We start from the raw sequence: 144,179 nt of genomic DNA on the forward strand, positions 1-144,179 counted from the left end.
GTGGCCGAACGTCTTCTTTGTCCAGAACGAGCGCGGCGGTGTTGGCAAACCTCGCCCGAGTGAACAGTTTGGTTCTCTGTATTTTCGCCGGTGACATTTTTGGTGGAGGTGCTGGGTATCATCCCATGTACGCTGACCGGGACGATAGCCCTGACGCTTCTCCCCGACGAGCAGACGCCACACCTGTCCACAAAGCTAGCCGTCGCCTGCGAGGCCTGCAACCCGAATTTGAGCCACTCACGATTCCTGCTCGGGCCATGACTTCCGCCACTGGCAGCCAGACAGGTCAGTCCTTCGGCAGTGCCCCGCCGTTCGTCTTTCTTGCACCTCGGTCGCCACCATCCTTCCACGGCGACCGGTTCGAGGATGTAGAAGATTGGTTGGCCGGTTTTGACCGTGTGGCCGCGTTCAACCAATGGGACGACGAGCGAAAGCTGCTGAACGTGTACTTCGCACTGCAAGACTCGGCGAAAACGTGGTTCGAGAACCACGAGGCGTCCTTCTCTAACTGGGCAGCTTTTCGCCGCGAGGTGCTCGCCACGTTCAGTTCGAGCGAGCGAAAGGAGAATGCCGAACTTGCCCTTCGCTCCAGGTCACAGCAGTCCAACGAGAGCGTGGCCATGTTTATTGAGGACATGACCCGCCTCTTCAATCGGGCCGACCCAGCCATGCCCGAAGCTACAAAGGTGAGGCACCTTATGCGTGGGGTAAAGGAGCAGCTGTTCGCTGGCCTCATGCGCGACCCTCCGAGAACTGTCGCCGCCTTTGCCAAGGAAGCGACGACCATAGAACGTTCCTTGCAGGAACGGAGTGCCCAATACGGCCGTCAGGCAAATGTAGCGGCCGCTCAGTACTGCACGTCCTTGCCAGGCCCCGGGGATGAGGCGCTGCGAGCGCTTGTGCGGAGCATTGTCCGCGAAGAACTGCGACACCTCCACATGAGTGCTCCGTCAGAAAGCGTACCTTCGACAGGCGATGTTCTCCGTGACGAAATCCGGCGAGCGGTGCAGCCACCCCCAGCACCCCTTTCGGAGCCGCACGTAATGTCCTACAGCGATGCCCTGCGCCGACCTGCCCCGGCGCCGCAAGCGTTTCGCCCCGTTGCCGAACCACCACCACCCCATCGTTACGTGCGTCCCATCGAGCAGCAGCAGGACCCGTGCCCTCCATTCCGCAAAGCGTACGTGTGGCGAACGTCCAACGATCGTCCGCTCTGCTACCACTGCGGGGAGCCCGGCCATGTTCTGCGGAATTGCCCGTACCGGCGGATGGGTCTGAGAGGATTCCCACCGGACGCGCCTCGACCGCGCTATGGTGAAAGACCGCGGGACATAGAGGAGTACCTGAACTCTCAAGTGCCGCCCCCGACCTCACAGCGGCGACAGTCGCGATCGCCATCCCCGAGGCGCTTTGCTACGCCCAGTCGGCCCTCAACCTCCGGTCAGTTCGGAGGCACGTCCCCTCGGCGGGAAAACTGAAGACGGTGTCCTCCGGGGGTAGGGCCGCCGCCGCTGCACGAAGTCAACAGCCTCCACCCGACGATTGGACGCGACGGCCCCAGCGTCAACGACCCGATCCGACGACCCCACCGACGTGCTGCGAACGATTAGTTTCCGCTGAAATTTTAGTAACCGTCGACAGTTATGAACTGACCGCACTCGTCGATACCGGCGCTGATTTTTCTGTGATGAGCAGGGAGCTAGCCATGACACTCCGTAAGGTTCTGACGCCTTGGTGTGGACCCGTGATCCGCACTGCCGGTGGCCATGTCGTGACACCAATCGGCGTCTGCACTTGCCGCATCCAAATCCGTGGTCTTACTTTCACCGGCTCCTTTGCCGTGTTAGCTGACTGTTCAAAGGACCTCATACTGGGCATGGATTTCCTTCACGAGTATGGTGCGATCATAAACCTTCAGGAACTCATGGTATCTTTTTCCGCCCAGCGAGCCGTTAACACAACCACCGAGCCCTGTAAAGTAATGTTGCGCATATGTGACGACCACATAACAATCCCTCCGCGAGCCAGCAAGTTCGTCACAGTCGAGTGTACTGACAGCACCGGCGCTCTTGGCATTGCTGAAGCGAACATGTCCCTGCTACTCGCTCGGCAAGTTTGTGTCGCCCGAGGCCTAGTAGACCTTGCCAATGGTCGTACCGAAATCTTAGTCACGAACTTTACTCGTGAACCGCAACATTTGACGAAGTCAGAAGTCGTCGCTTATTTTGACGAGCTTGGAGAGTGTACGAGGCAGTGCTCTTTATCCACCACGTCAGACCTCGCCGACGCGACGGCTACAGCCATTCCGACTGACGTGAACCCGCACCTCTCGGCCAGTCAGAAAAACTGCGTGCAAAGCCTAATCTATTCCTTCCGCGACTGTTTTGCGGAAACTTCCAAGGTCCGACAGACGCCGCTTACCAAGCATCGAATTGTCGTTGCTGACGACCAAAGACCAATTTGCCAGCGTCCTTATCGCGTGTCTTCCAAAGAACGCGATGCCATCCGCCGCCAAGTTACACAGATGCTCCAGGACGACGTCATCCAACCTTCCACGAGCCCCTGGGCATCGCCTGTTGTTCTCGTCACGAAGAAAGATGGCACCCTCAGGTTCTGCGTCGATTACAGGCGCCTGAATACCGTCACGAAAAAAGATGTGTACCCTCTGCCCCGAATTGATGATTCCCTAGACCGCCTGCGCCATGCCACCTTCTTTTCATCCCTCGACCTCCGCAGTGGGTATTGGCAAATAGAGGTCGACGAACGCGACCGAGAGAAGACCGCCTTTATTACGCCAGACGGTTTATACGAGTTTAAGGTACTCCCTTTTGGCTTGTGCTCAGCCCCTGCCACGTTCCAACGAATGATGGACACCGTGCTGTCCGGTCTGAAGTGGCAGACATGCCTCGTATATCTTGACGATGTCGTGATCTTCTCTGACACGTTTGATGAGCACCTGAAACGCTTGCGTGCTGTTTTTGAGGCCATACGTTCCGCTGGTCTCTCTCTCAAGCCAGAGAAATGTCACTTCGCATTTCAAGAGCTGAAGTTTCTTGGTCACATTGTCAGCGCACGAGGTGTTAGTCCAGATCCCGAAAAGACGGCCGCCGTAGCTGCCTTCCCTAAGCCAACAGACAAACGGAGCCTGCGTCGTTTCTTGGGCCTCTGTGCGTACTATCGCCGGTTTGTTCCCAATTTCTCCCGGCTAGCAGAGCCTTTGACCCGCCTGACGAAGGATTCTGAATCCTTCATTTGGGGCCAAGACCAGGACAGCGCCTTCACAGAACTGAAGTCCCGTCTGCAGTGTACGCCTGTGCTTGGCCACTTCGACGAAGAGGCCGACACTGAACTGCACACTGATGCTAGTAACGTTGGCCTCGGCGCGGTCCTTGTTCAGCGGCAGGATGGTCTAGAACGCGTGATTGCTTACGCCAGTCGCACTTTGTCCCGTTCAGAAGTCAATTATTCCACAACGGAAAAGGAATGTCTAGCTGTGCTGTGGGCCGTTACGAAATTTCGTCCGTACTTGTATGGCCGCCCGTTTCGGGTCGTGAGCGACCACCATTCACTCTGTTGGTTGGCGAACCTGAAGGATCCCTCGGGGCGGCTTGCTCGATGGAGTCTTCGGTTACAAGAATTTGATGTCACCATCGTGCACAAGTCAGGCCAGAAACACAGCGATGCTGACTGTCTATCTCGCGCCCCAATCCTGTGCCCCACTGACGAGTCCGACGACGATTCCGCTTTTCTTGGTGCTCTCACCACGTCCACCCTTGCCCAACAACAAAGGGCCGATTCTGACCTGCTGCCCCTCATAGAATACCTTGAAGGAATCGCCCCATCTCCACCTCGGCTCTTCAAGCGCGGACTGTCATCGTTTTGCTTGCGCGATGGGGTGCTCTACAAAAAGAACTACGGCCCAACGGACACTGTCTATCTGCTTGCAGTGCCAGCTGCGCTTCGCGACGAAGTTCTGCGCGCGTGCCACGACGACCTTTCTTCGGGCCATCTCGGGTTTTCCCGCACGTTGGCGCGCATACGCACCAAGTACTACTGGCCCAAGCTTGCTGCGGTTGTCCGCCGTTACGTCCGAACCTGCCGAGAATGTCAGCGCCGGAAGACGCCACCGACTAAACCAGCCGGGCTCCTGCAGCCTATCGATCCCCCGCGCCTCCCATTTCAACAGGTCGGCATGGACTTACTCGGTCCGTTTCCGGAGTCTTCCATGGGTAACCGGTACATTGCTGTTGCCACTGACTATCTCAGCCGCTACTGTGAGACCAAGGCTCTTCCCCGTGGTACCGCCGCCGAAGTCGCAAGTTTTTTCATTCATAACATTGTGCTTCGTCACGGAGCTCCAACGGTCGTATTAACTGACAGGGGAACCCCGTTTACGTCGGCACTTACGAACGAGGTACTTCGACTCAGTGGCACCAGTCATCGAAAGACAACGGCTTACCATCCGCAAACCAACGGACTGACTGAGCGGCTTAACAAGACAATTGCCGATATGCTCTCTATGTATGTCGACGATGACCACGCGAACTGGGACCGGATACTTCCTTACATAACGTTCGCGTACAACACTGCGCTTCACGAAACGACGCGCTTCACTCCTTTCCATTTGGTGCACGGTCGCGAAGCCTTGACCATGCTGGACGCCATGCTTCTTCCGGATATTACTCCCTCTTCTGTCGTAGATGCCGACCAATTTGTCCGTGACGCCGAAGTTGCTCGCCAAGTTGCTCGACAGCGAATCCGGTGCCAACAACAACGCGACGCCGAGCGTTACAACCTCCGCCACAGGGAGGTGATTTACACACCCGGTGACCAAGTCTGGGTGTGGAGCCCAATCCGTTTGCGAGGGCGCTGCGAGAAGCTTCTTCGCCGTTACTTTGGTCCGTACCAGGTGTTACGCCGCCTCAGCGCGGTGACCTACGAGGTGCTCCCTCAAGGAACTGCCCGGTCCTCTCGACACCCGACGTCCGAGGTCGTCCACGTGGCGCGAATGAAGCCGTTTTATTCCCGTTAGCCCCGGACCGAACCCCGCCATTACCTTCCGCCTTATTTTTTTTTTCTTCCCCTCGCGTGCGGCATCGAGTCGATGCCTCTTAGATGGGAGGGGCAATGCCACGCTGCTGCCTTTCTGCCGGCGCCACCTGGAGGTCGAACTGTGTTCCCGAGCGCGTGGCCGAACGTCTTCTTTGTCCAGAACGAGCGCGGCGGTGTTGGCAAACCTCGCCCGAGTGAACAGTTTGGTTCTCTGTATTTTCGCCGGTGACAATATTAAAAAATACGTCCTGTTGGTGATCACTTGCACATCAAATGAAGCCAACATCCTAAATGTGGTAGCTGCATTGTTCCCTAAAAAAAGGATGGCTGCACAGAGCTGGAGGTTGAGAATAGGTTGCTGATGAACTATTTCTTGATTTGATCTTGAAAAATATTGACCAGCTCCATGTTCACTGTGCACTTGCAGCAGTCTCCTGGAAATTCATGACAACTTCACAAGGTTCAAGGCAGACATGGCAGTTGTGCAAAGCTTCTTAAGAATTTCTTTTTCACTAAAAATGCAGCTTTCATCTTTTGTTCGGGGCTTGGCTCCTGTGACATACGGCCAGATTTGAGCCTGTATAAAAGCGCAATATAAAATTGAAAGATAACAGTAAACGTCAATGCAGCATGAATGCAAATATTTATTCTTGACTTGCAGACAGCACTTACAGAAGCTGGCTAGGTCATGGATTTCTGCATAGATTAACAACCTCAAATTCTTTGGAACGCTTCCTTGCTGTCTTGATTGCTGGCCACAAATTAGAACGCTGAATATTAAAAAAACGTCGTGTTGGTGATCATTTACACATCAAATGAAGCCAACATCCCAAATGTAGTAGCTGCATGTTTCCCTAAAAAAGGATGGCCGCACAGAGCTGGAGGTTGAGAGTAGGTTGCTGATCACTATATCTTGATTTGATCTTGAATAATGTTGACCATATCCATGTTCACTCTGCACTTCCAGCAGAGTCTCCTGGCAATTCATGACTACTTCACAAGGTCCAAAGCAGAGATGGCAGTTGTGCAAAGCTGCTTCAGAATTTCTTTTTTGCTAAAAAATGCTGCTTTCATCTGTCGTTCGGAGCTTGGCTGCTGTGACATACGGCCAGCTTTAAGCCTGTATAAAAGCGCAGTATAAAATTGAGAGGTAACAGCAGGTATCTATGCAATATGAATGCAAATATTTTATCTTGACTTGCAGTCAGCACTTACAGAAGCTTGCTGTTGCTGGCCACAGATAAGAACGCTGAATATTGAAAAAAATGTCCTGTTGGTGATCACTTGCACATCAAATGAAGCCAACATCCTAAATGTGGTAGCTGCATTGTTACCTAAAAAAGTATGGCTGCGCAGAGCTGGGGGGTTAGAATAGGTTCCTAATGCACTATTTCTTGATTTGATCTTGAAAAATGTTGACCAGCTCCATGTTCACTCTGGACTTGCAGCAGAGTCTCCTGGCAATTCATGACTACTTCACAAGGTCCAAGGCAGAGATGGCAGTTGTGCAAAGCGGCTTCACAATTTCTTTTTCACTAAAAAATGCTGCTTTCAGCTGTCGTTTGGAGCTTGGCGCCTGTGACATAAGGCCACTCTGAGGCTGTATAAACGCAATATAAAATTGACAGGTAACAGCAAGCGTCCATGCAACATGAATGCAAATGTTCAATTTTGACTTGTGTCAGCACTTACAGAAGCTGCCTAGTTCATAGAATTCTGCATAGATGAACAATCTCAAAATATTTTTCGAACGCTCACTTGCTGTCTTGATTGCTGGCCACAAATAAGAACGCTGAATATTAAAAAAACGTCGTGTTGGCGATAATTTACACATCAAATGAAGCCAACATCCTAAATGCAGTAGCTGCATTCTTCCCTAAAAAACGATGGCTGCACATAGCGGGAGGTTGAGAATAGGTTGCTGATGCACTATTTCTTGATTTGATCTTGAGAAATGTTGACCAGCTCCATGTTCACTCTGCACTTGCAGCAGAGTCTCCTGGCAAATGATGACTACTTCGCAAGGTCCAAGGCAGAGATGGCAGTTGTGCAAAGCTCTTCAAAATTTCTTTTTCACTAAAAAATGCAGCTTTCATCTGTCGTTCGGAGCTTGGCTCCTGTGACATATGGCCAGCTTTGAGCCTGTATAAAAGGGCAATATAAAATTGAAAGTTAAAAGTAAACGTCCATGCAGCATGAATGCAAAAATTTAATCTTGACTTGCAGTCTGCACTTACAGAAGCTAGCTGTTGCTGGCCGCAAATAACAATGCTTAATATTTAAAAAAACGTCCTGTTGGTGATCACTTGCACATCAAATGAAGCCAACATTCTAAATGTGGTAGCTGCATTGTTCCCTAAAAAAAAGGATGGCCGCACAGAGCTGGAGGTATAGAATAGGTTGCTAATGCACTATTTCTTGATTTGATCTTGAAAAATGTTGACCAGCTTCATGTTCACTCTGGATTTGCAGCAGTCTCCTGGCAATTCATTACTACTTCACAAGGTCCAAGGCAGAGATGGCAGTTGTGCAACGATGCTTGAGAATTTTGCTTTCACTAAAAAAATTCAGCTTTCATCTGTCGTTCGGAGCTTCGCTGCTGTGACATACGGCCAGCTTTGAGCCTGTATAAAAGACCAGTATAAAATTGAGAGGTAACAGCACGTATCTATGCATCATGAATGCAAATATTTAATCTTGACTTGCAGTCAGCACTTACAGAAACTTGCTAGTTCATAGATTTCTGCATAGATAAACAACCTCAACATGTTTTTGGAATGCTCACTTGTTTTCTTGATTGCTTTCCACAAATAACAACGCAGAATATTAAAAAATGTCCTGTTGGTGAGCACTTGCACATCAAATGAAGCCAACATCCTAAATGTGGTAGCTGCATTGTTACCTAAAAAAGGATGGCTGCGCAGAGCTGGAGGTTTAGAATAGGTTCCTAATGCACCATTTCTTGATTTGATCTTGAAAAATGTTGACCAGCTCCATGTTCACTCTGGACATGCAGCAGTCTCCTGGCAATTCATGACTACTTCACAAGGTCCAAGGCAGAGATGGCAGTTGTGCAATCATGCTTCAGAATTTTTTTTCACTAAAAAAATGAAGCTTTCATCTGTCGTTTGGAGCTTGGCGCCTGTGACATACGGCCAGCTTTGAGCCTGTATAAACGCAATATAAAATTGAGAGGTAACAGCAAGCGTCCATGCAACAGGAATGCAAATTTTTATTCTTGACTTGCAGTCAGCACTTACAGCAGCTGGCTAGTTCATGGATTTCTGCATAGATGAACAACCTCGAAATCTTTGGAACGCTCACTTGCTGTCTTGATTGCTGGCCACAAATAAGAACGCTGAATATTATAAAAACGTCGTGTTGGTGATCATTTACACATCAAATGAAGCCAACATTCTAAATGTGGTAGCTGCATTGTTCCCTAAAAAAGGATGGCTGCACAGAACTGGAGGTATAGAAATGGTTGCTGATGCACTATTTCTTGATTTGATCCAGAAAATGTACCAGCTCCATGTTCACTCTGGATTTGCAGCAGTCTCCTGGCAATTCATTGCTACTTCACAAGGTCCAAGGCATAGATGGCAGTTGTGCAATCATGCCTCAGAATTTTCTTTCACTAAAAAAATGAAGCTTTCATCTGTCGTTCGGAGCTTGGCTGCTGTGACATACGGCCAGCTTTGAGCCTGTATAAAAGCGCAGTATAAAATTGAGAGGTAACAGCAGGTATCTATGCAACATGAATGCAAATATTTAATCTTGACTTGCAGTCAGCACTTACAGAAGCTTGCTGTTGCTGGCCACAGATAAGAATGCTGAATATTAAAAAAATGTCCTGTTTGTGATCACTTGCACATCAAATGAAATCAACACCCTAAATGTTTTAGCTGCATTGTTCCCTAAAAAAAGGATGGCTGCACAGAGCTGGAGGTATAGAACAGGTTGCTGATGCACTATTTCTTGATTCGAACTTGAAAAATGTTGACCAGCTCCATGTTCACTCTGGATTTGCAGCTGTCTCCTGGCAATTCAATACTACTTCACAAGTTCCAAGGCAGAGATGGCAGTTGTGCAAAGATGCTTCAGAATTTTTTTTCACTAAAAAAATGCAGCTTTCATCTGTCGTTCGGAGCTTGGCTGCTGTGACAAACGGCCAGCTTTGAGCCTGTATAAAAGCGCAGTATAAAATTGAGAGGTAACAGCATGCGTCCATGCAACATGAATGCAAATTTTTAATCTTGACTTGCAGTCAGCACTTACAGAAGCTGGCTAGTTCATGGATTTCTGCATAGATGAACAACCTCAAAATCTTTGGAACGCTCACTTGCTGTCTTGATTGCTGGCCACAATAAGAACGCTGAATATTAAAAAAACGTCGTGTTCGTGATCATTTACACATCAAATGAAGCCAACATTCCAAATGTAGTGGCTGCATTTTTCTCTAAAAAAAGGATGGCACACAGAGCTGGAGGTTGAGAGTAGGTTGCTGATCACTATTTCTTGATTTGATCTTGAAAAATGTTGACCAGATTCATGTTCACTCTGCACTTCCAGCAGAGTCTCCTTGCAATTCTTGACTACTTCACAAGGTCCAAGGCAGAGATGGCAGTTGTGCAAAGCTGCTTCAGAATTTCTTTTTCACAAAAAATGCTGCTTTCATCTTTCCTTCGGAGCTAGGCTCCTGTGACATACGGCCAGCTTTGAGCCTGTATAAAAGGGCAATATAAAATTGAAAGGTAAAAGTAAACCTCCATGCAGCATGAATGCAAATATTTAATCTTGACTTGCAGTCAGCACTTACAGAAGCTTGCTGTTGCTGGCCACAAGTGAGAACGCTGAATATTAAAAAAACGTCCTGTTGGTGATCACTTGCACATCAAATGAAGCCAACATTCTAAATGTGGTAGCTGCATTGTTCCCTAAAAAAGGATGGCTGCACAGAACTGGAGGTATAGAACAGGTTGCTGATGCACTATTTCTTGATTTGATCCAGAAAATGTACCAGCTCCATGTTCACTCTGGATTTGCAGCAGTCTCCTGGCAATTCATTACTACTTCACAAGGTCCAAGGCAGAGATGGCAGTTGTGCAATCATGCTTCAGAATTTTTTTTCACTAAAAAAATGAAGCTTTCATCTGTAGTTCGGAGCTTGGCTACTGTGACATACGGCCAGCTTTGAGCCTGTATAAAAGCGCAGTATAAAATTGAGAGGTAACAGCATGCGTCCATGCAACATGAATGGAAACTTTTAATCTTGACTTGCAGTCAGCACTTACAGAAGCTGGCTAGTTCATGGATTTCTGCATAGATGAACAACCTCAAAATATTTGGAACGCTCACTTGCTGTCTTGATTGCTGGCCACAAATAAGAACGCTGAATATTAAAAAAACGTCGTGTTGGTGATCATTTACACATCAAATGAAGCCAACATTCTAAATGTAGTGGCTGCCTTTTTCCTTAAAAAAAGGATGGCTGCACAGAGCTGGAGGTTGAGAACAGGTTGCTGATGCAATATTTCTTGATTTTATCTTGAAAAATGTTGACCAGCTCCATGTTCACTCTGGATTTGCAGCAGTCTCCTATCAATTCATGACTACTTCACAAGGTTCAAGGCAGACATGGCAGTTGTGCAAAGCTGCTTCAGAATTTCTTTTTCACTAAAAATGCAGCTTTCATCTTTTGTTCGGGGCTTGGCTCCTGTGACATACGGCCAGATTTGAGCCTGTATAAAAGCGCAATATAAAATTGAAAGATAACAGTAAACGTCAATGCAGCATGAATGCAAATATTTAATCTTGACTTGCAGTCAGCACTTACAAAAGCTGGCTAGGTCATGGATTTCTGCATAGATTAACAACCTCAAAATCTTTGGAACGCTCCCTTGCTGTCTTGATTGCTGCCCACAAATAAGAACGCTGAATATTAAAAAAACGTCGTGTTGGTGATCATTTACACATCAAATGAAGCCAACATCCCAAATGTAGTAGCTGCATGTTTCCCTAAAAAAGGATGGCTGCACAGAGCTGGAGGTTGAGAGTAGGTTGCTGATCACTATTTCTTGATTTGAGCTTGAAAAATGTTGACCAGGTTCTTGTTCACTCTGCACTTCCAGCAGAGTCTCCTGGCAATTCATGACTACTTCACAAGATCCAAGGCAGAGATGGCAGTTGTGCAAAGCTGCTTCAGAATTTCATTTTCACTAAAAAATGCTGCTTTCATCTGTCCTTCGGAGCTAGGCTCCTGTGACATACGGCCAGCTTTTAGTCTGTTGAAAAGCTCAATATAAAATTGAGAGATAACGGCAAACGTCCATGAAACATGAATGCAAATATTTAATCTTGACTTGCAGTCAGCACTTACAGAAGCTTGCTGTTGCTGGCCACAAATAAGAACGCTGAATATTAAAAAAACGTCCTGTTGGTGATCACTTGCACATCAAATGAAGCCAACATCCTAAATGTGGTTGCTGCATTGTTCCCTAAAAAAAGGATGGCTGCACAGAGCTGGAGGTTGAGAATAGGTTGCCGATGCACTATTTCTTGATTTAATCTTGAAAAATGTTGACCAGCTCCATGTTCACTCTGCACTTGCAGCAGTCTCCTGTCAATTCATGACTACTTCACAAGGTCCAAGGCTGAGATGGCAGGTGTGCAAAGCTGCTTCAGAATTTCTTTTTCACTAAAAAACTAAACTACAGCTTTCATCGGTCGTTCGGAGCTTGGCTCCTGTGAAATACGGCCAGCTTTGGGCCTGTATAAAAGCGCAATATAAAATTGACAGGTAACAGCAAACGTCCATGCAACATGAATGCAAATGTTCAATCTTAACTTGCTGTCAGCACTTACAGAAGCTGCCTAGTTCATGAAATTCTGCATAGATAAACAATCCCAAAATCTTTTTGGAACGCTCCCTTGCTGTCTTGATTGCTCGCTAAAAATAAGAACGCTGAATATTAAAAAAAACGTCCTGTTAGTGATCACTTGCACATCAAATGAAGCCAACATCCTAAACGTGGTAGCTGCATTGTCACCTAAAAAAGATGGCTGCACAGAGCGGGAGGTTGAGAATAGGTTGCTTATGCACTATTTCTTGATTTGATCTTGAAAAAAGGTGACCAGCTCCATGTTCACTCTGGACTTGCAGCAGAGTCTCCTGGCAGTTCATGACTATTTCACAAGGTCCAAGGCGGAGATGGCAGTTGTGCATAGCTGCTTCAGAATTTCTTTTTCACAGAAAAATGCTTCTTTCATCTGTCGTTCGGAGCTTGGCTACTGTGACATACGGCCAGCTTTGAGCCTGTATAAATGCGCAATATACAATTGAGAGGTAACAGCAAACGTCCATGCAGCATGAATGCAAATATTTATTCTTGACTTGCAGTCAGCACTTACAGAAGCTTGCTAGGTCATGGATTTCTGCATAGATTAACAACCTCAAAATCTTTGGAACGCTCCCTTGCTGTCTTGATTGCTGGCCACAATTAAGAACGCTGAATATTAAAAAAACTTCGTGTTGGTGATCATTTAAACATCAAATGAAGCCAACATCCCAAATGTAGTAGCTGCATGTTTCCCTAAAAAAGGATGGCTGCACAGAGCTGGAGGTTGAGAGTAGGTTGCTGATCACTATTTCTTGATTTGAGCTTGAGAAATGTTGACCAGGTCCATGTTCACTCTGCACTTCCAGTAGAGTCTCCTGGAAATTCATGACTACTTCACAAGATCCAAGGCAGAGATGGCAGTTGTGCAAAGCTGCTTCAGAATTTCTTTTTCAATAAAAAATGCTGCTTTCATCTATCCTTCGGAGCTAGGCTCCAGTGACATACGGCCAGCTTTTAGTCTGTATAAAAGCGCAATATAAAATTGAGAGATAACGCCAAACGTCCATGCAACATGAATGCAAATATTTAATCTTGACTTGCAGTCAGCACTTACAGAAGTTTGCTGTTGCTGGCCACAAATAAGAACGCTGAATATTAAAAAAACGTCCTGTTGGTGATCACTTGCACATCAAATGAAGCCAACATCCTAAATGTGGTAGCTGCATTGTTCCCTAAAAAAAGGATGGCTGCGCAGAGCTGGAGGTATAGAACAGGTTGCTGATGCACTATTTCTTGATTCGATCTTGAAAAATGTTGACCAGCTCCATGTTCACTCTGGATTTGCAGCTGTCTCCTGGCAATTCAATACTACTTCACAAGTTCCAAAGCAGAGATGGCAGTTGTGCAAAGATGCTTCACTATTTTTTTTCACTAAAAAATGCAGCTTTCATCTGTCGTTCGGAGCTTGGCTGCTGTGACAAACGGCCAGCTTTGAACCTGTATAAAAGGGCAGCATAAAATCGAGAGGTAACAGCATGCGTCCATGCAACATGAATGCAAATTTTTAATCTTGACTTGCAGTCAGCACTTACAGAAGCTGGCTAGTTCATGGATTTCTGCATAGATGAACAACCTCAAAATCTTTGGAACGCTCTCTTGCTGTCTTGATTGCTGGCCACCAATAAGAACGCTGAATATTAAAAAAACGTCGTGTTGGTGATCATTTACACATCAAATGAAGCCAACATTCCAAATGTAGTGGCTGCATTTTTCCCTAAAAAATGATGGCTGCACAAAGCTGGAGGTTGAGAGAAGGTTGCTGATCACTATTTCTTGATTTGATCTTGAAAAATGTTGACCAGATCCATGTTCACTCTGCACTTCCAGCAGTCTCCTGGCAATTCATGACTACTTCACACGGTCCAAGGCACAGATGGCAGTTGTGCAAAGCTGCTTCAGAATTTCTTTTTCACTTAAAAATGCTGCTTTCATCTTTCCTTCGGAGCTAGGCTCCTGTGACATACGGCCAGCTTTGAGCCTGTATAAAAGGGCAATATAAAATTGAAAGGTAAAAGTAAACGTCCGTGCAGCATGAATGCAAATATTTAATCTTGACTTGCAGTCTGCACTTACAGAAGCTTGCTGTTGCTGGCCACAGATAAGAATGCTGAATATTAAAAAAATGTCCTGTTGGTGATCACTTGCACATCAAATGAAGCCAACATCCTAAATGTGGTAGCTGCATTGTTCCCTAAAAAAAGGTTGGCTGCACATAGCGGGAGGTTGAGAATAGGTTGCTTATGCACTATTTCTTGATTTGTTCTTGAAAAATGTTAACCAGCTCCATGTTCACTCTGCACTTGCAGCACTCTCCTGGAAAGTCATGACTACTTCACAAGGTCCAAGGCAGAGATGGCAGTTGTGCAAAGCTGCTTCAAAATTTCTTTTTCACTAAAAAATGCAGCTTTCATCTGTCATTCGGAGCTTGGCTCCTGAGACATATGGCCAGCTTTGAGCCTGTATAAAAGCGCAATATAAAATTGAGAGATAACGGCAAACGTCCATGCAGCATGAATGCAAATATTTAATCTTGACTTGCAGTCTGCACTTACAGAAGCTTGCTGTTGCTGGCCACAAATAAGAACGCTTAATATTAAAAAACACGTCCTGTTGGTGATCACTTGCACATCAAATGAAGCCAACATCCTAAATGTGGTAGCTGCATTGTTCCCTAAAAAAGGATGGCTGCACAGAGCTGGAGGTTGAGAATAGGTTGCTGATGAACTATTTCTTGATTTGATCTTGAAAAATGTTGACCAGCTCCATGTTCACTGTGCACTTGCAGCAGTCTCCTGGAAATTCATGACAACTTCACAAGGTTCAAGGCAGACATGGCAGTTGTGCAAAGCTTCTTCAGAATTTCTTTTTCACTAAAAATGCAGCTTTCATCTTTTGTTCGGGGCTTGGCTCCTGTGACATACGGCCAGATTTGAGCCTGTATAAAAGCGCAATATAAAATTGAAAGATAACAGTAAACGTCAATGCAGCATGAATGCAAATATTTAATCTTGACTTGCAGTCAGCACTTACAGAAGCTGGCTAGGTCATGGATTTCTGCATAGATTAACAACCTCAAATTCTTTGGAACGCTTCCTTGCTGTCTTGATTGCTGGCCACAAATAAGAACGCTGAATATTAAAAAAACGTCGTGTTGGTGATCATTTACACATCAAATGAAGCCAACATCCCAAATATAGTAGCTGCATGTTTCCCTAAAGAAGGATGGCTGCACAGAGCTGGAGGTTCAGAGTAGGTTGCTGATCACTATTTCTTGATTTGATCTTGAAAAATGTTTACCATATCCATGTTCACTCTGCACTTCCAGCAGAGTCTCCTGGCAATTCATGACTACTTCACAAGGTCCAAAGCAGAGATGGCAGTTGTGCAAAGCTGCTTCAGAATTTCTTTTTTGCTAAAAAATGCTGCTTTCATCTGTCGTTCGGAGCTTGGCTGCTGTGACATACGGCCAGCTTTGAGCCTGTATAAAAGCGCAGTATAAAATTGAGAGGTAACAGCAGGTATCTATGCAATATGAATGCAAATATTTTATCTTGACTTGCAGTCAGCACTTACAGAAGCTTGCTGTTGCTGGCCACAGATAAGAACGCTGAATATTGAAAAAATGTCCTGTTGGTGATCACTTGCACATCAAATGAAGCCAACGTCCTAAATGTGGTAGCTGCATTGTTACCTAAAAAAGTATGGCTGCGCAGAGCTGGGGGGTTAGAATAGGTTCCTAATGCACTATTTCTTGATTTGATCTTGAAAAATGTTGACCAGCTCCATGTTCACTCTGGACTTGCAGCAGAGTCTCCTGGCAATTCATGACTACTTCACAAGGTCCAAGGCAGAGATGGCAGTTGTGCAAAGCGGCTTCACAATTTCTTTTTCACTAAAAAATGCAGCTTTCCGCTGTCGTTTGGAGCTTGGCGCCTGTGACATATGGCCACTCTGAGGCTGTATAAACGCAATATAAAATTGACAGGTAACAGCAAGCGTCCATGCAACATGAATGCAAATGTTCAATTTTGACTTGCTGTCAGCACTTACAGAAGCTGCCTAGTTCATAGAATTCTGCATAGATGAACAATCTCAAAATATTTTTCGAACGCTCACTTGCTGTCTTGATTGCTGGCCACAAATAAGAACGCTGAATATTAAAAAAAACTTCGTGTTGGCGATAATTTACACATCAAATGAAGCCAACATCCTAAATGCAGTAGCTGCATTGTTCCCTAAAAAACGATGGCTGCACATAGCGGGAGGTTGAGAATAGGTTGCTGATGCACTATTTCTTGATTTGATCTTGAGAAATGTTGACCAGCTCCATGTTCACTCTGCACTTGCAGCAGAGTCTCCTGGCAAATCATGACTACTTCGCAAGGTCCAAGGCAGAGATGGCAGTTGTGCAAAGCTCTTCAAAATTTCTTTTTCACTAAAAAATGCAGCTCTCATCTGTCGTTCGGAGCTTGGCTCCTGTGACATATGGCCAGCTTTGAGCCTGTATAAAAGGGCAATATAAAATTGAAAGTTAAAAGTAAACGTCCATGCAGCATGAATGCAAATATTTAATCTTGACTTGCAGTCTGCACTTACAGAAGCTAGCTGTTGCTGGCCGCAAATAACAATGCTTAATATTTAAAAAAACGTCCTGCTGGTGATCACCTGCACATCAAATGAAGCCAACATTCTAAATGTGGTAGCTGCATTGTTCCCTAAAAAAAGGATGGCCGCACAGAGCTGGAGGTATAGAATAGGTTGCTAATGCACTATTTCTTGATTTGATCTTGAAAAATGTTGACCAGCTTCATGTTCACTCTGGATTTGCAGCAGTCTCCTGGCAATTCATTACTACATCACAAGGTCCAAGGCAGAGATGGCAGTTGTGCAACGATGCTTCAGAATTTTATTTTCACTAAAAAAATTCAGCTTTCATCTGTCGTTCGGAGCTTCGCTGCTGTGACATACGGCCAGCTTTGAGCCTGTATAAAAGCCCAGTATAAAATTGAGAGGTAACAGCACGTATCTATGCATCATGAATGCAAATATTTAATCCTGACTTGCAGTCAGCACTTACAGAAACTTGCTAGTTCATAGATTTCTGCATAGATAAACAACCTCAACATGTTTTTGGAATGCTCACTTATTTTCTTGATTGCTTTCCACAAATAACAACGCAGAATATTAAAAAACGTCCTGTTGGTGAGCACTTGCACATCAAATGAAGCCAACATCCTAAATGTGGTAGCTGCATTGTTCCCTGAAGAAAGGATGGCTGCACATAGCGGGAGGTTGAGAATAGGTTGCTGATGCACTATTTCTTGATTTGATCTTGAGAAATGTTGACCAGCTCCATGTTCACTCTGCACTTGCAGCAGAGTCTCCTGGCAATTCATTACTACTTCACAAGGTCCAAGGCAGAGATGGCAGTTGTGCAATCATGCTTCAGAATTTTTTTTCACTAAAAAAATGCAGCTTTCATCTGTCGTTCGGAGCTTGGCTGCTGTGACATACGGCCAGCTTTGAGCCTGTATAAAAGCGCAGTATAAAATTGAGAGGTAACAGCAGGTATCTATGCAACATGAATGCAAATATTTAATCTTGACTTGCAGTCAGCACTTACAGAAGCTTGCTGTTGCTGGCCACAGATAAGAATGCTGAATATTAAAAAAATGTCCTGTTTGTGATCACTTGCACATCAAATGAAATCAACACCCTAAATGTTTTAGCTGCATTGTTCCCTAAAAAAAGGATGGCTGCACAGAGCTGGAGGTATAGAACAGGTTGCTGATGCACTATTTCTTGATTCGATCTTGAAAAATTTTGACCAGCTCCATGTTCACTCTGGATTTGCAGCTGTCTCCTGGCAATTCAATACTACTTCACAAGTTCCAAGGCAGAGATGGCAGTTGTGCAAAGATGCTTCAGAATTTTTTTTCACTAAAAAAATGCAGCTTTCATCTGTCGTTCGGAGCTTGGCTGCTGTGACTAACGGCCAGCTTTGAGCCTGTATAAATGCGCAGTATAAAATTGAGAGGTAACAGCATGCGTCCATGCAACATGAATGCAAATTTTTAATCTTGACTTGCAGTCAGCACTTACAGAAGCTGGCTAGTTCATGGATTTCTGCATAGATGAACAACCTCAAAATCTTTGGAACGCTCACTTGCTGTCTTGATTGCTGGCCACAATAAGAACGCTGAATATTTAAAAAACGTCGTGTTGGTGATCATTTACACATCAAATGAAGCCAACATTCCAAATGTAGTGGCTGCATTTTTCCCTAAAAAAAGGATGGCTGCACAGAGCTGGAGGTTGAGAGTAGGTTGCTGATCACTATTTCTTGATTTGATCTTGAAAAATGTTGACCAGATCCATGTTCACTCTGCACTTCCAGCAGAGTCTCCTTGCAATTCTTGACTACTTCACAATGTCCAAGGCAGAGATGGCAGTTGTGCAAAGCTGCTTCAGAATTTCTTTTTCACTAAAAAATGCTGCTTTCATCTTTCCTTCGGAGCTAGGCTCCTGTGATATAAGGCCAGCTTTGAGCATGTATAAAAGGGCAATATAAAATTGAAAGGTAAAAGTAAACGTCCATGCAGCATGAATGCAAATATTTAATCTTGACTTGCAGTCAGCACTTACAGAAGCTTGCTGTTGCTGGCCACAAGTAAGAACGCTGAATATTAAAAAAACGTCCTGTTGGTGATCACTTGCACATCAAATGAAGTCAACATTCTAAATGTGGTAGCTGCATTGTTCCCTAAAAAAAGGATGGCTGCACAGAACTGGAGGTATAGAACAGGTTGCTGATGCACTATTTCTTGATTTGATCCAGAAAATGTACCAGCTCCATGTTCACTCTGGATTTGCAGCAGTCTCTTGGCATTTCATTACTACTTCACAAGGTCCAAGGCAGAGATGGCAGTTGTGCAATCATGCTTCAGAATTTTTTTTCACTAAAAAAATGAAGCTTTCATCTGTCGTTCGGAGCTTGGCTACTGTGACATACGGCCAGCTTAGAGCCTGTATAAAAGCGCAGTATAAAATTGAGAGGTAACAGCAGGTATCTATGCAACATGAATGCAAATATTTAATCTTGACTTGCAGTCAGCGCTTAGAGAAGCTTGCTGTTGCTGGCCACAGATAAGAACGCTGAATATTAAAAAAATGTCCTGTTGGTGATCACTTGCACATCAAATGAAGCCAACATCCTAAATGTGGTAGCTGCATTGTTCCCTTAAAAAGGGTGGCTTCACAGAGCTGGAGATTGAGAATAGGTTGGTGATGCACTATTTCTAGATTTGATCTTGAAAAATGTTGACCAGCTCTATGTTCACTCTGCACTTGCAGCAGTCTCCTGTGAATTCATGACTACTTCACAAGGTCCAAAGCTGAGATGGCAGTTGTGCAAAGCTGATTCAGAATTTCGTTTCACTAAAAACTGCAGCTTTCATCTCTCGTTCGGAGCTTGGCTCCTGTGATATACGGCCAGCTTTGAGCCTGTATAAAAGGGCAATATAAAATTGAAAGGTAAAAGTAAACGTCCATGCAGCACGAATGCAAATATTTAATCTTGACTTGCAGTCTGCGCTTACAGAAGCTTGCTGTTGCTGGCCACAGATAAGAATGCTGAATATTAAAAAAATGTCCTGTTTGTGATCACTTGCACATCAAATGAAATCAACACCCTAAATGTTTTAGCTGCATTGTTCCCTAAAAAAAGGATGGCTGCACAGAGCTGGAGGTATAGAACAGGTTGCTGATGCACTATTTCTTGATTCGATCTTGAAAAATGTTGACCAGCTCCATGTTCACTCTGGATTTGCAGCTGTCTCCTGGCAATTCAATACTACTTCACAAGTTCCAAGGCAGAGATGGCAGTTGTGCAAAGATGCTTCAGAATTTTTTTTCACTAAAAAAATGCAGCTTTCATCTGTCGTTCGGAGCTTGGCTGCTGTGACAAACGGCCAGCTTTGAGCCTGTATAAAAGCGCAGTATAAAATTGAGAGGTAACAGCATGCGTCCATGCAACATGAATGCAAATTTTTAATCTTGACTTGCAGTCAGCACTTACAGAAGCTGGCTAGTTCATGGATTTCTGCATAGATGAACAACCTCAAAATCTTTGGAACGCTCACTTGCTGTCTTGATTGCTGGCCACAATAAGAACGCTGAATATTAAAAAAACGTCGTGTTGGTGATCATTTACACATCAAATGAAGCCAACATTCCAAATGTAGTGGCTGCATTTTTCTCTAAAAAAAGGATGGCTGCACAGAGCTGGAGGTTGAGAGTAGGTTGCTGATCACTATTTCTTGATTTGATCTTGAAAAATGTTGACCAGATTCATGTTCACTCTGCACTTCCAGCAGAGTCTCCTTGCAATTCTTGACTACTTCACAAGGTCCAAGGCAGAGATGGCAGTTGTGCAAAGCTGCTTCAGACTTTCTTTTTCACTAAAAAATGCTGCTTTCATCTTTCCTTCGGAGCTAGGCTCCTGTGACATACGGCCAGCTTTGAGCCTGTATAAAAGGGCAATATAAAATTGAAAGGTAAAAGTAAACCTCCATGCAGCATGAATGCAAATATTTAATCTTGACTTGCAGTCAGCACTTACAGAAGCTTGCTGTTGCTGGCCACAGATAAGAACGCTGAATATTGAAAAAAATGTCCTGTTGGTGATCACTTGCACATCAAATGAAGCCAACATTCTAAATGTGGTAGCTGCATTGTTCCCTAAAAAAGGATGGCTGCACAGAACTGGAGGTATAGAACAGGTTGCTGATGCACTATTTCTTGATTTGATCCAGAAAATGTACCAGCTCCATGTTCACTCTGGATTTGCAGCAGTCTCCTGGCAATTCATTACTACTTCACAAGGTCCAAGGCAGAGATGGCAGTTGTGCAATCATGCTTCAGAATTTTTTTTCACTAAAAAAATGAAGCTTTCATCTGTCGTTCGGAGCTTGGCTACTGTGACATACGGCCAGCTTAGAGCCTGTATAAAAGCGCAGTATAAAATTGAGAGGTAACAGCAGGTATCTATGCAACATGAATGCAAATATTTAATCTTGACTTGCAGTCAGCGCTTACAGAAGCTTGCTGTTGCTGGCCACAGATAAGAACGCTGAATATTAAAAAAATGTCCTGTTGGTGATCACTTGCACATCAAATGAAGCCAACATCCTAAATGTGGTAGCTGCATTGTTCCCTTAAAAAGGGTGGCTTCACAGAGCTGGAGATTGAGAATAGGTTGGTGATGCACTATTTCTAGATTTGATCTTGAAAAATGTTGACCAGCTCTATGTTCACTCTGCACTTGCAGCAGTCTCCTGTGAATTCATGACTACTTCACAAGGTCCAAAGCTGAGATGGCAGTTGTGCAAAGCTGATTCAGAATTTCGTTTCACTAAAAACTGCAGCTTTCATCTCTCGTTCGGAGCTTGGCTCCTGTGATATACGGCCAGCTTTGAGCCTGTATAAAAGGGCAATATAAAATTGAAAGGTAAAAGTAAACGTCCATGCAGCACGAATGCAAATATTTAATCTTGACTTGCAGTCTGCGCTTACAGAAGCTTGCTGTTGCTGGCCACAGATAAGAATGCTGAATATTAAAAAAATGTCCTGTTGGTGATCACTTGCACATCAAATGGAGCCAACATCCTAAATGTGGTAGCTGCATTGTTCCCTAAAAAAGGATGGCTGCACAGAGCTGGAGGTATAGAACAGGTTGCTGATGCACTATTTCTTGATTCGATCTTGAAAAATGTTGACCAGCTCCATGTTCACTCTGGATTTGCAGCTGTCTCCTGGCAATTCAATACTACTTCACAAGTTCCAAGGCAGAGATGGCAGTTGGGCAAAGATGCTTCAGAATTTTTTTTCACTAAAAAAATGCATCTTTCATCTGTCGTTCGGAGCTTGGCTGCTGTGACAAACGGCCAGCTTTGAGCCTGTATAAAAGCGCAGTATAAAATTGAGAGGTAACAGCATGCGTCCATGCAACATGAATGCAAATTTTTAATCTTGACTTGCAGTCAGCACTTACAGAAGCTGGCTAGTTCATGGATTTCTGCATACATGAACAACCTCAAAATCTTTGGAACGCTCACTTGCTGTCTTGATTGCTGGCCACAAATAAGAACGCTGAATATTAAAAAAACGTCGTGTTGGTGATCATTTACACATCAAATGAAGCCAACATCCTAAATGCAGTAGCTGCATTTTTCCCTAAAAAAAGGATGGCTGCACATAGCGGGAGGTTGAGAATAGGTTGCTGATGCACTATTTCTTGATTTGTTCTTGAAAAAGGTTGACCAGCCCATGTTCACTCTGCACTTGCAGCACTCTCCTGGCAAATCATTACTACTTCACAAGGTCCAAGGCAGAGATGGCAGTTGTGCAAAGCTGCTTCAAAATTTCATTTTCACTAAAAAATGCAGCTTTCATCTGTCGTTTGGACCTTGGCTCCTGTGACATACGGCCAGCTTTGAGCCTGTATAAAAGCGCAATATAAAATTGAGAGGTAACAGCAAACGTCCATGCAAAATGAATGCAAATGTTTAATCTTGACTTGCTGTCAGCACTTACAGAAGCTGACTAGTTCATGGAATTCTGCATAGATGAACAATCTCAAAATCTTTTTGGAACGCTCACTTGCTGTCTTGATTGCTGGCCACAAATAGGAACGCTGAATATTAAAAAACGTCCTGTTGGTAATCACTTGCACATCAAATGAAGCCAACATCCTAAATGTTGTAGCTGCATTTTTCCCTAAAAAAAGATGGCCGCACAGAGCTGGACGTTGAGAATAGGTTGCTGATGCACTATTTCTTGATTTGATCTTGAAAATGATGACCAGCTCCATCTTCACTCTGGACTTGCAGCAGAGTCTCCTATCAATTCACGACTACTTCACAAGGTCCAAGGCAGAGATGGCAGTTGTGCATAGCTGTTTCAGAATTTCTTTTTCACTGAAAAATGCTTCTTTCATCTGTCGTTCGGAGCTTGGCTCCTGTGACATACGGCCCGCTTTGAGCCTGTATAAAAGCGCATTATACATTTGAGAGGTAACAGCAAACGTCCATGCAACATGAATGCAAATATTTAATCTTGACTTGCAGTCAGCACTTACAGAAGCTTGCTGTTGCTGGCCACAAATAAGAACGCTCAATATTGCCACGCTGCTGCCTTTCTGCCGGCGCCACCTGGAGGTCGAACTGTGTTCCCGAGCGCGTGGCCGAACGTCTTCTTTGTCCAGAACGAGCGCGGCGGTGTTGGCAAACCTCGCCCGAGTGAACAGTTTGGTTCTCTGTATTTTCGCCGGTGACATTTTTGGTGGAGGTGCTGGGTATCATCCCATGTACGCTGACCGGGACGATAGCCCTGACGCTTCTCCCCGACGAGCAGACGCCACACCTGTCCACAAAGCTAGCCGTCGCCTGCGAGGCCTGCAACCCGAATTTGAGCCACTCACGATTCCTGCTCGGGCCATGACTTCCGCCACTGGCAGCCAGACAGGTCAGTCCTTCGGCAGTGCCCCGCCGTTCGTCTTTCTTGCACCTCGGTCGCCACCATCCTTCCACGGCGACCGGTTCGAGGATGTAGAAGATTGGTTGGCCGGTTTTGACCGTGTGGCCGCGTTCAACCAATGGGACGACGAGCGAAAGCTGCTGAACGTGTACTTCGCACTGCAAGACTCGGCGAAAACGTGGTTCGAGAACCACGAGGCGTCCTTCTCTAACTGGGCAGCTTTTCGCCGCGAGGTGCTCGCCACGTTCAGTTCGAGCGAGCGAAAGGAGAATGCCGAACTTGCCCTTCGCTCCAGGTCACAGCAGTCCAACGAGAGCGTGGCCATGTTTATTGAGGACATGACCCGCCTCTTCAATCGGGCCGACCCAGCCATGCCCGAAGCTACAAAGGTGAGGCACCTTATGCGTGGGGTAAAGGAGCAGCTGTTCGCTGGCCTCATGCGCGACCCTCCGAGAACTGTCGCCGCCTTTGCCAAGGAAGCGACGACCATAGAACGTTCCTTGCAGGAACGGAGTGCTTAATACGGCCGTCAGGCAAATGTAGCGGCCGCTCAGTACTGCACGTCCTTGCCAGGCCCCGGGGATGAGGCGCTGCGAGCGCTTGTGCGGAGCATTGTCCGCGAAGAACTGCGACACCTCCACATGAGTGCTCCGTCAGAAAGCGTACCTTCGACAGGCGATGTTCTCCGTGACGAAATCCGGCGAGCGGTGCAGCCACCCCCAGCACCCCTTTCGGAGCCGCACGTAATGTCCTACAGCGATGCCCTGCGCCGACCTGCCCCGGCGCCGCAAGCGTTTCGCCCCGTTGCCGAACCACCACCACCCCATCGTTACGTGCGTCCCATCGAGCAGCAGCAGGACCCGTGCCCTCCATTCCGCAAAGCGTACGTGTGGCGAACGTCCAACGATCGTCCGCTCTGCTACCACTGCGGGGAGCCCGGCCATGTTCTGCGGAATTGCCCGTACCGGCGGATGGGTCTGAGAGGATTCCCACCGGACGCGCCTCGACCGCGCTATGGTGAAAGACCGCGGGACATAGAGGAGTACCTGAACTCTCAAGTGCCGCCCCCGACCTCACAGCGGCGACAGTCGCGATCACCATCCCCGAGGCGCTTTGCTACGCCCAGTCGGCCCTCAACCTCCGGTCAGTTCGGAGGCACGTCCCCTCGGCGGGAAAACTGAAGACGGTGTCCTCCGGGGGTAGGGCCGCCGCCGCTGCACGAAGTCAACAGCCTCCACCCGACGATTGGACGCGACGGCCCCAGCGTCAACGACCCGATCCGACGACCCCACCGACGTGCTGCGAACGATTAGTTTCCGCTGAAATTTTAGTAACCGTCGACAGTTATGAACTGACCGCACTCGTCGATACCGGCGCTGATTTTTCTGTGATGAGCAGGGAGCTAGCCATGACACTCCGTAAGGTTCTGACGCCTTGGTGTGGACCCGTGATCCGCACTGCCGGTGGCCATGTCGTGACACCAATCGGCGTCTGCACTTGCCGCATCCAAATCCGTGGTCTTACTTTCACCGGCTCCTTTGCCGTGTTAGCTGACTGTTCAAAGGACCTCATACTGGGCATGGATTTCCTTCACGAGTATGGTGCGATCATAAACCTTCAGGAACTCATGGTATCTTTTTCCGCCCAGCGAGCCGTTAACACAACCACCGAGCCCTGTAAAGTAATGTTGCGCATATGTGACGACCACATAACAATCCCTCCGCGAGCCAGCAAGTTCGTCACAGTCGAGTGTACTGACAGCACCGGCGCTCTTGGCATTGCTGAAGCGAACATGTCCCTGCTACTCGCTCGGCAAGTTTGTGTCGCCCGAGGCCTAGTAGACCTTGCCAATGGTCGTACCGAAATCTTAGTCACGAACTTTACTCGTGAACCGCAACATTTGACGAAGTCAGAAGTCGTCGCTTATTTTGACGAGCTTGGAGAGTGTACGAGGCAGTGCTCTTTATCCACCACGTCAGACCTCGCCGACGCGACGGCTACAGCCATTCCGACTGACGTGAACCCGCACCTCTCGGCCAGTCAGAAAAACTGCGTGCAAAGCCTAATCTATTCCTTCCGCGACTGTTTTGCGGAAACTTCCAAGGTCCGACAGACGCCGCTTACCAAGCATCGAATTGTCGTTGCTGACGACCAAAGACCAATTTGCCAGCGTCCTTATCGCGTGTCTTCCAAAGAACGCGATGCCATCCGCCGCCAAGTTACACAGATGCTCCAGGACGACGTCATCCAACCTTCCACGAGCCCCTGGGCATCGCCTGTTGTTCTCGTCACGAAGAAAGATGGCACCCTCAGGTTCTGCGTCGATTACAGGCGCCTGAATACCGTCACGAAAAAAGATGTGTACCCTCTGCCCCGAATTGATGATTCCCTAGACCGCCTGCGCCATGCCACCTTCTTTTCATCCCTCGACCTCCGCAGTGGGTATTGGCAAATAGAGGTCGACGAACGCGACCGAGAGAAGACCGCCTTTATTACGCCAGACGGTTTATACGAGTTTAAGGTACTCCCTTTTGGCTTGTGCTCAGCCCCTGCCACGTTCCAACGAATGATGGACACCGTGCTGTCCGGTCTGAAGTGGCAGACATGCCTCGTATATCTTGACGATGTCGTGATCTTCTCTGACACGTTTGATGAGCACCTGAAACGCTTGCGTGCTGTTTTCGAGGCCATACGTTCCGCTGGTCTCTCTCTCAAGCCAGAGAAATGTCACTTCGCATTTCAAGAGCTGAAGTTTCTTGGTCACATTGTCAGCGCACGAGGTGTTAGTCCAGATCCCGAAAAGACGGCCGCCGTAGCTGCCTTCCCTAAGCCAACAGACAAACGGAGCCTGCGTCGTTTCTTGGGCCTCTGTGCGTACTATCGCCGGTTTGTTCCCAATTTCTCCCGGCTAGCAGAGCCTTTGACCCGCCTGACGAAGGATTCTGAATCCTTCATTTGGGGCCAAGACCAGGACAGCGCCTTCACAGAACTGAAGTCCCGTCTGCAGTGTACGCCTGTGCTTGGCCACTTCGACGAAGAGGCCGACACTGAACTGCACACTGATGCTAGTAACGTTGGCCTCGGCGCGGTCCTTGTTCAGCGGCAGGATGGTCTAGAACGCGTGATTGCTTACGCCAGTCGCACTTTGTCCCGTTCAGAAGTCAATTATTCCACAACGGAAAAGGAATGTCTAGCTGTGCTGTGGGCCGTTACGAAATTTCGTCCGTACTTGTATGGCCGCCCGTTTCGGGTCGTGAGCGACCACCATTCACTCTGTTGGTTGGCGAACCTGAAGGATCCCTCGGGGCGGCTTGCTCGATGGAGTCTTCGGTTACAAGAATTTGATGTCACCATCGTGCACAAGTCAGGCCAGAAACACAGCGATGCTGACTGTCTATCTCGCGCCCCAATCCTGTGCCCCACTGACGAGTCCGACGACGATTCCGCTTTTCTTGGTGCTCTCACCACGTCCACCCTTGCCCAACAACAAAGGGCCGATTCTGACCTGCTGCCCCTCATAGAATACCTTGAAGGAATCGCCCCATCTCCACCTCGGCTCTTCAAGCGCGGACTGTCATCGTTTTGCTTGCGCGATGGGGTGCTCTACAAAAAGAACTACGGCCCAACGGACACTGTCTATCTGCTTGCAGTGCCAGCTGCGCTTCGCGACGAAGTTCTGCGCGCGTGCCACGACGACCTTTCTTCGGGCCATCTCGGGTTTTCCCGCACGTTGGCGCGCATACGCACCAAGTACTACTGGCCCAAGCTTGCTGCGGTTGTCCGCCGTTACGTCCGAACCTGCCGAGAATGTCAGCGCCGGAAGACGCCACCGACTAAACCAGCCGGGCTCCTGCAGCCTATCGATCCCCCGCGCCTCCCATTTCAACAGGTCGGCATGGACTTACTCGGTCCGTTTCCGGAGTCTTCCATGGGTAACCGGTACATTGCTGTTGCCACTGACTATCTCAGCCGCTACTGTGAGACCAAGGCTCTTCCCCGTGGTACCGCCGCCGAAGTCGCAAGTTTTTTCATTCATAACATTGTGCTTCGTCACGGAGCTCCAACGGTCGTATTAACTGACAGGGGAACCCCGTTTACGTCGGCACTTACGAACGAGGTACTTCGACTCAGTGGCACCAGTCATCGAAAGACAACGGCTTACCATCCGCAAACCAACGGACTGACTGAGCGGCTTAACAAGACAATTGCCGATATGCTCTCTATGTATGTCGACGATGACCACGCGAACTGGGACCGGATACTTCCTTACATAACGTTCGCGTACAACACTGCGCTTCACGAAACGACGCGCTTCACTCCTTTCCATTTGGTGCACGGTCGCGAAGCCTTGACCATGCTGGACGCCATGCTTCTTCCGGATATTACTCCCTCTTCTGTCGTAGATGCCGACCAATTTGTCCGTGACGCCGAAGTTGCTCGCCAAGTTGCTCGACAGCGAATCCGGTGCCAACAACAACGCGACGCCGAGCGTTACAACCTCCGCCGCAGGGAGGTGATTTACACACCCGGTGACCAAGTCTGGGTGTGGAGCCCAATCCGTTTGCGAGGGCGCTGCGAGAAGCTTCTTCGCCGTTACTTTGGTCCGTACCAGGTGTTACGCCGCCTCAGCGCGGTGACCTACGAGGTGCTCCCTCAAGGAACTGCCCGGTCCTCTCGACACCCGACGTCCGAGGTCGTCCACGTGGCGCGAATGAAGCCGTTTTATTCCCGTTAGCCCCGGACCGAACCCCGCCATTACCTTCCGCCTTATTTTTTTTTTCTTCCCCTCGCGTGCGGCATCGAGTCGATGCCTCTTAGATGGGAGGGGCAATGCCACGCTGCTGCCTTTCTGCCGGCGCCACCTGGAGGTCGAACTGTGTTCCCGAGCGCGTGGCCGAACGTCTTCTTTGTCCAGAACGAGCGCGGCGGTGTTGGCAAACCTCGCCCGAGTGAACAGTTTGGTTCTCTGTATTTTCGCCGGTGACAATATTAAAAAACACGTCCTGTTGGTGATCACTTGCACATCAAATGAAGCCAACATCCTAAATGTGGTAGCTGCATTGTTCCCTAAAAAAAGGATGGCTGCACAGAGCTGGAGGTTGAGAATAGGTTGCTGATGAACTATTTCTTGATTTGATCTTGAAAAATATTGACCAGCTCCATGTTCACTGTGCACTTGCAGCAGTCTCCTGGAAATTCATGACAACTTCACAAGGTTCAAGGCAGACATGGCAGTTGTGCAAAGCTTCTTAAGAATTTCTTTTTCACTAAAAATGCAGCTTTCATCTTTTGTTCGGGGCTTGGCTCCTGTGACATACGGCCAGATTTGAGCCTGTATAAAAGCGCAATATAAAATTGAAAGATAACAGTAAACGTCAATGCAGCATGAATGCAAATATTTATTCTTGACTTGCAGACAGCACTTACAGAAGCTGGCTAGGTCATGGATTTCTGCATAGATTAACAACCTCAAATTCTTTGGAACGCTTCCTTGCTGTCTTGATTGCTGGCCACAAATTAGAACGCTGAATATTAAAAAAACGTCGTGTTGGTGATCATTTACACATCAAATGAAGCCAACATCCCAAATGTAGTAGCTGCATGTTTCCCTAAAAAAGGATGGCCGCACAGAGCTGGAGGTTGAGAGTAGGTTGCTGATCACTATATCTTGATTTGATCTTGAATAATGTTGACCATATCCATGTTCACTCTGCACTTCCAGCAGAGTCTCCTGGCAATTCATGACTACTTCACAAGGTCCAAAGCAGAGATGGCAGTTGTGCAAAGCTGCTTCAGAATTTCTTTTTTGCTAAAAAATGCTGCTTTCATCTGTCGTTCGGAGCTTGGCTGCTGTGACATACGGCCAGCTTTAAGCCTGTATAAAAGCGCAGTATAAAATTGAGAGGTAACAGCAGGTATCTATGCAATATGAATGCAAATATTTTATCTTGACTTGCAGTCAGCACTTACAGAAGCTTGCTGTTGCTGGCCACAGATAAGAACGCTGAATATTGAAAAAAATGTCCTGTTGGTGATCACTTGCACATCAAATGAAGCCAACATCCTAAATGTGGTAGCTGCATTGTTACCTAAAAAAGTATGGCTGCGCAGAGCTGGGGGGTTAGAATAGGTTCCTAATGCACTATTTCTTGATTTGATCTTGAAAAATGTTGACCAGCTCCATGTTCACTCTGGACTTGCAGCAGAGTCTCCTGGCAATTCATGACTACTTCACAAGGTCCAAGGCAGAGATGGCAGTTGTGCAAAGCGGCTTCACAATTTCTTTTTCACTAAAAAATGCTGCTTTCAGCTGTCGTTTGGAGCTTGGCGCCTGTGACATAAGGCCACTCTGAGGCTGTATAAACGCAATATAAAATTGACAGGTAACAGCAAGCGTCCATGCAACATGAATGCAAATGTTCAATTTTGACTTGTGTCAGCACTTACAGAAGCTGCCTAGTTCATAGAATTCTGCATAGATGAACAATCTCAAAATATTTTTCGAACGCTCACTTGCTGTCTTGATTGCTGGCCACAAATAAGAACGCTGAATATTAAAAAAACGTCGTGTTGGCGATAATTTACACATCAAATGAAGCCAACATCCTAAATGCAGTAGCTGCATTCTTCCCTAAAAAACGATGGCTGCACATAGCGGGAGGTTGAGAATAGGTTGCTGATGCACTATTTCTTGATTTGATCTTGAGAAATGTTGACCAGCTCCATGTTCACTCTGCACTTGCAGCAGAGTCTCCTGGCAAATGATGACTACTTCGCAAGGTCCAAGGCAGAGATGGCAGTTGTGCAAAGCTCTTCAAAATTTATTTTCACTAAAAAATGCAGCTTTCATCTGTCGTTCGGAGCTTGGCTCCTGTGACATATGGCCAGCTTTGAGCCTGTATAAAAGGGCAATATAAAATTGAAAGTTAAAAGTAAACGTCCATGCAGCATGAATGCAAATATTTAATCTTGACTTGCAGTCTGCACTTACAGAAGCTAGCTGTTGCTGGCCGCAAATAACAATGCTTAATATTTAAAAAAACGTCCTGTTGGTGATCACTTGCACATCAAATGAAGCCAACATTCTAAATGTGGTAGCTGCATTGTTCCCTAAAAAAAAGGATGGCCGCACAGAGCTGGAGGTATAGAATAGGTTGCTAATGCACTATTTCTTGATTTGATCTTGAAAAATGTTGACCAGCTTCATGTTCACTCTGGATTTGCAGCAGTCTCCTGGCAATTCATTACTACTTCACAAGGTCCAAGGCAGAGATGGCAGTTGTGCAACGATGCTTGAGAATTTTGCTTTCACTAAAAAAATTCAGCTTTCATCTGTCGTTCGGAGCTTCGCTGCTGTGACATACGGCCAGCTTTGAGCCTGTATAAAAGACCAGTATAAAATTGAGAGGTAACAGCACGTATCTATGCATCATGAATGCAAATATTTAATCTTGACTTGCAGTCAGCACTTACAGAAACTTGCTAGTTCATAGATTTCTGCATAGATAAACAACCTCAACATGTTTTTGGAATGCTCACTTGTTTTCTTGATTGCTTTCCACAAATAACAACGCAGAATATTAAAAAATGTCCTGTTGGTGAGCACTTGCACATCAAATGAAGCCAACATCCTAAATGTGGTAGCTGCATTGTTACCTAAAAAAGGATGGCTGCGCAGAGCTGGAGGTTTAGAATAGGTTCCTAATGCACCATTTCTTGATTTGATCTTGAAAAATGTTGACCAGCTCCATGTTCACTCTGGACATGCAGCAGTCTCCTGGCAATTCATGACTACTTCACAAGGTCCAAGGCAGAGATGGCAGTTGTGCAAAGCGGCTTCAGAATTTCTTTTTCACTAAAAAATGCAGCTTTCATCTGTCGTTTGGAGCTTGGCGCCTGTGACATACGGCCAGCTTTGAGCCTGTATAAACGCAATATAAAATTGAGAGGTAACAGCAAGCGTCCATGCAACAGGAATGCAAATTTTTATTCTTGACTTGCAGTCAGCACTTACAGCAGCTGGCTAGTTCATGGATTTCTGCATAGATGAACAACCTCGAAATCTTTGGAACGCTCACTTGCTGTCTTGATTGCTGGCCACAAATAAGAACGCTGAATATTATAAAAACGTCGTGTTGGTGATCATTTACACATCAAATGAAGCCAACATTCTAAATGTGGTAGCTGCATTGTTCCCTAAAAAAGGATGGCTGCACAGAACTGGAGGTATAGAAATGGTTGCTGATGCACTATTTCTTGATTTGATCCAGAAAATGTACCAGCTCCATGTTCACTCTGGATTTGCAGCAGTCTCCTGGCAATTCATTGCTACTTCACAAGGTCCAAGGCATAGATGGCAGTTGTGCAATCATGCTTCAGAATTTTTTTTCACTAAAAAAATGAAGCTTTCATCTGTCGTTCGGAGCTTGGCTGCTGTGACATACGGCCAGCTTTGAGCCTGTATAAAAGCGCAGTATAAAATTGAGAGGTAACAGCAGGTATCTATGCAACATGAATGCAAATATTTAATCTTGACTTGCAGTCAGCACTTACAGAAGCTTGCTGTTGCTGGCCACAGATAAGAATGCTGAATATTAAAAAAATGTCCTGTTTGTGATCACTTGCACATCAAATGAAATCAACACCCTAAATGTTTTAGCTGCATTGTTCCCTAAAAAAAGGATGGCTGCACAGAGCTGGAGGTATAGAACAGGTTGCTGATGCACTATTTCTTGATTCGAACTTGAAAAATGTTGACCAGCTCCATGTTCACTCTGGATTTGCAGCTGTCTCCTGGCAATTCAATACTACTTCACAAGTTCCAAGGCAGAGATGGCAGTTGTGCAAAGATGCTTCAGAATTTTTTTTCACTAAAAAAATGCAGCTTTCATCTGTCGTTCGGAGCTTGGCTGCTGTGACAAACGGCCAGCTTTGAGCCTGTATAAAAGCGCAGTATAAAATTGAGAGGTAACAGCATGCGTCCATGCAACATGAATGCAAATTTTTAATCTTGACTTGCAGTCAGCACTTACAGAAGCTGGCTAGTTCATGGATTTCTGCATAGATGAACAACCTCAAAATCTTTGGAACGCTCACTTGCTGTCTTGATTGCTGGCCACAATAAGAACGCTGAATATTAAAAAAACGTCGTGTTCGTGATCATTTACACATCAAATGAAGCCAACATTCCAAATGTAGTGGCTGCATTTTTCTCTAAAAAAAGGATGGCACACAGAGCTGGAGGTTGAGAGTAGGTTGCTGATCACTATTTCTTGATTTGATCTTGAAAAATGTTGACCAGATTCATGTTCACTCTGCACTTCCAGCAGAGTCTCCTTGCAATTCTTGACTACTTCACAAGGTCCAAGGCAGAGATGGCAGTTGTGCAAAGCTGCTTCAGAATTTCTTTTTCACAAAAAATGCTGCTTTCATCTTTCCTTCGGAGCTAGGCTCCTGTGACATACGGCCAGCTTTGAGCCTGTATAAAAGGGCAATATAAAATTGAAAGGTAAAAGTAAACCTCCATGCAGCATGAATGCAAATATTTAATCTTGACTTGCAGTCAGCACTTACAGAAGCTTGCTGTTGCTGGCCACAAGTGAGAACGCTGAATATTAAAAAAACGTCCTGTTGATGATCACTTGCACATCAAATGAAGCCAACATTCTAAATGTGGTAGCTGCATTGTTCCCTAAAAAAGGATGGCTGCACAGAACTGGAGGTATAGAACAGGTTGCTGATGCACTATTTCTTGATTTGATCCAGAAAATGTACCAGCTCCATGTTCACTCTGGATTTGCAGCAGTCTCCTGGCAATTCATTACTACTTCACAAGGTCCAAGGCAGAGATGGCAGTTGTGCAATCATGCTTCAGAATTTTTTTTCACTAAAAAAATGAAGCTTTCATCTGTAGTTCGGAGCTTGGCTACTGTGACATACGGCCAGCTTTGAGCCTGTATAAAAGCGCAGTATAAAATTGAGAGGTAACAGCATGCGTCCATGCAACATGAATGAAAACTTTTAATCTTGACTTGCAGTCAGCACTTACAGAAGCTGGCTAGTTCATGGATTTCTGCATAGATGAACAACCTCAAAATATTTGGAACGCTCACTTGCTGTCTTGATTGCTGGCCACAAATAAGAACGCTGAATATTAAAAAAACGTCGTGTTGGTGATCATTTACACATCAAATGAAGCCAACATTCTAAATGTAGTGGCTGCCTTTTTCCTTAAAAAAAGGATGGCTGCACAGAGCTGGAGGTTGAGAACAGGTTGCTGATGCAATATTTCTTGATTTTATCTTGAAAAATGTTGACCAGCTCCATGTTCACTCTGGATTTGCAGCAGTCTCCTATCAATTCATGACTACTTCACAAGGTTCAAGGCAGACATGGCAGTTGTGCAAAGCTGCTTCAGAATTTTTTTTCACTAAAAATGCAGCTTTCATCTTTTGTTCGGGGCTTGGCTCCTGTGACATACGGCCAGATTTGAGCCTGTATAAAAGCGCAATATAAAATTGAAAGATAACAGTAAACGTCAATGCAGCATGAATGCAAATATTTAATCTTGACTTGCAGTCAGCACTTACAAAAGCTGGCTAGGTCATGGATTTCTGCATAGATTAACAACCTCAAAATCTTTGGAACGCTCCCTTGCTGTCTTGATTGCTGCCCACAAATAAGAACGCTGAATATTAAAAAAACGTCGTGTTGGTGATCATTTACACATCAAATGAAGCCAACATCCCAAATGTAGTAGCTGCATGTTTCCCTAAAAAAGGATGGCTGCACAGAGCTGGAGGTTGAGAGTAGGTTGCTGATCACTATTTCTTGATTTGAGCTTGAAAAATGTTGACCAGGTTCTTGTTCACTCTGCACTTCCAGCAGAGTCTCCTGGCAATTCATGACTACTTCACAAGATCCAAGGCAGAGATGGCAGTTGTGCAAAGCTGCTTCAGAATTTCCTTTTCACTAAAAAATGCTGCTTTCATCTGTCCTTCGGAGCTAGGCTCCTGTGACATACGGCCAGCTTTTAGTCTGTTGAAAAGCTCAATATAAAATTGAGAGATAACGGCAAACGTCCATGAAACATGAATGCAAATATTTAATCTTGACTTGCAGTCAGCACTTACTGAAGCTTGCTGTTGCTGGCCACAAATAAGAACGCTGAATATTAAAAAAACGTCCTGTTGGTGATCACTTGCACATCAAATGAAGCCAACATCCTAAATGTGGTTGCTGCATTGTTCCCTAAAAAAAGGATGGCTGCACAGAGCTGGAGGTTGAGAATAGGTTGCCGATGCACTATTTCTTGATTTAATCTTGAAAAATGTTGACCAGCTCCATGTTCACTCTGCACTTGCAGCAGTCTCCTGTCAATTCATGACTACTTCACAAGGTCCAAGGCTGAGATGGCAGGTGTGCAAAGCTGCTTCAGAATTTCTTTTTCACTAAAAAACTAAACTACAGCTTTCATCGGTCGTTCGGAGCTTGGCTCCTGAGAAATACGGCCAGCTTTGAGCCTGTATAAAAGCGCAATATAAAATTGACAGGTAACAGCAAACGTCCATGCAACATGAATGCAAATGTTCAATCTTAACTTGCTGTCAGCACTTACAGAAGCTGCCTAGTTCATGAAATTCTGCATAGATAAACAATCCCAAAATCTTTTTGGAACGCTCCCTTGCTGTCTTGATTGCTCGCTACAAATAAGAACGCTGAATATTAAAAAAAACGTCCTGTTAGTGATCACTTGCACATCAAATGAAGCCAACATCCTAAATGTGGTAGCTGCATTGTCACCTAAAAAAAATGGCTGCACAGAGCGGGAGGTTGAGAATAGGTTGCTTATGCACTATTTCTTGATTTGATCTTGAAAAAAGGTGACCAGCTCCATGTTCACTCTGGACTTGCAGCAGAGTCTCCTGGCAGTTCATGACTATTTCACAAGGTCCAAGGCAGAGATGGCAGTTGTGCATAGCTGCTTCAGAATTTCTTTTTCACAGAAAAATGCTTCTTTCATCTGTCGTTCGGAGCTTGGCTACTGTGACATACGGCCAGCTTTGAGCCTGTATAAATGCGCAATATACAATTGAGAGGTAACAGCAAACGTCCATGCAGCATGAATGCAAATATTTATTCTTGACTTGCAGTCAGCACTTACAGAAGCTTGCTAGGTCATGGATTTCTGCATAGATTAACAACCTCAAAATCTTTGGAACGCTCCCTTGCTGTCTTGATTGCTGGCCACAATTAAGAACGCTGAATATTAAAAAAACTTCGTGTTGGTGATCATTTACACATCAAATGAAGCCAACATCCCAAATGTAGTAGCTGCATGTTTCCCTAAAAAAGGATGGCTGCACAGAGCTGGAGGTTGAGAGTAGGTTGCTGATCACTATTTCTTGATTTGAGCTTGAGAAATGTTGACCAGGTCCATGTTCACTCTGCACTTCCAGTAGAGTCTCCTGGAAATTCATGACTACTTCACAAGATCCAAGGCAGAGATGGCAGTTGTGCAAAGCTGCTTCAGAATTTCTTTTTCAATAAAAAATGCTGCTTTCATCTATCCTTCGGAGCTAGGCTCCAGTGACATACGGCCAGCTTTTAGTCTGTATAAAAGCGCAATATAAAATTGAGAGATAACGGCAAACGTCCATGCAACATGAATGCAAATATTTAATCTTGACTTGCAGTCAGCACTTACAGAAGTTTGCTGTTGCTGGCCACAAATAAGAACGCTGAATATTAAAAAAACGTCCTGTTGGTGATCACTTGCACATCAAATGAAGCCAACATCCTAAATGTGGTAGCTGCATTGTTCCCTAAAAAAAGGATGGCTGCGCAGAGCTGGAGGTATAGAACAGGTTGCTGATGCACTATTTCTTGATTCGATCTTGAAAAATGTTGACCAGCTCCATGTTCACTCTGGATTTGCAGCTGTCTCCTGGCAATTCAATACTACTTCACAAGTTCGAAAGCAGAGATGGCAGTTGTGCAAAGATGCTTCACTATTTTTTTTCACTAAAAAATGCAGCTTTCATCTGTCGTTCGGAGCTTGGCTGCTGTGACAAACGGCCAGCTTTGAACCTGTATAAAAGGGCAGCATAAAATCGAGAGGTAACAGCATGCGTCCATGCAACATGAATGCAAATTTTTAATCTTGACTTGCAGTCAGCACTTACAGAAGCTGGCTAGTTCATGGATTTCTGCATAGATGAACAACCTCAAAATCTTTGGAACGCTCTCTTGCTGTCTTGATTGCTGGCCACCAATAAGAACGCTGAATATTAAAAAAACGTCGTGTTGGTGATCATTTACACATCAAATGAAGCCAACATTCCAAATGCAGTGGCTGCATTTTTCCCTAAAAAATGATGGCTGCACAAAGCTGGAGGTTGAGAGAAGGTTGCTGATCACTATTTCTTGATTTGATCTTGAAAAATGTTGACCAGATCCATGTTCACTCTGCACTTCCAGCAGTCTCCTGGCAATTCATGACTACTTCACACGGTCCAAGGCACAGATGGCAGTTGTGCAAAGCTGCTTCAGAATTTCTTTTTCACTTAAAAATGCTGCTTTCATCTTTCCTTCGGAGCTAGGCTCCTGTGACATACGGCCAGCTTTGAGCCTGTATAAAAGGGCAATATAAAATTGAAAGGTAAAAGTAAACGTCCGTGCAGCATGAATGCAAATATTTAATCTTGACTTGCAGTCTGCACTTACAGAAGCTTGCTGTTGCTGGCCACAGATAAGAATGCTGAATATTAAAAAAATGTCCTGTTGGTGATCACTTGCACATCAAATGAAGCCAACAACCTAAATGTGGTAGCTGCATTGTTCCCTAAAAAAAGGTTGGCTGCACATAGCGGGAGGTTGAGAATAGGTTGCTTATGCACTATTTCTTGATTTGTTCTTGAAAAATGTTAACCAGCTCCATGTTCACTCTGCACTTGCAGCACTCTCCTGGAAAGTCATGACTACTTCACAAGGTCCAAGGCAGAGATGGCAGTTGTGCAAAGCTGCTTCAAAATTTCTTTTTCACTAAAAAATGCAGCTTTCATCTGTCATTCGGAGCTTGGCTCCTGAGACATATGGCCAGCTTTGAGCCTGTATAAAAGCGCAATATAAAATTGAGAGATAACGGCAAACGTCCATGCAGCATGAATGCAAATATTTATACTTGACTTGCAGTCTGCACTTACAGAAGCTTGCTGTTGCTGGCCACAAATAAGAACGCTTAATATTAAAAAACACGTCCTGTTGGTGATCACTTGCACATCAAATGAAGCCAACATCCTAAATGTGGTAGCTGCATTGTTCCCTAAAAAAGGATGGCTGCACAGAGCTGGAGGTTGAGAATAGGTTGCTGATGAACTATTTCTTGATTTGATCTTGAAAAATGTTGACCAGCTCCATGTTCACTGTGCACTTGCAGCAGTCTCCTGGAAATTCATGACAACTTCACAAGGTTCAAGGCAGACATGGCAGTTGTGCAAAGCTTCTTCAGAATTTCTTTTTCACTAAAAATGCAGCTTTCATCTTTTGTTCGGGGCTTGGCTCCTGTGACATACGGCCAGATTTGAGCCTGTATAAAAGCGCAATATAAAATTGAAAGATAACAGTAAACGTCAATGCAGCATGAATGCAAATATTTAATCTTGACTTGCAGTCAGCACTTACAGAAGCTGGCTAGGTCATGGATTTCTGCATAGATTAACAACCTCAAATTCTTTGGAACGCTTCCTTGCTGTCTTGATTGCTGGCCACAAATAAGAACGCTGAATATTAAAAAAACGTCGTGTTGGTGATCATTTACACATCAAATGAAGCCAACATCCCAAATATAGTAGCTGCATGTTTCCCTAAAGAAGGATGGCTGCACAGAGCTGGAGGTTCAGAGTAGGTTGCTGATCACTATTTCTTGATTTGATCTTGAAAAATGTTGACCATATCCATGTTCACTCTGCACTTCCAGCAGAGTCTCCTGGCAATTCATGACTACTTCACAAGGTCCAAAGCAGAGATGGCAGTTGTGCAAAGCTGCTTCAGAATTTCTTTTTTGCTAAAAAATGCTGCTTTCATCTGTCGTTCGGAGCTTGGCTGCTGTGACATACGGCCAGCTTTGAGCCTGTATAAAAGCGCAGTATAAAATTGAGAGGTAACAGCAGGTATCTATGCAATATGAATGCAAATATTTTATCTTGACTTGCAGTCAGCACTTACAGAAGCTTGCTGTTGCTGGCCACAGATAAGAACGCTGAATATTGAAAAAATGTCCTGTTGGTGATCACTTGCACATCAAATGAAGCCAACGTCCTAAATGTGGTAGCTGCATTGTTACCTAAAAAAGTATGGCTGCGCAGAGCTGGGGGGTTAGAATAGGTTCCTAATGCACTATTTCTTGATTTGATCTTGAAAAATGTTGACCAGCTCCATGTTCACTCTGGACTTGCAGCAGAGTCTCCTGGCAATTCATGACTACTTCACAAGGTCCAAGGCAGAGATGGCAGTTGTGCAAAGCGGCTTCACAATTTCTTTTTCACTAAAAAATGCAGCTTTCAGCTGTCGTTTGGAGCTTGGCGCCTGTGACATATGGCCACTCTGAGGCTGTATAAACGCAATATAAAATTGACAGGTAACAGCAAGCGTCCATGCAACATGAATGCAAATGTTCAATTTTGACTTGCTGTCAGCACTTACAGAAGCTGCCTAGTTCATAGAATTCTGCATAGATGAACAATCTCAAAATATTTTTCGAACGCTCACTTGCTGTCTTGATTGCTGGCCACAAATAAGAACGCTGAATATTAAAAAAAACTTCGTGTTGGCGATAATTTACACATCAAATGAAGCCAACATCCTAAATGCAGTAGCTGCATTCTTCCCTAAAAAACGATGGCTGCACATAGCGGGAGGTTGAGAATAGGTTGCTGATGCACTATTTCTTGATTTGATCTTGAGAAATGTTGACCAGCTCCATGTTCACTCTGCACTTGCAGCAGAGTCTCCTGGCAAATCATGACTACTTCGCAAGGTCCAAGGCAGAGATGGCAGTTGTGCAAAGCTCTTCAAAATTTCTTTTTCACTAAAAAATGCAGCTCTCATCTGTCGTTCGGAGCTTGGCTCCTGTGACATATGGCCAGCTTTGAGCCTGTATAAAAGGGCAATATAAAATTGAAAGTTAAAAGTAAACGTCCATGCAGCATGAATGCAAATATTTAATCTTGACTTGCAGTCTGCACTTACAGAAGCTAGCTGTTGCTGGCCGCAAATAACAATGCTTAATATTTAAAAAAACGTCCTGTTGGTGATCACCTGCACATCAAATGAAGCCAACATTCTAAATGTGGTAGCTGCATTGTTCCCTAAAAAAAGGATGGCCGCACAGAGCTGGAGGTATAGAATAGGTTGCTAATGCACTATTTCTTGATTTGATCTTGAAAAATGTTGACCAGCTTCATGTTCACTCTGGATTTGCAGCAGTCTCCTGGCAATTCATTACTACTTCACAAGGTCCAAGGCAGAGATGGCAGTTGTGCAACGATGCTTCAGAATTTTGTTTTCACTAAAAAAATTCAGCTTTCATCTGTCGTTCGGAGCTTCGCTGCTGTGACATACGGCCAGCTTTGAGCCTGTATAAAAGCCCAGTATAAAATTGAGAGGTAACAGCACGTATCTATGCATCATGAATGCAAATATTTAATCTTGACTTGCAGTCAGCACTTACAGAAACTTGCTAGTTCATAGATTTCTGCATAGATAAACAACCTCAACATGTTTTTGGAATGCTCACTTATTTTCTTGATTGCTTTCCACAAATAACAACGCAGAATATTAAAAAACGTCCTGTTGGTGAGCACTTGCACATCAAATGAAGCCAACATCCTAAATGTGGTAGCTGCATTGTTCCCTGAAGAAAGGATGGCTGCACATAGCGGGAGGTTGAGAATAGGTTGCTGATGCACTATTTCTTGATTTGATCTTGAGAAATGTTGACCAGCTCCATGTTCACTCTGCACTTGCAGCAGAGTCTCCTTGCAATTCTTGACTACTTGACAAGGTCCAAGGCAGAGATGGCAGTTGTGCAAAGCTGCTTCAGAATTTCTTTTTCACTAAAAAATGCTGCTTTCATCTTTCCTTCGGAGCTAGGCTCCTGTGACATACGGCCAGCCTTGAGCCTGTATAAAAGGGCAATATAAAATTGAAAGGTAAAAGTAAACGTCCATGCAGCATGAATGCAAATATTTAATCTTGACTTGCAGTCAGCACTTTCAGAAGCTTGCTGTTGCTGGCCACAAGTAAGAACGCTGAATATTAAAAAAAACGTCCTGTTGGTGATCACTTGCACATCAAATGAAGCCAACATTCTAAATGTGGTAGCTGCATTGTTCCCTAAAAAAAGGATGGCTGCACAGAACTGGAGGTATAGAAATGGTTGCTGATGCACTATTTCTTGATTTGATCCAGAAAATGTACCAGCTCCATGTTCACTCTGGATTTGCAGCAGTCTCCTGGCAATTCATTACTACTTCACAAGGTCCAAGGCAGAGATGGCAGTTGTGCAATCATGCTTCAGAATTTTTTTTCACTAAAAAAATGCAGCTTTCATCTGTCGTTCGGAGCTTGGCTGCTGTGACATACGGCCAGCTTTGAGCCTGTATAAAAGCGCAGTATAAAATTGAGAGGTAACAGCAGGTATCTATGCAACATGAATGCAAATATTTAATCTTGACTTGCAGTCAGCACTTACAGAAGCTTGCTGTTGCTGGCCACAGATAAGAATGCTGAATATTAAAAAAATGTCCTGTTTGTGATCACTTGCACATCAAATGAAATCAACACCCTAAATGTTTTAGCTGCATTGTTCCCTAAAAAAAGGATGGCTGCACAGAGCTGGAGGTATAGAACAGGTTGCTGATGCACTATTTCTTGATTCGATCTTGAAAAATTTTGACCAGCTCCATGTTCACTCTGGATTTGCAGCTGTCTCCTGGCAATTCAATACTACTTCACAAGTTCCAAGGCAGAGATGGCAGTTGTGCAAAGATGCTTCAGAATTTTTTTTCACTAAAAAAATGCAGCTTTCATCTGTCGTTCGGAGCTTGGCTGCTGTGACAAACGGCCAGCTTTGAGCCTGTATAAATGCGCAGTATAAAATTGAGAGGTAACAGCATGCGTCCATGCAACATGAATGCAAATTTTTAATCTTGACTTGCAGTCAGCACTTACAGAAGCTGGCTAGTTCATGGATTTCTGCATAGATGAACAACCTCAAAATCTTTGGAACGCTCACTTGCTGTCTTGATTGCTGGCCACAATAAGAACGCTGAATATTTAAAAAACGTCGTGTTGGTGATCATTTACACATCAAATGAAGCCAACATTCCAAATGTAGTGGCTGCATTTTTCCCTAAAAAAAGGATGGCTGCACAGAGCTGGAGGTTGAGAGTAGGTTGCTGATCACTATTTCTTGATTTGATCTTGAAAAATGTTGACCAGATCCATGTTCACTCTGCACTTCCAGCAGAGTCTCCTTGCAATTCTTGACTACTTCACAATGTCCAAGGCAGAGATGGCAGTTGTGCAAAGCTGCTTCAGAATTTCTTTTTCACTAAAAAATGCTGCTTTCATCTTTCCTTCGGAGCTAGGCTCCTGTGATATAAGGCCAGCTTTGAGCATGTATAAAAGGGCAATATAAAATTGAAAGGTAAAAGTAAACGTCCATGCAGCATGAATGCAAATATTTAATCTTGACTTGCAGTCAGCACTTACAGAAGCTTGCTGTTGCTGGCCACAAGTAAGAACGCTGAATATTAAAAAAACGTCCTGTTGGTGATCACTTGCACATCAAATGAAGTCAACATTCTAAATGTGGTTGCTGCATTGTTCCCTAAAAAAAGGATGGCTGCACAGAGCTGGAGGTTGAGAATAGGTTGCCGATGCACTATTTCTTGATTTATTCTTGAAAAATGTTGACCAGCTCCATGTTCACTCTGCACTTGCAGCAGTCTCCTGTCAATTTATGACTACTTCACAAGGTCCAAGGCTGAGATGGCAGGTGTGCAAAGCTGCTTCAGAATTTCTTTTTCACTAAAAACTAAAATACAGCTTTCATCGGTCGTTCGGAGCTTGGCTCCTGTGAAATACGGCCAGCTTTGAGCCTGTATAAAAGCGCAATATAAAATTGACAGGTAACAGCAAACGTCCATGCAACATGAATGCAAATGATCAATCTTAACTTGCTGTCAGCACTTACAGAAGCTGCCTAGTTCATGAAATTCTGCATAGATAAACAATCCCAAAATCTTTTTGGAACGCTCCCTTGCTGTCTTGATTGCTGGCTACAAATAAGAACGCTGAATATTAAAAAAAACGTCCTGTTAGTGATCACTTGCACATCAAATGAAGCCAACATCCTAAATGTGGTATCTGCATTGTCCCCTAAAAAAGATGGCTGCACAGAGCGGGAGGTTGAGAATAGGTTGCTTATGCACTATTTCTTGATTTGATCTTGAAAAAAGGTGACCAGCTCCATGTTCACTCTGGACTTGCAGCAGAGTCTCCTGGCAGTTCATGACTACTTCACAAGGTCCAAGGCAGAGATGGCAGTTGTGCATAGCTGCTTCAGAATTTCTTTTTCACAGAAAAATGCTTCTTTCATCTGTCGTTCGGAGCTTGGCTACTGTGACATACGGCCAGCTTTGAGCCTGTATAAAAGCGCAATATACAATTGAGAGGTAACAGCAAACGTCCATGCAACATGAATGCAAATATTTAATCTTGACTTGCAGTCAGCAGTTAGAGAAGCTTGCTGTTGCTGGCCACAAATAAGAACGCTTAATATTAAAAAACACGTCCTGTTGGTGATCACTTGCACATCAAATGAAGCCAACATCCTAAATGTGGTGGCCGCATTGTTCCCTAAAAAAAGGATGGCTGCACAGAGCTGGAGGTTGAGAATAGGTTGCTGTTGAACTATTTCTTGATTTGATCTTGAAAAATGTTGACCAGCTCCATGTTTACTCTGCACTTGCAGCAGTCTCCTGGCAATTCATGACTACTTCACAAGGTTGAAGGCAGACATGGCAGTTGTGCAAAGCTGCTTCAGAATTTCTTTTTCACTAAAAATGCAGCTTTCATCTTTCGTTCGGGGCTTGGCTCCTGTGACATACGGCCAGTTTTGAGCCTGTATAAAAGCGCAATATGAAATATAAAGATAACAGTAAACGTCCATGCAGCATGAATGCAAATATTTAATCTTGACTTGCAGTCAGCACTTACAGAAGCTTGCTAGGTCATGGATTTCTGTATAGATTAACAACCTCAAAATCTTTGGAACGCTCCCTTGCTGTCTTGATTGCTGGCCACAATTAAGAACGCTGAATATTAAAAAAACTTCGTGTTGGTGATCATTTACACATCAAATGAAGCCAACATCCCAAAGGTAGTAGCTGCATGTTTCCCTAAAAAAGGATGGTTCCACAGAGCTGGAGGTTGAGAGTAGGTTGCTGATCACTATTTCTTGATTTGAGCTTGAGAAATGTTGACCAGGTCCATGTTCACTCTGCACTTCCAGAAGAGTCTCCTGGAAATTCATGACTACTTCACAAGATCCAAGGCAGAGATGGCAGTTGTGCAAAGCTGCTTCAGAATTTCTTTTTCAATAAAAAATGCTGCTTTCATCTGTCCTTCGGAGCTAGGCTCCAGTGACATACGGCCAGCTTTTAGTCTGTATAAAAGCGCAATATAAAATTGAGAGATAACGGCAAACGTCCATGCAGCATGAATGCAAATATTTAATCTTGACTTGCAGTCAGCACTTACAGAAGCTTGCTGTTGCTGGCCACAGATAAGAACGCTGAATATTAAAAAAACGTCCTGTTGGTGATCACTTGCACATCAAATGAAGCCAACATCCTAAATGTGGTAGCTGCATTGTTACCTAAAAAAGGATGGCTGCACAGCGCTGGAGGTTTAGAATGGGTTGCTAATGCACTATTTCTTGATTTGATCTTGAAAAATGTTGACTAGCTCAATGTTCACTCTGGAATTGCAGCAGAGTCTCCTGCCAATTCATGACTACTTCACAAGGTCCAAGGCAGAGATGGCAGTTGTGCAAAGCGGCTTCAGAATCTCTTTTTCACTAAAAAATGCAGCTTTCATCTGTTGTTCGGAGCTTGGCTGCTGTGACACACGGCCAGCTTTGAGCCTGTATAGACGCAATATAAAATTGAGAGGTAACAGCATGCGTCCATGCAACATGAATGCAAATTTTTAATCTTGACTTGCAGTCAGCACTTACAGAAGCTGGCTAGTTCATGGATTTCTGCATAGATGAAGAACCTCAAAATCTTTGGAACGCTCACTTGCTGTCTTGATTGCTGGCCACAAATAAGAACGCTGAATATTAAAAAAACTTCGTGTTGGTGATCATTTACACATCAAATGAAGCCAACATCCCAAAGGTAGTAGCTGCATGTTTCCCTAAAAAAGGATGGTTGCACAGAGCTGGAGGTTGAGAGTAGGTTGCTGATCACTATTTCTTGATTTGATCATGAAAAATGTTGACCAGATCCATGTTCACTCTGCACTTCCAGCAGTCTCCTGGCAATTCATGACTACTTCACACGGTCCAAGGCACAGATGGCAGTTGTGCAAAGCTGCTTCAGAATTTCTTTTTCACTTAAAAATGCTGCTTTTATCTTTCCTTCGGAGCTAGGCTCCTGTGACATACGGCGAGCTTTGAGCCTGTATAAAAGGGCAATATAAAATTGAAAGGTAAAAGTAAACGTCCGTGCAGCATGAATGCAAATATTTAATCTTGACTTGCAGTCTGCACTTACAGAAGCTTGCTGTTGCTGGCCACAGATAAGAATGCTGAATATTAAAAAAATGTCCTGTTGGTGATCACTTGCACATCAAATGAAGCCAACATCCTAAATGTGGTAGCTGCATTGTTCCCTAAAAAAAGGTTGGCTGCACATAGCGGGAGGTTGAGAATAGGTTGCCGATGCACTATTTCTTGATTTATTCTTGAAAAATGTTGACCAGCTCCATGTTCACTCCGCACTTGCAGCAGTCTCCTGTCAATTCATGACTACTTCACAAGGTCCAAGGCTGAGATGGCAGGTGTGCAAAGCTGCTTCAGAATTTTTTTTCACTAAAAAAATGCAGCTTTCATCTGTCGTTCGGAGCTTGGCTGCTGTGACATACGGCCAGCTTTGAGCCTGTATAAAAGCGCAGTATAAAATTGAGAGGTAACAGCAGGTATCTATGCAACATGAATGCAAATTTTTATTCTTGACTTGCAGTCAGCACTTATAGAAGCTGGCTAGTTCATGGATTTCTGCATAGATGAACAACCTCAAAATCTTTGGAACGCTCACTTGCTGTCTTGATTGTTGGCCACAAATAAGAACGCTGAATATTAAAAAACGTCCTGTTGGTAATCACTTGCACATCAAATGAAGCCAACATCCTAAATGTTGTAGCTGCATTGTTTCCTAAAAAAATGGATGGCTGCACAGAGCTGGAGGTTGAGATTAGGTTGCTGATGAACTATTTCTTGATTTGATCTTGAAAAATGTTGACCAGCTCCATGTTCACTCTGGACTTGCAGCAGAGTCTCCTATCAATTCATGACTACTTCACAAGGTCCAAGGCAGAGATGGCAGTTGTGCAAAGCGGCTTCAGAATTTCTTTTTCACTAAAAAATGCTGCTTTCATCTGTCGTTTGGAGCTTGGCGCCTGTGACATACGGCCAGCTTTGAGCCTGTATAAACGCAATATAAAAGTGAGAGGTAACAGCAAGCGTCCATGCAACATGAATGCAAATATTTAGGCTTGACTTGCAGTCACCACTTACAGAAGCTTGCTGTTGCTGGCCACAAATAAGAACGCTTAATATTAAAAAACACGTCCTGTTGGTGATCACTTGCACATCAAATGAAGCCAACATCCTAAATGTGGTAGCTGCATTGTTTCCTAAAAAAATGGATGGCTGCACAGAGCTGGAGGTTGAGATTAGGTTGCTGATGAACTATTTCTTGATTTGATCTTGAAAAATGTTGACCAGCTCCATGTTCACTCTGCACTTGCAGCAGTCTCCTGGCAATTCATGACTACTTCACAAGGTTCAAGGCAGACATGGCAGTTGTGCAAAGCTGCTTCAGAATTTCTTTTTCACTAAAAATGCAGCATTCATCTGTCGTTCGGAGCTTGGCTCCTGTGACATACGGCCAGCTTTGAGCCTGTATAAACGCAATATAAAATTTAGAGGTAACAGCAAACGTCCGTGCAACATGAATGCAAATTTTTAATCTTGACTTGCAGTCAACACTTACAGAAGCTGGTTAGTTCATGGATTTCTGCATAGATGAACAACCTCAAAATCTTTGGAACGCTCACTTGCTGTCTTGATTGCTGGCCACAAATAAGAACGCTGATTATTAAAAAAACGTCGTGTTGGTGATCACTTACACATCAAATGAAGCCAACATCCTAAATATAGTAGCTGCATTTTTCCCTAAAAAAGGATGGCTGCACAGAGCTTGAGGTTGAGAATAGGTTGCTGATCACTATTTCTTGATTTGATCTTGAAAAAAGTGACCAGCTCCATGTTCACTCTGCACTTACAGCAGAGTCTCCTGGCAATTCATGACTACTTCACAAGTTGCAAGGCAGAGATGGCAGTTGTGCAAAGCTGCTTCAGAATTTTTTTTCACTAAAAAATGCAGCTTTCACCTGTCGTTTGGAGCTTGGCGCCTGTGACATACGGCCAGCTTTGAACCTGTATAAAAGTGCGGCATAAAATTGAGAGGTAACAGCAAGCGTCCATGCAACATGAATGCAAATTTTTAATCTTGACTTGCAGTCAGCACTTATAGAAGCTGGCTAGTTCATGGATTTCTGCATAGATGAACAACCTCAAAATCTTTGGAACGCTCACTTGCTGTCTTCATTGCTGGCCACAAATAAGAACGCTGAATATTATAAAAACGTTGTGTTGGTGATCATTTACACATCAAATGAAGCCAACATTCCAAATGTAGTGGCTGCATTTTTCCCTAAAAAAAGGATGGCTGCACAGAGCTGGAGGTTGAGAGTAGGTTGCTGATCACTATTTCTTGATTTTATCTTGAAAAATGTTGACCAGATCCATGTTCACTCTGCAAGTCAGGCAGAGTCTCCTGGCAATTCATGACTACTTCACAAGGTCCAAGGCAGAGATGGCAGTTGTGCAAAGCTGCTTCAGAATTTCTTTTTCACTAAAAAACTGCAGCTTTCTTCTGTCGATCGGACCTTGGCTCCTGTGACATACGGCCAGCTTTGAGCCTGTATAAAAGCGCAATATAAAATTTAGAGGTAACAGCAAACGTCCATGCAAAATGAATGCCAATGTTTAATCTTGACTTGCTGTCAGCACTTACACAAGCTGTCTAGTTAATGGAATTCTGCATAGATGAACAAGCTCAAAATTTTTTTGGAACGCTCACTTGCTGTCTTTATTGCGGGCCACAAATAAGAACGCTGAATATTAAAAAATGTCCTGTTGGTGATCACTCGCACATCAAATGAAGCCAACATCCTAAATGTAGTAGCTGCATTGTTCCCTAAAGAAAGGATGGCTGCACAGAGCTGGAGGTTGAGAATAGGTTGCTGATGCACTATTTCTTGGTTTGATCTTGAAAAATGTTGACCAGCTCCATGTTCACTCTGGATTTGCAGCAGACTCCTGGCAATTCATTACCACTTCACAAGGTCCAAGGCAGAGATGGCAGTTGTGCAAAGCTGCTTCAAAATTTCTTTTTCACAAAAAATGCAGCTTTCATCTGTCGTTCGGACCTTGGCTCCTGTGACATACGGCCAGCTTTGAGCCTGTATAAAAGCGCAATATAAAATTGAGAGGTAACCGCAAACGTCCATGCAAAATGAATGCAAATGTTTAATCTTGACTTGCTGTCAGCACTTACAGAGGCTGTCTAGTTCATGGAATTCTGCATAGATGAACAATCTCAAAATCTTTTTGGAACGCTCACTTGCTGTCTTGATTGCTGGCCACAAATAAGAACGCTGAATTTTAAAAAACGTCCTGCTGGTAATCACTTGCACATCAAATGAAGCCAACATCCTAAATGTTGTAGCTGCATTGTTCCCTAAAAAAAGATGGCTGCACAGAGCTGGACGTTGAGAATAGGTTGCTGATGCACTATTTCTTGATTTGATCTTGAAAATGATGACCAGCTCCATCTTCACTCTGGACTTGCAGCAGAGTCTCCTATCAATTCATGACTACTTCACAAGGTCCAAGGCAGAGATGGCAGTTGTGCATAGCTGTTTCAGAATTCTTTTTCACTGAAAAAAGCTTCTTTCATCTGTCGTTCGGAGCTTGGCTCCTGTGACATACGGCAAGCTTTGAGCCTGTATAAAAGCGCAATATACAATTGAGACGTAACAGCAAACGTCCATGCAACATGAATGCAAATATTTAAGCTTGACTTGGAGTCAGCACTTACAGAAGCTTGCTGTTGCTGGCCACAAATAAGAACGCTTAATATTAAAAAACACGTCCTGTTGGTGATCACTTGCACATCAAATGAAGCCAACATCCTAAATGTGGTAGCTGCATTGTTCCCTAAAAAAAGGATGGCTGCACAGAGCTGGAGGTTGAGAATAGGTTGCTGATGAACTATTTCTTGATTTGATCTTGAAAAATGTTGACCAGCTCCATGTTCACTCTGCACTTGCAGCAGTCTCCTGGCCATTCATGACTACTTCACAAGGTTCAAGGCAGACATGGCAGTTGTGCAAAGCAGCTTCAGAATTTCTTTTTCACTAAAAATGCAGCTTTCATCTTTTGTTCGGGGCTTGGCTCCTGTGACATACGGCCAGATTTGAGCCTGTATAAAAGCGCAATATAAAATTGAAAGATAACAGTAAACGTCAATGCAGCATGAATGCAAATATTTAATCTTGACTTGCAGTCAGCACTTACAGAAGCTGGCTAGGTCATGGATTTCTGCATAGATTAACAACCTCAAAATCCTTGGAACGCTCCCTTGCTGTCTTGATTGCTGGCCACAAATAAGAACGCTGAATATTAAAAAAAACGTCCTGTTGGTGATCACTCGCACATCAAATGAAGCCAACATCCTAAATGTTGTAGCTGCATTGTTTCCTAAAGAAAGGATGGCTGCACAGAGCTGGAGGTTGAGAATAGGTTGCTGATGCACTATTTCTTGATTTGAGCTTGAAAAATGTTGACCAGGTCCATGTTCACTCTGCACTTCCAGCAGAGTCTCCTGGCAATTCATGACTACTTCACAAGATCCAAGGCAGAGATGGCAGTTGTGCAAAGCTGCTTCAGAATTTCTTTTTCACTAAAAAATGCTGCTTTCATCTGTCCTTCGGAGCTAGGCTCCTGTGACATACGGCCAGCTTTTAGTCTGTTTAAAAGCGCAATATAAAATTGAGAGATAACGGCAAACGTCCATGAAACATGAATGCAAATATTAATTCTTGACTTGCAGTCAGCACTTACAGAAGCTTGCTGTTGCTGGCCACAAATAAGAACGCTGAATATTAAAAAAACGTCCTGTTGGTGATCACTTGCACATCAAATGAAGCCAACATCCTAAATGTGGTTGCTGCATTGTTCCCTAAAAAAAGGATGGCTGCACAGAGCTGGAGGTTGAGAATAGGTTGCCGATGCACTATTTCTTGATTTAATCTTGAAAAATGTTGACCAGCTCCATGTTCACTCTGGATTTGCAGCAGTCTTCTGGCAATTCATTACTACTTCACAAGGTCCAAGGCAGAGATGGCAGTGGTGCAACGATGCTTCAGAATTTTTTTTCACTAAAAAAATGCAGCTTTCATCTGTCGTTCGGAGCTTGGCTGCTGTGACATACGGCCAGCTTTGAGCTGTATAAAAGCGCAGTATAAAATTGAGAGGTAACAGCAGGTATCTATGCAACATGAATGCAAATATTTATTCTTGACTTGCAGTCAGCACTTACAGAAACTGGCTAGTTCATAGATTTCTGCATTGATAAACAACCTCAACATCTTTTTGGAATGCTCACTAGTTTTCTTGATTGCTTTCCACAAATAACAACGCTGAATATTAAAAAACGTCCTGTTGGTGAGCACTTGCACGTCAAATGAAGCCAACATCCTAAATGTGGTAGCTGCATTGTTACCTAAAAAAGGATGGCTGCGCAGAGCTGGAGGTTTAGAATAGGTTCCTAATGCACTATTTCTTGATTTGATCTTGAAAAATGATGACCAGCTCCATGTTCACTCTGGACTTGCAGCAGAGTCTCCTGGCAATTCATGACTACTTCACAAGGTCCAAGGCAGAGATGGCAGTTGTGCAAAGCGGCTTCAGAATTTCTTTTTCACTAAAAAATGCAGCTTTCATCTGCGTTTGGAGCTTCGCGCCTGTGACATACGGCCAGCTTTGAGCCTGTATAGACGCAATATTGTCACGTAGTGGTGACGGCAGTCGAGGCAGCGATGAAGACGGACGAAAGGATCTTCTAAAAGAACTGTTTATTGGGCTGACTTGCACCCAAAATGGACTGAATCACTCGGCGGCGGCGAAGCGACAAGCGTGCTCGGCGATCGTCGAACAGAATGCCCGCCGCTGTCGGCCGTGCTCAATTTAAAGCTGATAGCGAACATTCGAGATAAAGGCCGCAAAGTTACTAGAACATTCCGGAACAACGTAGAATCAGCTTTGCCTGGCTGCGATCAATCGAGATAAATCTAGTCGCGTCTTGCGTCGCAAACAAAGCGATAAGGTGGTGTCGCGGCAGATTTGAAAAACGAACAAACACTGCAAATATTGGCGGCATTACTCCCCTCTCAAAGAAGCATCGACCCGATGCATTAAAACAAATAATGCGACTAGTAAGGGAAAAAAAACAGATCTTGCGAAAATAGAGCATGGAAATGCAGCGGCCTTTAGCGGGCATAATACGGCTTCAGACGGACTACATGGACGACTTCTGGTCGTACGCGGCGTCGCTGGGATGCAGTCATTGCGTCAGGGATGACCTCATAATCCAGTTCACCCAGCCGACGAAGAACCTTCTACGGGCCGAAATAGCGGCGCAAAAGCTTTTCACTCAATCCACGGCGGCGAATGGGCGTCCACACCCAGACTTGGTCTCCTGGCTTGTATTCCGCGTTGCGACTTCTTAGGTTGTAGCGTCTGGCGTCGGACCGCTGCTGATCTTTGATCCGTAATCGGGCAAGCCTTCGAGCTTCTTCTGCGCGTTGAAGGTAGGCGGCAACGTCGACGTTCTCTTCTTCTGTAACGTTGGGCAGCATGGCGTCTAGCGTGGTCGTGGCCTCCCTGCCATGGACGAGCCTAAAAGGCGTCATCTGGGTGGTCTCCTGCACTGCGGTGTTGTAGGCGAAGACGACGTAAGGCAGGATGACATCCCAGGTTTTATGTTCGGCATCGACATACATAGCGAGCATATCGGCGATGGTTTTGTTCAGGCGCTCGGTCAGTCCGTTGGTCTGCGGATGGTATGCAGTTGTCCTCCGGTGGCTGGTTTGGCTGTAGCGCAGGATGGCTTGCGTGAGTTCCGCCGTAAATGCTGTTCCTCTGTCCGTGATGAGCACATCGGGGGCGCCGTGTCGAAGAAGAATGCACTCCACGAAAAATTTGGCCACTTCTGCTGCTGTTCCGTTCGGTAGGGCTTTCGCCTCGGCGTAGCGGGTCAGGTAGTCGGTCGCTATGATGATCCACTTATTTCCAGATGTTGACGTTGGAAAAGGGCCAAGCAAGTCCATGCCAATCTGCTGAAAGGGTCTTGAGGGAGGTTCAATGGGGTTCAGAAATCCTGCTGGTCGTGTGGGAGGAGTCTTTCGTCGCTGACAATCTCGGCATGTTTTCACATAGTGTGCGGGCCAAGCAAGTCCATGCCAATCTGCTGAAAGGGTCTTGAGGGAGGTTCAATGGGGTTCAGAAATCCTGCTGGTCGTGTGGGAGGAGTCTTTCGTCGCTGACAATCTCGGCATGTTTTCACATAGTGTGCGACATCGGCAGACAGTCGGGGCCAGTAATACTTGTCTTGAATGCGGCGGAGGGTGCGAGTAAACCCGAGATGTCCAGCTGTCGGCTCGTCGTGTGAAGCCTGTAGAACTTCTTCGCGGAGACAAGTAGGTACAACAAGGAGGTAGGCTGTTTTGTTCGCTGTAAATTTCTTCTTCACAAGGACCTCATTCTGCACACAGAAAGAAGACAGTCCTCGCTTGAATGAAGCGGGGGGTGAAGAAACCTTGCCTTCCAGGTACTCGATGAGGCCTTTTAGGTTGGGGTCCGAGCGTTGCTGCTGAGCAAAAGAGCTTGCGCTGATGGGTCCCAGGAAGGCGTCCTCATCGTCGTCCAGCGGCGGTGCATCTACAGGGGCTCGTGAGAGGCAATCGGCGTCAGTGTGCTTGCGTCCGGACTTGTAAACGACGGTGACGTCAAACTCCTGGAGACGCAGACTCCATCGAGCGAGTCGGCCAGAGGGATCCTTCAAATTGGCAAGCCAGCAGAGCGCGTGGTGGTCGCTGACCACCTTGAACGGCCGTCCGTAGAGGTAGGGGCGCAATTTCGACGTAGCCCAGATGATGGCAAGGCACTCCTTCTCAGTGGTCGAATAGTTAGCCTCGGCCTTGGAAAAGGAACGGCTAGCGTATGCGATGACCTTCTCCAGCCCGTCACTTTTTTGAACGAGAACGGCGCCTAGTCCCACGCTGCTTGCGTCGGTATGAACTTCAGTATCGGCGTTTTCATCAAAATGCGCAAGGATCGGTGGGGACTGTAAACGACGCTGAAGTTCCTTGAAGGCTTCTGCTTGCGGCGCTTCCCATTTAAACGGCACGTCTGCCTTCGTCAGTTGGGTCAGGGGCTCGGCGATGCGCGAAACGTTTTTCACAAATCGTCGGTAATATGCGCATAGTCCGAGAAATCTGCGCACTGCTTTCTTATCGGGCGGCGGTTGAAACTGTTCAATAGCAGCTGTTTTCTGCGGGTCTGGGCGTACTCCTTCCTTGCTAACGATGTGGCCTAGAAACAGCAGCTCTTCGTAGGCAAAGTGGCATTTCTCTGCTTTCACGGTTAGGCCAGACGACTTGATTGCGTCTAGTACTGTTCGAAGTCTTTTGAGGTGCTCTTCAAAGTTCGAGGCGAAGAAAACGACGTCATCTAAATATACCAGACAAATCTGCCACTTCAGGCCTGCCAGCACTCTATCCATTACTCGCTGAAACGTCGCTGGGGCGGAACAGAGACCAAATGGCATCACCTTGAACTCAAACAGCCCATTCGGAGTGATGAATGCTGTCTTCTCGCGATCTCTTTCGTCGACCTCAATTTGCCAGTAGCCGCTCTTGAGGTCCATCGATGAGAAATATTTGGCGTTGCAGAGGCGGTCCAGTGTGTCGTCGATGCGGGGGAGGGGGTAGACGTCCTTCTTTGTTATGTTGTTCAAGCGGCGGTAATCCACGCAGAATCGAAGTGCGCCGTCTTTCTTTCTCACTAGAACAACCGGTGCCGCCCATGGGCTGTTTGAGGGCTGGATGACGTCGTCGCGAAGCATTTCCTCGACTTGGTCCCGGATGGCTTGTCGTTCTCGTGGAGACACACGGTAGGGGCTTTGACGGAGAGGTCGTACGTGTTGGTTTGTTATAATGCGATGCTTGGCAATTGGCGTCTGTCGCACCTTCGGCGATGTCGAAAAGCACTCACTGTAGTTTTGAAGCAGATTGTGGATCTGGTCTTGTCTGCTCCGGTGCAGGGCTGGGTTGATGTCGAAAGTGGGCGAGTTCTCTTGGTCAGGCGGATCTTCTGCCGAGGGGTCAGAGAGGGCGAAGGAATCTCGTACGTCAGATATTTCGTCGTAGAAAGCAATCGTCGTTCCTCTGTTAATATGCCGGAATTCTTCGCTGAAGTTATTCAGCAGTACTTCGGCCTGGCCATTGCGGAAATGTGCGATGCCTCTTGCGATGCTGATTCCTCGGTCTAGTAGCAACTCCATGTTCCCCTCGATGATGGCTTCAGTGTTTATGGCTTTCGTGGCGCCTACGGTCACGATAACGCTTGAACGGGGTGGGACGCTCACTTCTTCCTCCAGGACACTTAGGGCAACGTGATTTTCCCGAGTTTTCATCGAAGCGATGGCTTCGTCCGTCGAAAGCGTGATCAGCTTGGATCGCAGGTCGATGATCGCCTGATGCTCATTAAGGAAATCCATACCCAAGATCACTTCGCGGGAGCATTGCGGTAGCACAATAAAGGTCGCAGGATAGGTATGTCCTTTGACAGTCACCCGCGCTGTGCATCGTCCTGAAGGCGTAATGAGGTGGCCCCCAGCGGTGCGAATTTGTGGGCCGTCCCAAGCCGTTGTGACTTTTCTGAGCTGCGCAGCGAATGTTCCATTCATCACCGAGTAATCGGCTCCTGTGTCGACTAGAGCGGTAACTTTCCGGCCGTCGATAGTCACTTCTAGGTCGGAGGTCCTGGGTCTTGCATTGCATGTCGCTCTCGGCGTCGGGTCACGGCTTCGTCGCGTATGCGAGTCACGGGTTGGGCGTGTGGTCGAAGCTCCTCTGGGTGGCGGCGTCGATTTCAAGGTAGCTTGCGTCGTGGTTCTCACTGTGTGCGGCGTCGGTGCAGCGAGTGTCGGTTCTTCATGCGGCGTCGCGGGTGCAGCGTCTTCATGGGGCGTGGTCGGTGGAGGATCTTCGGCGTTTAGCTCGTGAGCAACCTCACCTCCAGAGGTTGCTGCCTTTAGTTTCCCCTACGGGGGCTGGGCGACCTTCCTCGTACCGCGGCTGCGTAGCTGCGGCGTGGCGACGCAAAGCGCGAGGTTGACGGCGATGGTGAGCGCGAAAAGCGGTTCGGCGTGTACTCTTCTCGACGCAGGTACTCGTCGATTTCGTGCGGACGTTGTCCGAAGCGTGGTCGTGGGGCGCTAACGGCAAATCCTCGAAGACCGATACGTCGGTACGGGCAGTGACGAATATGGCCGGCCTCACCGCAATGGAAGCACAAAGGCCGGTTGTCGGAAGTCCTCCAGGCGTCGCATTTCCTGGGGCTTGAGCGTCGGTCATAGACTGGGCGGGTAGGGGCTGGGAGGCGGCGTTGTGGAACGATTGGCTCATCTCGGGGAGGACGTGGGGGTTGTCGTTGGGGCTGAGCAGTCCTTACTGCAGCGGCGTAGGTCATGGCCTGGGGTTCTGTGGCCGTCGGGGTGCCAAGTGCCTGTTGCACTTCTTCCCGTACCACGTTCATCAGAGTCGATGCTTGTGGCTGTGGGGAGGATGGCAGTAATAGGCGTAGCTCCTCTCGGACGATTTCGCGGATAACGTCCCGCAAGCTGTCGCTGGTGGTGGCCGGCGTGTCCGAACGGATTGCATAGGCAGAGGAAGGGCGGTTGTACTGCCGAGCTCGGACGTCGAGGGTCTTCTCAATCGTGCAGGCTTCCTGCATGAATTCCTCGACCGTTTTTGGCGGCTGACGGACGAGGCTGCCAAAGAGTTGTTCTTTTACGCCGCGCATTAATAACTGAACTTTCTTTTCCTCGGTCATCCCGGGATCGGCGCGGCGAAATAGGCGCTTCATCTCCTCGACGTAGCTGCGGACGGGCTCATTCGGAAGCTGGATCCTGGACTCGAGGAGTCGTTCGGCTCTTTCTTTCCTCACGACACTGGTAAATACCTTCAATAGTTCTCTCTTGAATAGCTCCCATGTCGTAAGGGACGACTCGTAGTTTTCGTACCACGTGCGTGCGGAGCCATCCAATGAGAAAAAAACGTGTCCAATCTTTGCCGCATCATCCCACTTGTTGAATGACGCCACGCGCTCAAATTGATCCAACCATTCTTCAGGGTCTTCGCCTAGGGATCCATTGAAAGTTGGCGGCACCCGCGGCTGCTGCAGTATGATCGGTGTCGACATCTTCGGCGAGATTGCGGTGCTCGTAGCCGCGTCTTTTCGCTGTCTTGTGCGGTCCGGCAGTTTCCCGAACTCAGGCTCCTCTCCCTGGAGACGTCGGCTGGCTCGCTGAGCTGCTGGCTCGTCCTCGGGTGCGAAGCGCTCAGGGCTGGCTTCACGACTTGAAGGGGGCGTCCGGAACATGGAAGGCTACCCCGCACCTCCACCAGATGTCACGTAGTGGTGACGGCAGTCGAGGCAGCGATGAAGACGGACGAAAGGATCTTCTAAAAGAACTGTTTATTGGGCTGACTTGCACCCAAAATGGACTGAATCACTCGGCGGCGGCGAAGCGACAAGCGTGCTCGGCGGTCGTCGAACAGAATGCCCGCCGCTGTCGGCCGTGCTCAATTTAAAGCTGATAGCGAACATTCGAGATAAAGGCCGCAAAGTTACTAGAACATTCCGGAACAACGTAGAATCAGCTTTGCCTGGCTGCGATCAATCGAGATAAATCTAGTCGCGTCTTGCGTCGCAAACAAAGCGATAAGGTGGTGTCGCGGCAGATTTGAAAAACGAACAAACACTGCAAATATTGGCGGCAATATAAAATTGAGAGGTAACAGCAAGCGTCCATGCAACATGAATGCAAATTTTTAATCTTGACTTGCAGTCAGCACTTACAGAAGCTGGCTAGTTCATGGATTTCTGCATAGATGAACAACCTCAAAATCTTTGGAACGCTCACTTGCTGTCTTGATTGCTGGCCACAAATAAGAACGCTGAATATTATAAAAACGTCGTGTTGGTGATCATTTACACATCAAATGAAGCCAACATTCCAAATGTAGTGGCTGCATTTTTCCCTAAAAAAAGGATGGCTGCACAGAGCTGCAGGTTGAGAGTAGGTTGCTAATCACTATTTCTTGATTTTATCTTGAAAAATGTTGACCAGATCCATGTTCACTCTGCACTTCAGGCAGAGTCTCCTGGCAATTCATGACTACTTCACAAGGTCCAAGGCAAAGATGGCAGTTGTGCAAAGCTGCTTCAGAATTTCTTTTTCACTAAAAAACTGCAGCTTTCTTCTGTCGTTCGGACCTTGGCTCCTGTGACATACGGCCAGCTTTGAGTCTGTATAAAAGCGCAATATAAAATTTAGAAGTAACAGCAAACGTCCATGCAAAATGAATGCAAATGTTTAATCTTGACTTGCTGTCAGCACTTACACAAGCTGTCTAGTTCATGAAATTCTGCATAGATGAACAAGCTCAAAATTTTTTTGGAACGCTCACTTGCTGTCTTGATTGCTGGCCACAAATAAGAACGCTGAATATTAAAAAAACGTCCTGTTGGTGATCACTTCCACATCAAATGAAGCCAACATCCTAAATGTGGTAGCGGCATTGTTCCCTAAAGAAAGCATGGCTGCACAGAGCTGGAGGTTGAGAATAGGTTGCTGATGCACTATTTCTTGATTTGATCTTGAAAAATGTTGACCAGCTCCATGTTCACTATGGACTTGCAGCAGAGTCTCCTGGCGATTCATGACTACTTCACAAGGTCCACGGCAGAGATGGCAGTTGTGAAAAGCGGCTTCAGAATTTCTTTTTCACAGAAAAATGCAGCTTTCATCTGTCGTTTGGAGCTTGGCGCCTGTGACATACGGCCAGCTTTGAGCCTGTATAAAAGCGCAATATACAATTGAGAGGTAACAGCAAGCGTCCATGCAACATGAATGCAAATTTTTAATCTTGACTTGCAGTCAGCACTTACAGAAGCTGGCTAGGTCATGGATTTCTGCATAGATTAACAACCTCAAAATCTTTGGAACGCTCCCTTGCTGTCTTGATTGCTGGCCACAAATAAGAACGCTGAATATTAAAAAAACGTCCTGTTGGTGATCACTCGCACATCAAATGAAGCCAACATCCTAAATGTGGTAGCTGCATTGTTCCCTAAAGAAAGGATGGCTGCACAGAGCTGGAGGTTGAGAATAGGTTGCTGATGCACTATTTCTTGATTTGAGCTTGAAAAATGTTGACCAGGTCCATGTTCACTCTGCACTTCCAGCAGAGTCTCCTGGCAATTCATGACTACTTCACAAGATCCAAGGCAGAGATGGCAGTTGTGCAAAGCTGCTTCAGAATTTCTTTTTCACTAAAAAATGCTGCTTTCATCTGTCCTTCGGAGCTAGGCTCCTGTGACATACGGCCAGCTTTTAGTCTGTTTAAAAGCGCAATATAAAATTGAGAGATAACGGCCAACGTCTATGAAACATGAATGCACATATTTATTCTTGACTTGCAGTCAGCAAATACAGAAGCTTGCTGTTGCTGGCCACAAATAAGAACGCTGAATATTAAAAAAACGTCCTGTTGGTGATCACTTGCACATCAAATGAAGCCAACATCCTAAATGTGGTTGCTGCATTGTTCCTTAAAAAAAGGATGGCTGCACAGAGCTGGAGGTTGAGAATAGGTTGCCGATGCACTATTTCTTGATTTAATCTTGAAAAATGTTGACCAGCTCCATGTTCACTCTGGATTTGCAGCAGTCTTCTGGCAATTCATTACTACTTCACAAGGTCCAAGGCAGAGATGGCAGTTGTGCAACGATGCTTCAGAATTTTTTTTCACTAAAAAAAATGCAGCTTTCATCTGTCGTTCGGAGCTTGGCTGCTGTGACATACGGCCAGCTTTGAGCCTGTATAAAAGCGCAGTATAAAATTGAGAGGTAACAGCAGGTATCTATGCAACATGAATGCAAATATTTAATCATGACTTGCAGTCAGCACTTACAGAAACTGGCTAGTTCATAGATTTCTGCATAGATAAACAACCTCAACATCTTTTTGGAATGCTCACTTGTTATCTTGATTGCTTTCCGCAAATAACAACGCTGAATATTAAAAAGCGTCCTGTTGGTGAGCACTTGCACATCAAATGAAGCCAACATCCTAAATGTGGTAGCTGCATTGTTACCTAAAAAAGGATGGCTGCGCAGAGCTGGAGGTTTAGAATAGGTTCCTAATGCACTATTTCTTGATTTGATCTTGAAAAATGATGACCAGCTCCATGTTCACTCTGGACTTGCAGCAGAGTCTCCTGGCAATTCATGACTACTTCACAAGGTCCAAGGCAGAGATGGCAGTTGTGCAAAGCGGCTTCAGAATTTCTTTTTCACTAAAAAATGCAGCTTTCATCTGTCGTTTGGAGCTTGGCGCCTGTGACATACGGCCAGCTTTGAGCCTGTATAAACTCAATATAAAATTGAGAGGTAACAGCAAGCGTCCATGCAACATGAATGCAAATTTTTAATCTTGACTTGCAGTCAGCACTTACAGAAGCTGGCTAGTTCATGGATTTCTGCATAGATGAACAACCTCAAAATCTTTGGAACGCTCACTTGCTGTCTTGATTGCTGGCCACAAATAAGAACGCTGAATATTATAAAAACGTCGTGTTGGTGATCATTTACACATCAAATGAAGCCAACATTCCAAATGTAGTGGCTGCATTTTTCCCTAACAAAAGGATGGCTGCACAGAGCTGGAGGTTGAGAGTGGGTTGCTAATCACTATTTCTTGATTTTATCTTGAAAAATGTTGACCAGATCCATGTTCACTCTGCACATCATGAAGAGTCTCCTGGCAATTCATGACTACTTCACAAGGTCCAAGGCAGAGATGGCAGTTGTGCAAAGCTGCTTCAGAATTTCTTTTTCACTAAAAAACTGCAGCTTTCTTCTGTCGTTCGGACCTTGGCTCCTGTGACATACGGCCAGCTTTGAGCCTGTATAAAAGCGCAATATAAAATTTAGAGGTAACAGCAAACGTCCATGCAAAATGAATTCAAATGTTTAATCTTGACTTGCTGTCAGCACTTACACAAGCTGTCTAGTTCATGGAATTCTGCATAGATGAACAAGCTCAAAATCTTTTTGGAACGCTCACTTGCTGTCTTGATTGCTGGCCACAAATAAGAACGCTGAATATTAAAAAAACGTCCTGTTGGTGATCACTTGCACATCAAATGAAGCCAACATCCGAAATGTGGTAGCTGCATTGTTCCCTAAAGAAAGGATGGCTGCACAGAGCTGGAGGTTGAGAATAGGTTGCTGATGCACTATTTCTTGATTTGATCTTGAAAAATGTTGACCAGCTCCATGTTCAATCTGGATTTGCAGCAGTCTCCTGGCAATTCATTACTACTTCACAAGGTCCCAGGCAGAGATGGCAGTTGTGCAAAGCTGCTTCAAAATTTCTTTTTCACTAAAAAATGCAGCTTTCATCTGTCGTTCGGACCTTGGCTCCTGTGACATACGGCCAGCTTTGAGCCTGTATAAAAGCGCAATATAAAATTGAGAGGTAACAGCAAACGTCCATGCAAAATGATTGCAAATGTTTAATCTTGACTTGCTGTCAGCACTTACAGAAGCTGTCTAGTTCATGGAATTCTGCATAGATGAACAATCTCAAAATCTTTTTGGAACGCTCACTTGCTGTCTTGATTGCTATCCACAAATAAGAACGCTGAATATTAAAAAACGTCCTGTTGGTAATCACTTGCACATCAAATGAAGCCAACATCCTAAATGTTGTAGCTGCATTGTTCCCTAAAAAAAGATGGCTGCACAGAGCTGGATGTTGAGAATAGGTTGCTGATGCACTATTTCTTGATTTGATCTTGAAAATGATGACCAGCTCCATCTTCACTCTGGATTTGCAGCAGAGTCTCCTATCAATTCATGACTACTTCACAAGGTCCAAGGCAGAGATGGCAGTTGTGCATAGCTGTTTCAGAATTTCTTTTTCACTGAAAAATGCTTCTTTCATCTGTCGTTCGGAGATTGGCTCCTGTGACATACGGCCAGCTTTGAGCCTGTATAAAAGCGCAATATACAATTGAGAGGTAACAGCAAACGCCCATGCAACATGAATGCAAATATTGAAGCTTGACTTGCAGTCAGCACATACAGAAGCTTGCTGTTGCTGGCCACAAATAAGAACGCTTAATATTAAAAAACACGTCCTGTTGGTGATCACTTGCACATCAAATAAAGTCAACATCCTAAATGTGGTAGCTGCATTGTTCCCTGAAAAAAGGATGGCTGCACAGAGCTGGAGGTTGAGAATAGGTTGCTGATGAACTATTTCTTGATTTGATCTTGAAAAATGTTGACCAGCTCCATGTTCACTCTGCACTTGCAGCAGTCTACTGCCAATTCATGACTACTTGACAAGGTTCAAGGCAGACATGGCAGTTGTGCAAAGCTGCTTAAGAATTTCTTTTTCACTTAAAATGCAGCTTTCATCTTTTGTTCGGGGCTTGGCTCCTGTGACATACGGCCAGGTTTGAGCCTGTATAAAAGCGCAATATAAAATTGAGAGATAACGGCACACATCCATGAAACAAAAATGCAAATATTTAATCTTGACTTGCAGTCAGCACATACAGAAGCTTGCTGTTGCTGGCCACAAATAAGAACGCTGAATATTAAAAAAACGTCCTGTTGGTGATCACTTGCACATCAAATGAAGCCGACATCCTAAATGTGGTTGCTGCATTGTTCCTTAAAAAAAGATGGCTGCACAGAGCTGGAGGTTGAGAATACGTTGCTGATGCACTATTTCTTGATTTGATCTTGAAAAATGTTGACCAGCTCCATGTTCACTCTGGATTTGCAGCAGAGTCTCCTGGCAATTCATGACTACTTCACAAGGTCCAGGGCAGAGATGGCAGTTGTGCATAGCTGCTTCAGAATTTCTTTTTCACAGAAAAATGCTTCTTTCATCTGTCGTTCGGAGCTTGGCTCCTGTGACATACGGCCAGCTTTGAGCCTGTATAAAAGCGCAATATAAAATTTAAAGATAACAGTAAACGTCCATGCAGAATGAATGCAAATATTTAATCTTGACTTGCAGTCAGCACTTACAGAAGCTGGCTAGGTCATGGATTTCTGCATAGATTAACAACCTCAAAATCTTTGGAACGCTCACTTGCTGTCTTGATTGCTGGCTACAAATAAGAACGCTGAATATTAAAAAAACGTCGTATTAGTGATCCCTTGCACATCAAATGAAGCCAACATCCTAAATGTGGTAGCTGCATTGTTCCCTAAAAAAATGGCTGCACAGAGCTGGAGGTTAGAATAGGTTGCTGATGCACTATTTCTTGATTTGATCTTGAAAAATGTTGACCAGCTCCATGTTCACTCTGCACTTGCAGCAGTCTCCTGGCAATTCATGACTACTTCACAAGGTCCAAGGCAGAGATGGCAGTTGTGCAAAGCTGCTTCAAAATTTCTTTTTTACTAAAAAATGCTCCTTTCATCTGCGTGCGAAGCTTGGCTCCTGTGACATACGGCCAGTTTTGAGCCTGTATAAAAGCGCAATATAAAAATGAAAGGTAAAAGTAAACTTCCATGCAGCATGAATGCAAATATTTAATCTTGACTTGCAGTCTGCACTTACAGAAGCTTGCTGTTGCTGGCCACAAATAAGAATGCTTAATATTTAAAAAACGTCCTGTTGGTGATCACTTGCACATCAAATGAAGCCAACAATATAAATGTGGTAGCTGCATTGTTCCCTAAAAAAAAGTATGGCTGCACAGAGCTGGAGGTTTAGAATAGGTTGCTGATGCACTATTTCTTGATTTGATCTTGAAAAATGTTGACCACTCCATGTTCACTCTGTATTTGCAGCAGTCTCCTGGCAATTCATTACTACTTCACAAGGTCCAAGGCAGAGATGTCAGTTGTGCGAAGCTGCTTCAGAATTTCTTTTTCACTAAAAAATGCAGCTTTCATCTGTCGTTCGGAGCTTGGCTTGTGTGACATGCGGCCAGCTTGCGTCCATGCAACATGAATGCAAATTTTTAATCTTGACTTGCAATCAGCACTTACAGAAGCTGGCTAGTTCATGGATTTCTGCATAGATGAACAAGCTCAAAATCTTTTTGGAACGCTCACTTGCTGTCTTGATTGCTGGCCACAAATAAGAACGCTGAATATTAAAAAAACGTCCTGTTGGTCATCACTTGCACATCAAATGAAGCCAACATCCTAAATGTGGTAGCTGCATTGTTCCCTAAAGAAAGGATGGCTGCACAGAGCTGGAGGTTGAGAATAGGTTGCTGATGCACTATTTCTTGATTTGATTTTGAAAAATGTTGACCAGCTCCATGTTCACTCTGGATTTGCAGCAGTCTCCTGGCAATTCATTACTACTTCACAAGGTCCAAGGCAGAGATGGCAGTTGTGCAAAGCTGCTTCAAAATTTCTTTTTCACTAAAAAATGCAGCTTTCATCTGTCGTTCGGACCTTGGCTCCTGTGACATACGGCCAGCTTTGAGCCTGTATAAAAGCGCAATATACAATTGAGAGGTAACAGCAAACGTCCATGCAACATGAATGCAAATATTGAAGCTTGACTTGCAGTCAGCACTTACAGAAGCTTGCTGTTGCTGGCCACAAATAAGAACGCTTAATATTAAAAAACACGTCCTGTTGGTGATCACTCGCACATCAAATAAAGTCAACATCCTAAATGTGGTAGCTGCATTGTTCCCTAAAAAAAGGATGGCTGCACAGAGCTGGAGGTTGAGAATAGGTTGCTGATGAACTATTTTTTGATTTGATCTTGAAAACTGTTGACCAGCTCCATGTTCACTCTGCACTTGCAGCAGTCTACTGGCAATTCATTACTACTTCACAAGGTCCCAGGCAGAGATGGCAGTTGTGCAAAGCTGCTTCAAAATTTCTTTTTCACTAAAAAATGCAGCTTTCATCTGTCGTTCGGAGCTTGGCTCCTGTGACATACGGCCAGCTTTGAGCCTGTATAAAAGCGCAATATACAATTGAGAGGTAACAGCAAACGTCCATGCAAAATGATTGCAAATGTTTAATCTTGACTTGCTGTAAGCACTTACACAAGCTGTCTAGTTCATGGAATTCTGCATAGATGAACAAGCTCAAAATCTTTTTGGAACGCTCACTTGCTGTCTTGATTGCTGGCCACAAATAAGAACGCTGAATATTAAAAAAACGTCCTGTTGGTGATCACTTGCACATCAAATGAAGCCAACATCCGAAATGTGGTAGCTGCATTGTTCCCTAAAGAAAGGATGGCTGCACAGAGCTGGAGGTTGAGAATAGGTTGCTGATGCACTATTTCTTGATTTGATCTTGAAAAATGTTGACCAGCTCCATGTTCAATCTGGATTTGCAGCAGTCTCCTGGCAATTCATTACTACTTCACAAGGTCCCAGGCAGAGATGGCAGTTGTGCAAAGCTGCTTCAAAATTTCTTTTTCACTAAAAAATGCAGCTTTCATCTGTCGTTCGGACCTTGGCTCCTGTGACATACGGCCAGCTTTGAGCCTGTATAAAAGCGCAATATAAAATTGAGAGGTAACAGCAAACGTCCATGCAAAATGATTGCAAATGTTTAATCTTGACTTGCTGTCAGCACTTACAGAAGCTGTCTAGTTCATGGAATTCTGCATAGATGAACAATCTCAAAATCTTTTTGGAACGCTCACTTGCTGTCTTGATTGCTATCCACAAATAAGAACGCTGAATATTAAAAAACGTCCTGTTGGTAATCACTTGCACATCAAATGAAGCCAACATCCTAAATGTTGTAGCTGCATTGTTCCCTAAAAAAAGATGGCTGCACAGAGCTGGATGTTGAGAATAGGTTGCTGATGCACTATTTCTTGATTTGATCTTGAAAATGATGACCAGCTCCATCTTCACTCTGGATTTGCAGCAGAGTCTCCTATCAATTCATGACTACTTCACAAGGTCCAAGGCAGAGATGGCAGTTGTGCATAGCTGTTTCAGAATTTCTTTTTCACTGAAAAATGCTTCTTTCATCTGTCGTTCGGAGATTGGCTCCTGTGACATACGGCCAGCTTTGAGCCTGTATAAAAGCGCAATATACAATTGAGAGGTAACAGCAAACGCCCATGCAACATGAATGCAAATATTGAAGCTTGACTTGCAGTCAGCACATACAGAAGCTTGCTGTTGCTGGCCACAAATAAGAACGCTTAATATTAAAAAACACGTCCTGTTGGTGATCACTTGGACATCAAATAAAGTCAACATCCTAAATGTGGTAGCTGCATTGTTCCCTGAAAAAAGGATGGCTGCACAGAGCTGGAGGTTGAGAATAGGTTGCTGATGAACTATTTCTTGATTTGATCTTGAAAAATGTTGACCAGCTCCATGTTCACTCTGCACTTGCAGCAGTCTACTGCCAATTCATGACTACTTGACAAGGTTCAAGGCAGACATGGCAGTTGTGCAAAGCTGCTTAAGAATTTCTTTTTCACTTAAAATGCAGCTTTCATCTTTTGTTCGGGGCTTGGCTCCTGTGACATACGGCCAGGTTTGAGCCTGTATAAAAGCGCAATATAAAATTGAGAGATAACGGCACACATCCATGAAACAAAAATGCAAATATTTAATCTTGACTTGCAGTCAGCACATACAGAAGCTTGCTGTTGCTGGCCACAAATAAGAACGCTGAATATTAAAAAAACGTCCTGTTGGTGATCACTTGCACATCAAATGAAGCCGACATCCTAAATGTGGTTGCTGCATTGTTCCTTAAAAAAAGATGGCTGCACAGAGCTGGAGGTTGAGAATACGTTGCTGATGCACTATTTCTTGATTTGATCTTGAAAAATGTTGACCAGCTCCATGTTCACTCTGGATTTGCAGCAGAGTCTCCTGGCAATTCATGACTACTTCACAAGGTCCAGGGCAGAGATGGCAGTTGTGCATAGCTGCTTCAGAATTTCTTTTTCACAGAAAAATGCTTCTTTCATCTGTCGTTCGGAGCTTGGCTCCTGTGACATACGGCCAGCTTTGAGCCTGTATAAAAGCGCAATATAAAATTTAAAGATAACAGTAAACGTCCATGCAGAATGAATGCAAATATTTAATCTTGACTTGCAGTCAGCACTTACAGAAGCTGGCTAGGTCATGGATTTCTGCATAGATTAACAACCTCAAAATCTTTGGAACGCTCACTTGCTGTCTTGATTGCTGACTACAAATAAGAACGCTGAATATTAAAAAAACGTCGTATTAGTGATCCCTTGCACATCAAATGAAGCCAACATCCTAAATGTGGTAGCTGCATTGTTCCCTAAAAAAGATGGCTGCACAGAGCTGGAGGTTAGAATAGGTTGCTGATGCACTATTTCTTGATTTGATCTTGAAAAATGTTGACCAGCTCCATGTTCACTCTGCACTTGCAGCAGTCTCCTGGCAATTCATGACTACTTCACAAGGTCCAAGGCAGAGATGGCAGTTGTGCAAAGCTGCTTCAAAATTTCTTTTTTACTAAAAAATGCTCCTTTCATCTGCGTGCGAAGCTTGGCTCCTGTGACATACGGCCAGTTTTGAGCCTGTATAAAAGCGCAATATAAAAATGAAAGGTAAAAGTAAACTTCCATGCAGCATGAATGCAAATATTTAATCTTGACTTGCAGTCTGCACTTACAGAAGCTTGCTGTTGCTGGCCACAAATAAGAATGCTTAATATTTAAAAAACGTCCTGTTGGTGATCACTTGCACATCAAATGAAGCCAACAATATAAATGTGGTAGCTGCATTGTTCCCTAAAAAAAAGTATGGCTGCACAGAGCTGGAGGTTTAGAATAGGTTGCTGATGCACTATTTCTTGATTTGATCTTGAAAAATGTTGACCACTCCATGTTCACTCTGTATTTGCAGCAGTCTCCTGGCAATTCATTACTACTTCACAAGGTCCAAGGCAGAGATGTCAGTTGTGCGAAGCTGCTTCAGAATTTCTTTTTCACTAAAAAATGCAGCTTTCATCTGTCGTTCGGAGCTTGGCTTGTGTGACATGCGGCCAGCTTGCGTCCATGCAACATGAATGCAAATTTTTAATCTTGACTTGCAATCAGCACTTACAGAAGCTGGCTAGTTCATGGATTTCTGCATAGATGAACAAGCTCAAAATCTTTTTGGAACGCTCACTTGCTGTCTTGATTGCTGGCCACAAATAAGAACGCTGAATATTAAAAAAACGTCCTGTTGGTCATCACTTGCACATCAAATGAAGCCAACATCCTAAATGTGGTAGCTGCATTGTTCCCTAAAGAAAGGATGGCTGCACAGAGCTGGAGGTTGAGAATAGGTTGCTGATGCACTATTTCTTGATTTGATTTTGAAAAATGTTGACCAGCTCCATGTTCACTCTGGATTTGCAGCAGTCTCCTGGCAATTCATTACTACTTCACAAGGTCCAAGGCAGAGATGGCAGTTGTGCAAAGCTGCTTCAAAATTTCTTTTTCACTAAAAAATGCAGCTTTCATCTGTCGTTCGGACCTTGGCTCCTGCGACATACGGCCAGCTTTGAGCCTGTATAAAAGCGCAATATACAATTGAGAGGTAACAGCAAACGTCCATGCAACATGAATGCAAATATTGAAGCTTGACTTGCAGTCAGCACTTACAGAAGCTTGCTGTTGCTGGCCACAAATAAGAACGCTTAATATTAAAAAACACGTCCTGTTGGTGATCACTCGCACATCAAATAAAGTCAACATCCTAAATGTGGTAGCTGCATTGTTCCCTAAAAAAAGGATGGCTGCACAGAGCTGGAGGTTGAGAATAGGTTGCTGATGAACTATTTTTTGATTTGATCTTGAAAACTGTTGACCAGCTCCATGTTCACTCTGCACTTGCAGCAGTCTACTGGCAATTCATTACTACTTCACAAGGTCCCAGGCAGAGATGGCAGTTGTGCAAAGCTGCTTCAAAATTTCTTTTTCACTAAAAAATGCAGCTTTCATCTGTCGTTCGGACCTTGGCTCCTGTGACATACGGCCAGCTTTGAGCCTGTATAAAAGCGCAATATAAAATTGAGAGGTAACAGCAAACGTCCATGCAAAATGATTGCAAATGTTTAATCTTGACTTGCTGTAAGCACTTACAGAAGCTGTCTAGTTCATGGAATTCTGCATAGATGAACAATCTCAAAATCTTTTTGGAACGCTCACTTGCTGTCTTGATTGCTATCCACAAATAAGAACGCTGAATATTAAAAAACGTCCTGTTGGTAATCACTTGCACATCAAATGAAGCCAACATCCTAAATGTTGTAGCTGCATTGTTCCCTAAATAAAGATGGCTGCACAGAGCTGGATGTTGAGAATAGGTTGCTGATGCACTATTTCTTGATTTGATCTTAAAAATGATGACCAGCTCCATCTTCACTCTGGATTTGCAGCAGAGTCTCCTATCAATTCATGACTACTTCACAAGGTCCAAGGCAGAGATGGCAGTTGTGCATAGCTGTTTCAGAATTTCTTTTTCACTGAAAAATGCTTCTTTCATCTGTCGTTCGGAGCTTGGCTCCTGTGACATACGGCCAGCTTTGAGCCTGTATAAAAGCGCAATATACAATTGAGAGGTAACAGCAAACGTCCATGCAACATGAATGCAAATATTGAAGCTTGACTTGCAGTCAGCACTTACAGAAGCTTGCTGTTGCTGGCCACAAATAAGAACGCTTAATATTAAAAAACACGTCCTGTTGGTGATCACTTGCACATCAAATAAAGTCAACATCCTAAATGTGGTAGCTGCATTGTTCCCTGAAAAAAGGATGGCTGCACAGAGCTGGAGGTTGAGAATAGGTTGCTGATGAACTATTTCTTGATTTGATCTTGAAAAATGTTGACCAGCTCCATGTTCACTCTGCACTTGCAGCAGTCTACTGGCAATTCATGACTACTTCACAAGGTTCAAGGCAGACATGGCAGTTGTGCAAAGCTGCTTAAGAATTTCTTTTTCACTAAAAATGCAGCTTTCATCTTTTGTTCGGGGCTTGGCTCCTGTGACATACGGCCAGGTTTGAGCCTGTATAAAAGCGCAATATAAAATTGAGAGATAACGGCAAACATCCATGAAACAAAAATGCAAATATTTAATCTTGACTTGCAGTCAGCACATACAGAAGCTTGCTGTTGCTGGCCACAAATAAGAACGCTGAATATTAAAAAAACGTCCTGTTGGTGATCACTTGCACATCAAATGAAGCCAACATCCTAAATGTGGTTGCTGCATTGCTCCCTAAAAAAGGGTGGCTGCACAGAGCTGGACGTTGAGAATAGGTTGCCGATGCACTATTTCTTGATTTAATCTTGAAAAATGTTGACCAGCTCCATGTTCACTCTGGATTTGCAGCAGAGTCTCCTGGCAATTCATGACTACTTCACAAGGTCCAGGGCAGAGATGGCAGTTGTGCATAGCTGCTTCAGAATTTCTTTTTCACAGAAAAATGCTTCTTTCATCTGTCGTTCGGAGCTTGGCTCCTGTGACATACGGCCAGCTTTGAGCCTGTATAAAAGCGCAATATAAAATTCAGAGGTAACAGCAAACGTAAATGCAACATGAATGCAAATGTTCAATCTTAACTTGCTGTCAGCACTTACAGAAGCTGCCTAGTTCATGGAATTCTGCATAGAAAAACAATCTCAAAATCTTTTTGGAACGCTCACTTGCTGTCTTGATTGCTGGCTACAAATAAGAACGCTGAATATTAAAAAAACGTCCTGTTAGTGATCACTTGCACATCAAATGAAGCCAACATCCTAAATGTGGTAGCTGCATTGTTCCCTAAAAAAAGATGGCTGCACAGAGCTGGAGGTTGAGAATAGGTTGCTGATGCACTATTTCTTGATTTGATCTTGAAAAATGTTGACCAGCTCCATGTTCACTCTGGATTTGCAGCAGAGTCTCCTGGCAATTCATGACTACTTCACAAGGTCCAGGGCAGAGATGGCAGTTGTGCATAGCTGCTTCAGAATTTCTTTTTCACAGAAAAATGCTTCTTTCATCTGTCGTTCGGAGCTTGGCTCCTGTGACATACGGCCAGCTTTGAGCCTGTATAAAAGCGCAATATAAAATTTAAAGATAACAGTAAACGTCCATGCAGAATGAATGCAAATATTTAATCTTGACTTGCAGTCAGCACTTACAGAAGCTGGCTTAGGTCATGGATTTCTGCATAGATTAACAACCTCAAAATCTTTGGAACGCTCACTTGCTGTCTTGATTGCTGGCTACAAATAAGAACGCTGAATATTAAAAAAACGTCGTATTAGTGATCCCTTGCACATCAAATGAAGCCAACATCCTAAATGTGGTAGCTGCATTGTTCCTTAAAAAAGATGGCTGCACAGAGCTGGAGGTTAGAATAGGTTGCTGATGCACTATTTCTTGATTTGATCTTGAAAAATGTTGACCAGCTCCATGTTCACTCTGCACTTGCAGCAGTCTCCTGGCAATTCATGACTACTTCACAAGGTTCAAGGCAGACATGGCAGTTGTGCAAAGCTGCTTAAGAATTTCTTTTTCACTTAAAATGCAGCTTTCATCTTTTGTTCGGGGCTTGGCTCCTGTGACATACGGCCAGGTTTGAGCCTGTATAAAAGCGCAATATAAAATTGAGAGATAACGGCACACATCCATGAAACAAAAATGCAAATATTTAATCTTGACTTGCAGTCAGCACATACAGAAGCTTGCTGTTGCTGGCCACAAATAAGAACGCTGAATATTAAAAAAACGTCCTGTTGGTGATCACTTGCACATCAAATGAAGCCGACATCCTAAATGTGGTTGCTGCATTGTTCCTTAAAAAAAGATGGCTGCACAGAGCTGGAGGTTGAGAATACGTTGCTGATGCACTATTTCTTGATTTGATCTTGAAAAATGTTGACCAGCTCCATGTTCACTCTGGATTTGCAGCAGAGTCTCCTGGCAATTCATGACTACTTCACAAGGTCCAGGGCAGAGATGGCAGTTGTGCATAGCTGCTTCAGAATTTCTTTTTCACAGAAAAATGCTTCTTTCATCTGTCGTTCGGAGCTTGGCTCCTGTGACATACGGCCAGCTTTGAGCCTGTATAAAAGCGCAATATAAAATTTAAAGATAACAGTAAACGTCCATGCAGAATGAATGCAAATATTTAATCTTGACTTGCAGTCAGCACTTACAGAAGCTGGCTAGGTCATGGATTTCTGCATAGATTAACAACCTCAAAATCTTTGGAACGCTCACTTGCTGTCTTGATTGCTGGCTACAAATAAGAACGCTGAATATTAAAAAAACGTCGTATTAGTGATCCCTTGCACATCAAATGAAGCCAACATCCTAAATGTGGTAGCTGCATTGTTCCCTAAAAAAATGGCTGCACAGAGCTGGAGGTTAGAATAGGTTGCTGATGCACTATTTCTTGATTTGATCTTGAAAAATGTTGACCAGCTCCATGTTCACTCTGCACTTGCAGCAGTCTCCTGGCAATTCATGACTACTTCACAAGGTCCAAGGCAGAGATGGCAGTTGTGCAAAGCTGCTTCAAAATTTCTTTTTTACTAAAAAATGCTCCTTTCATCTGCGTGCGAAGCTTGGCTCCTGTGACATACGGCCAGTTTTGAGCCTGTATAAAAGCGCAATATAAAAATGAAAGGTAAAAGTAAACTTCCATGCAGCATGAATGCAAATATTTAATCTTGACTTGCAGTCTGCACTTACAGAAGCTTGCTGTTGCTGGCCACAAATAAGAATGCTTAATATTTAAAAAACGTCCTGTTGGTGATCACTTGCACATCAAATGAAGCCAACAATATAAATGTGGTAGCTGCATTGTTCCCTAAAAAAAAGTATGGCTGCACAGAGCTGGAGGTTTAGAATAGGTTGCTGATGCACTATTTCTTGATTTGATCTTGAAAAATGTTGACCACTCCATGTTCACTCTGTATTTGCAGCAGTCTCCTGGCAATTCATTACTACTTCACAGGGTCCAAGGCAGAGATGTCAGTTGTGCGAAGCTGCTTCAGAATTTCTTTTTCACTAAAAAATGCAGCTTTCATCTGTCGTTCGGAGCTTGGCTTGTGTGACATGCGGCCAGCTTGCGTCCATGCAACATGAATGCAAATTTTTAATCTTGACTTGCAATCAGCACTTACAGAAGCTGGCTAGTTCATGGATTTCTGCATAGATGAACAAGCTCAAAATCTTTTTGGAACGCTCACTTGCTGTCTTGATTGCTGGCCACAAATAAGAACGCTGAATATTAAAAAAACGTCCTGTTGGTCATCACTTGCACATCAAATGAAGCCAACATCCTAAATGTGGTAGCTGCATTGTTCCCTAAAGAAAGGATGGCTGCACAGAGCTGGAGGTTGAGAATAGGTTGCTGATGCACTATTTCTTGATTTGATTTTGAAAAATGTTGACCAGCTCCATGTTCACTCTGGATTTGCAGCAGTCTCCTGGCAATTCATTACTACTTCACAAGGTCCAAGGCAGAGATGGCAGTTGTGCAAAGCTGCTTCAAAATTTCTTTTTCACTAAAAAATGCAGCTTTCATCTGTCGTTCGGACCTTGGCTCCTGTGACATACGGCCAGCTTTGAGCCTGTATAAAAGCGCAATATACAATTGAGAGGTAACAGCAAACGTCCATGCAACATGAATGCAAATATTGAAGCTTGACTTGCAGTCAGCACTTACAGAAGCTTGCTGTTGCTGGCCACAAATAAGAACGCTTAATATTAAAAAACACGTCCTGTTGGTGATCACTCGCACATCAAATAAAGTCAACATCCTAAATGTGGTAGCTGCATTGTTCCCTAAAAAAAGGATGGCTGCACAGAGCTGGAGGTTGAGAATAGGTTGCTGATGAACTATTTTTTGATTTGATCTTGAAAACTGTTGACCAGCTCCATGTTCACTCTGCACTTGCAGCAGTCTACTGGCAATTCATTACTACTTCACAAGGTCCCAGGCAGAGATGGCAGTTGTGCAAAGCTGCTTCAAAATTTCTTTTTCACTAAAAAATGCAGCTTTCATCTGTCGTTCGGAGCTTGGCTCCTGTGACATACGGCCAGCTTTGAGCCTGTATAAAAGCGCAATATACAATTGAGAGGTAACAGCAAACGTCCATGCAAAATGATTGCAAATGTTTAATCTTGACTTGCTGTAAGCACTTACACAAGCTGTCTAGTTCATGGAATTCTGCATAGATGAACAAGCTCAAAATCTTTTTGGAACGCTCACTTGCTGTCTTGATTGCTGGCCACAAATAAGAACGCTGAATATTAAAAAAACGTCCTGTTGGTGATCACTTGCACATCAAATGAAGCCAACATCCGAAATGTGGTAGCTGCATTGTTCCCTAAAGAAAGGATGGCTGCACAGAGCTGGAGGTTGAGAATAGGTTGCTGATGCACTATTTCTTGATTTGATCTTGAAAAATGTTGACCAGCTCCATGTTCAATCTGGATTTGCAGCAGTCTCCTGGCAATTCATTACTACTTCACAAGGTCCCAGGCAGAGATGGCAGTTGTGCAAAGCTGCTTCAAAATTTCTTTTTCACTAAAAAATGCAGCTTTCATCTGTCGTTCGGACCTTGGCTCCTGTGACATACGGCCAGCTTTGAGCCTGTATAAAAGCGCAATATAAAATTGAGAGGTAACAGCAAACGTCCATGCAAAATGATTGCAAATGTTTAATCTTGACTTGCTGTCAGCACTTACAGAAGCTGTCTAGTTCATGGAATTCTGCATAGATGAACAATCTCAAAATCTTTTTGGAACGCTCACTTGCTGTCTTGATTGCTATCCACAAATAAGAACGCTGAATATTAAAAAACGTCCTGTTGGTAATCACTTGCACATCAAATGAAGCCAACATCCTAAATGTTGTAGCTGCATTGTTCCCTAAAAAAAGATGGCTGCACAGAGCTGGATGTTGAGAATAGGTTGCTGATGCACTATTTCTTGATTTGATCTTGAAAATGATGACCAGCTCCATCTTCACTCTGGATTTGCAGCAGAGTCTCCTATCAATTCATGACTACTTCACAAGGTCCAAGGCAGAGATGGCAGTTGTGCATAGCTGTTTCAGAATTTCTTTTTCACTGAAAAATGCTTCTTTCATCTGTCGTTCGGAGATTGGCTCCTGTGACATACGGCCAGCTTTGAGCCTGTATAAAAGCGCAATATACAATTGAGAGGTAACAGCAAACGCCCATGCAACATGAATGCAAATATTGAAGCTTGACTTGCAGTCAGCACATACAGAAGCTTGCTGTTGCTGGCCACAAATAAGAACGCTTAATATTAAAAAACACGTCCTGTTGGTGATCACTTGGACATCAAATAAAGTCAACATCCTAAATGTGGTAGCTGCATTGTTCCCTGAAAAAAGGATGGCTGCACAGAGCTGGAGGTTGAGAATAGGTTGCTGATGAACTATTTCTTGATTTGATCTTGAAAAATGTTGACCAGCTCCATGTTCACTCTGCACTTGCAGCAGTCTACTGCCAATTCATGACTACTTGACAAGGTTCAAGGCAGACATGGCAGTTGTGCAAAGCTGCTTAAGAATTTCTTTTTCACTTAAAATGCAGCTTTCATCTTTTGTTCGGGGCTTGGCTCCTGTGACATACGGCCAGGTTTGAGCCTGTATAAAAGCGCAATATAAAATTGAGAGATAACGGCACACATCCATGAAACAAAAATGCAAATATTTAATCTTGACTTGCAGTCAGCACATACAGAAGCTTGCTGTTGCTGGCCACAAATAAGAACGCTGAATATTAAAAAAACGTCCTGTTGGTGATCACTTGCACATCAAATGAAGCCGACATCCTAAATGTGGTTGCTGCATTGTTCCTTAAAAAAAGATGGCTGCACAGAGCTGGAGGTTGAGAATACGTTGCTGATGCACTATTTCTTGATTTGATCTTGAAAAATGTTGACCAGCTCCATGTTCACTCTGGATTTGCAGCAGAGTCTCCTGGCAATTCATGACTACTTCACAAGGTCCAGGGCAGAGATGGCAGTTGTGCATAGCTGCTTCAGAATTTCTTTTTCACAGAAAAATGCTTCTTTCATCTGTCGTTCGGAGCTTGGCTCCTGTGACATACGGCCAGCTTTGAGCCTGTATAAAAGCGCAATATAAAATTTAAAGATAACAGTAAACGTCCATGCAGAATGAATGCAAATATTTAATCTTGACTTGCAGTCAGCACTTACAGAAGCTGGCTAGGTCATGGATTTCTGCATAGATTAACAACCTCAAAATCTTTGGAACGCTCACTTGCTGTCTTGATTGCTGACTACAAATAAGAACGCTGAATATTAAAAAAACGTCGTATTAGTGATCCCTTGCACATCAAATGAAGCCAACATCCTAAATGTGGTAGCTGCATTGTTCCCTAAAAAAGATGGCTGCACAGAGCTGGAGGTTAGAATAGGTTGCTGATGCACTATTTCTTGATTTGATCTTGAAAAATGTTGACCAGCTCCATGTTCACTCTGCACTTGCAGCAGTCTCCTGGCAATTCATGACTACTTCACAAGGTCCAAGGCAGAGATGGCAGTTGTGCAAAGCTGCTTCAAAATTTCTTTTTTACTAAAAAATGCTCCTTTCATCTGCGTGCGAAGCTTGGCTCCTGTGACATACGGCCAGTTTTGAGCCTGTATAAAAGCGCAATATAAAAATGAAAGGTAAAAGTAAACTTCCATGCAGCATGAATGCAAATATTTAATCTTGACTTGCAGTCTGCACTTACAGAAGCTTGCTGTTGCTGGCCACAAATAAGAATGCTTAATATTTAAAAAACGTCCTGTTGGTGATCACTTGCACATCAAATGAAGCCAACAATATAAATGTGGTAGCTGCATTGTTCCCTAAAAAAAAGTATGGCTGCACAGAGCTGGAGGTTTAGAATAGGTTGCTGATGCACTATTTCTTGATTTGATCTTGAAAAATGTTGACCACTCCATGTTCACTCTGTATTTGCAGCAGTCTCCTGGCAATTCATTACTACTTCACAAGGTCCAAGGCAGAGATGTCAGTTGTGCGAAGCTGCTTCAGAATTTCTTTTTCACTAAAAAATGCAGCTTTCATCTGTCGTTCGGAGCTTGGCTTGTGTGACATGCGGCCAGCTTGCGTCCATGCAACATGAATGCAAATTTTTAATCTTGACTTGCAATCAGCACTTACAGAAGCTGGCTAGTTCATGGATTTCTGCATAGATGAACAAGCTCAAAATCTTTTTGGAACGCTCACATGCTGTCTTGATTGCTGGCCACAAATAAGAACGCTGAATATTAAAAAAACGTCCTGTTGGTCATCACTTGCACATCAAATGAAGCCAACATCCTAAATGTGGTAGCTGCATTGTTCCCTAAAGAAAGGATGGCTGCACAGAGCTGGAGGTTGAGAATAGGTTGCTGATGCACTATTTCTTGATTTGATTTTGAAAAATGTTGACCAGCTCCATGTTCACTCTGGATTTGCAGCAGTCTCCTGGCAATTCATTACTACTTCACAAGGTCCAAGGCAGAGATGGCAGTTGTGCAAAGCTGCTTCAAAATTTCTTTTTCACTAAAAAATGCAGCTTTCATCTGTCGTTCGGACCTTGGCTCCTGTGACATACGGCCAGCTTTGAGCCTGTATAAAAGCGCAATATACAATTGAGAGGTAACAGCAAACGTCCATGCAACATGAATGCAAATATTGAAGCTTGACTTGCAGTCAGCACTTACAGAAGCTTGCTGTTGCTGGCCACAAATAAGAACGCTTAATATTAAAAAACACGTCCTGTTGGTGATCACTCGCACATCAAATAAAGTCAACATCCTAAATGTGGTAGCTGCATTGTTGCCTAAAAAAAGGATGGCTGCACAGAGCTGGAGGTTGAGAATAGGTTGCTGATGAACTATTTTTTGATTTGATCTTGAAAACTGTTGACCAGCTCCATGTTCACTCTGCACTTGCAGCAGTCTACTGGCAATTCATTACTACTTCACAAGGTCCCAGGCAGAGATGGCAGTTGTGCAAAGCTGCTTCAAAATTTCTTTTTCACTAAAAAATGCAGCTTTCATCTGTCGTTCGGACCTTGGCTCCTGTGACATACGGCCAGCTTTGAGCCTGTATAAAAGCGCAATATAAAATTGAGAGGTAACAGCAAACGTCCATGCAAAATGATTGCAAATGTTTAATCTTGACTTGCTGTAAGCACTTACAGAAGCTGTCTAGTTCATGGAATTCTGCATAGATGAACAATCTCAAAATCTTTTTGGAACGCTCACTTGCTGTCTTGATTGCTATCCACAAATAAGAACGCTGAATATTAAAAAACGTCCTGTTGGTAATCACTTGCACATCAAATGAAGCCAACATCCTAAATGTTGTAGCTGCATTGTTCCCTAAATAAAGATGGCTGCACAGAGCTGGATGTTGAGAATAGGTTGCTGATGCACTATTTCTTGATTTGATCTTAAAAATGATGACCAGCTCCATCTTCACTCTGGATTTGCAGCAGAGTCTCCTATCAATTCATGACTACTTCACAAGGTCCAAGGCAGAGATGGCAGTTGTGCATAGCTGTTTCAGAATTTCTTTTTCACTGAAAAATGCTTCTTTCATCTGTCGTTCGGAGCTTGGCTCCTGTGACATACGGCCAGCTTTGAGCCTGTATAAAAGCGCAATATACAATTGAGAGGTAACAGCAAACGTCCATGCAACATGAATGCAAATATTGAAGCTTGACTTGCAGTCAGCACTTACAGAAGCTTGCTGTTGCTGGCCACAAATAAGAACGCTTAATATTAAAAAACACGTCCTGTTGGTGATCACTTGCACATCAAATAAAGTCAACATCCTAAATGTGGTAGCTGCATTGTTCCCTGAAAAAAGGATGGCTGCACAGAGCTGGAGGTTGAGAATAGGTTGCTGATGAACTATTTCTTGATTTGATCTTGAAAAATGTTGACCAGCTCCATGTTCACTCTGCACTTGCAGCAGTCTACTGGCAATTCATGACTACTTCACAAGGTTCAAGGCAGACATGGCAGTTGTGCAAAGCTGCTTAAGAATTTCTTTTTCACTAAAAATGCAGCTTTCATCTTTTGTTCGGGGCTTGGCTCCTGTGACATACGGCCAGGTTTGAGCCTGTATAAAAGCGCAATATAAAATTGAGAGATAACGGCAAACATCCATGAAACAAAAATGCAAATATTTAATCTTGACTTGCAGTCAGCACATACAGAAGCTTGCTGTTGCTGGCCACAAATAAGAACGCTGAATATTAAAAAAACGTCCTGTTGGTGATCACTTGCACATCAAATGAAGCCAACATCCTAAATGTGGTTGCTGCATTGCTCCCTAAAAAAGGGTGGCTGCACAGAGCTGGACGTTGAGAATAGGTTGCCGATGCACTATTTCTTGATTTAATCTTGAAAAATGTTGACCAGCTCCATGTTCACTCTGGATTTGCAGCAGAGTCTCCTGGCAATTCATGACTACTTCACAAGGTCCAGGGCAGAGATGGCAGTTGTGCATAGCTGCTTCAGAATTTCTTTTTCACAGAAAAATGCTTCTTTCATCTGTCGTTCGGAGCTTGGCTCCTGTGACATACGGCCAGCTTTGAGCCTGTATAAAAGCGCAATATAAAATTCAGAGGTAACAGCAAACGTAAATGCAACATGAATGCAAATGTTCAATCTTAACTTGCTGTCAGCACTTACAGAAGCTGCCTAGTTCATGGAATTCTGCATAGAAAAACAATCTCAAAATCTTTTTGGAACGCTCACTTGCTGTCTTGATTGCTGGCTACAAATAAGAACGCTGAATATTAAAAAAACGTCCTGTTAGTGATCACTTGCACATCAAATGAAGCCAACATCCTAAATGTGGTAGCTGCATTGTTCCCTAAAAAAAGATGGCTGCACAGAGCTGGAGGTTGAGAATAGGTTGCTGATGCACTATTTCTTGATTTGATCTTGAAAAATGTTGACCAGCTCCATGTTCACTCTGGATTTGCAGCAGAGTCTCCTGGCAATTCATGACTACTTCACAAGGTCCAGGGCAGAGATGGCAGTTGTGCATAGCTGCTTCAGAATTTCTTTTTCACAGAAAAATGCTTCTTTCATCTGTCGTTCGGAGCTTGGCTCCTGTGACATACGGCCAGCTTTGAGCCTGTATAAAAGCGCAATATAAAATTTAAAGATAACAGTAAACGTCCATGCAGAATGAATGCAAATATTTAATCTTGACTTGCAGTCAGCACTTACAGAAGCTGGCTTAGGTCATGGATTTCTGCATAGATTAACAACCTCAAAATCTTTGGAACGCTCACTTGCTGTCTTGATTGCTGGCTACAAATAAGAACGCTGAATATTAAAAAAACGTCGTATTAGTGATCCCTTGCACATCAAATGAAGCCAACATCCTAAATGTGGTAGCTGCATTGTTCCTTAAAAAAGATGGCTGCACAGAGCTGGAGGTTAGAATAGGTTGCTGATGCACTATTTCTTGATTTGATCTTGAAAAATGTTGACCAGCTCCATGTTCACTCTGCACTTGCAGCAGTCTCCTGGCAATTCATGACTACTTCACAAGGTCCAAGGCAGAGATGGCAGTTGTGCAAAGCTGCTTCAAAATTTCTTTTTTACTAAAAAATGCTGCTTTCATCTGCGTTCGGAGCTTGGCTCCTGTGACATACGGCCAGTTTTGAGCCTGTATAAAAGCGCAATATAAAATTGAAAGGTAACAGTAAACTTCCATGCAGCATGAATGCAAATATTTAATCTTGACTTGCAGTCTGCACTTACAGAAGCTTGCTGTTGCTGGCCACAAATAAGAATGCTTAATATTTAAAAAACGTCCTGTTGGTGATCACTTGCACATCAAATGAAGCCAACAATATAAATGTGGTAGCTGCATTGTTCCCTAAAAAAAAGTATGGCTGCACAGAGCTGGAGGTTTAGAATAGGTTGCTGATGCACTATTTCTTGATTTGATCTTGAAAAATGTTGACCACTCCATGTTCACTCTGTATTTGCAGCAGTCTCCTGGCAATTCATTACTACTTCACAAGGTCCAAGGCAGAGATGTCAGTTGTGCGAAGCTGCTTCAGAATTTCTTTTTCACTAAAAAATGCAGCTTTCATCTGTCGTTCGGAGCTTGGCTTGTGTGACATGCGGCCAGCTTGCGTCCATGCAACATGAATGCAAATTTTTAATCTTGACTTGCAATCAGCACTTACAGAAGCTGGCTAGTTCATAGATTTCTGCATAGATGAACAAGCTCAAAATCTTTTTGGAACGCTCACTTGCTGTCTTGATTGCTGGCCACAAATAAGAACGCTGAATATTAAAAAAACGTCCTGTTGGTCATCACTTGCACATCAAATGAAGCCAACATCCTAAATGTGGTAGCTGCATTGTTCCCTAAAGAAAGGATGGCTGCACAGAGCTGGAGGTTGAGAATAGGTTGCTGATGCACTATTTCTTGATTTTATCTTGAAAAATGTTGACCAGCTCCATGTTCACTTTGGATTTGCAGCAGTCTCCTGGCAATTCATTACTACTTCACAAGGTCCAAGGCAGAGATGGCAGTTGTGCAAAGCTGCTTCAAAATTTCTTTTTCACTAAAAAATGCAGCTTTCATCTGTCGTTCGGACCTTGGCTCCTGTGACATACGGCCAGCTTTGAGCCTGTATAAAAGCGCAATATACAATTGAGAGGTAACAGCAAACGTCCATGCAACATGAATGCAAATATTGAAGCTTGACTTGCAGTCAGCACTTACAGAAGCTTGCTGTTGCTGGCCACAAATAAGAACGCTTAATAATAAAAAACACGTCCTGTTGGTGATCACTCGCACATCAAATAAAGTCAACATCCTAAATGTGGTAGCTGCATTGTTCCCTAAAAAAAGGATGGCTGCACAGAGCTGGAGGTTGAGAATAGGTTCCTGATGAACTATTTCTTGATTTCATCTTGAAAAATGTTGACCAGCTCCATGTTCACTCTGCACTTGCAGCAGTCTCCTGGCAATTCATGACTACTTCACAAGGTCCAAGGCAGAGATGGCAGTTGTGCAAAGCTGCTTCAAAATTTCTTTTTTACTAAAAAATGCTGCTTTCATCTGCGTTTGGAGCTTGGCTCCTGTGACATACGGCCAGTTTTGAGCCTGTATAAAAGCGCAATATAAAATTGAAAGGTAACAGTAAACTTCCATGCAGCTTGAATGCAAATATTTAATCTTGACTTGCAGTCTGCACTTACAGAAGCTTGCTGTTGCTGGCCACAAATAAGAATGCTTAATATTTAAAAAACGTCCTGTTGGTGATCACTTGCACATCAAATGAAGCCAACAATATAAATGTGGTAGCTGCATTGTTCCCTAAAAAAAAGTATGGCTGCACAGAGCTGGAGGTTTAGAATAGGTTGCTGATGCACTATTTCTTGATTTGATCTTGAAAAATGTTGACCACTCCATGTTCACTCTGTATTTGCAGCAGTCTCCTGGCAATTCATTACTACTTCACAAGGTCCAAGGCAGAGATGTCAGTTGTGCGAAGCTGCTTCAGAATTTCTTTTTCACTAAAAAATGCAGCTTTCATCTGTCGTTCGGAGCTTGGCTTGTGTGACATGCGGCCAGCTTGCGTCCATGCAACATGAATGCAAATTTTTAATCTTGACTTGCAATCAGCACTTACAGAAGCTGGCTAGTTCATAGATTTCTGCATAGATGAACAAGCTCAAAATCTTTTTGGAACGCTCACTTGCTGTCTTGATTGCTGGCCACAAATAAGAACGCTGAATATTAAAAAAACGTCCTGTTGGTCATCACTTGCACATCAAATGAAGCCAACATCCTAAATGTGGTAGCTGCATTGTTCCCTAAAGAAAGGATGGCTGCACAGAGCTGGAGGTTGAGAATAGGTTGCTGATGCACTATTTCTTGATTTGATCTTGAAAAATGTTGACCAGCTCCATGTTCACTCTGGATTTGCAGCAGTCTCCTGGCAATTCATTACTACTTCACAAGGTCCAAGGCAGAGATGGCAGTTGTGCAAAGCTGCTTCAAAATTTCTTTTTCACTAAAAAATGCAGCTTTCATCTGTCGTTCGGACCTTGGCTCCTGTGACATACGGCCAGCTTTGAGCCTGTGTAAAAGCGCAATATACAATTGAGAGGTAACAGCAAACGTCCATGCAACATGAATGCAAATATTGAAGCTTGACTTGCAGTCAGCACTTACAGAAGCTTGCTGTTGCTGGCCACAAATAAGAACGCTTAATATTAAAAAACACGTCCTGCTGGTGATCACTCGCACATCAAATAAAGTCAACATCTTAAATGTGGTAGCTGCATTGTTCCCTAAAAAAAGGATGGCTGCACAGAGCTGGAGGTTGAGAATAGGTTGCTGATGAACTATTTCTTGATTTGATCTTGAAAACTGTTGACCAGCTCCATGTTCACTCTGCACTTGCAGCAGTCTACTGGCAATTCATGACTACTTCACAAGGTTCAAGGCAGACATGGCAGTTGTGCAAAGCTGCTTAAGAATTTCTTTTTCACTAAAAATGCAGCTTTCATCTTTTGTTCGGGGCTTGGCTCCTGTGACATACGGCCAGGTTTGAGCCTATATAAAAGCGCAATATAAAATTGAGAGATAACGGCAAACGTCCATGAAACAAAAATGCAAATATTTAATCTTGACTTGCAGTCAGCACATACAGAAGCTTGCTGTTGCTGGCCACAAATAAGAACGCTGAATATTAAAAAAACGTCCTGTTGGTGATCACTTGCACATCAAATGAAGCCAACATCCTAAATGTGGTTGCTGCATTGCTCCCTAAAAAAGGATGGCTGCACAGAGCTGGAGGTTGAGAATAGGTTGCCGATGCACTATTTCTTGATTTAATCTTGAAAAATGTTGACCAGAGTCATGTTCACTCTGCACTTGCAGCGGTCTCCTGTCAATTCATGGCTACTTCACAAGGTCCAAGGCTGAGATGGCAGGTGTGCAAAGCTGCTTCAGAATTTCTCTTTCACTAAAAAACTAAACTACAGCTTTCATCGGTCGTTCGGAGCTTGGCTCCTCTGAAATACGGCCAGCTTTGAGCCTGTATAAAAGCGCAATATAAAATTCAGAGGTAACAGCAAACGTCCATGCAACATGAATGAAAATGTTCAATCTTAACTTGCAGTCAGCACTTACAGAAGCTGCCTAGTTCATGGAATTCTGCATAGAAAAACAATCTCAAAATCTTTTTGGAACGCTCACTTGCTGTCTTGATTGCTGGCTACAAATAAGAACGCTGAATAATAAAAAAAACGTCCTGTTAGTGATCACTTGCACATCAAATGAAGCCAACATCCTAAATGTGGTAGCTGCATTGTTCCCTAAAAAAAGATGGCTGCACAGAGCTGGAGGTTGTGAATAGGTTGCTGATGCACTATTTCTTGATTTGATCTTGAAAAAAGGTGACCAGCTCCATGTTCACTCTGGTCTTGCAGCAGAGTCTCCTGGCAATTCATGACTACTTCACAAGGTCCAGGGCAGAGATGGCAGTTGTGCATAGCTGCTTCAGAATTTCTTTTTCACAGAAAAATGCTTCTTTCATCTGTCGTTCGGAGCTTGGCTCCTGTGACATACGGCCAGCTTTGAGCCTGTATAAAAGCGCAATATAAAATTTAAAGATAACAGTAAACGTCCATGCAGCATGAATGCAAATATTTAATCTTGACTTGCAGTCAGCACTTACAGAAGCTGGCTAGGTCATGGATTTCTGCATAGATTAACAACCTCAAAATCTTTGGAACGCTCACTTGCTGTCTTGATTGCTGGCTACAAATAAGAACGCTGAATATTAAAAAAACGTCGTATTAGTGATCACTTGCACATCAAATGAAGCCAACATTCCAAATGTAGTGGCTGCATTTTTCCCTAACAAAAGGATGGCTGCACAGAGCTGGAGGTTGAGAGTGGGTTGCTAATCACTATTTCTTGATTTTATCTTGAAAAATGTTGACCCGCTCCATGTTCACTCTGCACTTCAGGCAGAGTCTCCTGGCAATTCATGACTACTTCACAAGGTCCAAGGCAGAGATCGCAGTTGTGCAAAGCTGCTTCAGAATTTCTTTGTCACTAAAAAACTGCAGCTTTCTTCTGTCGTTCGGACATTGGCTCCTGTGACATACGGCCAGCTTTGAGCCTGTATAAAAGCGCAATATAAAATTTAGAGGTAACAGCAAACGTCCATGCAAAATGAATGCAAATGTTTAATCTTGACTTGCTGTCAGCACTTACACAAGCTGTCTAGTTCATGGAATTCTGCATAGATGAACAAGCTCAAAATCTTTTTGGAACGCTCACTTGCTGTCTTGATTGCTGGCCACAAATAAGAACGCTGAATATTAAAAAAACGTCCTGTTGGTGATCACTTGCACATCAAATGAAGCCAACATCCTAAATGTGGTAGCTGCATTGTTCCCTAAAGAAAGGATGGCTGCACAGAGCTGGAGGTTGAGAATAGGTTGCTGATGCACTATTTCTTGATTTGATCTTGAAAAATGTTGACCAGCTCCATGTTCACTCTGGATTTGCAGCAGTCTCCTGGCAATTCATTACTACTTCACAAGGTCCAAGGCAGAGATGGCAGTTGTGCAAAGCTGCTTCAAAATTTCTTTTTCACTAAAAAATGCAGCTTTCATCTGTCGTTCGGACCTTGGCTCCTGTGACATACGGCCAGCTTTGAGTCTGTATAAAAGCGCAATATAAAATTGAGAGGTAACAGCAAACGTCCATGCAAAATGATTGCAAATGTTTAATCTTGACTTGCTGTCAGCACTTACAGAAGCTGTCTAGTTCATGGAATTCTGCATAGATGAACAATCTCAAAATCTTTTTGGAACGCTCACTTGCTGTCTTGATTGCTATCCACAAATAAGAACGCTGAATATTAAAAAACGTCCTGTTCGTAATCACTTGCACATCAAATGAAGCCAACATCCTAAATGTTGTAGCTGCATTGCTCCCTAAAAAAGATGGCTGCACAGAGCTGGACGTTGAGAATAGGTTGCTGATGCACTATTTTTTTATTTGATCTTGAAAACGATGACCAGCTCCATCTTCACTCTGGATTTGCAGCAGAGTCTCCTTTCAATTCATGACTACTTGACAAGGTCCAAGGCAGAGATGGCAGTTGTGCATAGCTGTTTCAGAATTTCTTTTTCACTGAAAAATGCTTCTTTCATCTGTCGTTCGGAGCTTGGCTCCTGTGACATACGGCCAGCTTTGAGCCTGTATAAAAGCGCAATATACAATTGAGAGGTAACAGCAAACGTCCATGCAACATGAATGCAAATATTGAAGCTTGACTTGCAGTCAGCACTTACAGAAGCTTGCTGTTGCTGGCCACAAATAAGAACGCTTAATATTAAAAAACACGTCCTGTTGGTGATCACTTGCACATCAAATAAAGTCAACATCCTAAATGTGGTAGCTGCATTGTTCCCTAAAAAAAGGATGGCTGCACAGAGCTGAAGGTTGAGAATAGGTTGCTGATGAACTATTTCTTGATTTGATCTTGAAAAATGTTGACCAGCTCCATGTTCACTCTGCACTTGCAGCAGTGTACTGGCAATTCATGACTACTTCACAAGGTTCAAGGCAGACGTGGCAGTTGTGCAAAGCTGCTTAAGAATTTCTTTTTCACTAAAAATGCAGCTTTCATCTTTTGTTCGGGGCTTGGCTCCTGTGACATACGGCCAGGTTAGAGCCTGTATAAAAGCGCAATATAAAATTGAGAGATAACGGCAAACTTCCATGAAACAAAAATGCAAATATTTAATCTTGACTTGCAGTCAGCACATACAGAAGCTTGCTGTTGCTGGCCACAATTAAGAACGCTGAATATTAAAAAAACGTCCTGTTGGTGATCACTTGCACATCAAATGAAGCCAACATCCTAAATGTGGTTGCTGCATTGCTCCCTAAAAAAGGATGGCTGCACAGAGCTGGAGGTTGAGAAGAGGTTGCCGATGCACTATTTCTTGATTTAATCTTGAAAAATGTTGACCAGCTCTATGTTCACTCTGCACTTGCAGCAGTCTCCTGTCAATTCATGACTACTTCACAAGGTCAAAGGCTGAGATGGCAGTTGTGCATAGCTGCTTCAGAATTTCTTTTTCACAGAAAAATGCTTCTTTCATCTGTCGTTCGGAGCTTGGCTCCTGTGACATACGGCCAGCTTTGAGCCTGTATAAAAGCGCAATATAAAATTCAGAGGTAACAGCAAACGTCCATGCAACATGAATGCAAATGTTCAATCTTAACTTGCTGTCAGCACTTACAGAAGCTGCCTAGTTCATGGAATTCTGCATAGAAAAACAATCTCAAAATCTTTTTGGAATGCTCACTGGCTGTCTTGATTGCTGGCTACAAATAAGAACGCTGAATATTAAAAAAAACGTCCTGTTAGTGATCACTTGCACATCAAATGAAGCCAACATCCTAAATGTGGTAGCTGCATTGTTCCCTAAAAAAAGATGGCTGCACAGAGCTGGAGGTTGAGAATACGTTGCTGATACACTATTTCTTGATTTGATCTTGAAAAATGTTGACCAGCTCCATGTTCACTCTGGATTTGCAGCAGAGTCTCCTGGCAATTCATGACTACTTCACAAGGTCCAGGGCAGAGATGGCAGTTGTGCATAGCTGCTTCAGAATTTCTTTTTCACAGAAAAATGCTTCTTTCATCTGTCGTTCGGAGCTTGGCTCCTGTGACATACGGCCAGCTTTGAGCCTGTATAAAAGCGCAATATAAAATTTAAAGATAACAGTAAACGTCCATGCAGAATGAATGCAAATATTTAATCTTGACTTGCAGTCAGCACTTACAGAAGCTGGCTAGGTCATGGATTTCTGCATAGATTAACAACCTCAAAATCTTTGGAACGCTCACTTGCTGTCTTGATTGCTGGCTACAAATAAGAACGCTGAATATTAAAAAACGTCGTATTAGTGATCCCTTGCACATCAAATGAAGCCAACATCCTAAATGTGGTAGCTGCATTGTTCCCTAAAAAAGATGGCTGCACAGAGCTGGAGGTTAGAATAGGAGGCTGATGCACTATTTCTTGCTTTGATCTTGAAAAATGTTGACCCGCTCCATGTTCACTCTGCACTTGCAGCAGTCTCCTGGCAATTCATGACTACTTCACAAGGTCCAAGGCAGAGATGGCAGTTGTGCAAAGCTGCTTCAAAATTTCTTTTTTACTAAAAAATGCTGCTTTCATCTGCGTTCGGAGCTTGGCTCCTGTGACATACGGCCAGTTTTGAGCCTGTATAAAAGCGCAATATAAAATTGAAAGGTAACAGTAAACTTCCATGCAGCATGAATGCAAATATTTAATCTTGACTTGCAGTCTGCACTTACAGAAGCTTGCTGTTGCTGGCCACAAATAAGAATGCTTAATATTTAAAAAACGTCCTGTTGGTGATCACTTGCACATCAAATGAAGCCAACAATATAAATGTGGTAGCTGCATTGTTCCCTAAACAAAAGTATGGCTGCACAGAGCTGGAGGTTTAGAATAGGTTGCTGATGCACTATTTCTTGATTTGATCTTGAAAAATGTTGACCACTCCATGTTCACTCTGTATTTGCAGCAGTCTCATGGCAATTCATTACTACTTCACAAGGTCCAAGGCAGAGATGTCAGTTGTGCGAAGCTGCTTCAGAATTTCTTTTTCACTAAAAAATGCAGCTTTCATCTGTCGTTCGGAGCTTGGCTTGTGTGACATGCGGGCAGCTTGCGTCCATGCAACATGAATGCAAATTTTTAATCTTGACTTGCAATCAGCACTTACAGAAGCTGGCTAGTTCATGGATTTCTGCATAGATGAACAAGCTCAAAATCTTTTTGGAACGCTCACTTGCTGTCTTGATTGCTGGCCACAAATAAGAACGCTGAATATTAAAAAAACGTCCTGTTGGTCATCACTTGCACATCAAATGAAGCCAACATCCTAAATGTGGTAGCTGCATTGTTCCCTAAAGAAAGGATGGCTGCACAGAGCTGCAGGTTGAGAATAGGTTGCTGATGCACTATTTCTTGATTTGATCTTGAAAAATGTTGACCAGCTCCATGTTCACTCTGGATTTGCAGCAGTCTCCTGGCAATTCATCACCACTTCACAAGGTCCAAGGCAGAGATGGCAGTTGTGCAAAGCTGCTTCAAAATTTCTTTTTCACTAAAAAATGCAGCTTTCATCTGTCGTTCGGACCTTGGCTCCTGTGACATACGGCCAGCTTTGAGCCTGTATAAAATCGCAATATACAATTGAGAGGTAACAGCAAACGTCCATGTAACATGAATGCAAATATTGAAGCTTGACTTGCAGTCAGCACTTACAGAAGCTTGCTGTTGCTGGCCACAAATAAGAACGCTTAATATTAAAAAACACGTCCTGTTGGTGATCACTCGCACATCAAATAAAGTCAACATCCTAAATGTGGTAGCTGCATTGTTCCCTAAAAAAAGGATGGCTGCACAGAGCTGGAGGTTGAGAATAGGTTGCTGATGAACTATTTCTTGATTTGATCTTGAAAACTGTTGACCAGCTCCATGTTCACTCTGCACTTGCAGCAGTCTCCTATCAATTCATGACTACTTCACAAGGTCCAAGGCAGAGATGGCAGTTGTGCATAGCTGTTTCAGAATTTCTTTTTCACTGAAAAATGCTTCTTTCATCTGTCGTTCGGAGCTTGGCTCCTGTGACATACGGCCAGCTTTGAGCCTGTATAAAAGCGCAATATACAATTGAGAGGTAACAGCAAACGTCCATGCAACATGAATGCAAATATTGAAGCTTGACTTGCAGTCAGCACTTACAGAAGCTTGCTGTTGCTGGCCACAAATAAGAACGCCTAATATTAAAAAACACGTCCTGTTGGTGATCACTTGCACATCAAATAGTCAACATCCTAAATGTGGTAGCTGCATTGTTCCCTGAAAAAAGGATGGCTGCATAGAGCTGGAGGTTGAGAATAGGTTGCCGATGCACTATTTCTTGATTTAATCTTGAAAAATGTTGACCAGCTCCATGTTCACTCTGCACTTGCAGCAGTCTACTGGCAATTCATGACTACTTCACAAGGTTCAAGGCAGACATGGCAGTTGTGCAAAGCTGCTTAAGAATTTCTTTTTCACAGAAAAATGCTTCTTTCATCTGTCGTTCGGAGCTTGGCTCCTGTGACATACGGCCAGCTTTGAGCCTGTATAAAAGCGCAATATAAAATTCAGAGGTAACAGCAAACGTCCATGCAACATGAATGCAAATGTTCAATCTTAACTTGCTGTCAGCACTTACAGAAGCTGCCTAGTTCATGGAATTCTGCATAGAAAAACAATCTCAAAATCTTTTTGGAACGCTCACTTGCTGTCTTGATTGCTGGCTACAAATAAGAACGCTGAATATTAAAAAAAACGTCCTGTTAGTGATCACTTGCACATCAAATGAAGCCAACATCCTAAATGTGGTAGCTGCATTGTTCCCTAAAAAAAGATGGCTGCACAGAGCTGGAGGTTGAGAATAGGTTGCTGATGCACTATTTCTTGATTTGATCTTGAAAAATGTTGACCAGCTCCATGTTCACTCTGGATTTGCAGCAGAGTCTCCTGGCAATTCATGACTACTTCACAAGGTCCAAGGCAGAGATGGCAGTTGTGCAAAGCTGCTTCAAAATTTCTTTTTTACTAAAAAATGCTGCTTTCATCTGCGTTCGGAGCTTGGCTCCTGTGACATACGGCCAGTTTTGAGCCTGTATAAAAGCGCAATATAAAATTGAAAGGTAACAGTAAACTTCCATGCAGCATGAATGCAAATATTTAATCTTGACTTGCAGTCTGCACTTACAGAAGCTTGCTGTTGCTGGCCACAAATAAGAATGCTTAATATTTAAAAAACGTCCTGTTGGTGATCACTTGCACATCAAATGAAGCCAACAATATAAATGTGGTAGCTGCATTGTTCCCTAAAAAAAAGTATGGCTGCACAGAGCTGCAGGTTTAGAATAGGTTGCTGATGCACTATTTCTTGATTTGATCTTGAAAAATGTTGACCACTCCATGTTCACTCTGTATTTGCAGCAATCTCCTGGCAATTCATTACTACTTCACAAGGTCCAAGGCAGAGATGTCAGTTGTGCGAAGCTGCTTCAGAATTTCTTTTTCACTAAAAAATGCAGCTTTCATCTGTCGTTCGGAGCTTGGCTTGTGTGACATGCGGCCAGCTTGCGTCCATGCAACATGAATGCAAATTTTTAATCTTGACTTGCAATCAGCACTTACAGAAGCTGGCTAGTTCATGGATTTCTGCATAGATGAACAAGCTCAAAATCTTTTTGGAACGCTCACTTGCTGTCTTGATTGCTGGCCACAAATAAGAACGCTGAATATTAAAAAAACGTCCTGTTGGTCATCACTTGCACATCAAATGAAGCCAACATCCTAAATGTGGTAGCTGCATTGTTCCCTAAAGAAAGGATGGCTGCACAGAGCTGGAGGTTGAGAATAGGTTGCTGATGCACTATTTCTTGATTTGATCTTGAAAAATGTTGACCAGCTCCATGTTCACTCTGGATTTGCAGCAGTCTCCTGGCAATTCATTACTACTTCACAAGGTCCAAGGCAGAGATGGCAGTTGTGCAAAGCTGCTTCAAAATTTCTTTTTCACTAAAAAATGCAGCTTTCATCTGTCGTTCGGACCTTGGCTCCTGTGACATACGGCCAGCTTTGAGCCTGTATAAAAGCGCAATATACAATTTAGAGGTAACAGCAAACGTCCATGCAACATGAATGCAAATATTGAAGCTTGACTTGCAGTCAGCACTTACCGAAGCTTGCTGTTGCTGGCCACAAATAAGAACGCTTAATATTAAAAAACACGTCCTGTTGGTGATCACTCGCACATCAAATAAAGTCAACATCCTAAATGTGGTAGCTGCATTGTTCCCTAAAAAAAGGATGGCTGCACAGAGCTGGAGGTTGAGAATAGGTTGCTGATGAACTATTTCTTGATTTGATCTTGAAAACTGTTGACCAGCTCCATGTTCACTCTGCACTTGCAGCAGTCTACTGGCAATTCATGACTACTTCACAAGGTTCAAGGCAGACATGGCAGTTGTGCAAAGCTGCTTAAGAATTTCTTTTTCACTAAAAATGCAGCTTTCATCTTTTGTTCGGGGCTTGGCTCCTGTGACATACGGCCAGGTTTGAGCCTATATAAAAGCGCAATATAAAATTGAGAGATAACGGCAAACGTCCATGAAACAAAAATGCAAATATTTATACTTGACTTGCAGTCAGCACATACAGAAGCTTGCTGTTGCTGGCCACAAATAAGAACGCTGAATATTAAAAAAACGTCCTGTTGGTGATCACTTGCACATCAAATGAAGCCAACATCCTAAATGTGGTTGCTGCATTGCTCCCTAAAAAAGGATGGCTGCATAGAGCTGGAGGTTGAGAATAGGTTGCCGATGCACTATTTCTTGATTTAATCTTGAAAAATGTTGACCAGCTCCATGTTCACTCTGCACTTGCAGCAGTCTCCTGTCAATTCATGACTACTTCACAAGGTCCAAGGCTGAGATGGCAGGTGTGCAAAGCTGCTTCAGAATTTCTCTTTCACTAAAAAACTAAACTACAGCTTTCATCGGTCGTTCGGAGCTTGGCTCCTCTGAAATACGGCCAGCTTTGAGCCTGTATAAAAGCGCAATATAAAATTCAGAGGTAACAGCAAACGTCCATGCAACATGAATGAAAATGTTCAATCTTAACTTGCAGTCAGCACTTACAGAAGCTGCCTAGTTCATGGAATTCTGCATAGAAAAACAATCTCAAAATCTTTTTGGAACGCTCACTTGCTGTCTTGATTGCTGGCTACAAATAAGAACGCTGAATAACAAAAAAAAACGTCCTGTTAGTGATCACTTGCACATCAAATGAAGCCAACATCCTAAATGTGGTAGCTGCATTGTTCCCTAAAAAAAGATGGCTGCACAGAGCTGGAGGTTGTGAATAGGTTGCTGATGCACTATTTCTTGATTTGATTTTGAAAAAAGGTGACCAGCTCCATGTTCACTCTGGTCTTGCAGCAGAGTCTCCTGGCAATTCATGACTACTTCACAAGGTCCAGGGCAGAGATGGCAGTTGTGCATAGCTGCTTCAGAATTTCTTTTTCACAGAAAAATGCTTCTTTCATCTGTCGTTCGGAGCTTGGCTCCTGTGACATACGGCCAGCTTTGAGCCTGTATAAAAGCGCAATATAAAATTTAAAGATAACAGTAAACGTCCATGCAGCATGAATGCAAATATTTAATCTTGACTTGCAGTCAGCACTTACAGAAGCTGGCTAGGTCATGGATTTCTGCATAGATTAACAACCTCAAAATCTTTGGAACGCTCACTTGCTGTCTTGATTGCTGGCTACAAATAAGAACGCTGAATATTAAAAAAACGTCGTATTAGTGATCACTTGCACATCAAATGAAGCCAACATTCCAAATGTAGTGGCTGCATTTTTCCCTAACAAAAGGATGGCTGCACAGAGCTGGAGGTTGAGAGTGGGTTGCTAATCACTATTTCTTGATTTTATCTTGAAAAATGTTGACCAGATCCATGTTCACTCTGCACTTCAGGCAGAGTCTCCTGGCAATTCATGACTACTTCACAAGGTCCAAGGCAGAGATCGCAGTTGTGCAAAGCTGCTTCAGAATTTCTTTGTCACTAAAAAACTGCAGCTTTCTTCTGTCGTTCGGACCTTGGCTCCTGTGACATACGGCCAGCTTTGAGCCTGTATAAAAGCGCAATATAAAATTTAGAGGTAGCAGCAAACGTCCATACAAAATGAATGCAAATGTTCAATCTTAACTTGCAGTCAGCACTTACAGAAGCTGCCTAGTTCATGGAATTCTGCATAGAAAAACAATCTCAAAATCTTTTTGGAACGCTCACTTGCTGTCTTGATTGCTGGCTACAAATAAGAACGCTGAATAATAAAAAAAACGTCCTGTTAGTGATCACTTGCACATCAAATGAAGCCAACATCCTAAATGTGGTAGCTGCATTGTTCCCTAAAAAAAGATGGCTGCACAGAGCTGGAGGTTGTGAATAGGTTGCTGATGCACTATTTCTTGATTTGATCTTGAAAAAAGGTGACCAGCTCCATGTTCACTCTGGTCTTGCAGCATAGTCTCCTGGCAATTCATGACTACTTCACAAGGTCCAGGGCAGAGATGGCAGTTGTGCATAGCTGCTTCAGAATTTCTTTTTCACAGAAAAATGCTTCTTTCATCTGTCGTTCGGACCTTGGCTCCTGTGACATACGGCCAGCATTGAGTCTGTATAAAAGCGCAATATAAAATTGAGAGGTAACAGCAAACGTCCATGCAAAATGATTGCAAATGTTTAATCTTGACTTGCTGTCAGCACTTACAGAAGCTGTCTAGTTCATGGAATTCTGCATAGATGAACAATCTCAAAATCTTTTTGGAACGCTCACTTGCTGTCTTGATTGCTATCCACAAATAAGAACGCTGAATATTAAAAAACGTCCTGTTCGTAATCACTTGCACATCAAATGAAGCCAACATCCTAAATGTTGTAGCTGCATTGCTCCCTAAAAAAGATGGCTGCACAGAGCTGGACGTTGAGAATAGGTTGCTGATGCACTATTTTTTTATTTGATCTTGAAAACGATGACCAGCTCCATCTTCACTCTGGATTTGCAGCAGAGTCTCCTTTCAATTCATGACTACTTCACAAGGTCCAAGGCAGAGATGGCAGTTGTGCATAGCTGTTTCAGAATTTCTTTTTCACTGAAAAATGCTTCTTTCATCTGTCGTTCGGAGCTTGGCTCCTGTGACATACGGCCAGCTTTGAGCCTGTATAAAAGCGCAATATACAATTGAGAGGTAACAGCAAACGTCCATGCAACATGAATGCAAATATTGAAGCTTGACTTGCAGTCAGCACTTACAGAAGCTTGCTGTTGCTGGCCACAAATAAGAACGCTTAATATTAAAAAACACGTCCTGTTGGTGATCACTTGCACATCAAATAAAGTCAACATCCTAAATGTGGTAGCTGCATTGTTCCCTAAAAAAAGGATGGCTGCATAGAGCTGAAGGTTGAGAATAGGTTGCTGATGAACTATTTCTTGATTTGATCTTGAAAAATGTTGACCAGCTCCATGTTCACTCTGCACTTGCAGCAGTCTACTGGCAATTCATGACTACTTCACAAGGTTCAAGGCAGACGTGGCAGTTGTGCAAAGCTGCTTAAGAATTTCTTTTTCACTAAAAATGCAGCTTTCATCTTTTGTTCGGGGCTTGGCTCCTGTGACATACGGCCAGGTTTGAGCCTGTATAAAAGCGCAATATAAAATTGAGAGATAACGGCAAACGTCCATGAAACAAAAATGCAAATATTTAATCTTGACTTGCAGTCAGCACATACAGAAGCTTGCTGTTGCTGGCCACAATTAAGAACGCTGAATATTAAAAAAACGTCCTGTTGGTGATCACTTGCACATCAAATGAAGCCAACATCCTAAATGTGGTTGCTGCATTGCTCCCTAAAAAAGGATGGCTGCACAGAGCTGGAGGTTGAGAATAGGTTGCCGATGCACTATTTCTTGATTTAATCTTGAAAAGTGTTGACCAGCTCTATGTTCACTCTGCACTTGCAGCAGTCTCCTGTCAATTCATGACTACTTCACAAGGTCCAAGGCTGAGATGGCAGGTGTGCAAAGCTGCTTCAGAATTTCTTTGTCACTAAAAAACTGCAGCTTTCTTCTGTCGTTCGGACCTTGGCTCCTGTGACATACGGCCAGCTTTGAGCCTGTATAAAAGCGCAATATAAAATTGAAAGGTAACAGCAAACGTCCATGCAACATGAATGCAAATGTTCAATCTTAACTTGCTGTCAGCACTTACAGAAGCTGCCTAGTTCATGGAATTCTGCATAGAAAAACAATCTCAAAATCTTTTTGGAACGCTCACTTGCTGTCTTGATTGCTGGCTACAAATAAGAACGCTGAATATTAAAAAATACGTCCTGTTAGTGATCACTTGCACATCAAATGAAGCCAACATCCTAAATGTGGTAGCTGCATTGTTCCCTAAAAAAAGATGGCTGCACAGAGCTGGAGGTTGTGAATAGGTTGCTGATGCACTATTTCTTGATTTGATCTTGAAAAAAGGTGACCAGCTCCATGTTCACTCTGGTCTTGCAGCATAGTCTCCTGGCAATTCATGACTACTTCACAAGGTCCAGGGCAGAGATGGCAGTTGTGCATAGCTGCTTCAGAATTTCTTTTTCACAGAAAAATGCTTCTTTCATCTGTCGTTCGGACCTTGGCTCCTGTGACATACGGCCAGCATTGAGTCTGTATAAAAGCGCAATATAAAATTGAGAGGTAACAGCAAACGTCCATGCAAAATGATTGCAAATGTTTAATCTTGACTTGCTGTCAGCACTTACAGAAGCTGTCTAGTTCATGGAATTCTGCATAGATGAACAATCTCAAAATCTTTTTGGAACGCTCACTTGCTGTCTTGATTGCTATCCACAAATAAGAACGCTGAATATTAAAAAACGTCCTGTTCGTAATCACTTGCACATCAAATGAAGCCAACATCCTAAATGTTGTAGCTGCATTGCTCCCTAAAAAAGATGGCTGCACAGAGCTGGACGTTGAGAATAGGTTGCTGATGCACTATTTTTTTATTTGATCTTGAAAACGATGACCAGCTCCATCTTCACTCTGGATTTGCAGCAGAGTCTCCTTTCAATTCATGACTACTTCACAAGGTCCAAGGCAGAGATGGCAGTTGTGCATAGCTGTTTCAGAATTTCTTTTTCACTGAAAAATGCTTCTTTCATCTGTCGTTCGGAGCTTGGCTCCTGTGACATACGGCCAGCTTTGAGCCTGTATAAAAGCGCAATATACAATTGAGAGGTAACAGCAAACGTCCATGCAACATGAATGCAAATATTGAAGCTTGACTTGCAGTCAGCACTTACAGAAGCTTGCTGTTGCTGGCCACAAATAAGAACGCTTAATATTAAAAAACACGTCCTGTTGGTGATCACTTGCACATCAAATAAAGTCAACATCCTAAATGTGGTAGCTGCATTGTTCCCTAAAAAAAGGATGGCTGCATAGAGCTGAAGGTTGAGAATAGGTTGCTGATGAACTATTTCTTGATTTGATCTTGAAAAATGTTGACCAGCTCCATGTTCACTCTGCACTTGCAGCAGTCTACTGGCAATTCATGACTACTTCACAAGGTTCAAGGCAGACGTGGCAGTTGTGCAAAGCTGCTTAAGAATTTCTTTTTCACTAAAAATGCAGCTTTCATCTTTTGTTCGGGGCTTGGCTCCTGTGACATACGGCCAGGTTTGAGCCTGTATAAAAGCGCAATATAAAATTGAGAGATAACGGCAAACGTCCATGAAACAAAAATGCAAATATTTAATCTTGACTTGCAGTCAGCACATACAGAAGCTTGCTGTTGCTGGCCACAATTAAGAACGCTGAATATTAAAAAAACGTCCTGTTGGTGATCACTTGCACATCAAATGAAGCCAACATCCTAAATGTGGTTGCTGCATTGCTCCCTAAAAAAGGATGGCTGCACAGAGCTGGAGGTTGAGAATAGGTTGCCGATGCACTATTTCTTGATTTAATCTTGAAAAGTTTTGACCAGCTCTATGTTCACTCTGCACTTGCAGCAGTCTCCTGTCAATTCATGACTACTTCACAAGGTCCAAGGCTGAGATGGCAGGTGTGCAAAGCTGCTTCAGAATTTCTTTTTCACTAAAAAACTAAACTACAGCTTTCATCGGTCGTTCGGAGCTTGGCTCCTCTGAAATACGGCCAGCTCTGAGCCTGTATAAAAGCGCAATATAAAATTGAAAGGTAACAGCAAACGTCCATGCAACATGAATGCAAATGTTCAATCTTAACTTGCTGTCAGCACTTACAGAAGCTGCCTAGTTCATGGAATTCTGCATAGAAAAACAATCTCAAAATCTTTTTGGAACGCTCACTTGCTGTCTTGATTGCTGGCTACAAATAAGAACGCTGAATATTAAAAAATACGTCCTGTTAGTGATCACTTGCACATCAAATGAAGCCAACATCCTAAATGTGGTAGCTGCATTGTTCCCTAAAAAGAGATGGCTGCATAAAGCTGGAGGTTGGGAATAGGTTGCTGATGCACTATTTCTTGATTTGATCTTGAAAAAAGGTGACCAGCTCCATGTTCACTCTGGACTTGCAGCAGAGTCTCCTGGCAATTCATGACTACTTCACAAGGTCCAGGGCAGAGATGGCAGTTGTGCATAGCTGCTTCAGAATTTCTTTTTCACAGAAAAATGCTTCTTTCATCTGTCGTTCGGAGCTTGGCTCCTGTGACATACGGCCAGCTTTGAGCCTGTATAAAAGCGCAATATAAAATTTAAAGATAACAGTAAACGTCCATGCAGCATGAATGCAAATATTTATTCTTGACTTGCAGTCAGCACTTACAGAAGCTGGCTAGGTCATGGATTTCTGCAAAGATTAACAACCTCAAAATCTTTGGAACGCTCACTTGCTGTCTTGATTGCTGGCTACAAATAAGAACGCTGAATATTAAAAAAACGTCGTATTAGTGATCACTTGCACGTCAAATGAAGCCGACATCCTAAATGTGGTAGCTGCATTGTTTCCTAAAAAAGATGGCTGCACAGAGCTGGAGGTTGAGAATAGGTTGCTGATGCACTATTTCTTGATTTGATCTTGAAAAATGTTGACCAGCTCCATGTTCACTCTGCACTTGCAGCAGTCTCCTGGCAATTCATGACTTCTTCACAATGTCCAAGGCAGAGATGGCAGTTGTGCAAAGCAGCTTCAGACTTTCTTTTTTACTAAAAAATGCTGCTTTATTCTGGGTTCGGAGCTTGGCTCCTGTGACATACGGCCAGCTTTGAGCCTGTATAAAAGCGCAATATAAAATTGAAAGGTAACAGTAAACTTCCATGCAGCATGAATGCAAATTTTTAATCTTGACTTGCAATCAGCACTTACAGAAGCTGGCTAGTTCATGGATTTCTGCATAGATGAACAACCTCAAAATCTTTGGAACGTTCCCTTGCTGTCTTGATTGCTGGCCACAAATAAGAACGCCTAATATTAAAAAACGTCCTATTGGCGATCACTCTCACATCAAATGAAGCCAGCACCCTAAATGTGGTATCTGCATTGTTACCTAAAAAAGGATGGCTGCGCAGAGCTGAAGGTTTAGAATAGGTTCCTAATGCACTATTTCTTGATTTGATCTTGAAAAATGATGACCAGCTCCATGTTCACTCTGGACTTGTAGCAGAGTCTCCTGGCAATTCATGACTACTTCACAAGGTCCAAGGCTGAGATGGCAGTTGTGCAAAGCGGCTTCAGAATTTCTTTTTCACTAAAAAATGCAGCTTTCATCTCTCGTTTGGAGCTTGGCGCCTGTGACATACGGCCAGCTTTGAGCCTGTATAAACGCAATATAAAATTGAGAGGTAACAGCAAGCGTCCATGCAACATGAATGCAAATTTTTAATCTTGACTTGCAGTCAGCACTTACAGAAGCTGGCTAGTTCATGGATTTCTGCATAGATGAACAACCTCAAAATCTCTGGAACGCTCACTTGCTGTCTTGATTGCTGGCCACAAATAAGAACGCTGAATATTATAAAAACGTCGTGTTGGTGATCATTTACACATCAAATGATGCCAACATTCCAAATGTAGTGGCTGCATTTTTCCCTAAAAAAAGGATGGCTGCACAGAGCTGGAGGTTGAGAGTAGGTTGCTGATCACTATTTCTTGATTTGATCTTGAAAAATGTTGAACCAGATCCATGTTCACTCTGCACTTCAGGCAGAGTCTCCTGGCAATTCATGACTACTTCACAAGGTCCAAGGCAGAGATGGCAGTTGTGCAAAGCTGCTTCAGAATTTCTTTTTCACCAAAAAATGCTGCTTTCATCTTTCCTTCGGAGCTAGGCTCCTGTGACATACGGCCAGCTTTGAGCCTGTATAAAAGGGCAATATAAAATTGAAAGGTAAAATTAAACGTCCATGCAGCATGAATGCAAATATTTAATCTTGACTTGCAGTCAGCACTTACAGAAGCTTGCTGTTGCTGGCCACAAATAAGAACGCTGAATATTAAAAAAACGTCCTGTTGGTGATCACTCGCACATCAAATGAAGCCAACATTCTAAATGCGGTAGCTGCATTGTTCCCTAAAAAAAGGATGGCTGCACAGAGCTGGAGGTTGAGAATAGGTTGCTGTTGCCCTATTTCTTGATTTGATCTTGAAAAATGTTGACCAGCTCCATGTTCACTCTGCACTTGCAGCAGATTCTCCTGTCAATTCATGACTACTTCACAAGGTCCAAGGCTGAGATGGCAGTTGTACAAAGCTGCTTCAGAATTTTTTTTTCACTAAAAAACTGCAGCTTTCTTCTCTCGTTCGGACCTTGGCTCCTGTGACACATGGCCAGCTTTGAGCCTGTATAAAAGCGCAATATAAAATTGAGAGGTAACAGCAAACGTCCATGCAAAATGAATGCAAATGTTTAATCTTGACTTGCTGTCAGCACTTACAGAAGCTGTCTAGTTCATGGAATTCTGCATAGATGAACAAGCTCAAAATCTTTTTGGAACGCTAACTTGCTGTCCTGATTGCTGGCCACAAATAAGAACGCTGAATATTAAAAAAATGTCCTGTTGGTGATCATTTGCACATCAAATGAAGCCAACATCCTAAATGTGGTAGCTGCATTGTTCCCTGAAGAAAGGATGGCTGCCCAGAGCTGGAGGTTGAGAATAGGTCGCTGATGCACTATTTCTTGATTTGATCTTGTAAAAGGTTTTCTAGCTCCATGTTCACTCTGGATTTGCAGCAGTCTCCTGGCAATTCATTACTACTTCACAAGGTCCAAGGCAGAGATAGCAGTTGTGCAAAGCTGCTTCAGAATTTCTTTTTCACCAAAAATGCAGCTTTCATCTGTCGTTCGGAGCTTGGCTCCTGCGACATACGGCCAGCTGTGAGCCTGTATAAAAGGGCAATATAAAATTGAAATGTAAAAGTAAACGTCCATGCAGCATGAATGCAAATATTTAAACTTGACTTGCAGTCAGCACTTACAGAAGCTTGTTGTTGCTGGCCACAAATAAGAATGCTTATTACTTTAAAAAAAATCCTGTTGGTGATCACTTGCACATCAAATGAAGCCAACATTCTAAATGTGGTAGATGCATTGTTCCCTTAAAAAAGGATGGCTGCACAGAGCTGAAGGTTGAGAGTAGGTTGCTGATCACTATTTCTTGATTTGATCTTGAAAAATGTTGACCATATCCATGTTCACTCTGCACTTCCAGCAGAGTCTCCTGGCAATTCATGACTACTTCACAAGGTCCAAAGCAGAGATGGCAGCTGTGCAAAGCTGCTTCAGAATTTCTTTTTCTCTAAAAAATGCTGCTTTCATCTTTCCTTCGGAGCTAGCCTCCTGTGACATACGGCCAGCTTTAAGCCTGTATAAAAGTGCAATATAAAATTGAGAGGTAACAGCAAACGTCCATGCAAAATGAATGCAAATATTTATTCTTGACTTGCTGTCAGCACTTACAGAAGCTGTCTAGTTCATGGAATTCTGCATAGATGAACAATCTCAAAATCTTTTTGGAACGCGCACTTGCTGTCTTGATTGCTGGCCACAAATAAGAACGCTGATTATTAAAAAACGTCCTGTTGGTAATAACTTGCACATCAAATGAAGCCAACATCCTAAATGTTGTAGCTGCATTGTTCCCTAAAAAAAGATGGCTGCACAGAGCTGGAGGTTCAGAATAGGTTGCTGATGCACTATTTCTTGATTTGATCTTGAAAATGATGACCAGCTCCATATTCACTCTGAAATTGCAGCAGAGTCTCCTATCAATTCATGACTACTTCACAAGGTCCAAAGCAGAGATGGCAGTTGTGCATAGCTGCTTCAGAATTTCTTTTTCACAGAAAAATGCTTCTTTCATCTGTCGTTCGGAGCTTGGCTCCTGTGACATACGGCCAGATTTGAGCCTGTATAAAAGCGCAATATACAATTGAGAGGTAACAGCAAAAGTCCATGCAACATGAATGCAAATATTTAATCTTGACTTGCAGTCAGCACTTACAGAAGCTTGCTGTTGCTGGCCACAAATAAGAACGCTTAATATTAAAAAACACGTCCTGTTGGTGATCACTTGCACATCAAATGAAGCCAACATCCTAAATGTGGTAGCTGCATTTTTCCCTAAAAAAGGATGGCTGCACAGAGCTGGAGGTTCAGAATAGGTTGCTGATGAACTATTTCTTGATTTGATCTTGAAAAATGTTGACCAGCTCCATGTTCACTCTGCACTTGCAGCAGTCTCTTGGCAATTCATGACTACTTCACAAGGTTCAAGGCAGATATGGCAGTTGTGCAAAGCTGCTTCAGAATTTCTTTTTAACTAAAAATGCAGCTTTCGTCTTTCGTTCGGGGCTTGGCTCCTGTGACATACGGCCAGCTTTGAGCCTGTATAAAAGCGCAATATAAAATTGAAAGATAACAGTAAACGTCCATGCAGCATGAATGCAAATATTTAATCTTGACTTGCAGCCAGCACTTACGGAAGCTGGCTAGGTCATACATTTCTGCATAGATTAACAACCTCAAAATCTTTGGAACGCTACCTTGCTGTCTTGATTGCTGGCCACAAATAAGAACGCTGAATATTAAAAAACGTCGTGTTGGTGATCATTTACACATCAAATGAAGCCAACATCCCAAATGTAGTAGCTGCATATTTCCCTAAAAAGGATGGCTGCACAGAGCTGGAGGTTGAGAGTAGGTTGCTGATCACTAATTCTTGATTTGAGGTTGAAAAATTTTGACCAGGTCCATGTTCGCTCTGCACTTCCAGCAGAGTCTCCTGGCAATTCATGACTACTTCACAAGATCCAAGGCAGAGATGGCAGTTGTGCAAAGCTGCTTCAGAATTTTTTTTTCACTAAAAAATGCTGCTTTCATCTGTCCTTCAGAGCTAGGCTCCTGTGACATACGGCCAGCTTTTAGTCTGTATAAAAGCGCAATATAAAATTGAGAGATAACGGCAAACGTCCATGCAACATGAATGCAAATATTTAATCTTGACTTGCAGTCAGCACTTACAGAAGCTTGCTGTTGCTGGCCACAAATAAGAACGCTGAATATTAAAAAAACGTCCTGTTGGTGATCACTTGCACATCAAATGAAGCCAACATCCTAAATGTGGTTGCTGCATTGTTCCCTAAAAAAAGATGGCTGCACAGAGCTGGAGGTTGAGAATAGGTTGCCGATGCACTATTTCTTGATTTAATCTTGAAAAATGTTTACCAGCTCCATGTTCACTCTGCACTTGCAGCAGTCTCCTGTCAATTCATGACTACTTCACAAGGTCCAAGGCTGAGATGGCAGGTGCGCAAAGCAGCTTCAGAATTTCTTTTTCACTAAAAAACTGCAGCTTTCATCTTTCGTTCGGAGCTTGGCTCCTGTGAAATACGGCCAGCTTTGAGCCTGTATGAAAGCGCAGTATAAAATTAAGAGGTAACACCAAGCGTCCATGCAACATGAATGCAAACTTTTTATCTTGAATTGCAGTCAGCACTTACAGAAGCTGGCTAGTTCATGGATTTCTGCATAGATGAACAACCTCAACATCTCTGGAACACTCACTTGCTGTCTTGATTGCTGGCCACAAATAAGAACGCTGAATATTAAAAAAACGTCGTGTTGGTGATCATTGACACATCAAATGATGCCAACATCCTAAATGTAGTAGCTGCATTTTTCCCTAAGAAAAGATGGCTGCACAGAACTGGAGGTTGAGAATAGGTTGCTGATGCACTATTTCTTGATTTGATCTTGAAGAATGTTGACCAGCTCCATGATCACTCTGCACTTGCAACAGAGTCTCCTGGCAAATCATGACTACTTCACTAGGTCCAAGGCAGAGATGGCAGTTGTGCAAAGCTCCTTCAAAATTTCTTTTTCACAAAAAATGCAGCTTTCATATGTCGTTCGGAGCTTGGCTCCTGTGACATACGGCCAGCTTTGAGCCTGTATAAAAGCGCAATATAAAATTGAAAGGTAACAGTAAACGTCCATGCAACATGAATGCAAATATTTAATCTTGAATTGCAGTCAGCACTTACAGAAGCTTGCTGTTGCTGGCCACAAATAAGAATGCTTAATATTTAAAAAATGTCCTGTTGGTGATCACTTGCACATCAAATGAAGCCAACATTCTAAATGTGGTAGCTGCATTGTTCCCTAAAAAAAGGATGGCTACACAGAGCTGGAGGTTTAGAATAGGCTGCTGATGCACTATTTCTTCATTTGATCTTAAAAAATGTTGACCAGCTCCATGTTCACTCTGGATTTGCAGCATTCTCCTGGCAATTCATTACTACTTCACAAGGTCCAAAGCAGAGATGGCAGTTGTGCAAAGATGCTTCAGAATTTTTTTTTCACAAAAAAATGCAGCTTTCATCTGTCGTTCGGAGCTTGGCTGCTAGGACATACGGCCAGCTTTGAGCCTGTATAAAAGCGCAGTATAAAATTGAGAGGTAACAGCAGGCATCTATGCAACATGAATGCAATTATTTAATCATGACTTGCAGTCAGCACTTGCAGAAACTGGCTAGTTCATGAATTTCTGCATAGATAAACCACCTCAACATCTTTTTGGAATGCTCACTTGTTTTCTTGATTGCTTTCCACAAATAACAGCGCTGAATATTTAAAAAACGTCCTGTTGGTGAGCACTTGCACATCAAATGAAGCCAACATCCTAAATGTGGTAGCTGCATTGTTCCCTAAAAAAAGGATGGCTGCACATAGCTGGAGGTTTAGAATAGGATGCTAATGAACTATTTCTTGATTTGATGTTGAAAAATGTTGACCAGCTCCATGTTCACTCTGGACTTGCAGCAGAGTCTCCTGGCAATTCATGACTACTTCACAAGGTCCAAGGCAGAGATGGCAGTTGTGCGAAGCTGCTTCTGAATTTCTTTTTCACTAAAAAATGCAGTTTTCATCTCTCGTTCGGAGCTTGGCTTGTGTGACATACGGCCAGCTTTGAGCCTGTATAAACGCAATATAAAATTGAGAGGTAACTGCAAGCGTCCATGCAACATGAATGCAAATTTTTAATCTTGACTTGCAATCAGCACTTACAGAAGCTGGCTAGTTCATGGATTTCTGCATAGATGAACAACCTCAAAATCTTTGGAACGCTCACTTGCTGTCTTGATTGCTGGCCACAAATAAGAACGCTTAATGTTAAAAAACGTCGTGTAGGTGATCATTTACACATCAAATGATGCCAACATCCTAAATGTAGTAGCTGCATTTTTCCCTAAAAAAAGGATGGCTGCACAGAACTGGAGGTTGAGAATAGGTTGCTGATGCACTATTTCTTGATTTGATCTTGAAGAATGTTGACCAGCTGCATGTTCACTCTGCACTTGCAGCAGAGTCTCCTGGCAAATCATGACTACTTCACAAGGTCCAAGGCAGAGATGGCAGTTGTGCAAAGCTCCTTCAAAATTTCTTTTTCACAAAAAATGCAGCTTTCATATGTCGTTCGGAGCTTGGCTCCTGTGACATACGGCCAGCTTTGAGCCTGTATAAAAGCGCAATATAAAATTGAAAGGTAACAGTAAACGTCCATGCAACATGAATGCAAATATTTAATCTTGACTTGCAGTCAGCACTTACAGAAGCTTGCTGTTGCTGGCCACAAATATGAATGCTTAATATTTAAAAAACGTCCTGTTGGTGATCACTTGCACATCAAATGAAGCCAACATTCTAAATGTGGTAGCTGCATTGTTCTCTAAAAAAAGGACGGCTGCACAGAGCTGGAGGTTTAGAATCGTTTGCTGATGCACTATTTCTTCATTTGATCTTAAAAAATGTTGACCAGCTCCATGTTCACTCTGGATTTGCAGCATTCTCCTGGCAATTCATTGCTACTTCACAAGGTCCAAGGCAGAGATGGCAGTTGTGCAAAGATGCTTCAGAATTTTTTTTTCACAAAAAAATGCAGCTTTCATCTATCGTTCGGAGCTTGGCTCCTAGGACATACGGCCAGCTTTGAGCCTGTATAAAAGCGCAGTATAAAATTGAGAGGTAACAGCAGGCATCTATGCAACATGAATGCAATTATTTAATCTTGACTTGCAGTCAGCACTTGCAGAAACTGGCTAGTTCATGAATTTCTGCATAGATAAACCACCTCAACATCTTTTTGGAATGCTCACTTGTTTTCTTGATTGCTTTCCACAAATAACAACGCTGAATATTTAAAAAACGTCCTGTTGGTGAGCACATGCACATCAAATGAAGCCAACATCCTAAATGTGGTAGCTGCATTGTTCCCTAAAAAAAGGATGGCTGCACATAGCTGGAGGTTTAGAATAGGATGCTAATGCACTATTTCTTGATTTGATCTTGAAAAATGTTGACCAGCTCCATGTTCACTCTGGACTTGCAGCAGAGTCTCCTGGCAATTCATGACTACTTCACAAGGTCCAAGGCAGAGATGGCAGTTGCGCGAAGCTGCTTCAGAATTTCTTTTTCACTAAAAAATGCAGCTTTCATCGGTCGTTCGGAGCTTTGCTTGTGCGACATACGGCCAGCTTTGAGCCTGTATAAACGCAATATAAAATTGAGAGGTAACTGCAAGCGTCCATGCAACATGAATGCAAATTTTTAATCTTGACTTGCAATCAGCACTTACAGAAGCTGGCTAGTTCATGGATTTCTGCATAGATGAACAACCTCAAAATCTTTGGAACGCTCACTTGCTGTCTTGATTGCTGGCCAAAAATAAGAACGCTGAATATTAAAAAAACGTCGTGTTGGTGATCATTGACACATCAAATGATGCCAACATCCTAAATGTAGTAGCTGCATTTTTCCCTAAGAAAAGATGACTGCACAGAACTGGAGGTTGAGAATAGGTTCTGATGCACTATTTCTTGATTTGATCTTGAAGAATGTTGACCAGCTCCATGATCACTCTGCACTTGCAACAGAGTCTCCTGGCAAATCATGACTACTTCACTAGGTCCAAGGCAGAGATGGCAGTTGTGCAAAGCTCCTTCAAAATTTCTTTTTCACAAAAAATGCAGCTTTCATATGTCGTTCGGAGCTTGGCTCCTGTGACATACGGCCAGCTTTGAGCCTGTATAAAAGCGCAATATAAAATTGAAAGGTAACAGTAAACGTCCATGCAACATGAATGCAAATATTTATTCTTGAATTGCAGTCAGCACTTACAGAAGCTTGCTGTTGCTGGCCACAAATAAGAATGCTTAATATTTAAAAAACGTCCTGTTGGTGATCACTTGCACATCAAATGAAGCCAACATTCTAAATGTGGTAGCTGCATTGTTCCCTAAAAAAAGGATGGCTACACAGAGCTGGAGGTATAGAATAGGTTGCTGATGCACTATTTCTTCATTTGATCTTAAAAAATGTTGACCAGCTCCATGTTCACTCTGGATTTGCAGCATTCTCCTGGCAATCCATTACTACTTCACAAGGTCCAAGGCAGAGATGGCAGTTGTGCAAAGATGCTTCAGAATTTTTTTTTCACAAAAAAATGCAGCTTTCATCTGTCGTTCGGAGCTTGGCTGCTAGGACATACGGCCAGCTTTGAGCCTGTATAAAAGCGCAGTATAAAATTGAGAGGTAACAGCAGGCATCTATGCAACATGAATGCAATTATTTAATCATGACTTGCAGTCAGCACTTGCAGAAACTGGCTAGTTCATGAATTTCTGCATAGATAAACCACCTCAACATCTTTTTGGAATGCTCACTTGTTTTCTTGATTGCTTTCCACAAATAACAGCGCTGAATATTTAAAAAACGTCCTGTTGGTGAGCACTTGCACATCAAATGAAGCCAACATCCTAAATGTGGTAGCTGCATTGTTCCCTAAAAAAAGGATGGCTGCACATAGCTGGAGGTTTAGAATAGGATGCTAATGCACTATTTCTTGATTTGATCTTGAAAAATGTTGACCAGCTCCATGTTCACTCTGGACTTGCAGCAGAGTCTCCTGGCAATTCATGACTACTTCACAAGGTCCAAGGCAGAGATGGCAGTTGTGCGAAGCTGCTTCAGAATTTCTTTTTCACTAAAAAATGCAGCTTTCATCTCTCGTTCTGAGCTTGGCTTGTGTGACATACGGCCAGCTTTGAGCCTGTATAAACGCAATATAAAATTGAGAGGTAACTGCAAGCGTCCATGCAACATGAATGCAAATTTTTAATCTTGACTTGCAATCAGCACTTACAGAAGCTGGCTAGTTCATGGATTTCTGCATAGATGAACAACCTCAAAATCTTTGGAACGCTCACTTGCTGTCTTGATTGCTGGCCACAAATAAGAACGCTTAATATTAAAAAACGTCGTGTTGGTGATCATTTACACATCAAATGATGCCAACATCCTAAATGTAGTAGCTGCATTTTTCCCTATAAAAAGGATGGCTGCACAGAACTGGAGGTTGAGAATAGGTTGCTGATGCACTATTTCTTGATTTGATCTTGAAGAATGTTGACCAGCTGCATGTTCACTCTGCACTTGCAGCAGAGTCTCCTGGCAAATCATGACTACTTCACAAGGTCCAAGGCAGAGATGGCAGTTGTGCAAAGCTCCTTCAAAATTTCTTTTTCACAAAAAATGCAGCTTTCATATGTCGTTCGGAGCTTGGCTCCTGTGACATACGGCCAGCTTTGAGCCTGTATAAAAGCGCAATATAAAATTGAAAGGTAACAGTAAACGTCCATGCAACATGAATGCAAATATTTAATCTTGACTTGCAGTCAGCACTTACAGAAGCTTGCTGTTGCTGGCCACAAATAAGAATGCTTAATATTTAAAAAACGTCCTGTTGGTGATCACTTGCACATCAAATGAAGCCAACATTCTAAATGTGGTAGCTGCATTGTTCTCTAAAAAAAGGATGGCTGCACAGAGCTGGAGGTTTAGAATAGTTTGCTGATGCACTATTTCTTCATTTGATCTTAAAAAATGTTGACCAGCTCCATGTTCACTCTGGATTTGCAGCATTCTCCTGGCAATTCATTGCTACTTCACAAGGTCCAAGGCAGAGATGGCAGTTGTGCAAAGATGCTTCAGATTTTTTTTTCACAAAAAAATGCAGCTTTCATCTGTCGTTCGGAGCTTGGCTCCTAGGACATACGGCCAGCTTTGAGCCTGTATAAAAGCGCAGTATAAAATTGAGAGGTAACAGCAGGCATCTATGCAACATGAATGCAATTATTTAATCTTGACTTGCAGTCAGCACTTGCAGAAACTGGCTAGTTCATGAATTTCTGCATAGATAAACCACCTCAACATCTTTTTGGAATGCTCACTTGTTTTCTTGATTGCTTTCCACAAATAACAACGCTGAATATTTAAAAAACGTCCTGTTGGTGAGCACATGCACATCAAATGAAGCCAACATCCTAAATGTGGTAGCTGGATTTTTCCCTAAAAAAGGATGGCTGCACATAGCTGGAGGTTTAGAATAGGATGCTAATGCACTATTTCTTGATTTGATCTTGAAAAATGTTGACCAGCTCCATGTTCACTCTGGACTTGCAGCAGAGTCTCCTGGCAATTCATGACTACTTCACAAGGTCCAAGGCAGAGATGGCAGTTGTGCGAAGCTGCTTCAGAATTTCTTTTTCACTAAAAAATGCAACTTTCATCTGTCGTTCGGAGCTTGGCTTGTGCGACATACGGCCAGCTTTGAGCCTGTATAAACGCAATATAAAATTGAGAGGTAACTGCAAGCGTCCATGCAACATGAATGCAAATTTTTAATCTTGACTTGCAATCAGCACTTACAGAAGCTGGCTAGTTCATGGATTTCTGCATAGATGAACAACCTCAAAATCTTTGGAACGCTCACTTGCTGTCTTGATTGCTGGCCACAAATAAGAACGCTTAATATTAAAAAACGTCCTGTTGGAGATCACTCTCACATCAAATGAAGCCAACATCCTAAATGTGGTAGCTGCATTGTTCCCTAAAAAAGGAATGCTGCACAGAGCTGGAGGTTGAGAATAGGTTGCCGATGCACTATTTCTTGATTTGATCTTGAAAAATGTTTACCAGCTCCATGTTCACTCTGCACTTGCAGCAGAGTTTCCTGTCAATTCATGGCTACTTCACAAGGTCCAAGGCAGAGATGGCAGTTGTGCAAAGCTGCTTCAGAATTTCTTTTTCACTAAAAAACTGCAGCTTTCATCTGTTGTTCGGAGCTTGGCTCCTGTGACATACGGCCAGCTTTGAGCCTGTATAAAAGCGCAATATAAAATTGAAAGGTAACAGTAAACGTCCATTTAGCATGAATGCAAATATTTAATCTTGACTTGCAGTCTGCACTTACAGAAGCTTGCTGTTGCTGGCCACAAATAAGAATGCTTAATATTAAAAAAACGTCCTGTTGGTGATCACTTGCACATCAAATGAAGCCAACATCCTAAATGTGGTAGCTGCATTCTTCCCTAAAAAAGGATGGCTGCACAAAGCTGGAGGTTGATAATAGGTTGCTGAGGCACTATTTCTTGATTTGATCTTGAAAAATGTTGACCAGCTCCATGTTCACTCTGCACTTACAGCAGAGTCTCTTGGCAATTCATGACTACCTCACAAGTTGCAAGGCAGAGATGGCAGTTGTGCAAAGCTGCTTCAGATTTTGCACTACAAAAATGCACCTTTCATCTTTCGTTCGGAGCTTGGCTCCTGTGACATATGGCCAGCTTTGAGCCTGTATGAAAGTGCAATATAAAATTGAGAGGTTAAAGGAAACGTCCATGCAACATGAAGGCAAATATTTAATCTGTACTTGCAGTCAACACTTACCGAAGCTGGCTAGTTCATGGATTTCAGCATAGATGAACAACCTCAAAATCTTTTTGGAATGGTCACTTACTGTCTGCATTGCTGGCCACAAACAAGAACGCTGCATATTAAAAAACGTTTTGATGGTGATCACTGGCACATCAAATGAAGCCAACACCCTAAATGTGGTAGCTGCATTGTTTCCTATAAAAAAAGGATGGCTGCACAGAGCTGGAGGTTGATAGTAGGTTGCTGATGCACTATTTCTTGATTTGATCTTGAAAAATGTGGACCATGGCATGCGTGAGTGATCACGTCTTGAATATTTGTGCAAACAGTATTGGATTATCTTATAGGGTTATAAGAAACTGACGTACTAATTCATCGTAACACATCCATTATTCCCCACTAATCCAACCTAATTCATTTCCTTAGCGGGCCTACTTTCTAAGTTTTTGGGGCTGTTCGAGATTTTGGGAAATTTCTGAGGAGTTCAAATTTGAAAATTATTGTGGTGAACTGTGATTTGTTTTCTGGGGTTCGCGTAGGGTTGATGACGTCACAACGCTCATATCGCATTCATAAATTTCGACAAATCCAAATACTTGTGCAGCGGTTAAACATTGCGTCACTAGCCAGGTGGTGCCGGTTCCATACACAGACACCGGCCGGGCGTATGAGAACCATGGGGCACTTTCCGAGCTCCTACAAAGCTCATGCGGAGCGTTAAGGTGATAAAGCGAAATTTATTTTAATTATTAATATTACAACATCGCAACTTGCCAAAACAGGCGGTCGCTCACAACTGCGGTGGGCAGGTTGCTAGTTGCAGCCGTGGCCGGGTTTGGAAGACGACGCAAGGTCACGTGATTTCTCTCGACCAATGATTTTTTTTAACTGCCACCTTCCACGGTGGACAGTTTGCTCTCAGTCCAGTGGGAGGCTCCTACCTACCACGGTGGGCCGGTTATGATGAACTCGCAATGTTACGTGACCTCTCTCTATGAGTCAGGAAATGCAGACAGAGACCGGAAACTTTTCTACGATCCGTTTACGAAAATACTGCCACATTAATAAAGAAAGTGTCCCTGTGAGATGAGTGCACATTTTAGGTAGACGATTGAATGACAGGAAAATAACTCGTGAGAAGAGATAGAAATCTAGTATTTTTGCATGCGCTTGCTTATTACAAACTAGGCTGGTGCTACAGTCAAAATCTCTAGAGGGGCACTTGCATTGCATCACAGATACAATGAATAATTTTGGCCGCACAAGTCGGTTACAGCGAACAAAGAGGCGCGGTAAACTCGGCCCCTGTATTAAAAAATACTTTTTGTTGCACGAGTGGAGAGCTGCGAGCAAGCCCAAGCCAGCCTTATAACACCACCTTCCTCCCCGTCTTTGATTTTTATAAGGAAATATTACCGCCACCAAAGAAAGCAAAGAAAGAGAATAAAATATAATAGAATCAATTGCACCAGTACGAGAGATTAGTGATCATGAAGTAGTTGCAGGCACCATTCGTTGCAAGAAAATAAAATTTACCAAAAAGCGGCCGCGAAAAATATTCTTTTTTATGAAAGGGTGAATATGACGGTATCTCTAACGAGTTGAAAGGTTCCTTCGTGTATTTGCGCAATATAGCTTATTCAGCAGCATCGACAGTCTGTGGGTTATATTTAGGGATAAACTGCTGTCATTGGCCTTGGATTTCTTTTATTTTTATAGTGGCTTCGGCTAGGCGGCACAAAGATAATTCTTTCATCAATAAGGCTTTACGTACATCAATCCAGCAAAAATGGCGGGTTTATACATTATACCGAAAGACAAGAGCCCTTACTTGTACACGAACGCATGGAAAATGGGCGGAAAATTTAAGAACGAATTAAAGGCTGCGAAGAATGCATGTCTATCAGCCTTGGCCGGTAAAATAAAAACCAATCCCAAATATGTCTGGCGGTATATTAAAAGCAATAAGAAGGACAGCAATGGCATCCCAGCCATCGCAAATGATGGGAACCTAATGAGAGATGATAAAAGTAAGACCAAATTTTTCAGCAAGAATTTTCATTAAGTGGTCACAAGTCCCTTTAGTGTTGCTATTTCGCAGCCTCTGGTAGATTTACCTAAAATTGAAACCATCGTCATGAATTACACCGGAGTGCAAGGTTTTTTTGTTCGGTTCGAATCCGTATTCAGCTCATGGTCTCGACAAAATTTACAATTACATTTCGAAACGGTGTGCAAGGCAGGTAGAGCTCCTTTATTAGTGTTATTATTCAACAAATCTCTGGAAGTTTAACCCCGCCCGAATATTGGAAGACAGTCAACGCGACGCCGATAATTAAAGAGAGCGATCTTACACATTTAAGCAATTACAGACGAGCTATCTTTAACGTTCGTCTGCTGTAACACGCTACAACAAGTCCTGTACTCTAATGTAATGAAGCAGTTTCACGGAAATGCCTTTTTGACCTCAGCTCAACATGGTTTTTGCTCCGCTTTCACGTGCGTAACACAACTAACGGAATTTGCGCATGGCAGTGCAGGCAGTTTGAACCATCAAAAAGAAATTTATGCACTTTTCAAAGAGTTTGAGAAAGCACTTGAAGTTGTGCCGCACAATCAGACTTTTTTTAAATGATCATCCTTAGGCATTCTTGAAAATATTCTTGGCTGGTTAAGGAATTATTTCCAAATGCGAAAACAGCAGGTTATTTGGAACGGGGTTGAATCAGCTCCAATGCACGTGCTATCGGCAGTACCTCAACGCTCTGTACTGGAACCGCTTTTGTTTCTGGGTTATATTAACTATATAATCGAAGAACTTATACCTAACGTTAGACTTTTTGCCCACGACTGTGTCATGTATCGTTCCGTGAAATGCCTTGCCGGTGTATCTGCTTTGCAGGGCGATCTAGAAAAAGTAGCTTCTGCTTTGACCGGTGCCAGATGACTCCAAATACCCGTAAACGTTATCATGTGCAGTTTACGGAGAAAAAGAAAAATTTCCCAGTGCGAATTACATAAATTATATTGAAATTCAATCCACAGAGCATGTTAAGTACCTCGGAGTCGCGTTTACTTAAACGCCTGACTGGTCCACTCACTTTGACTTAGGGGCCGCGAGAGCTTAGCGTCTCCTCCACTTTTTCCACCAGAATTATATGCAGTCTCGGTCATCAATGAAATCAAACTTGTATTTCAGTAGCATTAGGCCTATTTCAGAATATTCATCCGTAACCTGGGATCCATACACAAAAAACCTCATAACTAAAATTGATCGCATCCAGAAACAAGCAGCACGATTTGTAATTGGAAATTGTAATTTTGCAGTTAGAGCATCCGTAATATGTGAAGGATTGGTTTGGAAAGCAGTCCCGTCACGGAGAAAAATACTAAGACTAAAATTCCTTAATATACACAGGAACACAGCAGGTATAGATAAAACAGCGTGCATAAAAGTGCCACCTTGTATCTCCGCCAGGCGGGATGATGCTAGCAAAATTATACCTTATGAGTGCCGTATTAATAGGGTTAAATATTCATATTTTCCCTAACACGCTTAATGACTTGAGCCAGCTCCCGAAGGAAGTGATAAATTCGCCTGGTATTGAAAATTCTATTGAGACCCTTATTCATCGAGTTCATTCCAGTGCTTTTTATTATTAGATTCTAGCCTATACTACTGTGTGAGCTGTTCCTATGTATTACCTATTATTGTTCTAGATTTTTATTGCACTCTCTGTATGTATTCCAGTATTTTTGATTTCAATGTCGGCTTTTGTTCACTGGTGTATTCATATGCATATTGGCGAAAATTCTGCCGTTGCGTGACCCGCATGCACTAAACCCCAATATCATAATGCCTTCGGTCGATGGAGGTATTTTTAAATAAAAGAAATCAATCTAATCAAATGCGGACGAAAAAAAATTTGCCAGATGACGTCGTCGAAAACGCAGTGCGTTGAAAGGCGATCCTCTCGCTGCTTGTAACTGCAGTAATCTTCGCGTTACCGGCGCTTCTCTGCAAACAAGCGTGAACGGCAGGGAGACGCGGTCGCCATTTGTGATTTGGAAGACTCGCGAAGCGCATTGTTTTGAATACTTCTCCCACGCTACAACTCTGACCACGGCATAAATGCGGATTCACACTGGCGAGTCGCAAACGTCGCGCGTCCGATTTCAGGTGATTATTTACGGTTTCTGAAGCACTAAGAAAGCAAGGAGCGAGTGTAACAAATCGATTTCAACCTGACGCGCGATCTCCGCGGCCTGCCAGTGTGAACTGACCTGAATAACTTTGTGCCGCAACTAGGATGTCAGACGACTGTGCCAGTATGCATAAATGTTTGGGCGCTTGGGTATGGCGGGCGACTTGTTCGCCGAGTGGTTAGCGAAAATAGAAAGGTCTTGTTCCTGCTACGCAGTTGTGCAGCACAACACTTGCTGCTTTCCCTGACTATGCTGAGCTCGTTCTCCTGCCTCCGAAAGCGACGATAAAAACCAGCAACTTCACAACGACATAATTCAAGTGCTCAAGTTGTCTCATTTGCACCGCGTTAGCAACGCATACTGACAGCAATCGAGCGGCAAAGTACTGACGTCCTGGTTCGTATCTCTCTGGTCACTGTAATGAAATTAGTTCTCCTGAATGAAACTGACTGAGGAGTTCATCAAGAAGTGCTTTCAATGAGACGAGCTCATGTTCTATGGAATGTGGGAGGAAGGTCTCGAACACCGAAGTTAATGAATGCAGGTGGAGCTGTGGCAACGTGTAGTCGATGCGCAACTCGCGCGACCTGATGCCGCATAGTATAACTTCCCTGGGACGGAAGTTGACTCCGTTATCGGTTAGTTATAAACTGACGAAAATATTAGAATGCGAAGTACGAACACTCTGCCCCCGTCAGAAATGGGTGAAGACGAGTACCGGGAGGCAGACCACTATTTGGCGTCGAAGCTTAAACTGCAATTAGTTATATGCTGATTACCGAACAGCTGCTGGGTAACAACTCTATCAGCGAAGAGCACGTTACTACACTAGAGGGCTTCGAAAGCTCTGTTATAGGGTGCAAATCTATAAGCAAATGCTTATAACGGACTTACACTGCCCGACTTTATTCTTTTCGCGGTAACTGGAAAAGAACCCTTACTACTGACCTCCGATATAAGAACGCAATCCGCAAGACCATCACATTCGTCATAAGTAGGTTCCATTGTAGCTTCATTTTTGTAGGCATGTTGTGGTATGTGTCGCCTGTATTTCTGTCAACAGAACTGTCGACATGCTGCTCTTCGGTTATTAGCATGTTATCCTTTTCAGAGTGGTTCGTATGGAGGCGATCTCCTTGAGAGCTCGCATGCTGCGCTTATGTTAGCCAGGTTAAAATGACTGAAGAGAGAATCAGAGTGCTTCCGAGTCGTGTGACCGGGACGGCGAGCAAGGAAAATGTACGGCAGGCTTCCAACTATATAGGAAAACATTTCATGGCACATTTTTTCAACAGCCGCTTTTCCACCAAAAAAGTTGACGGGCTAAGTATGAAAAAAGTTTAATAAAACATTGACGTGACTGAAATCAAATTTTATATGAAGCGAAAATGTACTGCATATTGAAATAAATTGAAGGCTCTCCAGAGCAAAGTTGTACTCGCCTGTGGGGGTTCGTCTTGTGCATGTAGGATATCTGAAGAATGAGTCCGCAGTCCTTTCCAGGCACCAGGTTCCATCTTGCTGCCGACAATATTTCGCCGTCGCTGCATACGGACAAAGCAACGTATCTGCCGCGCGATGATTTCTTGTAGCATGTGCTGCTGCCTTGTCGGAATTTGAGGCAACTTGGTTTGCAACGCGACAATGCCTCAATCAAAAAATGCACCGTCGGAAACCAATTTTTTTCGACGAAATAGCTGACAAGCATACCCTTCCAATGGCATGTCACACAAATCTGAACTCTGCCTTCTTCGACGTTCTTTCTAAGCTGTGTCATGTCTTTTGGGCCACTCTTGCTCATCGGAATGCTTTCTATCGCAATTATGGTAGTTTGCAAGAAAAACATGCCCACAATCCACACGACAAGCATCGGGCTTCGGTACGAAGCAGCACTCGCCAAACTGTCAGGAGGACTCCGGTCAAAAAATGTGGAGACCAGAAATAAAGAAACGATGGCAACATTAAAATCCTTATATTAGTACAGAAGGTGGGAGCGCAGCCAGAGAAGAACTAGTGTAAGCAGGCTGGAAAGTGTGACATTGAGGACGAAATAAATTACTGGCTGCCAGGAATCAATCACCGATATCTGATACGAGGTAATGCGCCTGCTGAAAATGCACATCTGCGTTGGAGGATACTGAGCTTCCATAAATAGCGCTAATTCATTTTCAAATTGCGCTGGCTCCGGGCGCAAGGAAAAGTAACATTTTTTTTGCCAGCACACACGCTTCAACGTTCGTTTCAATGACACGGATGGAGTTGTTTTTCGTCGTGTACGCTTCCAGCGAGGCGTGGACCTCCGGTTGGTTAGCAACATCGTGATCAATGCGGGAAGCAGCAGCGACATAGCTGTGTCCTCGTGGAAATCCGCTGACAAGCTTGTATCCTGAAAAGAGCTTCGATAGCGGGTAGGTAACCCTTGCGCTGCAATGTTTGTATCTGTCCAAGGGAGCATTGATGCCGCTAGCAGTAACGTTTGTTACTTGACAAAGAAGGCCCTTATAGTCCTGCAGTGTCTCATCATGCGACTTCGAGAATATGAAGAGGAGAGTGTGGGGCCTGCGAATGAGGCTGCTTCGAAGCATAGACCTGAACTGCGTAGAATGGTTCCCGTACCACGGAAGGAAGACCAGCCTTTATAAACGTTGCCAGTGTAGCAATTCTCTTTCATTGGATAAGCCCCTGAATTCAACAAGCAGTTTTTTTACGCTATGCTCCACAAAAATTACCGGAAAATTCAACTCCAACACATGAGGATGCATGACAGGCACAGCCCATGGAGGGTAAACAGAAGGTGCCTCGCGAGAGACACATTCAACGCTGCCAAGACTGTGAACGTTGAAGTTGCTAGGCTGGCTCTACCCTCTGAAAAGGCAATCAAGAGGAGGAATGCAATAAATATTATTTGGCGCATCATCACCGTTCTCGCAAGTTCTTTGTGGGGTTTTTACAGCGGGCAGCTATGACCTGAGTGTTATTATGCTTCTTCTTTTGTGCCTTATATTTAAGAACTTAGGGCTCATATACACGATAGTGCTGTATAAAGCTCAAGGAACGAAGTCAGAATTTCGGACCGCTTTAACCAAAACGAGGTGAGCGGTAGTGATGTAGCAGAAATCAGAGTCCTGTGAGAATGCAGCTTTTAGCGCGTCTTATGTTACGCTTTTAAACTGCTAGATATAACGGCTGGTAAAAGGTTTGGGCTAGTGTAATAAAATTCTTTCCAGAAATACAGAATGAGTGTATGTAGGACTTGGGGGCTACAAAACAATGTACCATCTTGTTATATCCGCACTTTCTGTGTTGTAACATTTCTAATCATTAATGCCAATGGTTAAGTTTTAGTGGTAATCCGTACGATCTATGGAATTATATCTAAAACTTATTTATGTCACCGTTTGCAGCTCAGGAAGCAAAAGAAAAAGGTGAGATCCAAAATTACAAAGAAATGCTCAAGAATGACCTGACTTCGGACGACACCATAAGAAATCGCACCAGAACTTTTAATGCGCCGGTCATTGGTTATCGGCACCTAGTATCTAAATATTCTAGTGACTAGATTAGGAAAATGGTCTTGGAAACAGTCAGCAGTTCTCGGTTTCTTCCCTCGCATAATAAAAAACCCAGAGAAAATGCTCTAAACTACAAGAAGAAAACAGTGCGACTTATGTGATAGTCCCTTAGATACGAAGTAGCCAAAGAGCTGTAGCGGCCTGACATCCCTGGTGTTTTTTCTGCAAGTGACGCCTATCTCCAACGTTGTATTCACTGCAAAATCCATTTACCTAAACGTACATCGCTGATAGAAAAGCAAAGAAAAAGAAAAAACACTGACAGCATCTCTTTTGTACCAACAAGAAAGCCGGTAAGTACTACGGCCGCATGTCTTCCGCACAAATGAAGAAGTTTCGGGAAAATAGCAATCGGCTGCCCGCAGCCAAGTAACTCTTTGTGCGAATGGGTGTTGCAAAAAAATGCTTGATTCGTCCAGTCTATTTGCATCTCAACAACAAGGACTGAAACATGGAACAGCAACTCTGCATGACATTGCCTATAGTTTTCTTCTTAGTGAAAATTAAAATAGAAGTGTGGCTTGTAACAGAAAAACGTGCTTAATAGGGGCTAATTCACATTCAAGGAGAAAAAAAAGAACTCAAATTACCCTTACAAATCATAATTTCACTTGAAGCTTGTTTTATGGGCGTCAGCTCTATTATAAATTTGTATGTTGCTTTATCGAGAAACGTCCCTTCGCTCAGTTTTTTGCAATCTCTAAATGGCAGACGGTACCGCATCATCATCTCATGGTGTGGGGCAGTGTTTTTTTTGCCAGTAATTTCGAATTGATTTCAGTTTCTCGGCTGCCATTGGTCGCTGCTCCTGTGGGAACTCGTGACCTACTGGCTGTTTTTTCCAACGCCGCCGATTGGTTGGAAGCTTACGGGTCGTGTTGTGGCGAGGAAAAACAAGCCAGCGAGTTCAGCTCCTGCCGAAAGTTTACAGATTTCAAGCTTTGCCTGAAAGGGAAAACTGGACACCCAATCACCACTGGCTGAGAGGAGGCTTCGTGTTTTCACGCCAGATTGGAGCGGAAATCTTCTGAGCTCATCTTGTGCACCTGTTCGTCCACTGCAGCAGCATTGCGGTAGCGAAACTGGTTCGGCTGGCCCTGCCACTTTTCTAATGCGAAACAATTATGTGGCTCATCTGCAACGGAAGCCGGCGTTGCCGTCGTCGACCGAAAATCTGGTTCCAAAATTTCCAGTTGACGTCAAGGTGGTATCGAAGAAAAATAATATTTGTTCCGAAACTGCGGGAGAACTTGAACCGAGGACTTTCAAGCTGCCTCGAGTGCGCAACCAGAAGGCAACAAAACCGTTCAGCTTCTTGCCGAACTAAGGTGAACCTAGTTTATGATTTTCCTCACGTCTGTATATCAATGAGTAGGTGTTTCGTTAGAAAGGAAGAGAAACATGAAAAATAATTAAAAATAAAAAGCAATTAAGTGTCACACATGTTGATGCCTCAAAAGCGAATGAAAGAGATAGCTGAATCGGGTCTAGGCCATAACAAAATGAGGATCCATAGCGCACAGATTCCAGGGACACAACACGAGCTCTATGCTTCCACTAGAAGATCTTTATTTGGCCCTGACAGTCTCATAAAGATCACGTATGGTGCAGGTATAGATGACTAACAACAATTATTATGTGGAGGTCATGATGTGTGACGCAATGCGAACAAAAAGCTTAATAAAAAACCACCAATCAATGAGCAGCTTTCATATTATCGCCCTCTGCCTTGCACCTAAGAAAGCTAAGTCTTTTCTTGATAATGAAACAGAACGATCACTCACACAATTTTATAATACCTCTTTTCCATCGCCGTAGCTTCAATTGTCTCCCTCGTTTTTTGATGGCTATTTTTTTCTTACACGGAACACTCCTCAAACTTAGGCGCGCACTTGTACACCACGGCAGTGACGATGGAAATTACCTGGCCCCCAATCTCTCCAATTTCTGTGGTGCTCGCTTAGTCGCTTATTCCGGCACCGGCCTGTCTGCCCGATATACAACTTGTCACATGAAAGCGGCATCCTGTATAACGCGTTATCGGCGCAAGTTGCAAAGGGCTTCTGATGCCTTACAGAGCAGGCCTTTCTATCCTGCTGGTCCGGACATATGTCCGTACAAATGCGGGGCAATTTTTCTGGGGTGACTTAGAAGTTTCTATTACAATTTTCTTTGCCAACCTTTTTGAGGCTATGAGGAAGCCTGTGAATATAAGGCATTACTTCTTCTTCACCTCGGTAAATATGGCACTACCCACGCGGGGGGATTTGCCAAGGTACAGTGGAGAATGCCAATGTAGTATTTTACCGGAGTAAATTACACGTGAGAAGACACAATCACGATAAAAATTGAAAAAGTTACATGAAATAAAGAAATATCAATCAGCAAGAATAGAATCAAGAATTTTTTGACATGCGACAGAATCTCGTATACAGCTAAGAAGGTAATCGATAAGCGGTACTTATGTAATGATGAAGGTAGCTGCAAAAACTGCTTAATGGGAATCCCTTGGTGCTCGCACCGAACGAGAGAAGAACTGGAAGAGATAGAGGGAGTCCTAACCACAAAAGAGGGACCTCCACACGCTGCTTTCTCTGTACGCGAACCGCCAGCAAGAGTGGATAAAATGATCTATTTCTTCAACTTGCCACATGAGACACAAAGGTTTGTCGCCGCAAACCCGAATCTGCATATGTATAATTTGAGGTGAGGGATCCTCCATCGCAGAAGCGTCATTGAAACCTCGCAGAGCCTTGATTTACATGACAGAATATTCCATGGGTACTTTAAGCGGTTAAAATTCACGGTATTGAGCAACGGATCACTCAAGCTGGCTGAAATATGTTGGAACAGCTAGAAACGTGAAGTTTCTAACAAAATGAGGTGAGGGACGCGATAGATTCCAGGAGCTCTAAAAAAGTTGACCAATGCAATTTTGTTAGGACCTTCTTTATCTGTCAACTTTGTGTTTTTTTTTGACTGCGCATGCTTTCTGTTACTGCTACTACGAGCTACCTCGGTTAACCCGTCCCGAAGGCATTCAACCGGATTACTGAAACTTGTTCTTAGGGAGGTGCATGACTTATTGAGTGCATTAAACAGGCATGTTTTTGCTACTCCTGTGATGTTGACTACCCACTTGAAAAACCCTGACATTTCTAAGTCACAGCAGAACTGAGAGCTTTCGCTTCTGGTGCTAAAGCCTGGCGCGCCTTTATTTTCTTCTTCGTGCGGACGCGCGTTGGCCGTTCTCTATTTGCAGCCAAAAGAGGGCTCTACGGGACTCCCCGCCTAGAATTGAAACCAAGGCAGCGTAGGAGGAGTAGAAATGGGAGCCGGGGACGGCGGACGGGGGGGCTGCCTATGTACGGAAGCACTGCGAGGCACTCAGTCGTGGTCACCAGGTACGCCGGATCAGGCCGTCCAGACTGACTGCATCTTCCGTCCATTCCGAAGGAGGGCGGCAGTTTGTAGTGTGCGGAAAAGGCCGCGAAATTATCCTTCGTAGGCCGGGGTTAGCGGTCGCCCGACACCATCGCGGCAGGCGCAAACATGTGTGGAAGTGTCGAGATCTGGTTAAGCGAAGATGGCGTTGCGACGGGAAGGGCGAGGGGAATAGGCCGCAGTTCTTTTACAGAGTCCACAACACTCTGCAGATACTCTTTCGACTGGGCTCGTAGCTCCGCTGATGTGATGAAGCGTCCGCGCGGATGCAGGGTACTACCGCACATGTGCTGCAGAACACTACAGGTGTGCTCGCAGGACGGCCCTTAAAGCAAGAACAATGGCAAGGCGGCAACCCACTTTGCGGAATTCAGACGGGTAGGTAGGGCAGCCTTCAGTTGGCAGTGAAGGCGTTCCACCATGTCGTTGGTGCTTACGTGCTACGCATTTGAGCGGCAATGCTTTGCGCAGAGAATGCGGTTAAGGAAAATAGACAGGCCGGATTGAAAGTGGCGCCCACGTTCTGCTGTCACGGTGCCTGTCACAACCAAAGCGAGACACACATGCAGAATTGAAGGCCCGCGAAACAATCTCAGCAGTGATGCCACTAACGAGAATCCTCCCCCCCCCCTCCCAAAACAAGGGAGCGAAACAGTCGATAATGAGGAGAATGTAACAACAACCTTTAGGCATGAGTAGAAGACCCACGATCTTTAGGTGAACATGCTCGACACGACAGCGGGGAGGAAGGTAGGCCTGGGGAGATGTCTTGGTATGGCAGGAGGCCTGAAAAGGAAAACGCGTGAGAGTCCACGCGTAAATAACCGCTAATACCGGGCCAGACAGCGCTGGTGGAGGTCGTGAGAAGCCAGAATGCGTGGGTGACAGATGTCGTAAAGCGAGTGAAAAATGTCGCGACGTAGTGAAGGCGGAACAAAAAGGCGGGGAAGTTCTGCTGCCAGATCGCACCATATGGGCTGAGGCGAGCACTGATAGATCACAAGCAGCAGTCAGCCAGAGCGGGGGTGTTCGAGATCCTTCACGTGACAGATCTTGGTAATAAATACGGAAAATAAGCAAGATAGCGGAGTTCGCAGGACGCATACTTCAATGAGTCGTTCCGCAGGACGCACCCAATGGCTTGTGATCTGTCAGGAAGCCAAACTGGAATCCTTCAAGAAAATCTCTTAAGCGCTGTATGGCAGCATACATGGTTTGTAGCTCGTAGGGGAAGACACTCTAGGGGGTTTCAGCAGGAAGTAGCTTCCGAGAAGAAAAGGACAAAGGCCGCCACTCAGAGTTATTACGTTACTATGAGACGTCAGTGCCGCAGGTATCATCCTTCAGCAAATATGAGCGTTGCTGCGCGGATGGATGAGAAGCAGGGCGTTTGCGACAGCTTCTTTGGGGGAAAGTAAAGGCGACCTGGGCTTCGGTTGACAAGAAAATGGCAGAATACGGGCAAATGGTTAACCGAAGGAGCCAGGCTAGCAAACGGAGTAGCTCCACGCGGTGCGGTACAACGTGCGGGGAAAAATGCACTAACCCCATGAATTGGCGTAATTGGCGCAGTGCAGTAGACTGGGGAACCTTGGATGGTGTGCACGTTGGACAAAAGAGGACGGGTACCATGCCGAGAAAACTTGATGGCTCAAAACAATGAGCTTACATGCGCCGAAGACACTTGGCTTTGCCCATTACGAGACCATACTGCTGTAGGCGTTGGATTAACCCTCGTGGATGGCGCTCGAGACCTTCAGGCATAGGGCTGGCGATGAGTACATTATCGATGTGAGCCAGCACGATAGGGAGGCCCCGCGTGACCTCACCGACGAGCCTCTGGAATGTATTAGCAGAGTTACAGAGGCAAAAAGGCATCCGCACGAACTAAAAAAAAACACATGGCGTCGTGATGTTTTTCTTAGGTGTATGGGCGTATTCGACGAGTATCTAGTGGAACACCTTAACCAGGTCCATTTTGCAAAATGTGGTGCAGTCGTTTAGGCGCAATGTAGAGTCCATGCAGCCAAGCAGCGGATAGTTGTCGTGGACAGTCCTGGCGCTCAACGTTCGACAATCCCCGCATGCCCTCCATATATTTGGGTCTCGATTGGGCACTAGATGAAGCAGAGAAGCCCACGAGCTTGACGACGGGCTATGATACCGAGCTGCTCGATGTGGCCGAACTGCTGTTAGGCGATAGCCAGATGGTCCGCAAATTGGCGGCGAGGTCTACCGGTTTGCAGCCTCGTTCTGTCTTGCGGGCCCACGGTCATTCGCAACCGTGATAAGGCGGCGCACGTTGAAAGAATATCACAGCATGCTCGTATTTTCGTCTCTCAAAAGAAGAATCAAAAAGCTACGAGACTGAGTGCAAACGTTCTCTGCTCAATTCTTTGTAACAAAGAACGTTCTGTGAGAAAGCGCCTGTCTCAACCTCAAGAAACTGGAGCCCGGGGAGTCAATCGACCAATTCGTAACCACTCTACATGTCCTGGCTGACCAATGCGATTCGGCACCATCCGGATTCGACTGGTACAGAACGGGTTTACCGTCGGACTTGCAGGTTCTGCACTGTCAGAGTCTCCCCAGATGGATTGCAGTCTCATCTTAGAAACAGAGTTTGCAATGGCTCACCTCAAGGAGACGGTTCAGCGGCAAAAGCGAGAGCTACGCCCCACCGAGGCGAACTGCGAAGTCTGGACTGTAGCTCGAAAGGCGACGCCGTGTACCTCGACTTACCGCAACAGCGACGTTCGCCAGTCTGCGGGACACCCGGTGCAGAAGATTCAGGTGGACTTGAAGCGATTCCGCTTTTGTGGACAGTCTTACTATCCTAGGTTCGACTATTCCGCTCGGACGATGCAGTCTAACAGCTGTAGAGCCAACGGAGACATCGATGTGGTCTGCTTGAGCAAACTTCCTGCCTTGAGGTCGGCTCTAGACTGAAAACGGCGCGAAAAACGGCACAAGATATAGAGAAGCAACACAGACAGCACCGACTGAGTGTGTTTCATTCGAGAGCGCAATAAATACAGGAAGTACACATAAAACCTAAAAGAACACCATCATGATGTTCTTGTAGTTTTTATGTGTACTTCCTGCATTGAATCATGAACCAACTGGTCAAACAATCCTCCGTTTTGAGGTTGGTGTTTCCGCACTACATTCCGAGCCAGAAAGCCCCTTTGAAGGAGTGCTAAGTGGTTCAAAGGCTAGATATGTCCAAGGCTCCATTAGCGAAGTTACGTCATCAGCCCTCCTAGATAAGGTGCGGCTGGCACAACAAGGCGATGCTCCTTGCCTGAAGCTATTGTTCTACTGCCGGAATAGTTGGCCGCGTTTCTCAAATGTCAACAACGGGTGCAGGCCTTTTGGGTCGCTCCGAGCATGTCTTATAGGATGTCACGGGGTGCTGATGCATGATCACCGGCTGGTCATCCCTCAGGGCTTGAGAGCTGATGTCCTGGTAGCGTCGAAAGAAGGCCATCAAGGGATCGGAAGGTGTCGCGCTCGGGCTGACGAATCTGCCTGGTGGCCAGGGATTAGTTCAGAGTTTTTTTCGGAGTTTTTTTCTAACCTATCTTTAAACTCGCCTACTTTCTGCACGTGGTAGCAATTGTGGCTCAGCTTGGGCCAGTGGGCAGGCCTGTGCACTTTGCTTTTCATCATCCTTCCTGGCAACAACAGAAGAAGTGCGCACTCGACACGGAAGGGAGAGAGAGTGCGGCTACTGCTAGACTACGCAGAAAAGCTGAGAAAATAAATTCGTCCGATCCAGAGGTACTCGCTTGGGAGTTCGCGGCACAATAGCGAAAAAATGATAAAGCCAAAGCTAAACGTGCAGCCGAAACGCCTGAGCAACGGGGAATACGCCTTGCTAAACGACGTCGGTAAGAAGCCGAAAAGCGTGTCTTGGCCACATCTTCAGCCAGCAGCAGCCAAGCGAGTGAGGAAGAGGAAACAAGAGAGTCAGAAGAGGAAAATCGCAAAACTCGCCGTTACAACGACCACGTGGTACGACTAGTGATACGACTGGCTTTTCGATTGTATATCCACACTTAACCAGAGCTAAGTCTCTGCCTAATTTTTACTTGAAATCGGCCTTTGGGCGCTGGGGTGGTGATGTTTATTTGCAGAGCTCGGGCGCGTGCACCAGAACATGTGTCGCCCCGATACTGAGCGAAGTTTTTCTTGCGTAGGTTGACCGCGCTCCGCAGCCGGATCTCGATGAGTTGGTTGATCATGAGTACAGATTTGTGGATGACCTCTTGATTCTTGTCAAAGATCTGGATGCGCCCCATGCAGCGGAAAATCTGCTGAAGGCTTTCGAATGGGGATTGGGCTAAGGTTCACTACGGACTTTCCAGAGACTGGTGCGCTGAAGTACCTCGATGTCCATCTGTTGTTCCAGGATATCCACGCCAGCTGGCATTGCAGTCCCAGGTCAGTTAAGCGAATATTAAAATTTCAGTCCGGCCATTCCGAATTGGTGAAGTGGGAAAAAGCAACCTTCTGTCTTTCCCTCTCCCTCGCTTCCCTCTCGAGGTCACGCGCACGAGAAATGAACAGTTTTATCATCCGAGCACTCGTCTCTGTCAAGCCGGTTCACTGATAATAATAATTGGTTTTTTGGGGAAAGGAAATGGCGCAGTATCTGTCGCATATATCATTGGACACCTGAACCGCGCCGTAAGGGAAGAAATAAAGGAGGGAGTGAAATAAGAAAGGAAGAAGACGTGCCGTAGTGGAGGTCTCCGGTATAATTTCGACCACCTGGGGATCTTTAACGTGCACTGACTTGGCACAGCACACGGGCGCCTTAGCGTTTTTCCTCCATAAAAACGCAGCCGCCGCGGTCAGGTTCGAACCCGGGAACTCCGGATCAGTAGTCGAGCGCCCTAACCACTAAGCCACCGCGGCGGATGGTTCACTGATCTGTTTTACACTTTCTGTACGTCTTTCCTGGCTAAGTATATGTGAAAAGCCTCACTTGGTCAGTCAGCAAGGCGGGCAGGTTGCTCAGAAAATTAAATTGGCTGTTATTCCGTATGTGCATAGATAAGAAGGGTTTTGAGGCGGGCTAGTTGGTGGATTTCGTTCATGATTGAACTGCGCGAAAGAACGGGGACCAAGAAGAAACACGTACACACACACAGCGATACCCGGTGCTTGACGTAGCATGTGTAAGCACGTACGGTTATGCAAATTTCATTAATTCTTGTGACGAGAACTGGTTACCATTATCAGGGACCAACGTTTCCGCTAAGACATGCCTGACAAAGCTTTGCAGCTGTATTATAACAGCAGTAGACTGGGACTACTGTTACCAAGGAACCTCCGGAACGCACAAAAAGTCCACAACAGCAAGATAATGCCTCTCGTAGAAATAAAACAGGTCCGCTCCTAGTTTCTGCCAAAAAAAAAAAGAATGCGACTTCAACGGCATCATGGGGTCTGCCCTTTGTACTCTCAGTTTCGCGCAATCTAAGCAGTTATCCACCTCCGAAAAAAATTCTGAACTAATCCCTGGCCACCAGGCAGATTCGCCAGCTCGAGCGCGACACCTTCCGATCCCTTGATGGCCTTCTTGCGACGCTACCAGGACATCAGCTCTCAAGCCTTGAGGGATGAGCAGCCGCTGATCATGCATCAGCACCCCGTGACATCCTATTAGACATGCTCGGTGCGACCCAAAAGGCCTGCACCAGTTGTTGACATTTGAGAAACGCGGCCAACTATTCCGGCAGTAGAACAATAGCTTCAGGCAAGGAGCATCGCATTGTTGTGCCAGCCGCACCTTATTTAGGTGGGCTGATGACGTAACTTCGCTAATGGAGCCTTGGACAAATCTAGAATTAGAACCACTGAGCACTCCTTCAAAGGGGCTTTCTGGCTCGGAATGTAGTGCGGAAACACCAACCTCAAAACGGAGGATTGTCTGACCAGTTGGTTCATGATTCAATGCAGGAAGTACACATAAAAACTACAAGAACATCATGATGGTGTTCTTTTAGGTTTTATGTGTACTTCCTGTATTTATTGCTCTCTCGCATGAAATACACTCAGTCGGTGCTGTCTGTGTTGCTTCTTTCTATCTTGTGCCGTTTTTCGCGCCGTTTTCAGTCTCGAGCCGACCTCAAGGCAGGAAGTTTGCTCAAGCAGACCACATCGATGTGTCCGTTGGCTCTACAGCTGTTAGACTGCATCGTCCGAGCGGAATAGTCGAACCTAGGATAGTAAGACTGTCCACAAAAGCGGCATCGCTGCAAGTCCACCCGATTCTTCTGCACCGGGTGTCCCGCAGACTGGGGAACGTCGCTGTTGCGGTAAGTCGAGGTACACGGCGTCGCCTTTCGAGCTACAGTCCAGACTTCGCAGTTCGCCTCGGTGGGGCGTAGCTCTCGCCTTTGTCGCTGAACCGTCTCCTTGAGGTGAGCCATTGCAAACTCTTTTTCTAAGATGAGACTGCAATCCATCTGGGGAGACTCTGACAGTGCAGCACCTGCAAGTCCGACGATAAACCCGTTCCGTACCAGTCGAATCTGGATGGTGCCGAAATCGCATTGGTCAGCCAGGACATGTAGAGTGGTTACGAATTGGTCGATTGACTCCCCGGGCTCCAGTTTCTTGAGGTTGAGACAGGCGCTTTCTCACAGAACGTTCTTTGTTACCAAGAATTGAGAAGAGAACGTTTGCATTCAGTCTCGTAGCTTTTTGATTCTTCTTTTGAGAGACGAAAATACGAGCATGCTGTGATATTCTTTCAACGTGCGCCGCCTTATCACGGTTGCGCATGACCGTGTGCCCGCAAGACAGAACGAGGCTACAAACCGGTAGACCACGCCGCCAATTTGTGGACCATCTGGCTATCGCCTAACAGCAGTTCGGCCACATCGAGCAGCTCGGTATCATAGCCCGTCGTCAAGCTCGTGGGCTTCTCTGCTTCATCTAGTGCCCAATCGAGACCCAAGTATCTGGAGGGCATGCGGGGATTGTAGAACGTTGAGCGCCAGGACTGTCCACGACAACTATCCGCTGCTTGGCTGCAAGGACTTTACATTTCGCCTAAACGACTGCACCACATTTTGCAAAATGGACCTGGTTAAGGTGTTCCACTAGATACTCGTCGAATACGCCCATAGACCTAAGAAAAACATCACGACGCCATGTGTTTTTTTTAGTACGTGCGGATGCCTTTTTGCCTCTGTAACTCTGCTAATACATTCCAGAGGCTCGTCGGTGAGGTCACGCGGGGCCTCCCTATCGTGCTGTCTCACATCGATAATGTACTCATCGCCAGCCTTATGCCTGAAGGTCACGAGCGCCATCCACGAGGGTTAATCCAACGCCTACAGCAGTATGGTCCCGTATTGGGAAAAGCCAAGTGTTTCTTCGGCGCATGTAAGCTCATTGTTTTGAGCCATCAAGTTTTCTCGGCATGGTACCCGTCCTCTTTTGTCCAACGTGCACACCATCCAACGTTCCCCAGTCTACTGCACTGCGCCAATTACGCCAATTCATGGGGTTAGTGCATTTTTCCCCGCACGTTGTACCGCACCGCGTGGAGCTACTCCGTTTGCTAGCCTGGCTCCTTCGGTTAACCATTTGCCCGTATTCAGCCATTTTCTTGTCAACCGAAGCCCAGGTCGCGTTTACTTTCCCCAAAGAAGCTGTCGCAAACGCCCTGCTTCTCATCCATCCGCGCAGCAACGCTCATATTTGCTGAAGGATGATACCTGCGGCACTGACGTCTCATAGTAACGTAATAACTCTGAGTGGCGGCCTTTGTCCTTTTCTTCTCGGAAGCTACTTCCTGCTGAAACCCCCTAGAGTGTCTTCCCCTACGAGCTACAAACCATGTATGCTGCCATACAGCGCTTAAGAGTTTTTCTTGAAGGATTCCAGTTTGGCTTCCTGACAGATCTCAAGCCATTGGGTGCGTCCTGCGGAACGACTCATTGAAGTACGCGTCCTGCGAACTCCGCTATCTTGCTTATTTTCCGTATTTATTACCTAGATCTGTCACGTGAAGGATCTCGAACACCCCCGCTCTGGCTGACTGCGGCTTGTGATCCATCAGTGCTCGCCTGAGCCCATATGGTGCGATCTGGCAGCAGAACTTCCCCGCCTTTTTGTTCCGCCTTCACTACGTCGCGACATTTTTCACTCGCTTTACGACATCTGTCACCCACGCATTCTGGCTTCTCACTACCTCCACCAGCGCTGTCTGGCCCGGTATTATCGGTCATTTACGCGTGGACTCTCACGCGTTTTCCTTTTGAGGCCTCCTGCCATACCAAGACATCTCCCCAGGCCTACCTTCCTCCCCGCTGTCGTGTCGACCATGTTCACCTAAAGGTCGTGGGTCTTCTACTCATGCCTAAAGGTTGTTGATACATTCTCCTCATTATCGACTGTTTCGCTCACTTGTTTTGGGAGGGAGGGGGGGGGAGTATTCTCGTTAGTGGCATCACTGCTGAGATTGTTTCGCGGGCCTTCAATTCTGCATGTGTGTCTCGCTTTGGTTGTGCCAGGCACCGTGACAGCAGAACGTGGGCGCCACTTTCAATCCGGCCTGTCTATTTTCCTTAACCGCATTCTCTGCGCAAAGCATTGCCGCTCAAATGCGTAGCACGTAAGCACCAACGACATGGTGGAACGCCTTCACTGCCAACTGAAGGCTGCCCTACCTACCCGTCTGAATTCCGCAAAGTGGGTTGCCGCCTTGCCATTGTTCTTGCTTTAAGGGCCGTCCTGCGAGCACACCTGTAGTGTTCTGCAGCACATGTGCGGTAGTACCCTGCATCTGCGCGGACGCTTCATCACATCAGCGTAGCTACGAGCCCAGTCGAAAGAGTATCTGCAGAGTGTTGTGGACTCTGTAAAAGAACTGTGGCCTATTCCCCTCGCCCTTCCCGTCGCAACGCCATCTTCGCTTAACCAGATCTCGCCACTTCCACACATGTTTGCGCCTGCCGCGATGGTGTCGGGCGACCGCTAACCCCGGCCTACGAAGGATAATTTCGCGGCCTTTTCCGCACACTACAAACTGCCGCCCTCCTTCGGAATGGACGGGAAGATGCAGTCAGTCTGGACGGCCTTATCCGGCGTACCTGGTGACCACGACTGAGTGCCTCGCAGTGCTTCCGTACATAGGCAGCCCCCCCGTCCGCCGTCCCCGGCTCCCATTTCTCCTCCTACGCTGCCTTGGTTTCAATTCTAGGCGGGGAGTCCCGTAGAGCCCTCTTTTGGCTGCAAATAGAGAACGGCCAACGCGCGTCCGCACGAAGAAGAAAATAAAGGCGCGCCAGGCTTTAGCACCAGAAGCGAAAGCTCTCAGTTCTGTTATGACTTAGAAATGTCAGGGTTTTTCAAGTGGGTAGTCAACATCACAGGAGTAGCAAAAACATGCCTGTCTAATGCACTCAATAAGTCATGCACCTTCCTAAGAACAAGTTTGAGTAATCCGGTTGAACGCCTTCGGGACGGGTTAACCGAGGTAGCTCGTAGTAGCAGTAACAGAAAGCATGCGCAGTCAAAGAAAAACACAAAGTTGACAGATAAAGAAGGTCCTAAAAAAATTGCATTGGTCAACTTTTTTTAGAGAAACTTCACGTTTCTAGTTGTTCCAACATATTTCAGCCAGCTTGAGTGATCCGTTGCTCAATACCGTGAATTTTAACCTCTTAAAGTACCCATGGAATATTCAGTCATGTAAATCAAATCTCTGCGAGGTTTCAATGACGCTTCTGCGATGGAGGATCCCTCACCTCAAATTATACATATGCAGATTCGGGTTTGCGGCGACAAACCTTTGTGTCTCATGTGGGCAAGTTGAAGGAATAGATCATTTAATCCACTCTTGCTGGCGGTTCGCGTACAGAGAAAGCAGCGTGTGGAGGTCCCTCTTTTGTGGTTAGGACTCCCTCTATCTCTTCCAGTTCTTCTCTCGTTCGGTGCGAGCACCAAGGGATTCCCATTAAGCAGTTTTTGCAGCTACCTTCATCATTACATAAGTACCGCTTATCGATTACCTTCTTAGCTGTATACGAGATTCTGTCGCATGTCAAAAAATTCTTGATTCTATTCCTGCTGATTGATATTTCTTTATTTCATTTAAATTTTTAAATTTTTATCGTGATTCTGTATTCTCACGTGTAATTTACTCCGCTAAAATACTTCATTGGCATTCTCCACTGTACCTTGGCAAATCCCCCCGCGTGGGTAGTGCCATATTTACCGAGGTGAAGAAGAAGTAATGCCTTATATTCACAGGCTTCCCCATAGCCTCAAAAAGGTTGGCAAAGAAAATTGGAATAGAAACTTCTAAGTCACCCCAGAAAAATTGCCCCGCATTTGTAAGGACACATGTCCGGACCAGCAGGATAGAAAGGCCTGCTCTGTAAGGCATCAGAAGCCCTTTGCAACTTGCACAGATAACGCGTTATACAGGTTGCCGCTTTTATGTGACAAGTTGTATATCGGGCAGACAGGCCGGTGCCGGAATAAGCGACTAAGCGAGCACCACATAAACTGGAGAGATAGGGGGGCCAGATAATTTCCACACTGCCATGGTCACAAGTGCGCGCCTAAGTTTGAGGAGTGTTCCGTGTAAGAAAAAATAGCCATCAAAAAATGAGGGAGACAATTGAAGCTACAGCGATGGAAAAGAGGTATTGGAAAATTGTGTCAGTGATCCTTCAGTTTCATTATCATGAAAAGACTTAGCTTTCTTAGGTGCAAGGCAGAGGGCGAAAATATGAAAGCTGCTCATTGATTGGTGGTTTTTTATTGAGCTTTTTGTTCGCATTGCGTCACACATCATGTCCTCCACATAATAAGTGTTGTTAGTCATCTATACCTGCACCATACGTGATCTTTATGAGACTGTCTGGGCCAAATAAAGATGTTCTAGTGGAAGCATAGAGCTAGTGTTGTGTCCCTCGAATCTGAGCGCTATGGATCCTCATTTTCCCGAGTCAGCTATCTCGTTCATTCGCTTTTGAGGCATCAACATGTCTGACACTTAATTGCTTTTTATTTTTAATTATTTTGTATGTTTCTCTTTCTTTCTAATGAAACACCTACTCATTAAAATACAGACGTGAGAAAAATCATAAACTAGGTTCACCTTAGTTCGGCAAGAAGCTGAACGGTTTTGTTGCCTTCTGGTTGCACACTCGAGGCAGCTTGAAAGTCCTCGGTTCAAGTTCTACCGCAGTTTCGGAACAAATATTATTTTTCTTCGATACCACCTTGACGTCAACTGGAAATTTTGAAAACAGATTTTCGGTCAACGACGGCAACGCCGGCTTCCGTTGCAGATGAGCCACATAATTGTTTCGCATTAGAAAAGTGGCAGGGCCAGCCGAACCAGTTTCGCTACCGCAATGCTGCTGCAGTGGACGAACAGGTGCACAAGATGAGCTCAGAAGATTCCCGCTCCAATATGGCGTGAAAACACGAAGCCTCCTCCCAGCCAGTGGTGAGTGGGTGTCCAGTTTTCCCTTTCAGGCAAAGCTTGAAATCTGTAAACTTTCTGCAGGAGCTGAACTCGCTGGCTCGTTTTTCCTTGCCACAACACGACCCGTAAGCTTCCAACCAATCGGCGGCGTTGGAAAAAACAGCCAGTAGGTCACGAATTCCCACAGGAGCAGTGACCAATGGCAGCCGATAAACTGAAATCAATTCGAAATTACTGGCAAAAAAAAACACTGTCCCACACCATGAGATGAAGATGCGGTGCCATCTGCCATTTAGAGATTGCAAAAGACTGAGCGAAGGGACGTTTCTCGATAAAGCAACATACAAATTTATAATAGAGCTGACGCCCATAAAACAAGCTTCAAGTGAAATTATGATTTGCAAGGGTAATTTTAGTTCTTTTTTTCTCCTTGAATGTGAATTAGCCCCTATTAAGCATGTTTTTCTGTTACAAGCCACACTTCTATTTTAATTTTCACTAAGAAGAAAACTATAGGCAATGTCATGCAGAGTTGCTGTTCCATGTTTCAGTCCTTGTTGTTGAGATGCAAATAGACTGGACGAATCAAGCATTTTTTTGCAACACCCATTCGCACAAAGAGTTACTTGGCTGCGGGCAGCCGTTTGCTATTTTCCCGAAACTTCTTCATTTGTGCGGAAGACATGCGGCCGTAGTACTTACCGGCTTTCTTGTTGGTACAAAAGAGATGCTGTCAGCGTTTTTTTTCTTTTTCTTTGCTTTTCTATCAGCGATGTACGTTTAGATCAATGGATTTTGCAGTGAATACAATGTTGGAGATAGGCGTCACTTGCAGAAAAAACACCAGGGATGACAGGCCGCTACAGCTCTTTGGCTACTTCGTATCTAAGGGACTATCACATAAGTCGCACTGCTTTCTTCTTGTAGTTTAGAGCATTTTCTCTGGGTTTTTTATTATGCGAGGGAAGAAACCGAGAACTGCTGACTGTTTCCAAGACCACTTTCATAAACTAGTCACTAGAATATTTAGATACTAGGTGCGGATAACCAATGACCGGCGCATTAAAAGTTCTAGTGCGATTTCTTATGGTGTCGTCCGAAGTCAGGTCATTCTTGAGCATTACTTTGTAATTTTGGATCTCAGCTTTTTCTTTTGCTTCCTGACCTGCAAACGGTGACATAAATAAGTTTTAGATATAATTCCATACATCGTACGCATTACCACTAAAACTGAGCCATTGGCATTAATGATTAGAAATGTAACAACACAGAAAGTGCGGATATAACAAGATGGTACATTGTTTTGTAGCCCCCAAGTCCTACATACACTCATTCTGTATTTCTGGAGAGAATTTCATTACACTAGCCCAAACCTTTCACCAGCCGTTATACCTAGCACTTTAAAAGCGTAACATAAGACGCGCTAAAAGCTGCATTCTCACAGGACTCTGATTTCTGCTACACCACTACCGCTCACCTCGTTTTGGTTAAAGCGGTCCGAAATTCTGACTTCGTTCCTTGAGCTTTATACAGCACTATCGTGTATATGAGTCCTAAGTTTTTAAATATAAGGCACAAAAGAAGAAGCATAATAACACTAAGGTCATAGCTGCCAGCTGTAAAAACCCCACAAAGAACTTGCGAGAACGGTGATGATGCGGCAAATAAATTTTATTGCATTCCTCCTCTTGATTGCCTTTTCAGAGGGTAGAGCCAACCTAGCAACTTCAATTTTCACAGTCTTGGCAGCGTTGAAGGTGTCTCTCGCGAGGCACCTTCTGATTAACCCTCCATGGGCTGTGCCTGTCATGTATCCTCATGTGTTGGAGTTGAATTTTCCGGTAATTTTTGTGGAGCATAGCGTAAAAAAACCGCTTGTTGAATTCAGGGGCTTATCCAATGAAAGAGAATTGCTACACTGGCAACGTTTATAAAGGCTGGTCTTCCTTCCGTGGTACGGGAACCATTCTACGCAGTTCAGGTCTATGCTTCGAAGCAGCCTCATTCGCAGGCCCCACACTCTCCTCTTCATATTCTCGAAGTCGCATGAGGAGACACTGCAGGACTATAAGGGCCTTCTTTGTCAAAAAACAAGCCTTACTGCTAGCGGCATCAATGCTCCCTTGGACAGATACAAACATTGCAGCGCAAGGGTTACCTACCCGCTATCGAAGCTCTTTTTAGGACACAAGCTTGACAGCGGATTTCCACGAGGACACAGCTATGTCGCTGCTGCTTCCAGCATTGATCACGATGTTGCTAACCAACCGGAGGTCCACGCCACGCTGGAAGCGTACACGACGAAAAACAACTCCATCCGTGTCATTGAAACGAACGTTGAAGCGTGTGTGCTGGCAAAAATAAAATGTGACTTTTCCTTGCGCCCGGAGCCAGCGCAATTTGAAAATGAATTAGCGCTATTTATGGAAGCTCAGTATCCTCCAACGCAGATGTGCATTTTCAGCAGGCGCATTACCTCGTATCAGATATCGGTGATTGATTCCTGGCAGTCAGTAATTTATTTCGCCCTCACTGTCACACTTTCCAGCCTGCTTACACTAGTTCTTCTCTGGCTGCGCTCCCACCTTCTGTACCAATATAAGGATTTTAATGTTGCCATCGTTTCTTTTTTTCTGGTCTCCACATTTTTTGGCCGGAGTCCTCCTGACAGTCTGGCGAGTGCTGCTCCGTATCGTAGCCCGATGCTTGTCGTGTGGATTGTGGGCATGTTTTTCTTGCAAACTACCATAATTGCGATAGAAAGCATTCCGATGAGCAAGAGTGGCCCAAACGACATGACACAGCTCAGAAAGAACGTCGAAGAAGGCAGAGTTCAGATTTGTGTGACATGCCATTGGAAGGGTATGCTTGTTAGCTATTTCGTCGAGAAAAATTGGTTTCCGACGGCGCATTTTTTGATTTAGACATTGTCGCGTTGCAAACCAAGTTGCCTCAAATTCCGACAAGGCAGCAGCACATGCTACAAGAAATCATCGCGCGGCAGATACGTTGCTTTGTCCGTATGCAGCGACGGCGAAATATTGTCGGCAGCAAGATGGAACCTGGTGCCTTGAAAGGACTGCGGACTCATTCTTCAGATATCCTACATGCACAAGACGAACCCCCACAGGCGAGTACAACTTTGCTCTGGAGAACCTTCCATTTATTTCAATATGCAGTACATTTTCGCTTCACATAAAATTTGATTTCAGTCACGTCAATGTTTTATTAAACTCTTTTCATACTTAGCCCGTCAACTTTTTTGGTGGAAAAGCGGCTGTTGAAAAAATGTGCCATGAAATGTTTTTCTATATAGTTGGAAGCCTGCCGTACATTTTCCTTGCTCGCCGTCCCAGTCACACGACTCGGAAGCACTCTGATTCTCTCTTCAATCATTTTAACCTGGCTAACATAAGCGCAGCATGCGAGCTCTCAAGGGGATCGCCTCCATACGAACCACTCTGAAAAGGATAACATGCTAATAACCGAAGATCAACATGTCGACCGTTCTGTTGACAGAAATACAGGCGACACATACCACAACATGCCTACAAAAATGAAGCTACAATGGAACCTACTTATGACGAATGTGATGGTCTTGCGGATTGCGTTCTTATATCGGAGGTCCGTAGTAAGGGTCCTTTTCCTGTTACCGCGAAAAGAATAAAGTCGGGCAGTGTAAGTCCGTTATAAGCATCTGCTTATATATTTGCACCCTATAACAGAGCTTTCGAAGCCCTCTAGTATAGTAACGTGCTCTTCGCTGATAGAGTTGTTACCCAGCAGCTGTTCGGTAATCAGCATATAACTAATTGCAGTCTAAGCTTCGACGCCAACTAGTGGTCTGCCTCCCGGTACTCGTCTTCACCCATTTTTTGACGGGGGGAGAGTGTTCGTACTTCGCATTCTAATATTTTCGTCAGTTTATAACTAACCGATAACGGAGTCAACTTCCGTCCCAGGGAAGTTATACTATGCGGCATCAGGTCGCGCGAGTTGCGCATCGACTACACGTTGCCGCAGCTCCACCTGCATTCATTAACTTCGGTGTTCGAGACCTTCCTCCCACATTCCATAGAACATGAGCTCGTCTCCTTGAAAGCACTTCTTGATGAACTCCTCAGTCAGTTTCATTCCGGAGAACTAATTTCATTACAGTGACCAGAGAGATACGAACCCGGACGTCAGTACTTTGCCGCTCGATTACTGTCAGTATGCGTTGCTAACGTGGTGCAAATGAGACAACTTGAGCACTTGAATTATGTCGTTGTGAAGTTGCTGGTTTGTATCGTCGCTTTCGGAGGCAGGAGAACGAGCTCAGCATAGTTAGGGAAAGCAGCAAGTCTTGTGCTGCACAACTGCGTAGCAGGAACAAGACCTTTCTATTTTCGCTAACCACTCGGCGAACAAGTCGCCCGCCATACCCAAGCGCCCAAACATTTATGCATACTGGCACAGTCGTCTGACATCCTAGTTGCGGCACAAAGTTATTCAGGTCAGTTCACACTGGCAGGCCACGGAGGTCGCGCGTCAGGTTGAAATCGATTTGTTACACTCGCTCCTTGCTTTCTTAGTGCTTCGGAAACCGTAAACAATCACCTGAAATCGGACACGCGACGTTTGCGACTCGCCAGTGTGAATCCGCATTTATGCCGTGGTCAGAGTTGTAGCGTGGGAGAAGTATTCAAAACAATGCGCTTCGCGAGTCTTCCAAATCACAAATGGCGACCGCGTCTCCCTGCCGTTCACGCTTGTGTGCTGAGAAGCGCCGGTAACGCGAAGATTACTGCACTTTCAAGCAGCGAGAGGATCGCCTTTCAACGCACTGCGTTTTCAACGACGTCATCTGGCAAATTTTTTTTCGTCCGCATTTGATTAGATTGATTTCTTTTATTTAAAAAAAATACCTCCATCGACAGAAGGCATTATGATATTGGGGTTTAGTGCATGCGGGTCAAGCAACGGCTAAAATTTCGCCAATATGCATATGAATACACCAGTGAACAAAAGCCGACATTAAAATCAAAAATACTTGAATACATACAGAGAGTGCAATAACAATGTAGAACAATAATAGGTAATACATAGGAACAGCTCACACAGTAGTATAGGCTAGAATCTAATAATAAAAAGCACTGGAAAGAACTCGATGAATAAGGGTCTCAAAAGAATTTTCAATACCAGGCGAATCTAACACTTCCTTCGGGAGCTGGCTCAAGTCATTAAGCGTGTTAGGAAAAATATGAATATTTAACCCCATTATTACGGCACTCATAAGGTATAATTTTGCTAGCATCATCCCGCCTGGCGGAGACACAAGGTGGCACTTTTATGCACGCTGTTTTATCCATACCTGCTGTGTTCCTGTGTATAATAAGGAATTCTAGTCTTAGTATTTTTCTCCGTGACGGGACTGCTTTCCAAACCAATCCTTCACATATTACGGATGCTCTAACTGTAAAATTACAATTTTCAGTTACAAATCGTGCTGCTTGTTTCTGGATGCAATCAATTTTAGTTATGAGGTTTTTTGTGTATGGATCCCAGGTTACGGATGCATATTCTGAAATAGGCCTAATGCTACTGAAATACAAATTTGCTTTCATTGATGACCGAGACTGCATATAATTCTGGTGGAAAAAGTGGAGGAGACGCTAAGCTTTCGTGGTCACTAAGTCAAAGTGAGTGGACCAGTCAGGCGTTTAAGTAAACGCGACTCGGAGGTACATAACATGCTCTGTGGATTGAATTTCAATATAATTTATGTAATTCCGCACTGGGAAATTTTTCTTTTTCTTCGTAAACTGCACATGATAACGTTTACGGGTATTTGGAGTCATCTGGCACCGGTCAAAGCAGAATCTACTTTTTCTGGATCGCCCTGCAAAGCAGATACACCAGCAAGGCATTTCACGGAACGATACATGACACATTCGTGGGCAAAAAGTCTAACGTTAGGTATAAGTTCTTCGATTATATAGTTAATATAACCCAGAAACAAAAGCGGTTCCAGTACAGAGCGTTGAGGTACTGCCGATAGCACGTGCATTGGAGCTGATTCAACCCCGTTCCAAATAACCTGCTGTTTTCGCATTTGGAAATAATTCCTTAACCAGCCAAGAATATTTTCAAGAATGCCTAAGGATGATCATTTAAAAAAAGTCTGATTGTGCGGCACAACTTCAAGTGCTTTCTCAAACTCTTTGAAAAGTGCATAAATTTCTTTTTGATGGTTCAAACTGCCTGCACTGCCATGCGCAAATTCCGTTAGTTGTGTTACGCACGTGAAAGCGGAGCAAAAACCATGTTGAGCTGAGGTCAAAAAGGCATTTCCGTGAAACTGCTTCATTACATTAGAGTACAGGACTTGTTGTAGCGTGTTACAGCAGACGAACGTTAAAGATAGCTCGTCTGTAATTGCTTAAATGTGTAAGATCGCTCTCTTTAATTATCGGCGTCGCGTTGACTGTCTTCCAATATTCGGGCGGGGTTAAACTTCCAGAGATTTGTTGAATAATAACACTAATAAAGGAGCTCTACCTGCCTTGCACACCGTTTCGAAATGTAATTGTAAATTTTGTCGAGACCATGAGCTGAATACGGATTCGAACCGAACAAAAAAACCTTGCACTCCGGTGTAATTCATGACGATGGTTTCAATTTTGGGTAAATCTACCAGAGGCTGCGAAATAGCAACACTAAAGGGACTTGTGACCACCTGCTGTAAAATTCGGTCTTACTTTTATCATCTCTGATTAGGTTCCCATCATTTGCGATGGCTGGGATGCCATTGCTGTCCTTCTTATTGCTTTTAATATACCGCCAGACATATTTGGGATTGGTTTTTATTTTACCGGCCAAGGCTGAAAGACATGCATTCTTCGCATCCTTTATTTCGTTCTTAAATTTTCCGCCCAATTGCCATGCGTTCGTGTACAAGTAAGGGTTTTTGCCTTTCGGTATAATTTATAAATCCGGCATTTTTGCTGGATTGATGTACGTAAAGCCTTATTGATGAAACAATTATCTTTTTGCCGCCCAGCCGAAGCCACTATAAAAATAAAAAAAAATCCAAGGCCAATGACAGCAGTTTATCCCTAAATATAACCCACAGACTGTCGATGCTGCTGAATAAGCTATATTGAGCAAATACACGAAGGAACCTTTCAACTCGTTAGAGATACCGTCATATTCACCCTTTCATAAAAAAGAATATTTTTCGCGGCCGCTTTTTGGTAAATTTTATTTTCTTGCAACGAATGGTGCCTGCAACTACTTCATGATCACTAATATCTCGTACTGGTGTAATTGATTCTATTATATTTTATTCTCTTTCTTTGCTTTGTTTGCTGGCGGTAATATTTCCTTATAAAAATCAAAGACGGGGAGGAAGGTGGTGTTATAAGGCTGGCTTGGGCTTGCTCGCAGCTCTCCACTCGTGCAACAAAAAGTATTTTTTAATACAGGGGCCGAGTTTGCCGCGCCTCTTTGTTCGCGGTAACCGACTTGTGCGGCCAAAGTTATTCATTGTATCTGTGATGCAATGCAAGTGCCCCTGTAGAGATTTTGACTGTAGCCCCAGCCTAGTTTGTAATAAGCAAGCGCATGCAAAAATACTAGATTTCTGTCTCTTCTCACGAGTTATTTTTCTGTCATTCAATCGTCTACCTAAAATGTGCACTCATCTCACAGGGACACTTTCTTTATTAATGTGGTAGTATTTTCGTAAACGGATTGTAGAAAAGTTTCCGGTCTCTGTCTGCATTTCCTGACTCATAGAGAAAGGTCACGTAACATTGCGAGTTCATCATAACCGGCCCACCGTGGTAGGTAGGAGCCTCCCACTGGATTGAGAGCAAACTGTCCACCGTGGCAGGTGGCAGTTAAAAAAAATCATTGGTCGAGAGAAATCACGTGACCTTGCGTCGTCTTCCAAACCCGGCCACGGCTGCAAATAGCAACCTGCCCACCGCAGTTGTGAGTGACCGCCTGTCTTGGCAAGTTGCGATGTTGTAATATTAATAATTAAAATAAATTTCGCTTTATCACCGTTGCGCTCCGCATGAGCTTTGTAGGAGCTCGGAAAGTGCCCCATGGTTCTCATGCGCCCGGCCGGTGTCTGTGTATGGAACCGGCACCACCTGGCTAGTGACGCAATGTTTAACCGCTGCACCAGTATTTGGATTTGTCGAAATTTATGAATGCGATATGAGCGTTGTGACGTCATCAACCCTACGCGAACCCCAGAGAACAAATCACAGTTCACCACAATATTTTCAAATTTGAACACCCCAGAAATTTTTCAAAATCTCGAACAGCCCCAAAAACTTAGAAAGTAGGCCCGCTAAGGAAATGAATTAGGTTGGATTAGTGGGGAATATTGGATGTGTTACGATGAATTAGCACGCCCGTTTCTTATAACCCCATAGGATAATCCAATAACGTTTGCACAAATATTCAAGACGTGATCACTCACGCATGCCATAAGTGCAGTGGGACCCGTGTCAACTGGATTTATGAGCAAGGAAATCGCAATAATCTATAAGACTTATTGTAGATGCCACAGCAGGAAACTTATATAGTATAGAATTTTTTCTTTTAAAATATTTGAGAAGATTCCCAAGTTTCTTTATTATTTCTTTTGATGAAGCGGCGCCTCTACATGAGAGCTACACGTATTCTCTTAGTTTTTATCCTACAGTGGAAAATACAATATGCTAGGACGTGCGTTCGAATACACCTGTTTTAAGACCCAACATGGCGGAATTAAAAAAAAAGGCTTTTTGTGCTAGAAGAGCGCTTTTCTTGCATAGGATTATCATTGGTGTAGCACATCAGAATACACCTAAAACGCGGTAACTAGTAGGCTGGTCGACTTATATTGAATAACTAACTTTTTAACTGTTAGTTTCGGGCTCTTTAATTATTGAGATTCGTGCGGCACAATATAAGTGATATTCATGTCAATTTTTAGAACATCCAAAACGCGCTTACCCTCGATGTTGTGGCCCGGCAACAAAAAATAAAGTCGCTTTCCAAAAGCTTTCAGGCAAAGAAACCTCTCCTCTGCAATGTAACTCATCGAAATACCCAATACTTATTGGTCCGGAGCGCCGAAGGTAAGTGTTTTAGAAATTCTAAAACTTACATAGATATTACATATGGTGGGCTGTTCGCCTATTAATTACAATAGTGGCTAACAGTCATAGTTAAAAAGTTAACAATTCTTTAGTTAGCCACTCTGCTAGATAGCACATTTTAGCTTCGTCCTAATGTACTATACCGCTGACAACGCTATGACGAAAAAGAGGGCTCCTCTAACTCATAAACCTAATCTTTAGAAATGCGTCGGGAATTAGGCGAAGGGCCGTTTATATGTATCACACATGTAATGTGCGGACAGCCGAGCGACCAGAGGAAAATGCCAACAATAAAATAGTAAATAAAAATCGCTTTATACTCTGAGACGTGAGATTATTTTTGGAATCCAGCGAAGAGTACCAATGGGAGTGTATTCCAGCTGCACAGACCAAAGCTGCACAACAAATAGACGGCCCTCCATGGTCCCTACAGGGTTTGCATGGACGGAGATCGACTAATACGAGTGACACCAGGAAATCCAGTATGCGACAGCTATTAGCCTGTTTCTGATCAAAAGGACTGGCGTAACATTTCGGACTTTTGTTAGAGCATTTAATTACAACAATAATTTGCTGATTTTTATACAACTGAGATGAAAAGAAACGCGGACGGACTCAGGCAGCGATTTAAAGAACTGAATGCTTGCCTCCACAATCCAAATTACCAAGGCGAGGAACCACTTTGAGGGCGCCTGCATGTCCTAGCAGACACGGCTGGTGCTATACAGGTTATTGAAGTCAGTCGCTTTAACATTACGAGCACCTTCTCTGGATACAAAATGAACGGTGTTAAAAAATAATTCATTCGTCTGATTAGTACTCTTCCATGGAAATGCATTTGCGCATTAAAAGAAATTCCCATGCCAGCCCTTATATATTTAACAGCCGTAACCTGTTTCTTGAAAGCCTAGAAATAAGATGAAATTACTGACGAAAAGGAGAGCAAATCCACAAAATGGAACGGGCGAAACATAGCAGTGATATTTATAAACACTTCATGGGGAGTCTCTAAACGAACCTCTATCTTCTATAATTACCGTGCTAGTTATACAAGAAGTTGTGACAAGTAGTTATCCTTGTCTAGCCGGTACTCCGCATAGACGCCCGCGCTTGGTTGTGCTGCAAGACGTTCAACGAAACACGCACGTCCACATCATCAGCAGTCACAATAGGGCTTCCCACTGGAAAGAAGATGAAGGCTTAAACCTAATATAGAGCCAGCCTTCTCTACAAATGTCGTACGTGAGAGTCATCCAGTTCGAGCGTTATGAGACGAAAACTGTGGTGAGGTGAGAAATATTCAAGTTACGTCGTAATATGTATACATTTTTTTTTATTTCAGTGCAAAGGCAGTACGTACGCACGAATGTTAGAAACTAGAAATTCTATCAAACTAGCAGAGGAATAAGTGCTTGAGATAATCCCAACGGGGCCTCTCTTGATTCGTTATATTTACATGTCTAAGTTTTCTAGGGAACGGCCTCAGCGTGCGTGAGACACGAAAAACACCATATCCTTCAAGTCACGTATATTATTGCATTATAATTTAAGAAGCATTATTGAGTCTTTTTTAAAGAGCCTGCACAACTAGAGAGGTTGGAATCTGGGCAGTCACGTGTGATGTACTATATCTGCTTGGCCTCTGACTATTGTGTATTACTCAGGGGCTGTGAATAAATCATTGTCCCCTCCTCTATTCAATTCTCCATTTAGTACACTGTTGGGATAAAAAAATTTCATGCGACGGTTGGCGCATACCTCAAATGATCGGTAACAGGACAAAAGGCAAGGACCGATAAGAAGGTGACAGTGTTCTTCATTTTAAATCAGCGCGTGTCTGTTGCAGCTTCTTTCTTGCCTTCTATTTTGTTCTCTTTCAGACCTTCTGAGATCTAGTGCGCAACAATTCACTGACATCGTTTTCAATTAGCTCACGCTAAAGCTTCAGACACCCTCGAAAGGCAGGTACATGCGTTGCTGAAAAGATATAACCTCAAACAGCAACT

This window comes from Amblyomma americanum, chromosome 5 (assembly GCF_052857255.1).
Source record: "Amblyomma americanum isolate KBUSLIRL-KWMA chromosome 5, ASM5285725v1, whole genome shotgun sequence".
Classification (NCBI taxonomy): Eukaryota; Metazoa; Arthropoda; class Arachnida; order Ixodida; family Ixodidae; genus Amblyomma; species Amblyomma americanum.